The sequence below is a fragment of the Bubalus bubalis genome, chromosome 6 (assembly GCF_019923935.1).
Source record: "Bubalus bubalis isolate 160015118507 breed Murrah chromosome 6, NDDB_SH_1, whole genome shotgun sequence".
Taxonomy (NCBI): Eukaryota; Metazoa; Chordata; class Mammalia; order Artiodactyla; family Bovidae; genus Bubalus; species Bubalus bubalis.
In genome coordinates, this window is record NC_059162.1 from 89310481 (window position 1) to 89454659 (window position 144179).

At 43.9% G+C, this 144179-nt stretch overlaps 1 protein-coding gene, 1 long non-coding RNA gene and 2 other non-coding genes across 5 annotated transcripts; 3 read left to right on the top strand and 1 right to left on the bottom strand.

The window, feature by feature from the left end:
* The first annotated feature begins 1952 nt into the window (after positions 1–1952).
* PLPP3 (phospholipid phosphatase 3) lies at positions 1953–91576 on the top strand. Of its 2 annotated transcripts, XM_006050675.4 has the most exons (6): positions 1957–2664; positions 47070–47227; positions 63211–63491; positions 63894–63951; positions 75337–75513; positions 89647–91576. In XM_006050675.4, exons 1-6 carry the CDS (start codon positions 2526–2528, stop codon positions 89767–89769), a joined length of 936 nt encoding a protein of 311 aa, XP_006050737.1. In that variant the 5' UTR covers positions 1957–2525; the 3' UTR covers positions 89770–91576. The 2 variants fall into 2 exon arrangements, with proteins under 2 accessions (XP_045022085.1, XP_006050737.1); XM_045166150.1 differs by lacking the exon at positions 75337–75513 and having other exon boundaries at positions 1953–2664.
* Positions 3019–9118, top strand: LOC123465907. Its single transcript, XR_006641220.1, has 2 exons — positions 3019–6965; positions 7055–9118. It is a non-coding gene; the product is annotated as an uncharacterized LOC123465907 (long non-coding RNA).
* A 26178-nt stretch (positions 91577–117754) lies between the features above and the next one.
* On the bottom strand, positions 117755–117826 carry TRNAE-UUC. Its single transcript has one exon. It is a non-coding gene; the product is annotated as a tRNA-Glu (tRNA).
* A 9987-nt stretch (positions 117827–127813) lies between these two features.
* TRNAW-CCA lies at positions 127814–127886 on the top strand. The gene has a single exon. It is a non-coding gene; the product is annotated as a tRNA-Trp (tRNA).
* The last annotated feature ends 16293 nt before the right edge of the window (positions 127887–144179 follow it).

Here is a 144179-nt window from a genome sequence, read left to right on the forward strand (position 1 = left end):
CCAAAGACGTAGTTTGGTGACTTCGAACTTCAAGGACGATCGTCATAACAAGGAGCGTGAAGTGGGCAAGGGTAGACACCAGAATCCCGGAGTTCCTTTTAGAGTGTCAGTAATGGTGAATTGGACTTGTAATTGTTGTAATTGGCCTTGTATTGTTTCTGCTATTTTAACATGTCAGGAAGAAGCATTTCTCACTGTAAAGGTGTCTAAGGGATCGGTTCTCTTAATTTCCCTGACTTTTCCTTGCTGCTATTTGAATGGAGAATGCTGGGTCTAATCTGTATCTAGATTCCGCAGCTCCAAAACTGTCTTGGAGATTCAATTACTCTCTCTTTCAGAAGACAGTGATTTTGCCTCTCTTTGCCCACTGATTGCTATGCCATCTAGACTTGAGCTTAGTTCTGTAGGCACCAAACTGTGAAAGATACCTGGGAGATGCTTCAGAGCTGATAATCTACAGAGGGCACTAGTCTTTACTAACTATAGCACCAAATCAGATGGTGATAAATGCTACAAGAGTAAAGTGTTGAAGGGGAAGTTAATTCTATCCAGGGGTCAAGGAAGGGCTCAGAGAAAAGGTGACATTTCAGACCCTAAAACAAGAGAAGCATTTTGGTAGTTAGAGAAGGGATAGATGTGTATTACAGGCAGAAGGAGAAGGAGGACAGAGTGTGGAGTGGGAAATGACTATCGGAGATAAGGCAAGTGGCTTGTGGTGGCTGGATATAAGGTTACTGAACCCCATAACAAGTCAGTATAAAAAAGAACATGATCAATATAATGTATAAAAAAGCTACAATATTTCTATTTCTGGATGTACAAAAAAAAGACATCTGGAAGGAATATCTATTTACGGTACTGTGTGCCCAGTTTTCCTATAGGCACTACAGAAGTTAAAAGGAAAGGCCCTTGCCTTGGAAATGTTTGTACTCTACCTGGAAGAAAAATTAAGAATTAAGTACATTTTAAAATAAAATTAAAAATTAAATAAATTTAAAAGTAAAATTAAAAATAATTTAAAAGCATATAACAATCTCTAAGGCAAAGCATTAAATCACCCCCAAACTACCCCCCACCCCCACATAGTGGTACAGGTAGGTTGGGGGCCAGTTGATCTAGTGGAGGGCTTGGAATTCCTTCATCCTGGAAACAGGAGTAAAAATCACAGTTAACACCTATACCTGGCGCTGTTCTAGGCCCTGAGGGCGGTTAGCTATTTAAGTCTTCACAATTCCTCTGTTTTGGAGAAATACATTAATTCCAGTTGACATATCGGGAAATCGAAGTACAGAGCAGTGGCCAGGCCAGGATTTCAAACCACAGGTCCAGTTCCACAGTCCGTCCTGCAGTTCTTTTCCTGTTCCTATCCTCGGAATCCTGGGCTTCCCTGCCTGCAATGCAGAAGATGCAGGAGACGAGGGTTTGATGCCTGGGTCAGGAAGATCCCTTGCAGGAGGAAACTGGCTACCCACTCCAGTATTCTTGCCTGGAAAATTCCATGGACCGAGGCGCCTGGCGGGCTCCAGTCCATGGGTCCATACAGTCACAAAGCGTCAGACACGGTTGAGCACACATACACACACGCACCCTCAGATTTTACCCCAGTTATCTGGTGCTGGGTGTTAAGATCTTAAAAACAATAAAAAAAGATTTTTTTTCTCCTTTGAATATTTTTGGGATAATACGATTCAAATCAAAATAAAGACTTGAAAGCCCCAAACGTGCCATGAGCTGTACAGCCTAAACTTTTGCCTGACCCAAGGCCAGCAAGAAAATGTTTCTTTTTATACTTTTTTCCCCCTCCTTTTGTGACAGTTCAGTGTTTCTGAACGCTAGGGGCTCCCGGATTCTCTGGTTTGAGAGTAACTTTTCCTTTTAGGATTTTTTTTTTTTTTTGTAAGGGGGTGGGGGAAAATGTGGCCTTAATTATCCTACGTCTTAGGCTGCTTAAGGAAGGGGCTGTGCTTTCAGAATCCCTTCTGAGCCAAGTAAGGAGGTCCCTCTCTTTCCCTCTCTCTTTTTTAAAAGGACCTCGTGCAATAAAAGTGCTGAAAACAAACCCTGGTGATCACAGCGGCAGCCGCGGCGGCAGCAGCAGCAGCAGAAAGAGGAGGAGGAGGAAAGTTGGAGTCGCGGCAGCGCTCGGGGGTGGCTGGGCTCCGCTCAGCTCCGCTCCGCGCAGCTCCCATTCATTAAGCAACCAGGCGCGGAGGAAGGTGGCCGAGCGCCCGGGCTGCCCACTCGCTGGTTTGCGCACAGACACGCCAGCTCGCGTTGCAAGCAGCGCAGCGCTGCAGAACTTTCCCCTCGAGAAGTTGGCTCTTTTCACCCTGGACTTTCGAACGATTCAGGGTTGAGACAGGAAAAGCAGAGGAGCCCCAGGGGGAGCAGAAAGCACCACCGCCTGCCTTTGGAAGCGGGCAGTGGGGCCGCACTCTCCCGCCGCGCCCCGAGCAGCCTCGGCCGGGAGGCGACCCGGGCGTCTGGGTGTGTGGTTGCTGTCGCCGGGCGTCTTGACCAGCGCCATGCAAAACTACAAGTACGACAAGGCGATCGTCGCAGAGAGCAAGAACGGCGGCAGCCCGGCGCTCAACAACAACCCGAGGAAGGGAGGCAGCAAGCGTGTGCTGCTCATCTGCCTGGACCTCTTCTGCCTCTTCATGGGTGAGCCCGGCCCCACTGTCCCTCGGGCCCTCGGCGCCCGGCGCGCGTCCCAGCCCGACTCGGGCTGCGCGCGGGGCGGCGTTTCCCGGCCGTGCCGCGCAGTCAGCCTCGGGGGCCCCTGCAGGCTTCTCGGGGAGCCTTCGCGCGGCTCTCGGCCCCGGGGTCCCCGCCCTCTCGGTTCCCGCCGCCTCCCCGGCCTGTAAAGAAGTGTCGGGAGCGCTGTAGGCTTTCGCGGGCCACTTGGACACCGAATCCTAAAAGCCGAGCTGCAGTTAGAAGCCCGGGCAGAATCCCACGAAAAGAGTGGGCTCGTCCCGTTAGGAAAGGGAAAGTCGATGGAACCGGGACCGGGAGCCGGCGTAGAGCTGGTTGGACATCCATCCAAGTAAGATGGATCTCCTGGAGCGCCGGGCTCCCGCCTGGAGAGCGCTACCTTCTCCCGGCCGAATGTAAACATTCAGCCCTTCCGCTGAGCCTGCCCAGGCCTTTTCACTTGCTGCTCTCCTGCACGCCCCCCAGGGGTTGGGAGGGTGCTCTCGAGGGGCTTGATGCGTGGTGCCGACCCAGCAGTCACTTTTAAAGCGCCTACTGTGTACCAGGTGTTAGTTTTGACTGGCCCTCTCCGTGACTCGGTGCAGTACGAGCGAGGAGGTCCATTTCACCAGTGAGGAAACTGAGGCACTGGAAAACTAGCCACCGTCCTGCATTGGGACCAGCATTAATTGTACTCCCGAAAAGTTGAGGCAGTAGCTTGCTTCTGTTTTCCAAATTGTTTGGAAGTCACAGCTAGAAGGAGTATAGGGCGTGGGGTGGGACGGTCAGGAGGATTTATGAACTGCCCCCGGGGCGAGGGGTGGCTATTGACACGAATCTACAGGAGTTCCAAGGTTGAAGTCAGCTTAGATTTTTTTTTAAGCGAATCATGGTGAAGTGGAAAGCGTGCAGGACTTGTCATCGGAACAGGGCCACTCTGCCACTTGCTGAGTGTGCCACCTAACTGCCTCTTTGGCCTCAGTTTCCTTATCAATTGAGTGAGTGGGTTGAACTAGTTGCTCTCTGAGGCCCCTTCCTGCATTAAGAACTCGGATTTGGTCCAGGGGCTGTTCTGCCAACTCTGCTAACTGAAGAAACATCTGTGTTCCCAATTTCATTCCCTTAAAATAGAACTCCTGCACAGGAGGTTCAAGTCCCCTTTGAATTGGATTTGTGCACGCAGAGTGTGCAAACCAGAGACTTCTTGGGCTGGAGTACCAGGTCCCTGTGTTCATGACTCTTTAGCAGGGTCCTTACTGAGGTCCATCTGTCCTTGGCTTGACTGTCCATAGTGAATTTTCAGAGTCGAAGAAAGAAGAGACTCTTGGAGTTTAAATGGAACAATGGCCTCCTTTAGGTACACGGAGACAGCTGAAGGTCAGTTGTGCTCTGTGGAAGGGAAGAAAGGTGCCTGCAGTTCAGGTAGCAAATCCCATTCTCACCTCTTCATATAAATTCAACATTAAGATGTTATGTAAAGGAATTGTCACTGGGGGGCCCACCTTCCTGAAGGCAACCGACTTATGCACAGTGGGGAGATTAGTGCTTAAAGTCTTCTTGCCAAGCTATTGAATTTTTAAGAGATCCTCCCTGGTCCTGGGGGAGTACCAGGAACCCAGAAACACACTGAAGCCCTGTTTGCTGTAAACTTATCTGGGCTTCCAGTCTTTACTGGTGCGGTTTGTTGGTGGAAGGGTGAACTCTTTCTAGACTGTCTGTTGCCATGTACCCTCCTATCTCCAACTTGGTGGTTAGGGAAGCAGAGCTCTGACAGTTTTGTTACCCTTCCTTCTGCTTTCCACTCTGATTTCAGAAGGCAATCCCAAGAGATGGTGTGTCTTATCAAAGGAAAAAGTGTGAAGGAATTTAAGACACACCTATCAGCTATAGTTTAGCCAGGGACACACAAATCCCAAGATACTGTTGTGCATTGAAAGTGTGAGTAAGGTGTACAGTTGTGCATTTCAGCTCTTCATCTGTCCTGAATCTCCCTATGTCCCTTCCAAAGCTAATATTCTATACCTAGCTGTTTATTAAGCTTATTTACTCTTGGCCTGTTCCAGCAAATGGTTTTGTTTACTGTAAAAAATGTTTATAATAGGATCTTTTATTTTACCATAAGAATCACACAGCTCTCTGTTTTAAGGGTATATGCCTTGCCATTAACATCATGTCAACCAAGTCATTTAAAAAGTGTCTCCCCTGTGCATAGACCAAACCACAATATCACTAATTTGATGCGTCTTGACCTCCTATAATAGGAAACACTGCAAGGTAAACATTTACTTGAGAAATTTATGCAGGAGAACTCCCTTTGACTTCCAAAAGAAAATTATTAACACAACATGTGATTTTAATATTCCACACATCACAGTCCTAAAAAAATGTTTCTACTTGGTTCACTTTTTGCCTGGGACTGTCAGTCATGATTTAATTTTTATATAGTCTATTGATCATGTGGTCTGGATTACAAAGCCCTAATACATGACAAAATACACAGTTTTCTGTTTATTCTCTCACAGGAATATACACCAAGATTCCTCTCCTTGTGTCTGGAAAAAAATAAGAGGCAATGTGCAATATACGTGTTGTTACCTTTTTGGAATGTAAAATTCTTGGTGAAACAATAGAAGTCCACTCGCCTTTGAGGGTGAAAGGAATCGGGTGTCAGAGAATCACCTGTGGGAGTTTATATCTCAGAAAATAGCTATCTTTGCCAATCATTGCTTATAAAAATGGTTATGAATCTTTGCATAGTAGTTTTTCTGAAATCGATTTTGTTTTTCTTTTGGTTGCATAATGTGGATGGCCTTCTGTTTTTTTAATACAATGCTTTTGCTGTACCAGGTTGCAAGAGAGCAGCAGAGACAATTCCCGTGCAAGGAGGAAGGAGCATCTTTTCTATCTAAGCTCTATTAGAGTCTTTGTCAAGTAAATTAGTTTATGTACTTTTCACTGCAACTGATGAAGAGACTATCTCCATTTTATAGATGAGAAAACTGAGATTCACACAAGTAAATTTGAGTTGATCCCTAATCTTCAGCGGGCATGACTGGAGTCCATCCCCCTTCCCTCATCAGAAGAATCCTAAAACTCAGATTATTAGAAAAAGTTTAAAGCTCTGTTGGCAGAAAGCCAGGATTTCTCTGGTGATTCAGTTGGTAAAGAATCTGCCTGCAATGCAGGAGACCAGGGTTCGATCCCTGGGTTGGGAAGAGCCCCTGGAGAAGAAAATGTCAACCCACTCCAGTATTCTTGAGTGGGAAATCTCATGGACAGAAGGAGCCTGGTGAGCTACAGTCTATGGGGTTGCAAAAAGCTGGACACACTGGGCAACTGACACACACACATGCTGCCCCTCCACATTTTCCAGCTCATTATTAGCAATGAAACAGATGGATAAAGGTGGTTTGGCTCTTCTGGTCAATGATATGGTCTCGTTGCCCTAAGGCATTGCTTTGATTTGGGGCTTCTAACACTGAGTAATTCCCAAATTTTGAGGGTGCTTTTTTACCCTATGAGACAGTGGTTCCAAAGAAAGCACAAACAGCAGTGCATAACTGTTGTGCAAATGTGCAAATTTGGTAAATCTATGTGGAGCTTCTCTGCTTCATCTCATCTCTTCCCCGTCTCTCTCCCCAGGTATTTACTGACTGCCTCCTCCCAGCCCGTGCATTTTGATAGGTGGGCAGAGTTAGACAGTCTAGCTTCTTGTCAAGGGCTCTGTTCAAGGGCCTTCATCCTCTGAGGTCAGTGAGCCCATCTGTGAGATGGTGATCAGAGTAGCTGCTCCATTACATTGCCATGAGCATCAGAGGAAATATTGGATGTGAAAATTATTTGTCATCTCTCAATACTTGGGCAAATGCAAAGGATTTATAACCCAGACCCCTATATGAAGCTTTTGTGGCTATGTTTATATGCTGTGTCTCAGAATCATAGGTAGATGAGACCATGAAACAAAAACTCAGTAACAATATTATAGCAAAGACCACAAAGCATCCACGTCCAAAAGGAGAAGTTCACACTGGCCTAGCAGGTTGAAGACAGATGATTTTCATTCATTGTTGATCTAAATTTTAGCTGAGAAGGCAACCCCTAAAATTTAGCACTATTTTGAGCCATCCCATCTTCACAGTATATTCTGATCATGCTTTAGAGAAGGTTCTTTGTTCAGAATTTTGAGCATTACTTTGCTAGCATGGGAAATGAGTGCAGTTATGCAGTAGTTTGAAGACTGTTCCTCCTTTGACTTTGGATACTAGAAGGTGGGGTAACTGAGTTTATGGTGGGGGTGGGAGATTTTTGAAGGAACAGGTGTGAAGACTGTTCCTCCTTTGACTTTGGATACTAGAAGGTGGGGTAACTGAGTTTATGGTGGGGGTGGGAGATGTTTGAAGGGGCAGGTGCTCAGGCAGATTTGGTTTGAAAGGCTTGGCTTCTGTGCCATTCCTTACCAGGAAACACGGTTAGTGAGGCAAAGAAAAAGAAACTCAAATGGGTAAAAATAGAGAATTTGGATAGTCAGCAACTATGCTAATAACTTAGTGGTTCTAGAATGTTTTTGGACACTTCTTGATTTGCAGTTAAATGGCTGAAACAAAATTCTAGAACTGGTTCAGTCTATGGGATAAATAAAATTATCATGTATTATTATTAAACTCTTCACTTTTAATAGTGAGAGGGAGGCAATGTGATGTAGTGAAGAGGATGGGAGACTTGGAGCCAGAAGTTCAGGTTCCAGGGTGGCCAGAGCCAGCAGCTAGTTGTGTGGTTGTGGCAAGTTAGTTTTTAATGGGTCTCAGTTTTTTCCAACAGCGAAATGGCTGGTTGGGCGGGATGGTGTCTAATGTCACGAGCTGCCTTGTGACTTTCCAGGATGGATTTCTAGTAGAGAGGAATGAAGCTTGGATTTATGGAATGTCTGCCTGGTACCTGACACTTGTGCTCTGCTTAGCTCTTGGTTGTATATTAGCTCAGGAAGTCACAAGAGTAAGGGCCTAGGAATAGGAGCTCTGGTCTTGTGCTACTGTGTCGCTGTGTGACTTTGAGAACATTCCCTTAAATTTTGTGGGCCTGATTTCTTGATTATGATCACAAAGGAAAGGGATTAGATCATCTCTCAAACCCCTTCTAGCACTAACGATTTTATGAATCTGTGCTGATAGATAACTGGTGTAGAAATCCAGAAATTGCTTCTCATAGATTATTTATCAACAGTTAAATTTTTATGTTTTTGTGTCACAGAAGTATTGCTGACAATTAGCTTGAATTGGGGTTCATTCTGGAGGGATAAAGAGCATTGTCTTTTCTTAGAGTTCATCCAATATGCTGAGAACCTGGCTAGATTTTTTCCTGGCCAGATGTGTCCTTTCACCTGCTTCCTAAAATTTATAGGAATTACAGGTGAAGAAGGAAGCAAGCCCAATGGGTTTTCCCTTCTATTTTTTTTTTAAACTCTGCTATTAGAGTCACTAAGTATGTATTTTTAATAATGCAGCAGACTTTGATAACTTAATCTACCACATGAACCAAAGAATTTAGAAATAGATTTTCACTTAATAACTAGTGAACCTTCCAGCCAAGAAGCATCCTGAACTGATAGAAACGAGAAGGGAGCCTCCATTTCGTAGGTAAGCCCTGCTGACTCCTCCAGGCCAGTTGAAAACGTTTATTTCTTCATTGTTTGGATTGGCTAGTTCCCCCCCCCGCCCCCTTAGCTCTTTCATCCCTTTCTCTTGTACTTGATATATGCCATAGGGGTATAGCTGCCTTTGTGGGAGACTGTTGAAGTCAGGGTTGGTGGCCTCTTCCACGTTTAGTGCTATTGATTTCCTGTCAATTTGACATTCTTTCTTTTCCACTTCCTGTGCAGTTGTTTGGGCTGGCAAGCCCTGCTGTGCATAGCATGATGTTAATAATGCCAACCCCCTGGGGCTACTTCCCAGTTTAAAAAGTTTTATTAATGGAGACTTGCTACCCTGAGTGTCAGTTTAACATGGTACACATTATTTGGGGAGTGATAACTTTCAGGATTCCTGCTATATCAGTACTTCATAACCTCAGCTAATAAGAACACCTGTCTGGTGTGAAATACAGATTCTCAGGCTTCTTTCCAGAAGATTCAAATTCAGTATGCTCTGGACCACGGCCTAGGATTCTGTGTTTCATAAAAGCTTCTAGTGATTCTTATCAGGCTAAATTTGAGAATCACTGTGTTGTTTAATAGCTAGTGTCTTAATGGCGATTGAGAAAAAGCTATTGGTTTATAGAGAAGGATTAAATGTTCTGGCACTTTTTAAATTGTTAGGTTGTCTGTATTTTTTTTTTTTTTTCTGTTTGTGGTCAGTACACCTGTCTTTTCCAATAAAAATGTTTAAGACACCTAGAGATGACCATCCTAAGTGAAGTGAGTCAAAGACAAATAACATATGATATCTCTCATATGTGGAATCTAATTAAAAAAAAAATGATACAAGTGAACTTGACAAAACAGAAACAGACTTGCAGATGTTGAAAACAAACTTATGGTTACCAAAGGGGGAAAGTCCGGGCAGCAGAAGGCGGGGCAAATCAGGAGCTTGGGATGAGCCTATACATACACTATAATATGTAAGACAGATAACCAACAAGGACCTACTATACAGCACAGGAAACTCTACTCAATATTCTGTGATAACCTATATAAGAAAATAATCTAAAAAATGAATATGAGTATATGTATAGCTGAATCTCTTTGCTGTATACCTGAAACTAGCACAATATTGCAAACCAACTAAACTCCAATTAAATTAAGAAAAAGATATTCAAGACTTTTAGAATTCTTTCAAAAGGAAAAATTACCATGGGGTGCTTGCCTGAAAGTCGCCTGTGATTTTTAGTGCAAGGACTTGGTGAATGTGAAAGTGTCCAACTCTGTGCAACCCTATGGACTGCAGCCCACCAGGCTCCTCTGCCCATGGGATTCCCCAGCAAGGATACTGGAGTGGGTTGCCATTTCCTGCTCCAGGGAATCTTTCCCATCCAGGGCTTGGTGGTGTCTCCTAGTTGCTGAGAATCTGGGATTTTTACTTAAGCTGAGTTCTCTGTAGTGTACTTATTGAAGGCCAAGTAACCACTTTGGATAAATGAAGTGTAAACTCTATAAATATTTTCTTTTGAGATATTGAAGTTTATTGTGTGTGAGTAAAAAGTAAAATGAATGATTTAGATTTCTAAAGAGAGCCTTTAAAAAAATCAAAGTTAGCTTGGCAGAGTACTGGAGGAACAGTACAAGCTTTGGATTCACCCAGAGCTGGGTTCAAATCCTGACAGAATGTCCTCTCACATGTGACTTGGGCAAAAACTGTTTAATCTTTCAGGCCTCAGTTTCCTCACCTGTAAAATACAAAAGCAAACCTCATGACACTCATGTATGGTACAGCGTGGATGATATCATAAAGCTGAAACTACTTGGAAAAGTTTAAAAGCACTAAGTCATTATTGGGTAGTATGTAGCTATTATTATTCATAGTAATAGAATTTTCCTTTCCTTCCCACTGTTCTTACTCCTCAATGGTTCTATGAAATCTTCTTTAATGTTTTGGTTGCGAAGTTGCCTGAAATGTATCAGGGGAAACAATTGTGAAGAGAGTCTAAGAAAAAGCCAGACAGGGAATACAAATGTTTTCCATTAGCCAGAGGAGAGCAGTGGCAGTTTTGGGGAAAGTCAGTGTGTGGGAACCTCAAGAGCCTTTGGTGGTTACTTTCTTCTCCTCTGGAAGTGACATGGCCATATCACTTTAAGGGAAAGACAGATACACCTTAGGAAGGCTGGGAGGAAGTTTGGACAAAGGGCCTGCTTTAGGGTCAGCTCTTTTATGTGTCTTTCGAAAGCCCAGGGGAAAAAAATCTAACTAAAAAGAGCAGCCATGTTTGAAGATAATCGAAATGCTTGTCATCCAGGGCATTCTCCGTGTCTCTCGAGGAAGGGAATAACTGTGAGAATGATTGTATTTATTGTATGCCAACCATGTGCTATAGATTTTAGATCCATTTAGAGAGGAGGAAACTGTAGTTCAGAGAGGTTAAGTAACTTGAACAAGAGCACCCAGCTAGTAAGGAGTCACTAAATTTTCCAGAACTCTTGTCAGCTTACCTTGCTGCCCACTTTCCCACGCAGTTTATGCCATGAAGGCTCCCTCTTTCTATTCCATTCCATTTCATTTATGTCCATTTTATTGGGTCCACATATGTACAAATGTGTTCTGTAGGCCCAATATAGCTTCTATTTTATGTCTTAGTTCTTGGACTGGAAGGCATGTGGGATCTTATCTCCCCAACCAAGGATTGAACCTGTACCCTCTGCAATGGGAGGCAAAGTTGTAATCACTGGACCACTAGGGAAGTCCCAATATAGGACACAAATATGAGTCTTAATGCAAGGATCATATCAGGCAGTAAAAGGCACAGAGTTATATAGAGATAGCTGCGCAACAGCTTGGTGTGTGCTGACAAGCCTCTCTGGACATAAAGAAAATTCCATCAGAGCAATTTTTCAGTGCCTAGATTTGTGGACACTTTAGCATTTGAAAGTACCTTGAGGATTTCATTATCAACAATACTGAGATCATTTTTCTATCTCAGTCAGAAAAATAGGCCTCTTTGAACAGGGGACAGGTAGGAGATCTGAGGAGGAAGCACAGGCTTTGGAGACAGAGAGGTGGGAGTTTGCTTGCGGTTATAAGCTGTACACCCTTGGGCACGTTGTGACGTCTCTGAGGTCTCTGTCTTCTCACCTGTGAAATGGGATAGCACGCACTGTGGAGCTGCGAGGTGATGCCTGGTTTAGTGCATGGCGCTGGGCGCTCGCCAGCTGCTATTGTCATTGCCACCACGTCCTAGTCAGTGCTCTTCACGTAGGAAGACATGGAGGCCGGGACTGGTTAGTAGTTGTCCAGTGACGAAGGAGCAGGGCCTAGAACCAGTGCCTTTTTACCATTTTTCTTTTCTGGTGTGTCCTTGTCAGTTTGAAACTTGATATCATATATGAGGTAGTGCTCCAGAGAGCTCTATTCTCATTTTTCTCTTGCCTGGGTCAATTAAAAGAGGAACAAGACAAACAGGTTTAACTTTTAATCCAAATCAGAGGATGATAGCTGAGTGAGGCTAGAGACACGTGGTGCAGATTTGAAGGACTAGGCAATTTTTTTTCATATATCACTTTTCTTCAAACTGGCCCTTGTTCTAGAAAGTGCTTATTACCAAAGATCACTGCTGACTGATTTGAACTTGAACAGGCACCGTCTTTTTCAAATGACCTGTCTCAGGAAAGGAGAAAGAGAAGCCAATGTTTTCAAAGTGTTTGCTTTTGACTGAGGAGGAAACTGAGTCTCAGATGAAGTAATTTCCTCAAGGTCATGCATGAGTTGGTGGTCCCCACATTCAAAAGAAGGCTAGGTCAGTTTGTCTGATATCCTTGTGAAACTATTCTTCCCTTAAGTCCAAGTTAAATTATAAATGATGATCTGCATTAAAATTCCCAAATTTAAAACAAACTGAACCAAACAACACACATAAGATCCAACTGGCGACTTATGAAAGGAACTTGATGATTTCTGTGTGCTTTTAAACTATACATTGCAATCAGAGTATTGGTGGGAAGTGTGTTTTTGAGGTTTGTCACAAATTAACAAAATTATATGCCTAGAGAGTTTTGCAGAGAAATGCAAATCAGTGTAAGCGCCTTGTCATAATAAGCAGTATGCTTTGGTTCCTGTTTATGTGTCTTTAAAGCACATAATACACATGATTATTGACATGAAGGAAGCTGTTCTCATTGATGGTTTCTTTATATCTGGCCTCCAAATTAGTTTGTGGCATCAATCTGTATAATTTCTAGAGAATCTATTTAATTTTTATGTATATGCCTTTCAAGTATGTCTTATCTTCTGCAGTTGTTTCCTGAGCATCCACTATGTGTAACCCCCCTCAGTCCCTTCTTCCCCTCGGTTTGGGTCGGGTGGTAGGGTTCCTTGCACTTCAAAAATTCCCAGATTGGAAATGGTTACAGACTTTTTAATAATTTCACACATTTAGTCCCACTGACTTGGGAGTGGTAAGGGAGGGGCTATAGTTGCACAAGGAAAAGCAATGAATTTGCCTGAGGGCATGGAGCTGGGTTTTGCTAGAGAAATAATAGCCCACATTATACAGAGTAGAGAAGGAAATGGCAACCCACTCCAGTATTTTTGCCTGGAAAATCCCATGGACGGAGGAGCCTGGTGGGCTATAGTCCATGGGGTTGCAGAATTGGACACAGCTGAGTGACTGAGTACATAGTACATATAGAGTGGGAGAGAGTAGCAGGGGAAGCAACAGATGCTGAGACTTGGAAACAGGAACATGTTTGGGAAGGTGAGTGGTTGCAGGATGGAATGTAAGTGGTGTGTATTTGCACTGAGTTGGGGGGATAGAAGATGTTGGGGATGAGGCTGGAGAGATGATTAGGAGCCAGATTAAAAAGAAGAGTTATAAATGGCAGGCTGCTAAAGGACTTGAACTTTATTTTGGAGCACCAGCGAATGAAGTTGTATTTTTGTTTTCATTTTTCTTTTTATTGTGGAATATTTCATATAGAAACCAGATTCAGTATGTACCTAGGATCTGGGTCATAGGGTAACTCCATGTTTAACTTTTTAAGGACCTGCCAAACTGCTTTTCCATAGCAGCTGCATCATTTCAGAAGTGTTGTAAGGTTAGTTAAAATGTGTAAGGAAAAAAAAATTGCAAAAGTTTTACAGGCAACCTTTGGAATTAACATATTCATGAACAATTTTTAAGAGGAGGTAAATCTACTCTGATTTTTGTTTGAGATCTTTGGATTTGAGGAGAGGGAAACTGCAGGCAGAGGAGGAAGATCAATTGAGAGACAGATGAATCTGAGTTACTGGGGACAGAGAGGAGAAGGATGGGTGAAGAAGACTAAAGGAAATTGGGGAGGGGTAATGTGGAGGGGATGGGAGGATGGTGGTGGGGTTCCTGATCTCCTGGTTGGGAGCCTCTGAACCATGGTAATGCCCCTCCCTCCACAGACATTTTAAATGCAGTGTTTGTAGAAGACTTACGAAGCCCCTATTATAATAGGATTAGTAAATACTTCTTTATATTCATAATCTTATTAAAAAGATGAGGCTATAAGTTATATATATATATATATTTTTTAATTTTATTTATTTATTTGCTCTGGAATCTTTAAATTTCTCAAATGCCCCTTAAAATAAATGAGCCATTAGAAATCCTCTTGGTTTAGGGAAACAGTTTTCCATGGGTTATATGGTATTTTTAAAAGTTTTACTGAGACCCAATTTATATACCATAACATTAATTCATTTAAAGTGTTCAATTCACTGGTTTTTAGTATATATTCACAGAGTTAAGCAACCATTACCATAATAAATTTTAGAAAAAAATTTTTTTTTATCACTGCAACAAGAAACAAAAATGTACCTGTTAGCTGTCATCCCACATTTACCCTCTTCCTTCCCCATCCCATAGCAACTGCTGATCAACTTTCTATTTCTTTGCCTTTCACTCAGCATAATAGGAGAAGGCAATGGCACCCCACTCCAGTACTCTTGCCTGGAAAATCCCATGGACGGGGGAGCCTGGTAGACTGCAGTCCATGGGGTCACTAAGAGTCGGACACGACTGAGCGACTTCACTTTCACTTTTCACTTTCCTGCACTGGAGAAGGAAATGGCAACCCACTCCAGTGTTCTTGCCTGGAGAATCCCAGGGACGGGGGAGCCTGGTGGGCTGCCCTCTATGGGGTCGCACAGAGTCGGACACGACTGAAGTGACTTAGCAGCAGCAGCATAATATTTTCAAGGTTCATCCATATAGTAGCATGTATGTTCAGCATGTATCAGTACTTCATCTACTTTTATTGCCAAGTAATATTCCATTATATGGACATACCACATTTGGTTTATACATCTATTGGTTGCTAGAGCATTGGGTCATTTACCCTTTTTGGCTCTTATGAATAGTGCTGTTATAAATGTTCATATACAGATTTTTGTATAGACACAGAATTTCAATACTCATGGGTATATTTACCTGGGAATAGATATGCTGGATGATATGGTAACTCTATGTTTAACTTTCTGAGGAACTGCCAAACTGTTTTCCATAGTGGCTGTACCATTTTATCAATAGAGGTGTCTTAAAATTAATTAAGATATATATGGAAAAAATGCAAACATTTTACTGAAGACTTTTGGAATTAACATATTTATGAAAACACTATAGTGTTGCTTTGTTTGTCAGAGAATTTTTCACAAAGAAAATTTTCAACCAGTTTAGCAGTGTCACTGGGTTTAAGATGAGTGAATGGAGAATAATAAAACTGCTTGAGGAATAGCTGGGTCGTCAGCTAGACCCACTCACCTGCTGAGTAACATACTTCCAGAAACTAGAGTGTGACAAGCAGATTCCTGCTTCAGTAAAATGAAAAGCAGCCTTGGATCTTCAGAGTACCCTGAAAATAGTTAAAAGTACAAATATTGAAATCTATGTATTCCTTGGATTTGCTTTATGATATTTTTAAGACCATGAAATAGAACTGTAGGTCCTGATAAGACTGATTTCTTTTTTCCCATCCTTTCCCCACTGGAGAGACAGCTGTATACGTGATTGCCTCTCAGAAACTAAAATTACGGTCCATCTTTTAGATTTATGTGCTGGACACTGGGTGATATTAGAGTATAAGACACAAGGACAAATCTTTAGAAATTGGTTGGAACTGAAAATTACGGTGCAGATTAAGCTATAAGTTATTGAAAAATTAGACCACATACAATTTAAGAGGGTGAGGAAAAGACACTCAACCTTGAATATTAGGGACTTTAGATGATATTTCACTTATCTTTTCAATCACAGAATAAGGTAGATGTCAATAACTGGTTTTGCAACTCAGAGAGGGTAAATGATTTGCCCAAGTTCACACAACTAATACGTGTTAGGTCTGGGGTTTGGACTCAAGCTTGACTAAATAATGACAGTTGCCAACATTTACCGAGTACAAGTATGTGCCTCTCACCGGGCTATACAGGGCGCAGGCATTCTCTTGTTTAATCCTCGCAATATGCCTATGAAGTCTTTGTTACTATTATCTGCATTCACAGAATTGAGATTCAGAGATATTAGAAAGAACTTAACGAAAGTTACGAGCAAGTGAGTTTGAGTTGGGGTCAGACCTGAGAAGTCCATCTCATGAGGCCATTCTTAAACAATAGGCTCTCCTGCTTTTGTTCTATTTCTGAAGCTCAAGTTTTCTGCACTGTTCCCTGCCAACTTTCACGTCAGTAACACATGAAGACTTGTCCAAAATGAATTAGTCTTGTGATCCTTACCCTGGGTTCTCTGGGCCCATCAAGGTCTACTAGGGCAATCACCGGGCATCTTGTGCGCTTTGCAGGACTTCAGAAATATCTAACATGTACTGTTCATTTTTCAATGATTAACTTGCCTAGGTTAACTGAGAGCATCGGCCTCTGCCCGGACTGGTCAAAGCGCTGGCTTTCTGTGCTTGTGATTTGAGTGTGGAATGACACCTGGCAGATCACTCTGGTCTTGCTGGTTATTTCCACTCATTAGGAGATGTGATTGGCACTTCCCGTGATTTGATTAACAGAAGCAGACAAATGACTTACATGTAGTTTACCTGGTAAATAAAGATGTCATAGAGAGTCATGGAAAAACGGCAAGGGATCTTTGGTGGTGAAAATGTTGAACATTCTAGAATGGACAGGCAGCTCTGTGGATAGTGGACACTGATTAAATGCCTAGTGTCTTCTTTTGAAGCAGCCGCTTGTATTGCTACCTAAAGGAGGAACTTCTGGCAGGCTAAGATTTTAAAATATTTCCAAAGGTAGTCCTCCCTTAATCTGCTGTTTCCTTTTCCATGTTTTCGGTTACCCTTGTTCTGAAAATATTAAGTGGAAAATTCCAGAAATAACTCAAAAGTTTCAACTTGCACACAGTTTGAGTAGTGTGATCAAATCCCTCACCAGGACCCCCAGCTGTCAACATGGGCTGCTACTGACCTCCAGCCACCCATGTTGTTATGTCTTGATGATCCACAATCACCCGATGCAGATGGTCCTGCTCCTGACGTAAGATCAGAAGGTCAATAGTAGCTTAATACTGTATCGAACTTTATCTTATCATGTAGGTATTGTATCATCTTACATCATTGCAAGAAAAAGGGTGGCTACAGTACAAGCAAATATTTTGAAAGAGAGAGACCACATTCACATAACTTTTATTGTAGTATATTATCATAATTGTTCCATTTTATTCTTTGTGATTGTTTTTGATTTCTTCCTGTGCAAAATTTATAAATTAAAACTTTCTCATAGCAAGGGTATGTACATACAGGAAAATTCTTAGTACTTATATTATTCAGTACTGTCCACAGTTTCAGGGACCCACTGGAACGTGCTAAGTCTCTTCAGTCATGTCTGACTCTTTGACCCTATGGACTGTAGCCCACCAGGCTTCTCTGTCCATGGGATTCTCTAGGCAAGAATACTGGAGTGGGTTGCTATGCCCTTCTCCAGGGGATCTTCCCAACCCAGGGATCGAACCCAGGCCTCCTGTATCGCAAGCGGATTCTTTACCATCTGAGCCACCAGGGAAGCCCCAGAGGTCTCAGAAGTTTCCCCCCAAAATAGGAAGGCTACTGGACTGGAATCTTTTGTTTAGCAGGCTTCTCATTTAAATCTGTTTAGAGATAGTGGCTCCAATGACACAGAAGGAGGGATGATGGTCCCACTCTTTGGATGGTCTGTGCTGTAGGCATGGTGTGAATGCAGACTTCTCTGGGGCTGGCTGGGAAATTAAAGTATACTTCTTGGGTCAAAGCATTCAAAATACAGAGCTTTCAATCTCAGGGGAAAATAAGCCCTCTTGATTTAGGTTTAATTTTCCAAAGGCCAACTGATGGAGTTGAAGAACCTTTCATTATAATTTTGCTTTAAATTGGTTGTTTGTAGCTGTGTTGGCCTCAGCTGTGAAATCCAAACATTTATTATTAATTAATAATACCTTTCACTGAATAGTGCTTCCAAACGATAATGTATGCATTAGATAATTTGCATGTAAATATTCTTTCTTGCCTCAGTTCATTTTTCTCAGTCTAGCTCTTAAGCTCCCCAGCCCTGAAAAGCCCACAGAAAAATATACCCAAACCACCCTACTGAGGAGGTCATTTTCCAGATGTCAACATGAAAAAGGCTGGGAAAGGAACATTTTTGAACCCTTCCACTATAGTTGAGCACATTCCCATTTCTCATCAAAGTCTACAATGGTGAATGGAAGATATTACTGTAACTGATTTTACAGATGTGGCAGTTGCCTTTGGGAAAGGTCGAGGAGCTTGTTGGGTATCCTGTATCTAGAAAATGGTGGAACGCCTGGGATAAGAACCAACCAATACCTGTGTAGACTCTTTCCTCCCATGGTGAAGACTGGCACTAAAATTTGCACTGGCTGCTATTTTCAATAATAAGCATATGGAGAGCCAGCAAGCCAGCCAGAAAGTTTCAAAGTTAAATGACCAGGCCTTGTGAGGTATTCAAGTGTTATTTGGGGGTTAAAGCATTTTGCCCATTTTACTATTGTTTGTTTCTTTGTAAATTCCTGGAAGATAGAGATTAGACTCAAAAACCTCTGGGCTGGAAGTGGGAAGGGCATGAACTAAAGAACATCTATCTTCATTGCAGGCAGTCATGCAAGGGGCTGGTTAACCTGCTTGAATTTCGCAGCAACCTATGGAGGAGGGTGTCGGAGTTCATTTCAGTTTTCTCAGCACCTGGTTAGCCCTACCTGTCTCAACTCTTTTTGGTGGGTAGTATATTAATAATTCAGCTAGTTCATCACTAGGGGAGATTGTTTACTGAGACTCCAGGGGAACTGCTTTGCTAGGATCTACTTGGAGCTGGTAGCTTGGACCATGTATCCATTTTGATTGAAACTATGTCACAGAGCTTCCCAACTCCAGTTCTGCAGAACTTGAGATGAGATGAGATGAATACTTTGCCGATTTTATACAGGAAGGGAATGACTTCTCTTCACACAGAGGGATAGCAACCTCAGATGATATTGTTAATTCTTCTTATTGGTCTTCTGCAAAGGAGTTTTTTTAAAAGGCCGAGAAATGCAACATTTTGAGTGCAGCAGCTTACACTTGGGTTAGAGGCTCTGTGTATTTCCCAGGCTATTGTAGGGCTCCTATTCAGCTGGGATTTGAATGGAGTGTGATTTGCATAAGAGCAAGTGTATAAAGTAGGTCTTTTTTCCCCTTTCCTCAAAGAAGTTTTGTGGCATTTCTTTTTCTGACAGAGTTGGCATGAAGCTTTGACAAACACAGAGCCATGGAAAAGTTAAACAGGACTGAGAGCAAGCCCATTTTGTACAGATTCTTCACGCTTAGAATGCAGAGCAGCTGGCAGGAGGCAGCTCAGATCATAGGAGTCATGGCAGGGGCTGTTCGTCTGCTGTGAACTGGTGATGAATGGGAAGTGCTCACAGGACCAATGGGAAAATGGATCATTGCCTATTTACCATTCTTTGTGGTTGGGGGAAACTACAGATGAGAACATTCCTGGACTCAGCTGGCTATCTTATCTATCCTTCAGTATTTATTGAGATAAATACAAAGAGATAACAAAGAAATACTAAGAGGTGGTTCCTGCCCTCAAGGGGTAGGTAAGAAGATGAGAAGGGAGACACACATTCATTCTTGGGGAAAACATGACCAGGTGTCTTGAGCTGATCATTAAATGAAAGTTTAAAAACAGGAGGTCTACGAGGCAGCTCCATGCTGATCCTGGGCTGTGTTCCCAACTTTGCTGTATTAGTTGGGTGATAGAATGGAGATGATGATTCATTCCTTGCCTACTTCATGAAGCTCTTGAGACCAAGAGTATGGTATCATGTTTATATAAGGAAAATGCTTTGAAACTGTAAAGTCATATTTGTACAATGAATATAAATGTGTGCATGTGGCTTCCCTGGTGGCTCAGACAGGGAGACCTGGGTTCAATCCCTGGGTTGGGAAGATCCCCTGGAGAAGGAAATGGCAGCCCATAGTCTGAATCTGCTGTCCTCTGTTCTCCCTGTTTCTATCCCATTTTATCTTTAATTAAAAAAATATTTATTTATTCGGCTGTGCTGGATCTTACTTGCACCATATGGGATCTAGTTTCCTGATCAGGGATCAAACCTGTGCCCTCTGCGTTGGGAGTGCAGTCTTAGCCACTGAAGCAGGGAAGTCCCTATTCCATTTTAAATGAATTTCTTCATACACCTAGATGTGAAAACATTCCTTTACAGGTTTTATTTCTAGGGGGATAGGCTTTCCCATATATTATTTATGCATTAACTATATAGGAATAATTTCTCAAAACTGCAATTTTAATCACATAGGTCCTTCTCTTTGGGATTTTTTTGACCATCACCACCCCCCCCCCAACCCCACCCCCGCCCCCACCCCACCGCCCTGGTTGACTGTACTAAGACTTCTTAGTATATTTGAGGCTCTTTAGAATCTGGCCCCAACCAACCTGCTAGTCCCTTTCTTCCCATCCTCCCACTTTGTGCCTTTGCCCAGATGTTTCCATTCTGTGACTATTCCAGAAACTTTCCCACCAAATCATTTGTTTGTTCCATATATGTTATTCACCTCTTATAATCAATTCAAGTGCCACCCAGTCTGTGAAGCCCTTTCTAATTTCCTCTGGGCAGAATTAGTTCTTCTTTAGGCAATCATAGCACTTTGTATTGACCTTTCTTATGTCAAAATTTTTGGCTTGTTTTATAGTTTGGTACAGGTCTGTCTTAATAGACTATGACTCCCTTGTATAGAACAAATGCTTGAAAATTTTTAATAAAGTCAATACATTGAAGAAAGTGTCAATAAAAGGCTGTTTTGGTAAATATAAACAAGAAGCAAACAGAAAAATACAATTTTTGTTGCCTATACTGCACAATCTTAAAACAGCTACTGGCACAATATCTCTTCTTTCTATAAATAGCTGAATTATTATTAAGTATAATTATAAAGCTAAACACTGGGTGCTTAATACATACTTCCTGCAAATCAGTGTGATGAAATGGAAAAAGCCTTCACTTGCTAGAGTTTGTAATAGCCTATAATAAAGTATTAATTAACCTGAGAGATTGGGAGTATGTACTTAACTAAAGGCAGCTAGATATTTTAAGTTCAAGTTTTACATGTACATAGTGTTTTGAACTTGGTCAACAGACTGAATTTGTACTAACCATGATAGCTTCCATTAAAAAAAAGCTGAAGTTACCCTAAAAGCTAGGGCTATATTTTAGGATGATTGGGTTTTTTCATCCTAGTCCTGCCCTAAGGAGAGGCTCTGTGAATGAGCAGAGCAGAAGCCTCCTATCAGAGAAAGATGCCCAAGCGGAGAGTTAAGAAATCTGGGTTTATGTCCTACCTTTCTTGTTAACTTACTGGATCACTTTAGCCAAGCAGCTTTCCTTCTCTGTGACTCTGTTGCCTCCTCTGTGAAATGTGGCATGGAGAATTCTCCAGGCATTTCCTCTGAAATCTCTCTCTGTGCCATAAAATATCATGAAGTTCACATTGAAGGAGGAAGAGAAGGCTTTTTTTCCTCCTTTCAACTCTTTTCTGTTTTATCATATTACTGTTCTGTTTATTTCTGCTATCACATCAACAGTATTCATTCATTGCTTTTACCCACTGGAAAAACTTTTAAAAACAATCTCTTAATATCCTGCTGCTGCTGCTGCTAAGTTGCTTCAGTTGTGTCTGACTCTGTGTAACCCCATAGACGGCATCCCACCAGGCTCCCCCGTCCCTGGGATTCTCCAGGCAAGAACACTGGAGTGGGTTGCCATTTTCTTCTCCAATGCATGAAAGTGAAAAGTGAAAGTGAAGTCGCTGAGTCGTGTCCGACTCTTCGCGACCCCATGGACTGCAGCCTACCAGGCTCCTCCGTCCATGGGATTTTCCAGGCAAGATTACTGGAGTGGGGTGCCATTGCCTTCTCTGCTTAATATCCTAAGACACCACAATTTGTATGTTTACCTTTTTAGATATTTATCTGGGTTAGGCTGAGATTGAAGTACCAAAATGTCTGATTCAGAAGAGAAAGGAACTCAGAACAGAGCACCTAATGTGTTTTATTCAATGCTTATGATATCCATGTGTAATGGATTATCACTTGAATTTTACAGATGATAAAACTGAGGCATGAAGAGGTTAGGTACTAGGAAGTAACCCCAGTGTCTACCTTGCTATAATTTTAACCCAGTATCGGCTATGTTTGGTTGTCATGCTGGTAAGTCATTATTAATATTAATAATAATATCAATCAGTTTTATAATTAGAAGCCCCTGAATAATCTGTGGTGATGCATCACTTCAACTAACACCCATTGAGCACCTTTCATGTACCAAGTACTGTGCTTGGGGTCGGCATCTAATGATGAATTGGATGTAGTCTTCTAGAGTCTTCTAGAATGGACACTGGGCAGTAGCAGTTCTAGAAATACAACCTGGACACTGTATAGAGGTAGCAGAATTGAGCTGAGGGGTCTGGGGGTAGTAACATCACCACTTGTTCGGATGGCCAATTCAGGAGAATGCTCTTGTGCACTGTTGTTGAAAACGGCATTGCACTGAAGAACTTCATTGAGCTGAGTGATTCGTCTGCCTAAGTTCTAACCATTGGTACAGTGACCATCCTTTAGAATAATCTTAGAATGCAGGAGTGGAGGGGCCCAAGGATCAAGGGTTTCCCCTTGCCCACTCCCATCTCATAGGTGGGGAAACTAGGCTCAGAGAAGTTTACTCTCTTAAGAAAATGAGTAAAATCCAGAGCCAATAAAACCCTTACCTTGTGCAGGTTCAAGTTTAAATCCAATAAATGCCTTATTTTAAAGCATCCCTTTACACCGTGGATTTGGTTATTCTGTAAATCAGATAATGGTCCCATGTGTCATAATCTACAAAGCCTTTTAAACCTTAACATAACATCCCAAAGCACGGTAATGCACTCTTATAGTAAAAATATTCCAAAAATATGATTATGTTAAAAGGGGATAACCCTCTCATCATCCCTCCAAATTCCATTCCCTGGAGGCATTGCTGTTAACAGTTTGTAGTTCCTGCTGACCTTATTTTGAATGCACAGGTATTCTCAGTGGCATCCACCTTCATCCACATCGGTCTCATTTTTTTTCCTGGACACACCACACAGATGTCTGCCTTCTGGCCTTGGATCATGTCTTTGCTCTTCAAAGCACCCTCCCCTTCTTCTCTGCCTATGGGAAATAGTATCCATCCCTAGGCTGGTTTCTGCACATCTCATGCCCTTACTAGTCCAACCTTAGGGAACTTTCACGTAGTGACCTTCAATCACTTTGTTGGTCTTTTCTTTCCTAAATAATTGGACAGGTGAGTGAGATGGTCTTTAAGCTTTGCTGAGTTCATCAAATATAAAGGACTCCACATTTAGTTCTGTGCTTCCTGGTTGGATATCTTGATCCATGTTGAATTGCTGAATCCTATCAGAGGGTTGCGACATAAGAGGAGAGATGAAGAGAGTCACCCTAAGAAGTTCCCACAGTTTAAACTCAAGTCAGAAAGTTTTAAACTTTCAGAGGCCACATGACATAGTGGAAAGAGAATGTGTCCTTGGGGACAGTTCTGAACTCAAATCTTGGCTCCACCATTTGCTAGCTTATAAGTGGAGGCCAGGGTTGTAACCTCTGAACTTCAGTTTCATCATCTATAAAATGGGAAGAACAATTCCTGTCTGACAGAGCATCCCAAGATCAGGAGATACAGACAGTAGGCTCTTCCACATTAATCTCTACCCTCCTTCCTAAAATCTTTTTGTTTGGAAACTCTTATCTGTCAGAGTTGGCAAGCTTCACAAGGAATGCGAGATAGCGTTACCTGGATGTATAGCAGATGTAGTGTACAGAGAATGGATGAGATGTGGTTTACCTGATCTGTGAAAAGGAAAAGTTTGGAGTCCTTCCAGGGACTCATCAAGCAGCTGCACAGATGTAGTTACCTTTCCATCCGCGCTTGATGAAGGAAGGTGTTTTCCCATTTGGAGAGAACCTGCTGGAAATGTGTCTTTAATGCATTCCACTGTTCTGAGGCAAAACTTCCCAAGAGATTGAGCAAAGCCTATGAACCAATATCATTGAAAGTTGATTAAAACTATCATCTTAATTACATACAAGGGAACAAGAAGTTCTCAGTATTCTGGTAGCAATTAAAGACTAAAGAGTCAATTTGAAGTTGTTTTTGCAACTCTTAAAATAATACTCCCTCTCCCCCACCCCTCATGAAAAGAGTTTTTAGCTATAGACATGCCCTCACATTGAGGTTTTTGAAAGCCATGAGGACCACAAACCTGCTGGCAAAGCCTTCTGCTGCCAAGACATCGAAGTTCTCAAAAGCAAGAGGGTTCAAGCTCAGGATACGCTGATTTGGAAAGAGAGTCCAAACAAAGGGCCTTTTGAGGCAGGAAACTGGGCTTTGGCTTCAGCACAGAGCAATGTGGGATTGGAAAAGCGCCCTGGGACTTGCTGAGGAGGAGAGGGACTATGAGATCGATGGAGGAAGTATAAAGTTTCTCCATACAGTGAGAGCTTCTTTCCAAACCCTCGAAAGTTGGTTTCAGAAGCTGTTATCTTTCCTCTGTCAGCTTCATCCACATGCCTTTAAAATGTGGACTTCACAACACGGTATGTCTTTGAACAGAAAAGGGGAAATGAGTCTCAAAGGTACTTGTGGATGTTCCCCTTTTAGCACGACGCCTGACCTGAAGGCCAGTGGTTTTCTTTGAAAACCAAAGCAACCACATTCATGAATTCATTCATTCACTCGCTTAATTGCAATATTTTCTGATCACCTGCTACATGCTAGGTTGATGGGGCTATAAAGCTAAATGGCACAATTCCTACTCACGGAGCTCAACATCTAATTAACCAAAACTTGAAGTTTGTCCCACTGTGTTCTGTACACATGACTCTCCTCCCCTCCATCACCCTAGTAGGGTTTTACATGTGACCTTTCCTGAGGTGAAACTTGTCATACTCACCTTTACAGGTATTCTAAATAGCACACTGACCAACAGGAGTCCAGCAGGGCCAGTCCAGGCAGAGGAGCGCTATAAGCACAGGGGAAGGCTCAATGATGGAGACGAGGGAAGAGAAAATAAATTCTGATGGATTCTAGTCTTCATTTTTTTTTTCTGTTTTTCATATTTCACTTATATATCTAAATTCACCTGTCAACTGCTTGGTAAGAGGGAGGGAGGGGAGTGGAAATAGAACAGTAGGAACAACAGAAGGAAAAGGGTGGATTTGGCAGAACCACCGGCAAGAGAACTTAATCTGGAGGGGCTGAGTCAGTGGAGTCTATCCGTCATTGTAGAAGAAGAACAGTGACTTTGGGTTATACATTTGGAAAACTGAGTTTCCTGGAACACAGGGGACTCACAGATTTAAGGCAAAAAGGGACGAACTTTCATGTATTAGCGATCTTAACTGTTTACTCTATGCCCCAAATGTGTATTGATAATGTAGCCCATGCTTATGTGTCTTCCAAGAATCAAGACTCCAAGCTTACCCAGTCTCTGCCTCGTAATGTTATGTGCCAGGTTACTATTAATTGTTCCTAAACAGTAGTTTTACCAACATATGCTACATCAACAAATGCAAACATGCTTGAATTCAGAGGTGCAAGGGCCTTGAATTTGAGTAGAGGTTATCCTAACGTTAGATGTTGTCCTGTGACATAGGTATGTCTTGATTCCTACTGCAAGTGGTGTTTTTGATGACTGAACTGAATCAGAGAAGTTACAATGGCTGGTTGGTAGACTGAACAAGATTTAGAAGAAAACTTTCTGGTGTGTTTGCCAGCACTGGACCATACACATGGCTTTTCTCTTGCTCTTTGAATTGGAGCATTTGTATGGTGGATTAAAATTTTGGGAAAATACTGTGTTCCCTATGTATATGGAGAGATATAAAGAATAAGTGAGGGTTTATGTAGAACCTTGACAGTGAAATCTGAGGTGGGGACCTTCTTTTTCTTACTTTTCTATTTCTAGTGCTTAACTCGGGCCTGTACATATAAGTTGTTCAGTAAAAATTGAACAAAATAGAAAAACCCAAGTCAGTTTTGACACTCACATAAGTTTTATAGCCTTTTTTCTAAAGGTAAATTTGTCTTTCAATATGATATGTTAAACTACATCACCAAAAATATAGGGAAAATAGGGAAGATCATGTATAATTCACCAACTTGCACAAACATTACTATTAGGCATATTCCCTTTTAATCATTTTTTATTTAATTTTCTTTCAGTTACTTAGATTATTTCTGTGTTGCTAATAGTCACCATAATGGAAGTTACTTTGTCTTTGCTTGATTGTATGACCCTTTACAATCATTCAGAATTAAGCATCATCCTCTAATCACACAACTTTCTCTTTCACCCTCTTTCTTTTTCCTTCATCCTGCTCCCCTAGACCATAACTCTACTGGGGGAGGCACTGTTGCCCCCAGTTTGCTTGGATGCCTGTGAAAGTACCACAAACTGGATGCCTTAAATAGCAGAAATATATGGTCTGAGAGATATGGAGATGGAAGTCTGAAATCAAAGTGGTGCAGGGGATTCTTCCTGGGGGCCACGCAGGAGAGATCTGCTCCCGACCTCTCTCTAGCTTATGGATGGCTGTCTTCATGTTCACATGGCATTCTCCCTGTGTACCCTGTATGCGTCTCTGGATCCAAATATCCTTTTCTGCAGGTCACCGATCATATTGGATTAGGACCCACCCTACTTGCATCATTGTAACTTGATTTACCTCTCCAAAGACCCCCTTTCCAAGTAAGACCACACTTGGAGGTCATGGGAGGTTACAACTCCAATATATGAAACTTAGGGGAAGGCACAATTCAATCTCTAACACCTCCCATTTATATGTGAGAAAATTGAGGCCCAAGCCAAGTAGCTGATCTGGTTTTGGGCCTAAGTGACTCTGAGGTCATGTGCTATCATCACATCCTGTTTTCTCCCCATGAACTGAGAATATCATGAAGAAAGGGGGAAAAAAAAAAAACTTCCTTTATCTGAGTTTATTTATCATGAGATAAGTTTGATGGTTATTAACTGATAAATTTAACTGAATTTGACCAGTTGAAACCTGTATAAATCATGTTATTTAAAAATAAAGTCAAGTATAGGACATTATGCTTAGTTAAAATGTTTTATTGCTCTGAAGCATCTGCTAAGCCTGTTATACAGATTCTTCTGTTCTTATTTGAAAGTACCAGGGAATACAATGACTGGTAGGCTTTATAGCATCCCAGTAATTGTCTGGCAATTGGACCACGCTTTATAGCAAAATCAGTCAATGTTAGCTATGGATCACCAATTTTTATCTTGTTTGTCTGTCTTTTCTGTAGATTCCATTTAGGTTTTTCGTTTTCCTTATCCTGGGCTAGTGACTATGGCAGGCTACATGCGAACACCCCCCCCCCCCCCCCCTCCCCGCCACACACACACACACACAGGTAGGCGCCAGGGAAGGCTAGGGCCAGCGTGACCACACACACAGGTAGGCGCCAGGGAAGCTAGGGCCAGCGTGACCACACACACAGGTAGGCGCCAGGGAAGGCTAGGGCCAGCGTGACCACACACACAGGTAGGCGCCAGAGAAGCTAGGGCCAGCGCAACAATAATCAGCTAATGTAGCCCAGCATGGTGCAGCTGGTCAGTGCACGGGCACCTGTGTCCTTTTGCCATTGAGCACAATTAGGCAAGTCACCGCTGCTCTTAATTTCCTCACGTGAATTAAAAAGCAAACAAACACTTTGACTTAATGATCACTACATCACCCCAGTTGCTCTTTTCTGGGCTTTGTTCATTGTAGGTGCATAAAAATATTTACTGGGCAAACATGATTGAAAAGAAAGTGAACACATAGTCTCGATAGATGTGAACCAAGGAAGATCCAAGTGACATTCCATACAAACCAGCATGAAGTGCTGAGAAAATCCCGTTATTTTCTTTTAGCTGGAAATAATTGAACATTGAAAAGACGTTGGTGTTTTAGAAAACTCTGCATATACTGATGGCCTTGCCTGCTTTAAAGGAAAGGAAAGCTCCCACATAGAGACATAGGGCTACCCTCATCATCATTCTTCGTTCTAATGTATTTTGGGGGGAGACCATGGGAATAACCGTAGCTTCATGAATTGAGTGCACTCTGAGGTGGTGCTGTACTTCCAAACTTCACAGTAACCCCTCCTCTGACCCCATTTTGCAGATTCCCTGGAGAGGTTAGCAGCTTACCCAGTATCACAGGACTAAACAGAGACAGAGCTGAGCTTCACGTCTATTTGACCACAAACCCTGTGCTTTTCTTAATCATCTGTATTGCCAGTTACCCACTCCCATTGCATAAAAAAACCAGAGGCTTGGTGATTTTAAGATACATGTTCAGTAACTATATGTGAAGTACATAATGCATTTTTAAAATATATTTATTTATTAATTTAGCTGAGCTGGGTCCTAGTTGCAGCACATGGAATCTTCAATCTTTGTTGTGGTACATTGGATCTTTAGTTGCAGCTTGTGGGATCTAGTTCCCTGACCAGGGATTGAACCCGGGTCCCCTGCACTGGGAGGGTAGAGCCTTAGGCACTGGACCACCAGACAAGTCCTCATAATGGATTTCTTAATGGGCCAAGGTGACACTTGTCTCGCTCCTTCTTAGAGAAGACACACCATCCCATATTCATGATACCAGTAATATTAATTGAGCATTTCAGTGTGCCTGCATTATATGAAGCATCTTTTCATATCATATCTTTTTCATGTCATATCCCTATGGAGAGTTAACTGACGTGTTTAAGGTGGAGGCAGGACTCAGGCGTGACTGACTCCGAAATCCACACCATGCTACTCTTTGCCATGTTCTTCAGTAGCCAGCAGATGAATTGACACTCCCTTTAGCTGCATTCTTCTTGTCTATACCTAGTTATGCTCCTGAATAGTGCTGTGTGTTAAGATAACCTGAGAGAGTCTGATACTAGCAGTGAGTTTCATAGAGGTGCAGAAAACAAAGAGGGGAACAGCCCTGGCCACTCCTGGAGAGAAGGCAGTGATTATTTGGGTTGTCCTCTCCAGGACCTAGCTTAGTGTCAAGGCTTTAGTATCTCTTTTCAAGGGCTAATGGAGATGTGTCTAGAAAATACAGATTTTTCCTTGGGAAGATGCTTGGTCATGCATCATAAGCAGGGAGCTTTAGATATGAAGTCCTATGTTCCAACCCCTCTTCCCCATGGCCACCAGGGTGCTCTTTCTCAAACACAGCCTGGCCATGCTGTCCACCCCACATCTACCCCCTTATTTTGAGTCTCTGCAGTGCACCCAGCACTATATGATTGAATGGCATTACCGACTAATAGGATAGGATTAAAAAAAAATAAGATAAAAAAACACCATCCCTGATGGCTAGGAAATCAGTCTGTTTGAAAGCCATACCCTCAAAACATAATTTTGGAGCTCGTGAGAGATCATTCAGGCCAGCTTTTCTTAGGGAGGGCTCTGGAGAATTCTGGTTCTTCTAGGTTGTACACTTCCCTGTTGAAACTCAAAAGTGAACTCTGATGAAAGCTCCAAGGAAAACAGTTTTTGCCAAATATGCTTTGAGATATAACTGAGTTGTGCAGCCTCCTCTCCTTAATAGAAAAGGAGGCTTGGCGAAGAAAAGGGACTTTGTGAAGTCATGGAAGTATCCAGTGTTGGGCTCCAAGAGCCAGCTGTGGGCTGCTTCTGCTGCACAGAGCCCCCCTAACATTTCTCTCCACTCTGTTTCTGTCTTTAGACCAGGCAGTCCTAAAGTATGTATTTTTTCCTGTATCTTGAAACCATATGTTTCTTAGGTTTTTTTTCTCCCCTCCCCTCCTAAGATAAGCCTCTGATGTTTTGTGTCTGAAATCATTCTGGGGTTTTTTCGGAGCCATTTCAGCAAAAACATTAGAAAGCTAGGTTTATGATGCAGCAGAAGAGAATGTGAGAGGAGGATTGCAGGTTTGGATTCTCCCAGGAGCTCTAGTAGGAAAGACAGGGTTCCTATGGGAATGTTACTGGCCCCCTAAATAGAGAACTGCTTGAGGGCAGGAACCCTGCTTTACTCGTTGTGATATTTCCCAGCTCCAGGACACAACAGGTACTCAGTAAACCTTTGATATTCGATACGGTTTAAAATTTTGTTTATGCTTTTTAGAGTAGTGATTCCCAGATTGCCTTGGGATAGAATCATCTTGAGGTCCTATTAAAAAGGGCAACTTTCAGGCCCTTTCCCCAGAGAGTCTGATTGAGTTATCAAGTGGGTTCTAGGCCGTGCCCAGAATGTGTTTTTTAATAAGTGTCCCTGATGGTTTGGATGATTGACCAAATCTGAGAGTCACTATCCAGAAGATAATCTTGTTTGATCCTCCACGTCACTCTTAAAGACAGACATGAAAATAAGCACTGACCTCCAGGCCTGGAACCTTCAAACAAACACACCCACAAAGAGCTGTGGAGGAATATGGAAAGGATGTGTGCAGAACAATTGACCAGTATAGCCTGGGTCAGATGGAGAGGGGCGATGGGCAGCAATGATTTGCAAGCCTAATTAGACCTGCTCCCCAGTTCTCAAACCTGCAGCTCTAAGCCTCCTGCTAATTGGCAGTCCCTTAATAGATTAGGACTTGGCATCAGGTCTGCATGTTATTATAAACCACACACAGAAAAACCCAGTGGCTGAGGAACTCCTGCCAAACCCAGGCCTGGGTTTTTGTGAGGCTTTTGAAGTGCGCTGGCCTTTCAGTATTTTGTATAGTCCGTGTACTAAAAGGCATCCAACCATTCCTTTGGATGGGATTTGTGAAGGGTGAGTCTGTTGAATAATTAATTCCCCAAGACCCATTCTGTCATCTTGATGGACAGGCCAGAGCCCACATACACAGCTCTGCTCTCAGAGGTCCTTGGAGCACGACAGGAGAGACAATTTCTCACAGATCCTGTCCTGTTCTTAGGAATCTGTCCCCCTCCCCTTTGTGCGCTTGTGGGATGGGGAAGAAGAAACGTTAAGAGCCCATCTGCTGGAACCGGGCTGTGTGACACACCATCTCAGGAAATCCTCACAGCGGCCCTTCCGAACTGCCTGATCTGTTTTGCCAGGGAGGACGCAGATGTCCTGAGAGCTCACGAGTCCAGGGTCACACTGCCACATGTGTCAGAGGGGGATGGGACTCCTACCTGAGTCTGTTCCCTCCAAACTGCCACCAGACCACACCAAAGCCCGAAGACCCTTTTTGTTTTTCTTGGTGTTCAGCTGGTTAATCTGGGCAGCGAAGGAACGTTTTCTGCGATTTACAGCACCTGCAGGCACACCTGGATAATATATGTCCTGTAAGCCCTCCCCTCCCCCCTCACGTGAGATAATAGGGTCCCTGCCCAGAGGCCTGGTGCCTTTACAGGGCCATGTTGTGCAGAGGGGCACAGTGGACAGAGTGGGGCTGCAGAGAGGGGCTTTGCCGGAGTGCGAAGGCCTCCTAAGGGCTGCCAAAGGCACACTCAAGTATTCCTGGGGCCTTTGAGCCATTCCATGGGCCTTGCCCTCTGCTCTTGTCTGCCCAATTAGGTTTCTGTGGGGGCTCCTTCCATTTTTTTCCAAATCCATTTCCACAAAGGGTGAGCTGTAGTGGAGCCTGAGATTTCCATGAAAACCTTCCATTTTTCAGGCAAACATACCAGGCAGCTCTCGTGGCAATACCATGGTGAAGGAGAATAATGTTATTTGGCATTTCGCCCTTTTAAGAAAGTGTATGTGTGTGTGCGGGAGGGGGGGTGGGTGGGAGGGGGCGTGGGGGGTGTGTGGGGGGGACAGGTTGGGGGGAGGATGGGTAGAGAGAACAGTGGGGGCTTTGTAATTTACTGCAATAGAGAGGTCAGTGGGCAGGGTCATGAGGAAAAGAGGGGAGCAGAGAAGGCCTGAACGCCCCCCAACCCTTGGGCTTCAATATCCTCTACTCCCCGTTTTCCTGATTCATACATATTGAGAGGTTGTAAAGGGGACGTTGACGAGTTCTTTTTATGTTTTTATTTGGAAGAAGGACTCTAGACATTCTGTCCCTCTGAGAGAAGCTGGCTCCTTGCTGCTTTGCAAGGATTAAGGGCCTGGCTTCCAGAACTGTTGAAGAAACATCCCAGGAGCTACCCTTTTCTCTTCACAGCTGAAAAATGCATCATGGAGCAGGGGCTTCCTGCAGAGTTTTGGCACAAGAGCTTCCCTCTGGAACAATAGGGTTCCTATAGCAAGCCACCTAGGAGTTCTTTACTGCTGTGGCTCTCCCACGTGTATCTGAATGCCCACATTTTGTTTCCCTGATCCTAGTGGGGATGGGGCGGGGCCAGAGCAGTGGAGGGTGGCCCCAGCGCACAAGGATTTCTAGCTAAGGAGGGCTGACCAGTTTATGAGAAGTACCCCGTTGGAGGTCCAGTCAAAGTCACCTACACATAGGAAATGTGATGCGGGGCACTGTGCAAAGCCAACCTGACCTGGCAGGGTTCCTGCACTGCTGCTCTGTGGACTTATTTCTCATCTTCAGTTCCGGCCTTTGCAAAATCAAGCGGGTACTGTTTATTGGAAAGGATTACTGGGTGGGTTAGATGGCTCAGACAGTAAAGAATCTGCCTGCAATGCTGGGGACTCAGGTTTGATCCCTGGGTTGGGGAGATCCCCTGGAGAAGGAAATGGCAACCCACTCCAGTATTCTTGCTTGGAGAATTCCATGGACAGAGAAGCCTGGTGGGCTACAGTCCATGGGGCTACAGACAGTTGGACACAACTGAGCAACTAACACTTTCACTTTCACAAATGAGAGGCAGCTCAAACTGCCCAGAATGGTATCCAGTTTGCAGGAGTAACTGATGCTAATTCCCCCCGCCTCTAACCCACACTGAAATGTTATTGATATCTACTTCTTTGACTGAGCCAAGAGCTGCCCGTCTTGAATTTGGTTTGCATCTGAAGATCGGCAGATTTGGGGATGTTTTCTGAGGCTCTTTATTTTTATAAATGAGCATCTTTGAATCTTCACAAACTTAAAATAGACTGGTCCCCAGTGGCCCCAGCTGGGATAATGGATAGGAGGTGATGCCCATCTGCTCTGTGAGGATGCCATGGAAACAAAGCCTTTGGTTTGTTCAAAACATGCCTCGCACTCCTTGGATAGAGGTGACAGCTCCGGAAGGTCCATTAGACACCTGGTGGGACCGCCTCTTTCCTTTTGCACTAGGCATTGCATGCCTGTTGGCTGCCGAGTCACGTGCTATCTTCCGTGCTCCCTGAATATTTTAGAAATGCCTCTGTTGGAAGTTTCCATGAAGAAATAGAACCCAAGTGAGCTGAAGTGTGGTGATATACAGTTAGCAGCAGAGTTAGTACTGATGAATAAACAATTTTATTATTAGTTATCATTTGTTAGTATTTATTTTTAAGGTGGCCTTAGCTGTGGCTCAAACGGTAAAGAATCCACCTGTGATACTGGAGACCCAGTTTTGATCTCTCGGTTGGGAATATTCCCTGGAGATGGGAATGGCTACCCACTGCAGTATTCTTGCCTAGAGAATTCCATGGACAGAGGAACCTGTTGGGCTACAGTCCATGGTGTTGCAGAGGGTTGGATATGACTAAGCGACTAAAACTTTAGCTAGAGAAACTTAAATTCCCCAAACTCACTTGTGCTGTCTTTTTACTACCAGGCATTACTCCACTGAATTAAAAATTAGTGTGGAGATCATTTTCCTTCCAGGATATTGGTTGAGCTGAGCCAGCTCAGACTACTCGAGACTCCTCCTTGCTCAGTAGGTGAAATTTACTCAGTAGGCTAATTTACTAGAACAGACACAAAGCTGAATGACTCTAATATACTTGATCTACCTTCAACTTATTACAATTTATAGTGATCCTAGTGATGAGAAGGAGGAGAAGGGGATGACAGAGGATGAGATGGTTGGATCGCATCACTGACTCGATGGACATGCGTTTGAGTAAGCTCCAGCAGTTGGTGATAGACAGGGAAGTCTGGCATGCTGCAGTCCATGGGGTCGCAGAGTCGGATGTGACTGAACAACTGAACTGAACTGAACTGAATTGAGTGATGATTAAGTTAGAAACTTCTTCCTCTAAGGAAGAGATTTTTTCTGAAATGAATAACATTTTTAATTCTGTTTTTTCTCTTTTTGTGTCTTTTCAGTATCTGAGTTTTAGGAATTAGGTGGGTTCCCTTACACTACTTTTCTCCTTTTTTCTCAAGGGTAAAAGGTAGGTAGGAGATGTGGGTGAAACACTGAAGCAGTTTGTTGGGGGTGGGAGAGGCTTTTCTGTTCTGGATTTTTCTTTTCTTTTTTGTATTGCCTTAAGTACAAAATTGGCATTGGAATGACAGCAAGGAATCTTTGAAATGCATTTACTGGGCTAGTCAATAAACCGGTATTGCTTGCCTATTGGCTGCCAAGTGATGTGCTAAAGGGCATCTTCCATGCACCCTGAATGTTTTAGAAATGCCTCCGTGGAAGTTCCCATCACGTGGCATCATGGGTAGTTGTCCCCAGAGTATGCCTTCTTAGAGAGCAGAGACCATTTCTTATTAATTTCTGTAGCTCATAATTCTCTCAGTGAGGAGTTCCCTCCTTCAAAGCAGGCTTTTTCTCCTTCACTTTCTTGCCACCCAGTGCAATTTGGAGAACTCAGTGAGGCGTGCACCAAGCCTCAGATGTCTGGGAGAGAAGTTTGACTTGCACTTTAATCAGGTGTTCTGTAATGCCATTCACTCCCTGGATATGTCTAAAACGAAAATATAGCCTAGAAGGACAGCACAGAGAGAGGAAATAAACTACAAATTAAAAAGTGATTAGTGAGTGTTTAGGCAGAAGGTCAAAGGGATTATTTTGGACTTCAAACTTTTCAGCTTTCAGGGCTTGTATTCAGTTACAAAATTACATCCTTGAATTATTTGTGCAGGTGGCAGCTGTCAGATTTGAAGAAGGTTTCTGTGTTTTACAAAAGGAACATTGACAGGGCCAGGAGTGGGGAGGGTGCTCCTGGGGTGAGGGCTGTCTTCTCAGCCGCGCACTGGAATTGCTGTCGTCTTGGGCAACCTGCATGACAGTCCTTGTCTGAGCTGACACAGCCTTGTCCAGGTTAGTCCAGCCACCTTCTGGAGGAAACCAGTCAAGCTGCTTAATTGGTATCATGGAAACAGCCAGAGAGTAGATTTTTAGGACTGTGTTAAATGCAAAGGTACATTTAATAAATACCTTGATTAAATATGGTATTTCATTCTCATGGCTCTTCAAAGTGGCTCTTGGCGTCCTTTTTTTTTATAACTGGGCCTCAGCAAAGTTAAGCAATTTGCTGAAGATTACTTAGATGATAAGTAGCAAAACTGGTTTTCAAATCCAGGTCTGTTGCTTTCTTGAAATCTGTGCTCTTCCTCTTACTGGGAACTTTCTTCAGGGCAGAAATTCCCAACAAGATCAGAGCAACTGGGTTAGGTCGAGGTGTGCTGAAATTGATCCTCGGCCCTTAGCCGATGGGACAGGGTGGACCAGGTGCTGACTCACCACAGCAGCCTCCTCACTTTACCCCTTCCCAGTATTTTCTGATAGTTTCAAGGCATGAAACATGTGGGAAACTCTGAAGATTAATTGTCTTAAAGACTATCCAGTCTAACCACCCATCTGGTACTTGAAGCTGGTTAGGTTCTCCATAATTTATTCCTGGTACAGTCATCTGCGCTTTATGAGGGTACTGTGTTGCTTTGGGAGACTGTGTTCAAAAAACAGGATTTATGGATATGAAAGAGATTAGATTAAGTTCAGAAGCAAGGGAGCATGGCGGGGAGGATTCACAGATCATAAAGTGTGTTAGGGGTGGAGCCTTTTCTTCTGAAGTTTAGTCTGTTTCCTATACATCGATTCAGTACATGTTTGTTGAGCACCCACTAAGTGCCAGGAATTATTCTTTGTGCTGAGGATACAAAGATAAATAAAATAAGGACCCTTTTCTGAAGAGATTTCCTAGAAAGGAGTAATCACAATGCTAAGGTGTGATGGGTCTCAGTATTCCCATCTAGTAAATGGAATATACTATAAAGAAAGCTGAGCACTGAAGAATTGATGCTTTTGAACTGTGGTATTGGAGAAGACTCTTGAGAGTCCCTTGGACTGAAAGCAGATCCAACCAGTCCATACTAAAGGAAATGAGTCCTGAACATTCATTGGAAGGACTGATACTGAAGCTGAAACTCCAATACTTTGGCCACCTGATGCAAAGAACTGACTCATTTGAAAAGGCCCTGATGCTGGGAAAGATTGAGGGTGGGAGGAGAAGGGGACAACAGAGGATGAGATGCTTGGATGGCATCACCGACTCGATGGATATAGGTTTGGGTGGACTCTGGGAGTTGGTGATGGACAGGGAGGCCTGATGTGCTGCAGTCCATGGGGTGGCAAAGAGTCAGACGTGACTGAGCGACTGAACTGAACTGAACCGGAATAACTGACGCCTCGGATCTCTCGTAGTTTCAAAACTTTCCAGCATATTACTATAATGTTCCTGACTCCGCTAGAGTAAGATTTGTAATTACCAGCAACTATTTGGTGGATTTTTATTTGTAAATTCCTTCTCACTTGGCTTTACTTTTTAGAATGTATGAGCTTCTAATCAAAAAGAGGCTTTTTCTTTCTTTAACACTATTGCCTTGAAAAATAGAATTCTCTGATAACTTCACTTAGTATATCACATAGACATGTATAAGTTGTGTTTACTTCTTTCTCCTGAAGCATAACCATGTAATTTATTAACACATACACCTTGTTTAACTGGCCAGTAAGGCAGATTCGTTCTGGCCCCACTGCCACCCTCATTGAATAAACTTGCAAAGAACTTCGTTGTTCAACAAGCCTTGGCTTTCTACCTCATTCCTTTTACTAACCGTGAGATCGTTGGCAAATCACTTAGCTACTGAACTTCAGTTTCCTTGTGTCTAATATGCAGATATTATTAACTGCCTTGCAGTGGTGGCTTGACACAATGTTTGGCTTTGAAAACATTGATAGGAGGCACGGTCTTTGGTTAAGTCTTTGACATACCCATGCACATACCCATCCACATGGGTCTAATATGGCCATCACTTACCATGGAGGAGATGATAAGTTGAATCAAGTGTTCATTGTTTCTATTTTTATGGGTTCAACTAAGGACTTTATATTCTTGACAGCAGGGATGGAAAAACCAAACATCTCCAGGGATCAGATATTACTATTAACCTAAATGACTGAAATACACCAGTTACAGGAAGATTGACAGTACAGATTCAATGGGAATGGAACCAGGATGTAGCCTTGGTGTCAGGGGGACAGAAGGGCATGGTAGTGCTTTGGAGAGTCTGTGTAGCTAGTTACCGCTACCTACATTGATTGCCACAGGACAGTAGAGCTGGCTTAAGATGCTGAAATCTGGGACTTCCCTGGTGGTCCAGTGGTTGGGAGTCTGCCGGCCAAGGCAGGGGACACAGGTTCAGTTCCTGGTCGGGGAAGATTCCACATGCCGTGGAGCACCTAAGCCCATGAGCCACAACTACTGAGCCCTCGCACCCCTAGATCCCATGCTCCTCAACAAGAGAAGCCAAGGCAATGAGAAGCCTGAGCACCACAACTAGAGAAAACCCTTGTGCAGAATGAAGACCCAGTGAGGCCAAAAATAAATAAATAAATAAATAAAAGAAGGAAGCTGAAATCTGAATGTTATGTAAGACCTCCTGTTATTAAATATCAATAATGAATTTAAAAATATCTTAAAAACTGGGTGGGCCAAACAGAAGATCTAGCCTTCAGAGATGCCAGTGTGTCAACTTTGACCTAGAACTTGGTAGGGCTGTGTAGCTTGATAAGTTGGCTTAAAGTGCCCTGGTGGCCTTGGATTACCTGCCAGCATGTTTTTGTTCTTGCGAGGCCTCCAATAATGCTTCAGTTCTTCATTTTTGGCGCTGCATCTGGCTCCAGGCTCGCTTTCTGACTATCTCTAAAGTGTCTGATGTCCTGCCAGTCCCTGTACTGTTTACTGTACCACCACATGGACTTGGTGTTGTGTACACCTGGATAGCGTGACTGATGAGCGCACACTGCTGACGAATGTATGTCTAACTGTTGGAAAAGTAAGAAATGTTTTTCACCCTATTACACCTCCCCTTCAGCCTCCTGTGATCTTTAAGAATGCGGGGCAGGGTGCCTGCTGTGATATTTCTTCTCTGTGTCAGGGTGCCAGTTCCTGCTAACCCCTTCTGTTTACACAATCCCAAGAAGTCCCTGGAATTAAAGGATTTTATGAGCATGCTTTTCCCGTGGGATCAGATTGCATTGGGAAAGGGGCTGGTGGGGCTGTGGCTTTTGACAGAACTCTGATCATGTTTTGTCCCTGCTTAAAAGCTTTCTGTGGCTTCCTATCACATACAGAAGCAAGAAGTAACATTTACAGAGCCAAGTGACTACTGGATGCTTTATAAATTGTCTCAGTCCTCCCAATCCACTCTGTATGTTGAGAACTATTGCACGGTGATGGAAACGGAGTTCAAACAGGTCAAGTGACACGCCCAAGGTCATACAGTAAGCATGACAGGTGATAGAAGTAGAATCCTGTCTGCCTGATTCCAAAATTTCTGGTTAAATTGGAAAAAAGTAACTCTGCCAGAGTGGGTTACGTGGCTAAGTGGCTCCTTTGTAGAAAAGATATTCAGGTCTTGAATCAGAGTTTGCCAGTGATAGTTTAATCCAGATGTTAAAAACATTACTTTCCAGAATTGTCAGGAAGATCAGAGGTGATCATTTACCTAAGAACTGTGAAACCACACATGTGATTCTTACCATGTCCTAGTTCTGGGCAGTATATTGTAAATGAACATCTCTGGCTCATAAGACAGACTGAGAGTAGCTGGATCTGTACAAATTCATCTCAACATCTAAGGCTTTACTTTTTAATCCTTGTTTAAGGTCAACCTCCACTTTCCAGAGCTTTATAGATTTGCGAATCATCTGCATAGACAGAGTTCATGTGTACTTAAGAAGGGCAGGCTCACTGGCCCCATCTCTAAATGAACTTTAGAGTCAGAGTATTTGATTACATACTCTGGTTACACCTCTTATTAGCAAAGTGGATACTGAGGCAAATTATAATCTCTGACCTTCTGTGCTTTGGTAATTAACTGATAATTTAGAGGATTGTTTTGAGAGTTAAATTAGTTGATATATCCAAACCTCCTGGTGCACAATAAGTACCCAATGAGTGTACATGGACTCCCATCCTTATTTAAAGAGGCATCAAAAGAGAGAAAGGAGGTCTTGACCTATTTATACCTGGCGGAGAGGAATCATAAGTCCTTTGTGTAGTAATAGAAATAAAGTATCCCATTTGTGAAATATATAATGGCAACAAAAGAGGTCTGGAATTCTCTCAGTGAAAGGTATAAATCACGGACTGTTGGTTGACCTGTTTTTTACTTCTTGGTGGATATGGCAGCCCTTTAAAATTCCAACTGCAAAAGCCAAAACTGCCAGAGCTGAGACTTTTAAGGTGGCTATTATTTATTCTAAAGGATAAAATTCTTTTATAATACTTTAAGCACTTTCAAATTAGAAAGACCATTCAAAGTCATTTTTCATACCCACAAATAGACTAAGTCAGGTGTCTCTTTGTCATGGAACCTGAGTCTTTCTGAAGTTAAGGAACCCAAAACAGTGCTCAAGGTTGTGTGCTGAGCACCTCACACCATGCCCAGTGCTCAGGAACTGTCCATATGTGCTTGTGGAATCCAATTAAAGACCCAGGATTTAGACTCAAGGAACCCAGGAACCAGGGCTGGACCTGCCATTCCTTTCTTCATTTCTACCATGTGGTTGCTTTGGGTTCTGACAATCTTCTTTTTGTGGAAAAAAAAAAAAAAAAAAAAAGGCCTGAGCTTTCCAGGACCAAAGAATTGAGCATTTGTCAAAGAGAACCTCTAGACCAGAATGCTGAATGTTCACACCAGCCAACAGCAAGTGTTTTTCATGGCAGCCTCTTTCAAAGGTGGGCAACGCCTTCATAGTAAACTTAGTTTTGTCTCATCTGGATTGTGTCCAGTCTAAAAATCTGGACAAATATCGTAAACCAAAGAAAGTTTGCACACTTCTAAGACCAGTAGCAATTAATTACTTTAAATAGAAACCCTGTCACTTACAAGCAACATAAATATTTGTATTTTGAACCTCTAAGTAGTAGTTGGGTTGACCATTCTGGCCTTAAGTGATTAAAAAAAAAATCAGTTGGTCATATTTTAACAGGGAAGACATTTATAAAGAAAGGGAGGGTCAGGTCATGGAGTAAGAAAACATAAGCCAAAAGAAAGACAGACCTGAGTTCAAATCCCAGTGACCAGTTGACTCACTTGGGAACCTTGGCCATGTTATAAGAGTTCTGGCTTCAATTTTCTGTTGGGTAAAAATGAAAATAAGAGCCTGTAACTTTTCAGAGCTGTTGTGGAGATTAAAATACATTGATTCCTAATTAGATTCTAAACTCTTTGGAATCAGAAACCCAGTGTGGTCCATCTGTATTTTTCTTCTTTTTCTTAATATGTATTTATTTTTGGCTGCATTGGTCTTAGTAGCAGCAGGATCTTTCTCTGTGGTGTGTGGGCTTCTCTCTTGTTGGGGCCTGCAGGCTCCAGAGCACATGGGCTCAGTAGTTGGGCCACACAGTCTTTGTTGCCCCGTGGCATGTGGGATCTTAATTCCAGGATCAAGGATCCATCCTGGGTCCCCTGAGTTGGCAGGTGGATTCTTTACCACTGGAAGTCCCCTGTTGAGCTCTACTTCTATATTGGTCTGAATTGGTGCCATTTACTCACTTTGACTTCAGATGGGCTTCTTAACCTTTCTGAGCCTTAATTTTCCATTTGCAAAGGGAGTAAAACAGTAAAAATGATAGAACTCTATACCCTAGCTAAGATGTATAAATTCCTGTCACAGAATCATTAAACAACTAGACTGCACATGGGCTCTTTATCCAATATTATTTTGTGAGTAGATATGTAGGCTTTCTGCAGGTATTAGTTGAATGCTAGACTTGGCTCATTTTAGGGTAACTACAGTTTGGGTGAAGTGGAAAGTTGGACAGTTCTGGAAAAGGTCTACAGGAATGATGGGACAATCTCTCCCTGATGATCTGATTTTGGTCATGCAAAAGTGCAAAAATTTCTCATTCACTCTCCCACCCTACTCTTCTCCTACCCTCACAAATGCTTTCTAAAAATCACTTTGAGAACAGGAGGCTGTGTTTAATTTTGCACAAACTTGAAGCTGTGGCTGGAGGGAGCAGGGCTCTGGGGTTGGGTCACTTTGGTAACACTTCCCACATGACTTTATCAATGGGTGGGCCACGAAAACTTATCCCATGTTTTTTTACACCCCACCCCCAAACCGCCCAACCTGCCCAAGTGTTAGTTTTTCAAAGCCCAAGAACTTTCAAAGGCTGAACCCAACACAGGGGCTTTTCTTCACGCTTTGATTTTCTGCCCATTAAGTGTTTGTCAGTGAGTTCGTATTTCACCTCCCCTGCAGCCTACACATCCCAAGAGGTCCCTGGAGGTTTAGGAAGTTAATTGATCCTTGATTAAAAGAAGGAGAAATGCTTGAGTCCGAGGTCTTAGAATCACCAGATGGGGTGTGTGTGTGTGTGTGTGTGTGTGTGTGTGTATTCACTTACATTTTCGTTTTTCTTTGCAAAAAGCTTATAATGTACCTTTCAGTATAGATAAATTTAATTCCAGGATACTGGCCTCAGAGTTTTAATAATATTAGACACTAGTGTGTGTAGTACACGGTAAATGTTCAGGGAACAGGAACCAGTGCCGTAGCCTTGACTGTTCCAAACAAAGCACTTTCTTTCTTCAAAGATCATGAGATTTGCTGAGCTTCAATTAATTATTAATACTCATAGGTGCTTCCTTCTCTCTATTTTAAGTGACTCATTTACTTTAGAATGTGCCCAGGAGTCAGAGCATTTGAGCCCATCCACCTCCACAGCTTTTCTGACCCAGTGACTCTGGTAAGTCACTTTAATCCCTTTGAACCTTAGGGTGACTTAATGTGTTAACGTTTATGACTGCTTCTCCTATTGGCCTTTGGGCCACTGGAAGGCTGGGGCTCCAACTCAGTAGTTCCATCAGTGCTGAGAACAGAACAGGCTGCAGGTTTGTCTGACTTGCCAGTTTATGTGGGGATCTTCTGTACCTTGGGTATCTCTCCCACCCCCGTGGCCAGATTTAAAAGTGCATTTTCGTCATAGCAGTGACCCTCATTTTGTGGATAGCCTATTGCAGTCCCATGCTCTGTGATCAGTTACGTAGTTGTATCTGACTCTTTGGGACCCTGCCAGGCCCCTCTGTCCATGGCATGGGATTTTCCAGGCAAGAATACTGGCTTGGGTTACCATTTCCTCCTCCAGAGGATTTTTCCTGACCCAGGGATGGAGCCTGTGTCCCTAGAGTCTTCTGCATTGGTAGACAGATTCTTTACCACTAGTGCCACCTAGGAAGCCCTATTGCAATCCCTAAGCTACACTGTTTTTATGAGTGTATTTAGGACCCCAGGGAGAAGGAAATGGAAACTCACTCCAGTATTCTTGCCTAGAGAATTCCATGGATAAAGGAGCCTGGTGGGCTGCTGTCCACGGGGTCGCACAGAGTCAGACATGACTGAAGCGGCTTAGCATGCATGCCTGCATTGCTGCTGCTGCTGCTAAGTCGCTTCAGTCGTGTCTGACTCTGTGCGACCCCATAGATGGCAGCCCACTAGGCTCCTCTGTCCCCAGGATTCTCCAGGGAAGAATACTGGAGTGGGTTGCCATTTCCTTCTCCAAGGCATGAAAGTGAAAAGTGAAAGTGAAGTCGCTCAGTTGTGCCCGACTCCTAGCGACCCCATGGACTGCAGCCTACCAGGCTCTTCCATCCATGGGATTTTCCATGCAAGAGTACTGGAGTGGGCTGCCATTGCCTTCTCCTATGCCTGCATTAGGATCCCAGAAACCTACTCACATGAGTGTCAAATTAAACCTCCCCTCTGGACCATCTTTAGTGTCCCCTGTAGAGTGCTCTTTTGTGCGTTCATTGTACTTTCTACATCTGTCGGTCCTCACACTGTAAAAATATTTTAGTGCACTTGTTTTCATGACCCTTTTTACAACACCAGGAGCTTCTTGAGGCCAGGTACTTTGATGTACTGTCACCTCAATTTCCAGTACCTATCACTAGGCATTTTCTTGAAATGAAACAGTCAGGAAATATAGTGATTGGTAATAAAAATAGTGCCAACATTGGAAATGGAAATCCTGCTTTGGATTAGAATGGCCTCATCTCTGTGTCCTGGAGAGGCAAGGCGTTATGTCACTTGAGGACTGGCTGCCCCATTGAGGGAGACATATTTATGCTTTTCCCATCAACCAAAGGGAATCTGAGGTTATTCTTTTCCTGGAGCCAAGTCAAGACTCTACTGGCATCACCCCCAATCATGCCACAAGTCTGTAGGGGAGACAGAAAGGCCATTGGGTTTTCTCAATGCTGTCTCCATGCCTTTCAAGAAAATAAAACGAACCATATTCAGATCCAACTTCTTGTCTGCTTGTCGTCATCATCCATATTATTGGAACCGGAAACCCTCCCCAAGCCTTGGACTAGGAAGGAAGGAAGAGGGTTTGGAAGGCTCCCAGGTTGAGTGCAGAAGAACTGACTAGACAGATTTTCTTTCCTAACCTTCTCTGTGGGACTTTCGCTTCCTTCTTCCTTACAGAATTTTTGAGTGTCCACAATGTGCACCAGACTCTGTGCTGACCCTTCCCCATGCTCTTGCCTGTTTTTTCCCAACTAAAACAACTCCCTGTACTGATTTCATTCCATGATCTATATCTTCCCCTACTAGACTATAAGCTTCCTGAGGGTAGGACTTATGTCATCTCTGTATTCCTTGTACTTCATAGGCATATTTGAGACTCAATAAATACTTGTTGAATGAGTGAGTGAATACATTAATGTATTATACCATCCCATCAATCTCAAAGCAAGTCTTCATTTTTCCCATTGAGCATTCCCATTGAGCAGATGAGAAGGGGGTCATGAGATGGGAAGTAACTTGCTCAAGTAGTGGCGAGCAGAGTTGAAATCATTAACCGAGTTCAGTCTGACTCCACAGCTCTTTTATATGTGTTTTATTGTCCTTAGAAACATATGTTTTACAGGCCTATCATGTGAACACTATTAAAAATAGAAGCTGGAGGCCTAAGAGCGGAGCACAAATGTAAGGAACTGGGGGTCTGTTCCCTTCCTGAGTTTATTAGCAACGCTTTGGCTCCTCGGCACCGCAGAGGCTGTGGCTGGGCTCAGATGCGAAGCTAACAGGGTTGATCACGATGTGTGGAACTTTAAAAGCGGACTATTAATATCATACTGCTGGCTTCACAGCTCCTTTTCATAGCCAACTTGGCCACATTTCAAAGTGTTCAGGCAGTGGAATGAAGATGGCTCCGGCCCACAGGATATCTTCTCTCTCCTAGCCCCCAACCCAAGAGGACCAGCTAACTACACTTGCCGCCACTAAGCCAGAACACGCATTCACTGTCTCCCCTTCCTCCTCCTTTTCTCCGTCCTTGCAGAGACAGAATTTCAAGAGCTGCTGGTGATTGCCTTCCAGGGCCCCTCTGTGTTTACTTTCTGAAGGTCAGGCACAATGCTGTGGTGTGTGGCTGGGCTTTCTTTTCAAAGCACCAGTATGAATTTGATAAAGTAAATTGTTGTTCTAGCAGGAAGCAGTTAGGGGTCACAAAATAAATAGCCGTAGAATTCAAATAAATCCAAAGAATAAAACCAAATAAATCCATGTGTGTATGCACAGTGATACATAAATACACTTTTTAGAAAGTGAGCATTTTTATCACTGCTGGCCTGGACTAAAGTCATTGAAAAAACTGTGGAGTTCATGGTACATTTCTTTTTTTTTTTTTTTTAAGGCAGTCTGGGCCTTTGAGTAACATGACGTGAGCTTAATTCTTTTGGAAAAACATGAAAATGGAATCTTATCTTTTAAATGGCTGCTTATCACATTTTTTTCCCCCACTAATGAAATTCCTATATGGATGAAACCAATTTGTAAAGTTAAATTGGGGATTCGGGCACTTTGGAGGTGGACTAAGAGACTCTAAGTGAGCTAAACAGTCATTCTGAGCCTCTCTTTTCTCTACTGGGAGATGAGTGATAGTAGTGCTTATATGATTTTAAAATGACCACTCAGGGTTGTTAGAGGGTTCAATGCAAAAATGGATGCAAAGTGTCTTATACATTGTTGGCGCACATCAGCAGTGGCTATTATCATTGACCAGATATTTTTCATGGTCTTCCTTAGTCTTGACATTCAGTGGCTCACCTTTCACTTTTATTTTACCTTTTCCTCATCTTGGTGAGGTGGCAATGGGGCTTGGTGTTGAACTTGGAGGTAGGGGAGGAAGTGTCTTTCAAGCTTAAGAGGAGAGCATGAACCAAGACAGAGGTCCTGTGTCATTTGGTTGGAGTGTGTGTCAAGGAGGTTTGGGTTGTGGGAACTCCAGAGGTTGGACTTAGGGACATCATCTTGTCCTGTGTGGTGGGGAACCATTGACAAACCTTGAGCATGGCCGTGACATGCTCATGCCCAGGAAGTAAACAGGTGGATATATGTAAGAGGCACAGAAGGCCAGGAGACCAATTTGGAGGCTGCTGCCTGGTCCAAGCAAAAGAGATTGTGGGCCTTCACTTTTTGCTTCAGGCTTATAAGGGCCTTTCCTGGCAGGTGATGAAATCTATTTTCCATGACCTTTAAGAAAATGGCATCTGAACTGGACGCTGATAAACTCGCAGCAGCTGCGAGAGTGCCTCGCGGTGCTCCTGATGCCCTTGGGCTCCGCTCCAGGTCTGCAGGCAGCAGGGCCCAGCTCAGCTCTGTTCAGTCTTGTCAATGACTTGTTGAACAGTGAAATAAAAGAATTGGAAATGCTGTTCACTGAGTAGCTTCTGTATGCCAGCACTCTGCTAGGAGTTGTGGATGCTTTGATCCCCTTTAGGCATTAGTACAACTCATTTGTGAGGGAACTGAGGCTCAGGAAGATGGAGAAGGAAGCAGAAGCCACATTGCTAGGAAGTGGTGGATCTGGGGGTTCAAATTCAGATTATCTTACTCCAGGGTTTTCAGAATTCCATGCCTGAACGCCTTGAGGTGAGCTTTTCAAAAGGGAAATGGTTGGCTTAAGAGAGGAAGGCACTTGGAGGCATCATGAGACCTCATTAGATTTGGAACTTTGTTAGTGATAATTAAAAATCATGCTTTGACTTTAGCAGGATGATGTAGATTAGTGGAAAAGCTCCTGCCTGGTGCTTGCACTGTCTCCCTCTGTGCTCTTGGTCAAGACAAGAGGCTCATGCTACATCTCTTAGTCATGAGTGAAGGCAGAAAAGGGGTGCATGTGGAGAAGGCTTTGTTGTTGTTTCGTCACTTAGTCAGTCTTGTCTGACTCTTTTGCGACCCATGGACTGTAGCCCGCCAGGCTTCTCTATCTATGGGATTTCCCACGCAAGAATCCTGGAGTGGGTTGCCATTTCCTTCTCCAGGGGATCATTCCAACCCAGGGATGGAACCCTGTCTCTCCTGCACTATAGTCGGATTCTTTACCACTGAGCCACCTGGGAAGCCCCAGAGAAGGCTGTGCTGCTGCTGCTGCTAAGTCGCTTCAGTTGTGTCCGACTCTGTATGACCCCATAGGTGGCAGCCCACCAGGCTCCCCCGTCCCTGGGATTCTCCAGGCAAGAACACTGGAGTGGGTTGCCATTTCCTTCTCCAATGCATGAAAGTGAAAAGTGAAAGTGAAGTCGCTCTGTCGTGTCCGACTCTTCGCGACCCCATGGACTGCAGCCTACCAGGCTCCTCCGTCCATGGGATTTTCCAGGCAAGAGTACTGGAGTGGGGTGCCGTGGGGTGCCATGGGTCACTACAAAGGCAAGGAATTGACATCACTATCGATGCTGCTATCTTGGGTGATGTTTGCTTCTTCTTTGGCCCCTTTGCACTGATGTTTTCCCTGTTTTGTTTTCTCCCCTGTACATGGTGATGATGGTTCCATCTTGACCAGCCGGCCTGCCTTTCATCATCATCGAGACGAGCACCATCAAGCCTTACCACCGGGGCTTTTACTGCAACGACGAGAGCATCAAGTATCCGCAGAAAACTGGGGAGACAATCAACGACGCTGTGCTCAGCGCCGTGGGGATTGTTATTGCCATCCTCGCGGTAAGCGCCCAGACTTCGATGGGCAACCTGTCTGATTCCCTGGCAGCACATCATGGTCTATCTGATATAGCAGAGGTTTAGAAGATCAAGTAGAATTTCACTTGATTAACACTATTTCATGCAGTTACTACTATTACTAAAAGTATTGGGTTGGCCAAAAAGTTTGTTTGGGATATTCAAAACCCAAAAGAGCTTTTTGTCCAACTTAATATTTTAAAATAAAAAAATACATATACACTGTAAGTATTATAAAAGTATGCTAAGCAACCTTCTAAAATACTTTGCATACATTATCTCTACAATAGTCAAAGTGTAGATATTGTCCTTATCTTTCTTCTACAAATTAAGAAACGGAGGTCCGCAGAGTAAAAATAATTTGCCTAAGGTCACTTGGTTCATGAATGATAGAGTTGGGGCTTAAACCTAGTTGTCTTCCTTATCCCAGGCTTCCCAGGTGGTGCTAGTGGTAAAGAACCCGGCTGCCAATGCAGGAGATATAAGAGATGAGGGTTTGATCCCTGAGTCGGGAAGATCCTCTGGAGGAGGTCACAACAACCCACTCCAGTATTCTTGCCTGGAGAATCTCATGGACCAAGAAGCCTGGCAAGGCTACAGTCTGTGAGCTCATGAAGAGTTGGACACGACTGAGTGACTGAGCATGCATGCACGTCCCTTACTCCAGAGTCTGAGCTCTGAGCCACCATGCTGTAAATCTGAACCCCAGAGGACAGGAGAAATGCCTTCCTGAATATCTTGGGCATTTTCTGTGTTTTTTTCCACGCGATTGTGCTGCTGCTCTGACAGTGATAATGCCACTGGCATGATCTGCATATTGTTTAATTCTCTCACCTGGTAAATGAGACTTGCAGTCCAAAGACCTAGGTTCTAGACCTGGCCCTCCACTGCCAAGCTGTACATATTTAAAACCAAGGGTGACCATCTTGCTTCAAAGCTTTGCAGTGAGGAATAAAAGACATCATGAATATTGAAGTACTTGATAAACCCTTAATTGCTGACCAGGTCGCTCATACCCAGGGGTAAAGTCTAGACTTATATCCAGATCTTCCCTTAGAGGATGACGCCCTCACTGCAGGTGCAAAAATGTGCTACCAGCTTGACAAGGTCCAGAATTATTTTGAGCAGTGGTAGCCATGTGGGAATTGGGGTATCGTCTATCTGGGCTGTACTTAGATCACAGCTTTGTTTTAGATGTGTCCATTTAGAGCAGGGGAGGGGACGAGTGAGGGAATCCAGTCTTATAATTTGTAGTTCATACGTTTTCACAGACATCCATTCCACATATCCGCTATTTTCAGTTTTTTCTTTGTCCTTGAACCCCAGCAACATGGGCAAAGGGCTAAGTATCACGTTCACCAAGATAAAAAATTCTCTCTTCTAGATTCTAAGTCATCTTTGTGTTAATCCAATCATGGAAGCTTATCTTTGGCCTGTATTAGCAAGCCAAGAAGGGAGAAAGTTAATGGACTTCTCCAGGCCAGAATACTGGAGTGGATAGCCTTTCCCTTCTCCAGGGGATCTTCCCAACCCAGTTCTCTCATCTTGCAAGCGGATTCTTTACCAGCTGAGTCACCAGGAAAGCCCAAGAATATTGGAGTGGGTAGCCTATCCCTTCTCCGGCAGATCTTCCTGACCCAGGAATTGAACCGGAGTCTCCTGCATTGCAGGTGGATTCTTTACCCTCTGAGCCACCAGGTAAGCCCAATATTAAGAACACTGCATGTAAAATAGGGGCTTAGTGTTCCCATCATTCAAATGGAAAATCAGAAGCCCAGAGGAGTTCAGTGATATCTCAAAGTCAAAAGCAAGTAAAAATTGGGGTTCAAACCTAAACCTGGTTTATTCCAAAGCCCTCTGTCCGTGTTGCTGACTTGATTGTGGACAGGCGGTTGGCTGTCCTAGTCAAGTGCTCGGTGGGATAGGCGATTAGCTACTCTTGCCTTCTCTGCATCAAATATAAACAGCTGATGGTCCACGGAGTGCACTCCATGAAGTTTTTCTTTTGACTTCCCCACTCTGGGGGTGGGTTATAAACTTTGAGACCCCTCTTTGTTTTTTAATAACATCGTAAACCAGGCACACAATCAACAGTTTGACATTGGGGAGGGGGCAGGGAGGCAAGTAGAATTCTTTCCAACCTTTAAAAGAAAAACAGTCCATGTGGCAAGTGTAGTAAAGGTGGACTAAGGATCTTTGTGTTCAGAAGCTGAGAAATACAAAATCTAATTTTACTCTTTGCTCCAAAGTTACAGTTGGGGTTGAGTTCTTTAGGAAGAATGGCTTTGCCTGGAAAAAACGTTTGTAATGGAAGGTGAATACTTAACATGGTATCTGGTGCTCAGGTTTGAACAGGTGTTTTGACACTTGGACGCTCAGTTAAATTGAATCCTTTTAGAAGCTGGCTCTAACTCCCTGTTGAGGTAAGAATATCACATTCACAGGGATGGTCTGTGGTCTCTGCTCTCTTTACGTGCAGTTATTAATGGCCTGCCTAGTGGGCTGCTCCTGGGCACGGCACCAGGGAGAGAGACCTGGGGCCCCCTAAAGTATGTGAATTAGGTAAATCCCTGGGCTGCCCTGGTGGCTCAGTCAGTAAAGAATCCGCCTGCGATGCAGGAGACCCTGGTTCCATCCCTGTGTCAGGAAGATCCCTAGAGAAGGAAATGGCTACCCACTCCAATATTCTTGCTTGAGAAATTCCCACGGACAGAGAAGCCTGGTGAACTACATACAGTCCATGGGGTCACAAGAGTCGGACGTGATTTAGCAACTAAACCACTGCCACCTGGGTTTTCTAGGCCTCATTTTCCTCATCTGTAAAATGAGAGTACTGTTTGATTTCTCACCTGGGGGGGAACATCCTTAGCTGCAGTGGGCTAGGAGGATCCAGGGTGCTCATGTCGCTTCTTCTGGATCCTTGCTTCTTCCTTGCTCACTAAGAAAAACCTGCTTTGAAGAGCTTATTTATGTCTGGCTTCTCTCCTCCTGTCACTTGGAAGTTTTAATTAAAATGCTCCCTGACCTCCCAGATTCCCCTGAAAGAGTCATGCACTGGGCCTTGGCTGTGGCATGGGATGTTATGGGATGGGCTTCGAGGACGTTTCCCCCACCCACACAGTGCCAGCAGCATAGGTCTGGATGGTGCTTCCCTTTGGTTCTGAGAAAGCCGTCCTTTGTCAGGTGCTACTGTTGCGTCATGGAAAATTAGGGGTTCAAGCCTTTTGCACCCTCCCAACACACACACACACACACACACACACACACACACACACACAGTTTTCTGGTGTCTCGGTTTCACATGGGGTTAAAAATGTGGGCTCTGGTTCACCCCCAAGCTCCTCTGCTATGGAACGCGTAGAAAATTAGTAAGCCTCCTTGCTCTCATCTATGAAATGGAGATACTATGTCTACTTATGAAGGTTTTCAGAAATAAATGAGCTAATATGTGGAAAGTAACTCTGTGCCTGACAGGCAGTATATTCAGCAAATGTTCACTGTTTTTATTGTGAGTAAACAGCATCAAAAAATGATGAAGTAAAAAAAATAATGATGAAGTGACTTAGTCAAGACCTTTTACTTGGCAGAAGTAGAATTAGGAAAGGCCCTCCAGCCTTTGGATTCATCACATCTCCCGCTCTTCCCTTGTAGTTTATTCATGAGAACTCAGGTCTCTTGACTCTCGTGCCAATACTCTTTGCAAAAAAACTTTAGCCTCCTGATCCAGCTGCCCCTGCATATCAGCTGGAGGTGTGAGATGTGGGCTCCTAATGAGGTATGCTCACCCGCTTACCTGTCATTAAGGACCAGAGTAATCATGAACAAGAGGAAAAGCAAAGACCTCAGAGGAAAGGTGAATAATTCCCATTAATACATATGGTCAATTCTGGAAAAGCTATACAACTTGAATTCAACAACAACAACCCTCTCTCCCCTTGTGACTGGCCAGAGAGCCTGGCTGGCTCCATGCAGAATCTGCTTCTGATCAGAGGGCGTGAATGACAGTCAGGGAGGGTGAAGGGGGACCCGGAGCTGGAAATCTAATCAGCCTGCTACTTGCTGCCCTGGCCTCCTCCCGCCAAATGTCAAGTTTGTTTAAAACAACAAGAGAAGCCTTGACTGATCTGGGTGCCCCTGCTCCAGTCTGAACAGTCCCCACAACAAAGGAATGGCACACCAGTGGGGTTTCAAGATGCAAATTTCAGAAGTTATAGAGAAAGCAGACACCTTTCTATGGCAGGAGACTTGGAAAAATCGGGTCATTTTGACCTCTTTTTCAGATGTATCTTAGATTTTGAAATTATAGCATAATAGGAATTCCTTCCAAATCCACAAGGCAATGGTTCCTATCCCTGCCTCTTAAGGGTTTAATGACTCTAGCAGCAGTGAGATTAGGAGCAAAAACAGTAAATATCATCTTTTATCTAGCCTTCTCTCCAATTGCCTTGCACCATGCTGTGCAAAGAATTATGCACAAAGATTTTAATATGGAAAAAATGCTTAGTATTCCTTTTAAATAAACATGGGCTCAAGTGCTTGCTTTGGTCAGACCCTGAAAGGGGTTTAATAAAGATTCTTAATATCTAGGAGTTGAAGTATGATGAGTCATGAGTGAATCCACTTCTCCCTCTGGCCATAAAAATGCTCCTTTTCCTCACATCCCATCCATTTTGAACCTCTGTTATGACATTCCTAACTAGAGAAAAAGCTCAGATTTTGGCTTTGATTGAGGTTCGTGGCCTAAAACTTCTGAGCTTCTTCATTCTGTGACGTGTCCTTCAACTTCTGTCAAGGCATTGACCCCTTTGGAAAAGAACTATACCTGCGTTTACTGTAAATTGGTGACAATAGCTCACCAACTGCACGGCTGGTTCTGGGCCAAATCCACCGACAGTACGTGTGTCATCAGTGAGAAGTGGCCTTTTCATTTCTGTAGTGTTGTACAGTTTTCAAAGTGCCCTTCATGTGCACATTCTCTTGTTTGCACTTAGTAATGATTCTGTGATTCTCAGGGGTGGATTGGTATGGCTAAGGGAACTGGAGATCAAGAAATGAAGTGACTTTCCCATAATGAATGAGTGCCAGGGCCAGACCAGGAGTCCTCTGATTCTAGGGCAAGGCTTTTTGAAATGAGACCATTGCTGCCTTCTAAAGCCTGCTTCCCTTCCACAATTACCTATTAAGCCCACAGGGCGTGGCAGGTGCTGGTGATCCAGGATTGAACCTTCGCCTACCAAGCTGTGTGTTGTCTCTTGTCACTAAACTGCCCGAAGCTGCCCCATCTCCAGCAGACAGATAGCACCTTCAATATATATCACCTTGCAATGTGATTTGTGTCCACTTTTCATCTCCCCAGCTAGATAATAGGTTCCTGCAAGGCAGAGATCAGATCTTTCCCTCTTGCACGTGGTAGGTGCTAAATAAACACCAAGCCAATGTCGCCTTCTCCAGGAAGCATTCCTTGACTGCCTCCTCCCCCACCTTCCAAAGATCCCAGAGGTCCCTGAGCCCACCTCTGTCTTTGCAGTAACTGTATTGAACTATCATGTCTGTTTACTTGACTATTCCTGGTGATTCTGCTAGAGTAGGGATCGGTCTGATTTTGATTTTATATTGCAGCATAAGGCACAAACTTGGGTACTCAATATATATGATTGTGAAAATCATAGAGGAGGCCGTACATTTCGAGCAGAAACTGACAAGCATTAGGTCAAAAGATGTTAGAGGACCTAGGTGAGCAGGGACACGTGTCCTGTTTGTCTCCCTAAAATCTGGATGATGGCCTCTGATGCATGTGGGAGCCTGCTCTGTACCACATGCACATTTTTGGCTGGAGAGACAAGAAGAAGAACTTATACCTCCAAAACTTGTTTATTCAGGATCAGGCTTCGGTTTGCCCACATCTGGACTTCATTACTTCCTCCCCACCCCCCATCTCCTTTTATCTGAGAGAGCACTGCCAAGAAAACAAGGTTCCCCAAGACTGCCTCCTCATTAAAGGTTAGTCGAGTCTTCAACTCTGAAAAAAAATGTGAAGTCAGGCTGGCCGAGCGGTGCCTTGGTGGGAGACCCAGTTCCCCCAGTTTACAATCCACTATATCTGTGCAATTACCAAGACCACCAACAGAGAATGATCACGTTAATCCTTCAACTGTGTCATCCCTGATCAGAGGGCTACAGAGTTCTTCAGACCTCCTTACTGCCTAAGGAGGGGGCGGAGGGAGGGGCCCTATTTGCCATGTAACAAACACAGGCACTGAGATTAGGATTTAGGTCCCCTGGCCCCCTGGCCCCCTCAACACACACACACACACACTGTAGCAATTCTTCCTTAGTTATCATTCTTAGGGGTTCAGGACTATTTGGAAAATCTATCTAATATGCTGCTGCTGCTAAGTTGCTTCAGTTGTGTCCGACTCTGTGCGACCCCAGAGACGGCAGCCCACCAGGCTTCCCCGTCCCTGGGATTCTCCAGGCAAGAACACTGGAGTGGGTTGCCATTTCCTTCTCCAATGCATGAAAGTGAAAAGTGAAAGTGAAGTCGCTCAGTCGTGTCCGACTCTAGTGACCCCATGGACTGCAGCCCACCAGGTTCCTCCATCGACGGGATTTTCCAGGCAAAAGTACTGGAGTGGGGTGCCATTGCCTTCTCTGATCTAATATGAGGGTCATGATATTCTCCACTTTAAGTGACAATTCTTAGGAGGCTGGGCAATCTGTTCATGTGAGTCAGTGTTAGGGGATGGGATAGAGGATTAGACACCATTGACCCACTATCTAGTGGGCTGGAAACTAATATACTTTATCTTAAGTCCTCTTCAGCATCTGCAGGGGATAGGTATTACTGACCCTATTTTACTAATGAGGGAGGGTCCTAAGGTTTACAAGGGGAGTGTGGCCAGCATGAGGTCATTCTGCTTGGTGAACAGGGAGCAGGAATTGATACCCAGGTCTGTCTGGCTTCAAAACCCAGCACAGGAGCTGACATTGAAGACCCACTGTGTGCTTGGGGCTCTGCAGAGTGCTCTGTATTTAGTGAGCTAGAAACTCTAGACTTCCTGCTTGTAAAGAGCTCTTTGTATGGAGGAGGACAAAACAGCTAGGCCCCTGGGCAGATGATTGCCCAAGACTGACAGTGTGGGATAGTGGGTTTTCCTTTTTTAAAAAACAATTTTTTGTTTGTTTTAAAATAGATTTTAATTTAGTTCTTACTCTCTTTTTATTTTAATTATTTATTTGTTTTTTGGCCTTGCTGTGCAGCATGTGGGATTTTAGTTCCCCGACCAGGGATTGAACCTGCAGTCCATGCATTGGACGTGCAAAGTCTTAACCACTGGACCACTGGGGAAGTCCCTGGGATAGTGTTGTGTAGGAAGTAGTTGTTCAGAAAGTGAAAGCCTCTCTGAGTGAGATCTTCCTTAGAACATACAGGCAGCTTCTAGGCTTCTCTTTAGCCTAGAAGCTGAGATACAAGACACAGATACTGTCCTGGGAGCTTATGGAACAGGCCAAGTACATGATTGACTGTACCATTAGACCCTCAAGGAGACTAAAGAACTGGTCAGGAAGCTAGAAGATAGTCAGGGCAGAGAAGGATAGTAAGACCCAGAGAGGTGAGAGCTTCAAGGACAAAACAAGAGAAATGCTGTAAACTAGCAGTCCCCAACCTTTTTGGCACCAGGGACTGGTTTTGTGGAAGACAATTTTTCCACCCAGTGGGGTAGAGGTGGGGGATAGTTTTGGGATGACTTGAGCACGATACATTTAATGTGCACTTTATTTCTGTTATTACATCAGCTCTACCTCGGATCATCAGGCATTAGATCCTAGAGGTTGGGGACTTCTGCTGTAGATGGTCTAAGGCAGAAATAAAGTACTGTGGGAGTTGATAGGAAGATCACTGAAGGTCGTTTTCATTGGTGAAGGCTTCATCATCATCATCATCACTCATGGAGCACTCCATTTAATTATCACAACAACCCTTGGGCTCTTGCTACTGCCACCATATTATCTCCCTTTGTACACATAAGGAGACTGAGAGTCATAGAGCTCAGTTGCCCAAGACTCTTGGGTAAAGGAGCCCTCTAACCTGGTGCACTAGCTGGCATTGAGCTCTACTTTGAAGCAGAGGTGAGACTTCCATCAGAGATCCTGATGTTCCAGACAGAGGGGATGGCTTCACCGAGACTGAAACAATAGGGCCTTTTCAGGAAGTGTAAGCAGACAGACCTGTTCAGCTAGAGAAATAGAGTATAAGGGAGAAGACAAAGATAAGGTAGGAAGAGATGATTGCAAGATTATGAAACTCCTTGAGTGCTGAGGAGTTTTCACTCTCATTAATAGGCTACAGATTGATGAAAGTATTTTCAGCTCACGTGGCCAACTTTTCAACCAAGGTTAAGGATGAGTTCTGAACTGCTGTGGTGGTAATGCAAAGAGAAGAGAGAGAATAGGATGGATATGACATCCCACCTTGCAAACATGAGATGAACAGAATTGGATGACAATGGGGTAAAGGAGAGGGTGCGGTCTAAGATTTCCTGTCTTTGCAGTTCTGTGTTTGGTGGCATCTTAAGTAGGAATGGAGGCAAGAGAAGTGAGGTTTGGGGCAGAAGTTGGAATGAGTGTGACTTGGTCAGGTGGACGTGCTGATAATACTGGTTTGATAACTAGTTGGAACATTTGGCAGAAGATTGGAATAAGACTGATGGGGTAAAGGGTGAGCTGAAACTAGAGAGTGAAAGAAATGCCCTTTTGAAGGTTGTTTTCACAGGTGAAGTCACAGAGAAAAGGCAAGGATACAGCCCTAACAAGACTGACATTTATTAACAGCACCCAGAAGAGGAGCCACTGGAAAGAGAAAGGTGTTTGAGAGATAGGAAGAAAGGCAAGTGGTGATATTAAGGATGGTAGGAAATTCAAGATCAAAGGAGCGAGAAGTGGGCATTGGCAATGCTATAGAGAGAACTCTTGCGTGGATAGGCAGAGCTGATCATCTAGGAGACTCTTGTCTTTGAGTCCCTGACTTCCGTCCGTGGGATTCTCCAGGCAAGAATACTGGAGTGGGTTGCCATTTCCTTCTCCAGGAGATCTTCCCAACCCAGGGATTGAACCCAGGTCTTCCGCATTGCGGGCAGACGCTTTACCATCTGAGCCACAAGGGAAGCTCTTGGAAAATAGACTGCTTCATCTTTCAAAATGCCTCCTTTGTAAAGCTTGAGGGCTTAGGGCAGCCACTGTTGATTTCAACCATAAATAGCTTCTGTGACCTCTCTCTCTGGCTTCTTTGCTGTCCATATTCTAGCTGCTGCTGCTGCTAAGTCGCTTCAGTCGTGTCCGACTCTGTGCGACCCCATAGACGGCAGCCCACCAGGCTCCTCTGTCCCTGGGATTCTCCAGGCAAGAACACTGGAGTGGGTTGCCATTTTCTTCTCCAATGCATGAAAGTGAAAAGTGCAAGTGAAGTCTCTCAGATGTGTACAACTCTTAGTGACCCCATGGACCACAGCCCACCAGGCTCCCGCGTCCATGGGATTTTCCAGGCAAGAGTACTGGAGTGGGTTGCCATTGCCTTCTCCATATTCCAGACCTACCCATAAAGCCTAGAAACTCCACTGGTGGCCTTGGACAGATTTGGGTCCCCATTGCCTTTCCTGATCTATGAGGCACTGATCTCCTACCAAGAGGTTAAAGACAACTGAGTGGGAGAAGAATGGGAAACTAAATTTCTCATCAGTTATTTCTAGTCACTGAAGATAGTGCATTTCATTGTAGTAGATGGAGCAAAGCTCAAAGAAGATAGAGCAACACGTCTGTCTCCATCCTTAGAAGCAGGACTTTGATATGTTACATTTCCCTTTCCCTTACTGAGAAATCAGGTGAGAAAAACGATTCTTCCTTCATTAATCTCCATCATTCAGTGCTTGTTGAATGAATGAATCTCTTCTGGATTGAAAAAAGTTCATTAATTCACAGAGCTGGGATGTGAAGGGGGAGCTTGGTGCTCTGTGGCTGAAGGGGATCTGGATGTGCAGGTGCCTGACAGGGTGACATCCTGCCACCTGCTAGGGCTTCTAAGAGAAAGACAGCTAGATGCCATTGGGCAGAGCATGGAAGGCCCAGGCTGCAGCAAGCGCCCTGCCACTGTCCACTACCTTATCCCCAAGGGTGATGCAGTGGCCTCACTGGCCTTCATCACATGCATTTATAAAGTGTGGAGAATAATTTAGCAATTCTTAGGGTGTTGTGAGAAGCAGGTAATGCAATGGATAGGGAAAAGTTTTGTAAGTTGTTACAGACTATGCAGATGTTATCATTGAAGCAGATAAGAATACTAGGGAAGTTTGTCCTTCGAATTTGGCAGCAGAAGATGAGTTCTCAGACTCTGTAAGAGGGATTGTTAGGACTCTGTGCAAAAGCCTTACTTTTCTTGGGATAATCTATATAGTGGACTGTTACAAATAACACGAACACTGCAGTAGAGTAGCCCTTGCTGCCTGGAATTTAGACTTTCTTTCTGCTTTGTTCCCCTGAAAAAGACATCCTAGATGAAATGGTCAAAACCCAACATCTCCATACTCATATTTTTCTGGTTCTACCCTGGAGAGGTGGTACTTCCAAATTCTTTAGTGTGATATGTTCTTTTCCAGGGATCTCTTAGAACTATTTTGGAAAAGATGTTTTATACAAGTATAGACATTTCCTGGAGCTATTGCACGTTCCGTTTCAGATCATTGCAATAAAGCGAATATTACAATAAAGTGAGTCATGGGTTTTTGGTTTCCCAGGGCATGTAAAAGTTACGTTTACACTAAACTGTAATCTGTTAAGTGTGCAATTGCATTATGTCTAAGAAACAATGTTTATGCCTGAATTAAAAAATACTTTATTGCTAAAAAATGACCACGATCATTGATTGTAACAAATATAATAACAATGAAAAATTAGAAATATTGAAAGTATTACAAATTTCAAAACATAGTACACATAGACATGAAGTGAGCAAATGCTGTTGCGGGTCAGGGAGGGGTGGAAATAAAAGCCAATAGACTTGCTTGATACAGGTTGGTCACAAACCTTCAATTTGTGAAAAACAGCAACCACAACAGTATCTGCAAAGTGCAATAAAATGGTATGCCTGTGTTAATTTTTTGTTTCTTTTTTTCTAAGGGAAGGAAAAAAAAAAAAAACCATTATTGTTTGCAGAGCTCTTCTGCTAGGTGCCAGATATTTGATATATCATCTTCTTGATTCCCCTGGCAATCTTGCCAGGTAGATTTTAGTCCTTTTTAAGTTTTTAATTTCTTTTTTTCCCTTTAAAATTTTTGTTTTATATTGGAGTATAGTTGATTAACAGCATTGCGTTAGTTTCAGATGTACTGAAAAGTGATTCAGTTATACATATACACATATCAGTTCTTTTTCAAACTCTTTTCTCATTTAGGTTATTACAGAATATTGAGCAGAATTTCTGTTGCTATACAGTAGGTCCTTGTTGGTTGTTTTAAATATAGCAGTGTGTACTTGTCAACATATTACTCTTATTTCATAGACAAGGAGACCTAAGCCCAGAGAGGTGAAGTCACTTGTCTAGGTTCATGGTAAGAGATGGGATACACAGATCCAGATTTTTCTGGCTCCAAAAGTCAGTGCTTCTTTCACCACTGTGTAATCTCTCCTTTCCAAAATGTCTCTCCTAATGTTTTTACAAATTGTCTCTCCAGAGCAGCTCAATATTTGTGAATATGTGGGCAGTTGAGCTCTTGTATACCAGAAAAGACAGGAAGAGGAGCTGTCTTAAGAGTTGGAGCCAACTTCCCTCAAACTCAGCCATTCTCTGGCGAGGACTGATTGATCCCTTTCTGTCCCCTCATAGCTTAATTGCAATGCTTTCCCACTTTATTAGTTTCCAGATTTTGTGCCAAGTGCTTTAAAAGGCAGGTAGGGGAGAATTCTCCTCTGCTTGCCTGGCAGCCTGCCATCACCCCCAGAATCTGTTGCTTGCTGTTTCAGAAAGGGATCGACATTGAAGGCATTTTTCTCAGCCGTGAAATTTACATATCACAACTTTGCTGACTGAAGCAGAAATGAGGGCTCCAGGGGCCAGAGTGCGAGTGGGGACAGAGCCTTTGTAGGGGGAGGGGGTGGGAGGGAAGAGCTTATTTTATTACCCGGGAATAAAAACATTGCGAGTAATGAATAAAGTCCGAAAGCAGTAAATCTGGAACTCCAGACTTAGGTGTGTAACGTGTCGGAGAACAATTTAAGCCTTCGTCTCTTCTGCAGAAGTGAGGTATTTGGGCAGCCCGAATTTCATTAAATGGTCTTTTAAGGGTTAGGATTACAAGAAGCCAAACCTGGCCAGTTCATAATGATGATTTATGGCTGTATTGTCGACTCCCCGACCCTTCTGTACAAGAGGATGGAGAAAATACATAATTTGTTGCTCATTAACTCCAAGATCTGTCAGGGCTGCCCCAGAAGCCATGTGGTCCTGGAGTCATATGTCTGCTAAATGGCTTCAGCCTGATCCTGTCCTTGAAAATACACAGTTGCTATTCTATAGTGGAAATTGTTTTTAATAACAGAAATAATAAAACGATCTTGATGTAGTCTTTTGTGGGTCTTTGAACTTGAGAGTTAGAATATCTGGGCTCTACTTTTAACTGTCAGCTTTCTAGCCTCAAATCCTTCAGATAAGTCACTATTTCTCAGTGCCTTAGTATTCCCACCAGTAAACTGGGTATATTGTCCTTACAGGTTGCAGATTAAATGCAACTGTAAGTTGCAAAAGAAATAAAAAGATTGCTAGTATTATTAGAGTTGTTATTGGGAATTTGAGGGGCCATCAGATGTTCTCTTTATATCATTATCTTCCTGTGAGAGGAGGAAGCATTTTACTTAGCAGCTTGCTATTTGCAAAACTGTGGCATTGAAAACTGAAGTTTCAGAATGAAGGATGTGAGAGCTAAAGGTTGTCCTTGCGGTGTAACCAAACCCTTTCTCCCTGAGATGACTGAAGCAGAGAGGTGACTCCCCTGGGATTAATCAACTATAAAATGATGTAAGAGATGCTGATCTGCAGTGGGAACCCACATGTTCTTTTTCAGTTATCAAATTGGAAATCACACCCAAGACATGCCCATTTAGAAATAGTTTCTTAATCTGTTTCAGTGGATGGTTCAAGGAACTCAGAAGCCATCCTAGGGCAGAATTATGCATGGGGTCTTGATTCTGTTCTTGGCTTGTGTCATCTCACAAGTACGTTTCCTTTCCTGCTGCTTATTATCTTTGCTTTGATGAGAGGCTACTGGTGAAGGTAGCACGGGAGAGCTGGGAATAAATGTCACTGCAGTTATGAAGGAATTAATCACGGAGTCTAGTGCCTTCATTTTGCAAATGAAGAAGCTGACTTGTCTCAGATCACTCAGTGAGTAGGGACTCGAACTCTGGCCCCTTGACTCCTAGTTTAGTGCTTCTCCCCCATGTCTAAAGTCAAGTGAGCATGATTTATAAAAAAAGAAGAAGAAGGAAGAGAGAACATGATGGTGGTAATAAACATCTGGAACATGTTAGCCCATAAGGTTACACAGGGTAAAAGCATAAACAGGTTCAAAAGGGGAATTAGACCATGAATGGTAGGAAAGAATGCTGGGTGGAGAATTAGAACACCTGGGTTTAATCTTTAGATGTGAGTTAATTTGAACTTCAGTTGCTTCCATATATAATGGACCCTTTCATTTATGACTGGCTAGGCTTCTCAGATTTTAATCTCTGCAGCATGTTGTCAAAGGACTCTTGGTAATGTTTAGAGGACATTTCCAATTTTGCAATAAAAACAACCGTGTGGACCACCATCTTGCCCCTTCATTCACTGATTCATTCAGCTGATAGTCCTGCTGCTGTCCCAGAGAATGGCTAAGCCAGGATGCCAGACGGGGCTGGCCTTTGACCATCTCTCTAAGGGAATCATATGATCTCGGAAATTCAATATGATCCAGGAAACCAAAGGGTGGCACTGAGAAATCACCAGTATTTATAAACACAGGAGCACTGTATAAATGTTAGCAGCACTAGTAGCTGTTCTCACGACTGCACCTGCTTGCCCCTGGGCCCAGCTGGCATTTCATGGCCATCCTCCCCTCCAGACTTGGGAGCCCTGGACTTGGATCAGACGCCCAGCCTGGATGCCTTCCCCAGCTGAAAAAGAATGAGGGGAGACCATGAGAAGAGTGCCCGGATGTGTCAGTCTATTGCTTCCCTTGTGGCTGTGAACATGCTCTCTGTTCCCTGAAAGGGCACGTGTGGCTCATCAGCCTTCCCTGTGAGGAAGTGTGAAAGGGGCTTTGTGGTGAGTGATGAGTTGAACATCGCTGTCCCGGCACTGTGGTTGTGACCAGGAAGCGGCCAGGGCTGTGCTGTGGAGTTAAGTCAAGGACAGCAGGCTGAGGGGTGGTGTAGCGCCAGCGCAGAACTTATCCTCAGCTGTGTAGGCATTTAAGGTGTTTACCTTACGGAGAGTCAGCTGACCCCCTTCCCTGCCCCAAGCCCCCACCATTCTTTACCTGCATGTAGAATCAGGCAGTTTCAGTTAGAGTGCTTTTCCTCTCTGAGTCTCAATCTATCTCCTGGTGGTTGTGGGGGTGTCATAAAGTATATAAAAAATAAATACTGACATGCTGTTCATAATCAATAGTTGCTGGCTCTTTTGTATTTTTTTTTTCTTTTTAAAGAAGTTATGAATCTCCCTCCCCTAAACGTTAAAGAGTAGACACCGTGGGATGGAGGAAGGATATGAAAACCCCGACTTGCTCACTGTCTTTCAGGATGGAGGAGACAATGCAGGCACCCTTGGGAGTTCACAAACTCTGAAGGGCCTTGGGTAAAAGTTTCTTGGTTTGTAGGCCAGTACTCTTTTCATCATGCCCTACTTAAGAGTAAAATGAAAGAATCCCTTTCTGTGACCCAGGGCATTTCCAGCACTTGCCATGTTTCTGACTACCTCTGTAGAGGCTCAAGTTATTTTAGACGGACACCAGGTAGGTGACAGAACCTGGATTCAAACCCAAAACCAATTCAGGGAGCATTCACCCTTTCCCGAAGAAACCTCCGCCAGGGCCCAGTGTGGCACAGGCGAAGGCCCTGTGTAGGGTTTGATTGTGGTTGGTGATTCGTGACCCCCAGTCCTAGAATCTGGAGATTTGCTCAGACCCTCTGACATCTTGCCATGCTGTGCTGAGTCGCTTCAGTTGTGTGCGACTCTGTGCAACCCTATGGAGTATAGCCCTGGCTCCTCTGTCCATGGGATTCTCCATGCAAGGATACTGGAGTGGGCTGCCATTTCCTTCTTCAGGGGATCTTCCCGACCCAGGGGTCTGACCCACGCCTCTTATGTCTCCTGCATTGGCAGTCAGGTTCTTTACCACTAGCGCCACCTTGGCCACCCTTAATCATGATTTTGGTTCCTCAATAGCTAAGTCCTTATTTGTCTCTCTCTTTGGTAATATGTGTGTGTGTGTGTGTGTGTGTGTGTGTGTGTTGGGTTGGCCAAAAAGTTCATTCTGGTTTTTCCATAGTGGAAAAACCCTAACTAACTGTTTGGCCAACCTGATACACACACACACACACACACACACACACGGATATCTATATCTTAATATAGATATTAATATATATTTTATATATTTACATATGACCGTATTTGATTACATATATTTCTTCCTACAAAGGTCCAATATGGCCATGTACGACTTTTTATATAAGGAAAAAATGACTGTGTTAGTATTTCAATCTTTTCTCCCATGCACATTGGTGTCTTACATACTTCTTGAATAGAAAATTGGGATTTTTCTAGATTGTAACCTATAGCTATGTACTGAATATCTTCTTATGTCACTGAATATCCTCACCGCCTCACTTTTGTTGATGGGTCCTGATGCCGCCTCACTTCCCTCTCCGTTGTCTTTCAGATCATCACAGGGGAATTCTACCGCATCTATTACCTGAAGGAGAAGTCCCGCTCGACAATTCAGAATCCCTACGTGGCAGCCCTCTACAAGCAGGTGGGCTGCTTCCTCTTCGGCTGCGCCATCAGCCAGTCCTTCACAGACATTGCCAAGGTCTCCATAGGGCGCCTGCGTCCTCACTTCTTGAATGTCTGCAACCCTGATTTCAGTCAAATCAACTGCTCCATGGGCTATATTCAAAACTACAAATGCAGAGGCGAAGACAGCAAAGTCCAGGAAGCCAGGTGAGACTCCACCTCCCGTGGCACTGGGTGCACGCCTTTGCTGCAGGCAGATCAGTGAGTACTTACTTAGTACCAAGCTCAGTGCTGGGGCCCTGATTCAGATGGACGAATAAGGCAAAGTCCCCATTCCTAAGGAACTCATAGTCAAATAGCTGACAGATGGTAAAAACAATTACAGTGGAGCTTTGGTAAGTCCATTCATTCATCTGTTTTTTCTTTCATTTATTTGTTCATTCATGGGTGCTTGCTACGTCCCGGGCAAGGTGTCCAAAGCACTACCACGGATGCAGCAATGAGCAAATGCTACTCTTAGGGTCACAGTCCCGGGAGGGAAGACAGACAGACCGGCATGTAGTGGGGATATGAATATGGCCCTTACACAGCCATCTCTTGCTCTTACAGGAAGTCCTTCTTCTCTGGCCATGCCTCCTTCTCCATGTACACTATGCTGTATTTGGTGGTAAGTACTTTGTCTCTGATTCCAATGAAGTCCAACCCCAGCTTAAATCTCATCTGTACATACAGCCCTTGTAATGGTTAGGGGCAGACTTCCCTGAGGAATCTTTGAAAAAGAGGTTGGCTAGAAGAATTAGTTTCTATTCTGAGCCCTGCCACTGCGTCAGCAGAAGTCATTTCACTTTCCAGATTTTTCCCGTTTTTCAAATAAAAATAATATTTACCATGGCTGCTTGATAAGGATTGAGCACCCATTTTGGAATGATTAAGTGATAAAGACACTTGTATAACATTTTGTGGTAACAAGCACCATTTTCTGAAAATCCATTAACTCAGTTGAGCCTTACAGGAACTTTGTTATAAGTAATATTATCTCTACTGTGGGAAAGGATCACTAAGTAGGGTTCAGACAATTCAAGCAAAGTGCCAAAATCACTTAGACACCAGAACTATCGCTCAAGTCCATGCCTTCTGATCAAATTCCTCATAATGTTCTCCATGCCGTGTCCTCCTCCATCGTCTTCTGATTTAGGCTTTAAATGTCATTATCTGTCTGCAGAGTGATTTTGAGTTTTGCAGACTCCTTCTGCATCCATGAGCACAGGTGACCTCATAATAACAGAGTGAAGTAGGAAATCCTCAGCCCCAGTGCTCAGATCTAGAGACCAAGGCCCAGAGAGGATCACAGTGTGTTGGAGGGCCTTCAACTAGTGGTGGACCCGTCTGAGGCCCCATGTTGGCCTTGCCATGGCCATGCTTCCTGGAGATGCTGGGACGGTTGATGCAGGTGAAGCACCCCACCCCCCTCCGGCTGCCACGTAGACAGACAGCTGCTGGTCTGTTTCTGTTTGTCAGTTAAATATGGTCCCCCTGCCTTTCCCCTTGAAATGAGGTTCCTATGCCAAGGCACTTCCTGCTTTTGGCTGCTTTGATGGAGTTCAGAGTGAGAAGGCCCTGAGAGGTCAGACATAGCTCAGAGGAGCATAAAGTTGTTTAGAAAAAGAGCATTTTGCTTTCGTATTTAAAAAAACATAATTAAGAGTTGGAAGAAACAACAGAGAGGTTTTTTTGTTTTGTTTTTTTCCCCCAGTCCTTTCCAAGTCTGGAGGCCTCCAGGCTTCCCGTTACCTAGGATACAGAGCTACAAGGTGGGCCCCAACCTCTAAAAGCATTAAACATGGATTTTTAAAATTCATGGATAGTACTTCCCACCATACTTTATTTTTCTGTTGTTTTTGTTTCTGCTTTGCTCTGAGGAAGGACAGTTTAACTGATATTTCATTTCCTGCTGCATTTGTATTTTACCCAGGTCTGGAAGCAATTTTACAAAATGTAATTTCACTCTTTTGTAAAGTACAAGTGCTGACAGGTTTCTGGTACCTTCTGTGTGCCAGGCACTGTGTCGTGCTCATGCTATGACTCTGAGATTCTCTCAGTAACCCAGCGAGATGCGTTTTGTGTTCAGTTTCAGACACAGAAATAAACAAATCTGAATTTAAGAGGCAGGAAGGCTATTTGAAGGCTGGTCTTCATGACCCGAGCCTTGTTGTATGTTCTTTTCATGGTGCTGTGTGATAAAAAAAATCAAACAAACCTCTGCAGGATAAACTTAAGATACAAGCTCAAACCCTAATCCCAGTGTCACTTGAAGGCAACCTGCTTTTCTCAGATCTGCTCTAATGGGTGAGATGCTGCCTTACCCCCACTGCGCATCACCTCCTGGCAGCTATGATTATAGCAAAAGCGCTCTACGGGGGTGTTGGGTAAGGTGTGGATTGTGACTCAGTGTTTATTTACATCTTCAAGGGAGGAAAAAACTATAGTGGCTAGAAAGAGAGAGAGAGGAAGAAAGAAAAGAACCTCTTTAATCCTTCATCTCTGCAGCATATTTTGACACATTCTTTGGAGCACCTGCACACACACATTCACAATTCACAGGCACCCACATATACAATGTGCAAACTCAGGGCTCTCTTTTTAGCTCTAAGATTATCTTGTCTTAAAATAACCTCTGAAAGTAAGAGCTGAGAAGTAGGGAGGACAGTGTCCTTCACCATGGCTCCTTTTTATGTGATGTTACACAGAAATCTCAACCCTTTGAAAGTCCAATTTGCAAAGCCTTCAAAGGAAGTTTGAAGAACACTTTGCTGCCTGTCTGGGGAAGTAGAAGATACTGCAGTCCATCAGAGAAGCTCCTCCCGCAGCTTTTATGTTGAGCTTCAGGAAGTGCCTGAGTTGGACACATGAGATTCTGGCAGCCCCTAGAGCCCTGTGGGATTTTGTTCAGGCAACCTGGGCTCCAGCTTCCTTGGAGCCTTGGGAACATTCCCATTTGGACTGGCTGAGTATGGCATTGCCAGTGTTTGCCTTTAGAGTCAGACAGACCTGGGAGATTCTGGACATGCTAATTACTAGCCGTGGAACTGTGAGTTGGTTTCTTAGGTTTTGAATCTCAGTGTACTCTTCTGTCAAGTGGAGACAATCGTGTCTGTTTTTGGAAGTTGGTGCCACTTTTCTTCTCTAGGCTCTGCTTTCACCAGCTACCAAATGTCAGAGTGGAATTAGATGGTGTCTACTGTCTAATTGATTTCTCAGTCCCTCGTGGTTGTTTTTAAAAGAAGTTTGGATTAGGTGTTGAAAGGGAAGATGGGAAGCAGGCAGAGACAATTTTGTCCTGATTTCCATGGAGTTCAGAGAGCGACGGACCAGAACACCAGCCATCCCTTTGCCAGGCTGCCATCTAGAGCTTCCCATGGCTTTGGAGGGTGCTCCGTATTAGGTTTTGATTTGGAAAATGGATAGCTTGGAAAAACCATAGCTCCAAACACCAAATTATCTCTGGGTACAAAAGCTTAAGGATGAGGTTAAGGCTTGCCAGAGATTAATGCAGATACAAATCAGAGAAATCCCACAGCATATATAAACCTAAACGGTGCTCCCTACCCTTGAGCCCTGGTCTAAACTCCAGAGGACCACATCTGGATTGGCCCTGAACCTTCATGGTCAGGGACTGAGGATGACCTGGCTGTCTGGATAAAATGCCAACACGGTTGGGGGAAGGAAGGGGGCACCAATTCACATAGCATATCTGGAGTTACCTCTGTTGTACCAGGCACGCTGCTGCCTTCTGGGGCTACTAGATTAATCAGCCCTGGGCCCTGCCATCAAGGAACTCACCTATGCTTTCTACATTCATCATTCAGCACCAGTTTAGTGAGGAATTGCTTCCCAGGTGGAGCTAGTGGTAAAGAACCAGGTTGCCAATTCAGGAGACATAAGAGATGCAGGTTTGATCCCTGGGTCAGAAAGTTTCCCTAGAGGAGGAAATGGCAACCCACTCCAGTATTCTTGCCTAGAGAATCCAATGGACAGAGAAGCCTGGTGGGGCTACAGTTCATGGAGTCACAAAGAATTGGACATGACTGAAGCAACTTAGCATACGCACATGCAAGCCTCATGCTAGAGGTGGGAACGTAGTGACGGGCAGGGTATGGTCATGGACTTCAGGGAGTTCAGTCTAGAGGAGTAGATGGACAATGACGATAGGCTGGTCCATGGTGCAGGAGGGACAGGGGTCTATAGGTTATTATGGAAACTTACTAAACTGCAGAGGAGGGTAGAAGCCAAAGAGGGTATCCTGTAGGGTAGTCTCTTGATGGTGGGAGGTTAGAAGGACATGAGGACAGTGGTATGGGGTCTGCACATGTTCAGTTGAGCATGGCTTTGATGGCTGACCATGGAAGGTACACTGAGAGCTGAGAAGACCCTGTGAGCATCAGCCCTGACTCCTCCTTCTGTTGCTCAGATCAGGCAACAGCAAGTTCAAATGAGGCCTTTCCTGGACTGCTGAGTTCCTCTCCCAGGAACCTGCACCTTGCCCCTCCACTTCCTCGGGACACTGTTAGAGAAGCCTTTTCTGGCTGCCCCATCTTATGCTCCCTAGCTTCCTTTGCAGCCTTATTTTTTCCCCCCGTTTCTCACCATCTGAAACAGCCTTTGTGTATCTCCACTAGATGTATTACAAGCTTTGTGAAGTAGAGGATTTTGTCTTTTGATTTATTGCAATCTCTCACTTCCCCAAACACTATCTGACAATTAAGAATGCAACGAATGCTTGATGAATGAATGAATGAATGGACCCAAGTAGTGTCTGACAGTTAAGTATGCAGTGAATGTTAGATGAATGGATGGATGGATGACTCCTGAATCTTCTGACACTTCCAGGCCATGCTGCTTTCCATTCCAATCAAAATTTTGTTCACCTGCTCATCACTGACTTATAGATCATGAAGGGCCCATGTGATGTAGGGAAGGACTTTGCTACCTCTGAAGTATTTACCTGTGGGCTCTTCACTGTGGTACCCATGAGAATTGGTGTCAGAGGGTTTGTTGGGTACCAAGGAAACAGGGAAGTGGCAATGCTCTGACAGCCATGTTCTCCATCCTGTGGTTCTTAGTCATTGAGGTTTTGTTCAACATGTTTAGAATCCCAGAGCAGTGGGGTCTGGTATGTCCACGAGACATGCCCACAGATCCTGGGAGTGTCTGGTGAAACCCCTGCCAGGAACAAGATTGTTGTTTCCACGGGGGAATAAAGAAACCACAGGACCAGATGTTTTTCCTCTTCTTCCTCTCTGCTTCATCCATCCATCCAGCATTTTCTGAGTACATGTTCTGTGCCAACACCTGGGGACACCAAGAGAGCTCACATTTTGTGAGGAAAGCTTGAAAAGTAAATAGTTGCAAAGCAGCTGGCTGAGTTCTCTGATTGGGGTGGACTGAGGGTTTGGAGGTCAGAGGAGAGGGCTCTGAGGCACGCTGAGTCAATTCACAGGCTCTGCTGAACTTAAGATCAGGTCAGAGACTCCTCTACTCTAGCTCTTACGAAAGCTATACATCTGTGTTTTCAGACATGCACACTTAAAAGGTGTGACAGGTGAGCTAGAGGAGCCTGAAGTTCTAAATGTCCCATTCAGGTTGTCCTTTAGTCCATGACACCTGTGTAGTCCCCTCAGATTGCTTCTCCAGAGACAGAAATCCAATACAGAAGACCAATACTTGGCTTGCAGAGCACTCATTCCCTAAGGAAAGCCAGGTGGTTCTGTGGTTAGAGCATGGACCTAAAAGAGGCTGCTCTTACTCAGTGTCAGTCATTATCCACTGTTACCTTGAGCAGGTGGCATGGCCTCTTTTGGCCTTGATCTCTTCAACTGTAAAATGGGCACAATGGTGTCTGCCTACCAGGATGGTTGTAACAATTGTAGGGAATGTAATTTAAGGCCCCTTGCTCAGTGTCTAAATGCTGAGCAAACTGATAGTTTCTTTTTCTTCCCCTGATAGTGACAGAAAGCAAGACCTCTTTCCTTCTCAAGGAGGAGAAAAGTCAACTAAAAACTCCTCTTTGTCCTGAATGTAGTTGAATAACTTCCCAGTTCTGTACCATGTAGACTCACCAGCTCTGTGAACCACAGTCAAGTATGAGCTATGGAGGAGATGGGAGAAGGGAGAAAGTTTCTCCCTGTGGATGTCAGCGATCTAGACAGACTTCCAGGAAGAGAGTGGGCAGGGACAGAGGAAGGACAAAAGCCTCCTTCTCACGCCTAGCAGAGAGCTCCCAAGAGCAATGGAAATGAAGCCAGAGGACAGTACAGACCTGTTTCACCCGTATGCAAATCATGTAATGAAACACAAATGACTTAGCAAGAAGCAGTGAGACTCACCCAGGTCTGACTTGCTGCTTCAGCCCCGAGCCAGCCTGAACTCTGCCAGACTTTTCTAAGGAGGTTTTGTTGGAATTCCACAGGACCACAGTTTGGAAGCTCGGACCAGAAAGAAGAGAGCTCCATTTCTGGAGTGAGTTCTGTGTGCTGGGGACTTTTCCTGTACATTGGGGTCGGGGGCAGATATATACTTTTCTACTGTATTTTCCATATCTACAATCAGCAGTTTTATTTTAGCAATTGGAAGAACAATCTTAGCCCCAGAAAAAGATGGAAAGATTATATTCTTTTTTGTGTGTGTGAAGGAATTTGTTTTATTCGTGTCTGTGTCTTTCACAGAGTTTTAGACAGAATTGATGCTTACAACATTTTTTTAAATAAAAAAAAAAAATCTCCTTATGTTACATATGGGAAAGCAGAAATTCAGAGAAGCGGAGTGCTTTGTCCAGGTCAGACAGCTGGTATGTAGCAAAAGATTCAAATCCGGTTGTTCCGTTTGCAAGTTAGGCACTTTCTGTGGCATCACACTGATGCCCAGGAAGTGGGTTCTCTGAGCCCAGAGGCCTTAACACCGTTGGGGAAATAAAGACAGAGAACTCAGGACCTTGGGGTTGCTGACCCGCAGGAGAGGTCAAGCTGATTTAGGCTTTCTGGTTTTGTCCAGTTCTGCTCACCTCTTTCTAAATCACCCTTTTCAGGGAACCTGGGACTTTGCTGAAGCCCCTGCAGGAGTTTTGATTCTTGGAAAGGCTCCACGCTCTTTGGCCCATAACAGGGGATTACATCCTTGTGGCTGGTATGTTTGACTCTGTCTCCTGGATAAGGGCTACCTGCCCCTATGGAGTATGGAGCCTCCTGACCCACATAGCATTCCCAGGTCAGATTTCCCAAGGAGCAGGGCGCTCCAGAATGTACTCATGGATTCTGAGGAGGCCTGAGCCTCTGATCCTGGAATGAGTGGCTCATATGAACTGGGCTCTGAACTGGCAAAATCCAATCCATTCAGCGCTTAGATTGGGGTGGGATAGAGGGTGTTATCAGATTCTTTGATCAACCTCAAAGCCTGCTGCCCTCAGCTGACTTCTCATTTCTTAAGTAGTCACTGGGCTAAAGGTCATTGCACAATCTTTTTCTTTAGTGATTCACTTATTTTGGTGAAATCAACTACAGTCATTTGAGTCAGTCTCATCTATCAAGGCGAATGGGTGGTGTTGATTTCTAAAGAATGCCTTCAGTCCCTGTCTTATGCCAGGCAGGGTCCTGTGATGTCTCATTTGATGCTGGCAACCCTGAGAGGAAGATCCTGTCCTTCCTGTTTCACAGAGGAGACTGAGGCTTAGAGAAGTTAGTAAGGGACTGAAATAGGGGCCTGTGATGCTAAGTCATGTCTGACTCTCTTGTGACCCCATGAACTGTAGTCGGCCAGGCTCCTTTGTCCTTGGCATTTCTGGAGTGAGTTGCTGTTTCCTTCTCCAGTAATCAGGGTAATCTCACCCCAGAATTCATTTAATTACTGCTGTGCCCCAGCTGCGGACACCAGGCTTGATCCTGAGATCTCGAGACATTTCTCAATAAAGGTACAAGTTACCAGTGGGTGTAGGGGAACAAGCTTCCATCTGCCCACTAATTCCATGTCTGTGTGTGTGTGTGTGTGTATGCTCAGTCATGTCTGACTCTTTGCAATCCCAGGGACTGTAGCCCACCAGGTTCCTCTGTTCATGGAATTTTCCAGGCAATAATACTGGAATGGGCTGCTATTTCCTTCCCAAGGGGATCTTCCCGACCCAGGGATCGAACCAATGTCTCCTGCATTGACAGGCAGATTCTTTACCAACTGCCCCACCTGGGACTGCCTCCCAAAGGGACTCTAGCCCCATGGTGGCCCCCTCCTCCTTCCTAAGCACTCCCTTCCTGAAGCTATTCTGGCGACACGTCTCTTTCTCCCTCCTTAAGCTCCTCTCACATATTTATTCTTTTCTTGTATTAAGCTCTAGCCTTCAGTATCTGAGTCGGTGGATGGGGAGATGTGTGCCTTGTCCAGCTGGGAAACCTGCCCTTCCTCTGCTCCACCTCCATCTCCAGGGCCGGTGACATAAAGGCTACATGGAGGGGGGCAGGGAGACTTGGAGGATTTTGAACAATCATTTTCTGAGGACCTATAGATTTTTAAGTTGAGAGAAATGAGAAAATCTTGAGGTTATCTGGTCCAAATTAAGGAAAAGAAAAGTGGTTACAGAGTAAAATCATCTGTTTCTTTGAGCAGTACCTGGTGCCAGGCATTTATCACCAATCTCTGCTACAGCCTATAAGGCAGTTGTTACATTTATTTTACATGGGAGAAAAGTGAGGCTCAGTGAGGTTTATCTGATGAAAACCTGTGCCGTTTCAGCTACCCCCTTCCCCGTTCATCCCTGTTCCTTGCCAAGACTGGCTGGAGGAAGGCTGGTCCATGGTGGTCACACTGCATATGGACTAGTCCTTCTTCCCTGAACTTGCCGTTGTCTTAAAGACCAGACTGAGTTGGGGCTACCAACATCATTCCCATTCTCACTCTCAAAAGGAAGAGATTCCTTTGACTCATGATTGCAGAATCTGCTGTTTGTTGGGTTATTTCACTAGAAATGAGGGAGTGGCCTTTGACCTGCACATTATTTTGGGGGGGGGTACTGAGTCTCTTACTTAAAAATAATTTGATTTTTTCACCATGGCTAACAGTAATATTTCCTGGTTGGGATTCAATAGATAGATACTCTATAAAAATAATAAGTCTTATAAGTGATAAAAATAAGGATTTAGTATTTATCAACCTTTTTTTTCTTTTTTTTTTAAAAATATAAATTCATTTATTTTAATTGGAGGCTAATTACTTTACAATATTGTATTGGTTTTCAACCTTTTTTAAAAAAAGACCTTTGGAATGTTCCATGCAGTATGGTTTGGGAAAGAAAGACTGACCTAAATAGAGGCCACATTCCTTTGACATGCAACCCCCATCATGAATTGCCCCTGCTTGCCTCTGTAGCCCTGTGTCTCACACCCTGACACCTCCACACCCCCACTGGTCGTATATACACTTTTCTGTTATTACTGAACTTCCAGAAGTTCTTTGCAGCTCTGACTATTGGCTTCTAAGCCACTGAGCTGCCTAGGATACACACTTCTCAATACATCCCCTTCAGTTTAGTTCAGTTCAGTCACTCAGTCATTTCTAAATCTTTGTGACCCCATGAATTACAGCATGCCAGGCCTCCCTGTCCATCACCAACTCCGAGTTCACTCAAACTCACATCCATCGAGTCAGTGATGCCATCCAAGCATCTCATCCTCTGTTGTCCCCTTTTCCTCCTGCCCCCAATCCCTCCCAGCATCAGGGTCTTTTCCAGTGAGTCAACTTTTCGCATGAGGTGGTGGCCAAAGTACTGGAGTTTTCAGTTTTAGCATCATTCCTTCCAAAGAACACCCAGGGCTGATCTCCTTTAGAATGGACTAGTTGGATCTCCTTGCAGTCCAAGGGACTCTCAAGAGTCTTCTCCAACACCACAGTTCAAAAGCATAAATTCTTCGGTGCTCAGCTTTCTACACAGTCCAACTCTCACATTCATACATGACCACAGGAAAAACCATAGCCTTGACTAGATGGACTTTTGTTGGCAAAGTAATGTCTCTGCTTTTTAACTTATGTATCTTTAGGATTCAAATCAAGTATGCCTACCCTTTAGTAACTGACCCTGGTACCCCAGCTTCTTTCATAGTTTCTATAAAATCCGTAAGTGCACTTAAACCTGTTTTCATATATTCATCTATATTTAATATATTTCATATATTGCCTCTCATAGGGGAGGAATGATAACTTCTCATTTCTGTGTGCTTAGCACTTAGCAGAGTGCCTGGCTTATGTATTGATGTATTTGTGTGTGTGTATGTGTGTATATTTATTTATTTGACCTTTTAGTTTAATTTTATAATAATTTTTTTAAGTTTTTTCTCTAAACCTTTTTAGGATGTTCCTAGGAATATGATTAAATTTACATATTATCTTTTGAGTTTATAAGTTGAGGGTTCTTATAAATGAGTGTTCTTAAAAATAAAAATTCTGTCTATTCAAATTGTCCTCCATGTCCTTTGTTTCATCCTGGCTCTATGCAGTTCTTGGTGAGCTAACTTCTACTTATATCATCATCTGGGCTATGATGATGATTTTACCTCTTCTTTTAGATTTAAAAATTTTTTTTAAATTGGCATATAATTGCTTTACTTCTTTTTGATATTTAATGGGGTATTTTTTTTAATGGGGTATTTTTAATATTTGAAAAATGACTGGGTTTTATCACTTGCTTAGCAGCCAACAACATCAGTACACTGTCTTTTTAAATTTTTTATCTGTTGTTCTTAGATTTCCCCAAAATATATTTATGTAATTTCATAATGATTATAAAGTTGGCTGCTGTTGTCCAGGTCTGGGTTTTTTGAAATTGTCTTCCAAGTAGTTGAGGAGTCAGTGTTAGGCATTCTTTCTACATGGGCAAGAATGATTCTGGAATCTTCCACTCTTCTGTCTCTCAGGTTTGCTGCTGGCTTGTCTTTCCTGACCACCCAGAGGAAGGTGTCCATTTGTCTCAGGAAGGGCAGACTCACTCCCTTGCCGCTGCCCCAGGTCTATCTTTAGGCCGCCGGCCTACCCCCCCCCCCTCCCCCCCCCCCCCCCCCGCCCCCGGGCTCCTCCCCTTTCTCTGGTCTCCCAGTGCCTTGCTTTGATTTGTGTCGGAAGTTCCGCTTGGTCCTCTTGCCTCTTCCCCTTCATTTCCCAAGTTCCCACAGGAACCTGAGAAGTAGGTTGTGCCCAGAGGTTAGAACGGAAACTGCAGCAAGATAACTTCAAGGGACAATACCCAGTTGACGTCATTGCAACTTCTTTGCCTCGGCCAGAGTGGCTTTTTTTCTTCCATTTTCCTTCAGGTTACTCTTCTACTCCACCCAGTCCAGTCCCTGTCAACCTCTGTTTGAAAGATCTCATGCATTGTTTGGTTGGTTTATGTGTTTCCTCGTGTTGTGATGCAAAATCCATAGTTCCAGGTGGTGACTTAGAAATTTGTTCTTTGTTAGAGTTGCTTTCATTTGAATCGGAAGCATTGCCTTGTGATTGTCATAATAACCTCCCCTGATCAGCATGCATGAGTTTCCATGATGCTTCTGAGAGGTGGGAAGTGAAGGAATTGTGTAGCCATAATCTCTAGGAAAATACACAAATGCATTGAATGAACTGTCACTGAATATAAAAAAGAAACTGCTATGAACCCTATTTAGTGTTCTTTAATTGGCTTCAATCAAAAAATAAGAAAAGGAAATTCCCATTTATGGAATGTCAGGCAGCATGCTAAGGCCATTCTCTTGGATTTTTTTCTTCAATTCTCTCTAGCTTAGCTCCCTAGAAAAGCTCCATTTTTCCTAGTTTTTAGTAGAGGAACTAATGCTTAAGTTAAAAAAAAAAATGGCCTTGAGGTCAAGTCCAATTTGAATGCTCTTTCTTGCAGATGATTCCATGCATGGGAATTGACCTGGGATTATGCTCTTTCTTGCAGATGATTCCATGCATGGGAATTGACCTGGGATTAGAATGCAGGTGAGCGGCCAGTCACTCAGTGTCTGTTCTTTCTGTCTCCTCCCTCCAGCTGTACCTGCAGGCCCGCTTCACTTGGCGAGGGGCCCGCCTGCTCCGGCCCCTTCTGCAGTTCACCCTGATCATGATGGCCTTTTACACAGGACTGTCCCGAGTGTCTGACCACAAGCACCATCCCAGCGATGTCCTGGCGGGATTTGCTCAAGGAGCCCTGGTGGCCTGCTGCATAGTAAGTAGCCTCTGGTCCTCAGCACATGAGCAGGGTCCTGAACAACTTGCTCATTAAATGTTTTTGGTTCGGTGACCAGAGCCAGGGCACTCTCAATCCTCTTCTCTGCCTGGTGTCCAGGGAGCCACTCTGCCCAGGACCTCTTCAATGAACTGAGGATAATTCCTGCTTCTTTCCAACCTGGAAGTTTTATTTTATTTTTAAATTTTTATTGAGTTATAACTTACCTCCCATACAATTCACTTGCTTTACTTGCATAATTCAATGCTTCTTGGTATATTTACAGAGTTGTGTAACTATTGCCACAGGCATAGGATTTTTTCACCGCAAGGCATGTGGGATCTTATCTCCCCAGCATAAGGGGGATCTTATGCCCCCTACATTGGAAACATGGAGTCTTAACCTGTGGACTTCCAGGGAAGTCCCCATGGAAGTTTTAATCCACCAGACTCTATAAATCCTCTTCTCCAGAAGGGTTAGGCTCATAGTTGCAATTGCAAGATATCTTAGATAGTATCCTACTCACTTACTCTATTCATGAGGGCATTTAGGGTTCAGGAGGGGAAGAAACTTCTCCCAAATCATATGTCAAAAGTCTAAGTCTCTGACTCATCTGTTGCTCACATGCTGCTTTGGTGATCACTTACTATTCAGAGGCACTTCCCAGTTTCTTGAAAACTTTTACCCTTCTTACTGTGACCTTGGGCTTCCCTTGGAGCTCAGTCAGTAAAGAGTCTGCCTGCAAGCAGGAAACCTGGGTTTGATTACTGGTTTGGGAAGATCCCCTGGAGAAGGAAATGGCAACCCACTCCAGTATTCTTGCCTGGAGAATCCCATGGACAGAGGAGCCTGGCAGGCTACAGTCCATGGGGTCTCAAGAGTTGGACATGACTTAGCGACTAAACCACCACCACCACCATGACCTTTACTGGACTTAGTCAGACCCTTGTCTCGGTGTTGGCTGGGTAAGAGAGAGCTTGGCGAAGGCTCAGCTCTCTCCTAACCTGAGGGCTTTGTACATCAAACCACAGAGCTTCCTGGAGAATGGTCTTGAATGGATCACATTCTGATTTTCCCCAAATGGCAGAGTTACCCCTTCACATACCTCCTCCCTGACTCCTGGTGAGGCTGAAGTGAGGCATTCTACCTCTGAGCCTCTGTGTCTTCAGGTATTTCTGCTTTTCTTGCCTGCAACAAGTTGTTTTTAAAAGTCAAAAAGAGAAACTTAAAAAAAAATCTGTACAACATTAAATTTTGTGCTGGAACCTTTGAGGGGCTTATTCAGCCAACATGACTGAGCACCTCCTCTGACACCATGCTTTCCTGTTCTGTGCTAAGGGGTACTTACCCTGGTCCAGCAGGAGTTCTAGAACAGAGAGTACTGGCTGGGTGTTCAAGTACTACATGTGCAGGTCGTATTGTTAGTTTTAGCCCTTGTTCATTCCCAGTAAGAACCATGAGGTAGAGAGATCTAGACTAGCCCCTGGTCCTTTTCTGGGTACTCAGCCTGGCTGAAGCCTGGTGTCTCCCTGCACTAACCACTTTGTCTCCTATATTCATCACTCTGTGTTGAAACTGTGAACATGTGTCTCCCTTTAGACCTTTCCTCCTGGACAGGGATCCTAGTCAATATATGTGTTATTCTCCTTATGTCACCAACACCTTTCAGGGATGCTAGCTCAGACTAAGTGAATGGGTGTGTAATAAACAAAGCAAGGATCTGTGAGCTGATCCACTTTTTCTTGAGAACATTCTGTTGAAGGCAGGGGTTGGATAAGGCACAGTCCTTGCTTTCAAGGCAATCCCAGTTCAGTTGCTCATAGCCAGGCCAGGCATAGGAACTATAGTAGGACGAGGGGCCATCATGGGGACTGGCCAGGACATTTTAGCTGGCATACAAGGTGAGAAGAAGGGCATGGAGTTGGGGCAATCAGAGTGGGCACCACAGAGAAAGTAGCATCTGAGCTGCCAGCCAGCCTTGGCCTGGGAACCCTAGCCTAGGGACTGGCTGTTTTGCGGGCTTTATTCTTTACTTTCTTAAGTATTTTTTTTTTTTTCCCTAGTCAAGGCCAGATGCAAGAGAAATTGGGGGAGCACACCGTTAATGAGAGCAGCTTTCACTGGGCAGCTTGTTCTCTGCAGCCTGGCCCTTTAATGTGAAGTGACAGCGGGGGATGGGTGTTTGCATGACAGGGTAACCCTCTGCTGACCGTGCTGTCTGAGCTTCACTCGAGGCAGGAGGTCAGCCCACGGGGGCCTGCTGTGGTGTTTCCTTTTCGGCGCCACTGCCCTAATTAAAATCTCCTGCACCCCCAATTAAAAAAATTGAAAGATCGGGGTGGGGGTCCTTGATAGCCTTCCTGCCTTTTATAGAGTGCGTTGTACTACGTACAATGGAACAAAGTGTATGGGAGGACCAGGGTTTATTTTCGAGAAGGGAAACGAGGGGTCTGACTTTTATCCTGTTTGGCTCTGGCAGGCTGGAGCACTGGATAGGAATTTGGTCCGAGCGTTTGTCAAGCACCTACTCTGTGTTGGCTCTGTTATAGATTCTTTACTCATCGGTTTCTTTTAAGGCATATGAAGCCATTTTACAGATGAGGTAACTGAGACTCAGAGATATGACTCAGGTTATCCAAGATGAGAGCTCCTGGGGATGCTCAAAGCTGTGCCCTCTGGGATTGGCAAAGAGGCATGGTCACCTGAGCCAAAGTAGCCAGTGTATGCAGCTACTTCAAGAGCAGAATTTAAGGGTGTCAGGGGCCTTCCCAAGCCTTTAGGCTGCTCTAGTTGCTGCTTTCAGTTTGTTAGCCTGTTTTACAGTGTAAAGATGGCTTAGAAAAGGGTGGTAAGCATTTTTCCCTGTCCCACTTAGCTCTGAACACACCAGGGTAGGGACTCAATATTTATCATTTTTCTCCCAGCGCCTGACTCCCAGCTTAGTCCTCAGGAGCCCGTGGTCCTAACTGGCTCAGGATTCCAGCACCGAGTGAGCCATTTCACGTAAGCTACTCAAAGAGGCCAGAGCAAGGTGTGGGGTCAGCTTAGGAGCTTGAGGATGCACAACTGGGGGAAAGGAAGGCAGTGTGTCATTTTCCATCATAAGAAGTATGAGGAAGACAGAAACAAAACTCAGGACACAGGATGAGCTGGAGATGGGTCTGGGAAACTAAGAAAAGGGGACAGGAAGGTGGATGAAAGGCGTCTGCCTTACAGGTTTTGCAGCACCACTTATCAGGGACTTTCTTGGAGTTGTACCAGGTAGCTTGTAGCCTAGGCAGGAGCCTGTGGTCTCTGCCCTGCTGTGTCTCATAGCAGAACTTGGTCCCAGGAAACAAGGCTGCCCAGGCACATCCCAAAGCCATATTCTCTTCTCACCCATGAATGTGGCTGATTTGAATGGATCTTGACACAGGGGCATCACCTGAGACTGGTTAGGAGGACCAAGAAGAGGCAGCCCAGTAAGGTACAAGGCCACTTCACAGGGGGCCAAGGAATGTATAAGCCATTTCCCACCCTCGCCAATAATCTCCTGAGCCAAGCTTCAGTGCACCCCCAGCGACAAGGGCATCGCATTTGCTAACAAGCATGGAAAGCTCATGTACAGCTACTGTGTCAAGCACTTTACACTGATCATCTCCAGTGCCCGGAAAACCCTACACCCTTCACTGTCCTCACTAAAGAGATGAGGAAACAGACTAGGAAGGATGAAGTAACACAGAGAAAGGGTAGAAGGTAGAGGGTCGACTCCAGGCAGTTCAGCAGGGCCAGCTCTGAAGATCCCAGCCTCTTGTAAGACCTCATTTCCCACTCCTCTCACACCCCCTCACCTCCAGGCACAGCACTTGAAACAGATTTTTTGGAACCCTGAGGTCCTGTCTTAGACAGCTGTCCCCTTTTGATGGAGCACAGTTTCAGTTTCACTCCATCATTGATGAAACCTGTGTTACTTTCCCATGTCGCTGCTCTAACAAATTGTCACAAACTTAGTAGCTTAGAACAACACAGATTAATTTTCTCAGAGTTCTTGAGTTCTGAATTCCAGAATGCATCTCACTGGGCTAAAATTGACATGTTGCAGAGCTGCATTCCTTCTGGAAGATCTGGGGAGAGTCTCAAATACCAATGATTGCTTGACATTTCCAGCTTCCAGAGGCTGCTTGAATTCTTTGGCTTGTGGTCACTTCCTCCATCTTCATAACCAGCAGCGTAGCATCTTCATCTCTCTTTCAGACTCTCTGGCCTCTGATCCCATCAGCACATCTTCTGTGTTTCTGACTCTCCTGCCTTCCTCTTTTGAGGGCCACTGTGATTACATTGGGCCCACCTGGATAATATAGCATCATCTTCCCATCTTGATATCCTTAATTTAGTCACATCTGCAAAATCCATTTTGCCATGTAACATATGTATTCTCAGGTCCTGGGGATTAGGGACCTGGGCATCATTGGGGGTGGCATTATTTAGTTTGCCACATCTTCTCTTCTGCCTTTTCTGAAGACAGTTGCTTAACTTTCTTCTAATGGTGCCATGGCCCCTTGAATGTTTTCCACTATGACATTCAGCCTGGTTCTGTCATGATTGTTCAAATGTCTGTCTCCCCAAGTAGCTTTATGGGTACCTTGATGGCAGAATCCATGGCTTAACCCTTGGTTGTTCATTCTCAGTGCCTAGTGCTGTGGCTGACACACAGTAGGTGCTTGATACGCATTGGTTAAAGAATGAGTGATGTTAGCTTGTGACTTTCGGCAAGATACTTCTTCCTTGAGCCTAGTTTCCTCATCTGTGAATTGATCTTGGAAGCCCTTTAGCTCCGTGACCTTCTCCCACAGAGATTCCGAGGCTCAGCCAACTTTGGGCTTTGTAGTAACTGAGCTGGATTTGCCTTCTTGGGGCTTCCCAGGTGGCTCAGTGGTAAAGAATCCACCTGCCAATACAGGAGACACAGGAGATGTGAGTTCTATCCCTGGGTCGGGAAGATCCCCTGGAAAATGTCCATGGCAACCCACTCCAGTATTCGTGCCTAGAAAATTTCGTGGACAAAGGAGCTTGAGGGGCTGCAGTCCATGGGGTCACAGAGTTGGACACGACTGAGCAGACATGCAGAGAGAGACCTGCCTTCTCAGACAAAACCGTCTCTCTGCAATGTCCATGTAGGTGGCCTCTATTGGGGGCCACGGCATATCTTTAAGTCCCCAAGGGTTACAACACATCACTCCAGCTACTGTGGAGCCTTGGGCAATAGGCTATGACAGCCAAGCACTTTGACCTGGGTCTTGAGAGTAAGTCCTGTCACAGCAAAAAGACGTGTCTAGGCAAAAATCACATGCCAAACAGGAGAGCGTTCGGTTCCCTCCCCCACTGCTTGGGAGTTGAACTCTTTCCAGAGGAGGGAGGCAATGGTGCCCATCACAGACAAAAAAACCTACACGGCATCGTGGACTCAACACGGAGACACAGACACATGGGGTCCGAAGGGCAGGTGCACTGATGTACACCTTCACACGTGTGGATGCGGGTGCATGGCACAGAGGCACATGGTCAGACCCAGTTGTACACAGTCATCCATCCTCTTTCTGTCACCAGCTCTCAGAACCACGGATACACAGACAGGCCAAGGCAAACATAGGCACATGCTCACCGCTCCCCCCCCCCTCCCCAAACACACACACATACACACAGTCACCCGTCCCAAAATTTGAACTCTACAGCTAGGCTCAGCATTCCCACCCTCGGAGTAACCCAGGGACCCGGATGAAGTGACAGACAGTGGGTTCATTTCCTGTCTGGTGACAACTTGCCTATCTGGCCACCTCCTCCCTGACCCTCCAACAGATGGCAAATTACGGGGCCCTGGGAGGGGTCAGGGCAGGGCCAGGCCGCCATTGCTGTGGTGCAGCAGAGGAAGCAGCTGCTCGTGAATTTCATAAACACGAGGCAGAGTCTTTCCTGGTTTTCCTCTTGTGGGGGGTGTGGCTCAGCCAGCCGTAGCTCTTTTGTGTGCTGCTGTCTTCCTCCAGGATGTAGGGAAGGGCAAGGGTGTTCTTTGTCTCTGCCCCAGAGAGGTGACCTTGAGGGAGGAGACAAACGAGGATGTGAATGGAAGAAGAGTTCAGCGATGACAGCCCCCCCAGAGGAAACTGGGGTGCGGAGAGAGTGAGACACACCTGAGGACACATGGTGGCAGAGTAGGAACCAGATCCCGGCTCTCCTGATCTTATCTTAAAAGATTAAACTAGGAAACCCCAACCATATGCAATCTATGCCATGAATTTGTGGGATGATCGCCTTCTGTACCGGGAGATTTCCATCTGTTTCCACTGGATTTGTTCCACTGCTGCCCAGGCACAGGGAATGGATGAAATAACCTCCTGAATCTCTCTGACCCTGCAAAAGCCTTGCTGTTTGTCCAGAAGCTCCGGGATGACTTTGCCACTCTGGGCCCCCATTCTCAGATGGGCAGGGGTGACAGGAATATAGGTGTGAGAGAGAGAAGAAAGCAGAGGCAGAGGTAAACTCTGCCCCTCAGGAGATAACGACAATTTGCAGAGTCATTGTATTGGGTTGGCTAACATGTTCATTCAGGTTTTTCCATAAGATAAAATCTGCTTTCTTATTCCCCTGCTGAGATGAATGGGATGGATGCAAGGCTGACTCAGAAGGGGGGAGTTGTATTCTCACCACTTAGTTAGATATATTGGCCAAGTTACTTCCTCTCAGCTGCCTCTTCCCATCCCACCAGGTGGGGATGATACGTCTTAACACACAACCTCATCTTTGGATTGAGGAATCAATGAATTAAAGATGTGTCATGCTGGCATGTGCAGCACATTGATTGACTGTATATTCTGTGTTAAGTATGATGCTTCGTTTTAAATATTCACAAGCTGAAAAGAATTGGTTCTTAAAGAGCTTATGGTTCAGTGGTTTCCCAACCACAGTCCATAATAAGAAATAACACCGCACATCATAACCCATGAGAGGCAACTGTGCATGCGTGTTCAGCTGTGTGTCCGACTGTTTGCGACCCCATGGACTGTAGCCCACCAGGCTCCTCTGTCCATGGAATTTTCCGGACAAGAATACAGGAGTGGGTAGCCATTCCCTCCTTCAAGGGATCTTCCTGACCCAGGGATTGAACCCATGTCTCGTCTCCTGCATTGGCAGGCAGATTCTTTATCACTGAGCCACCTGGGAAGCCTAATAGAGGCACTGACACATAACTAAAATATTTTGCAAAATAAGACACTTACTATAGGTGATACAGTCTACTGTTTTAAATTTAACCTTTAAAATGCTGGTAGTGACCACCTAATAAGTTGATGTCATGACTTATTAATGACTTGGGCTGTGCAGTTTGAAAAATGCCACTCTAGTGGGAAGGACATAAAACACCCAAATGCAGTAGATGGGCAGAGCCATTAGGATGGGCTCCTGTCCTGGGGACAGTGGGGCCACGAGAAGGGGAGCGCTCCTTTATCTTGAAGGTGATGGAAGTCTGGAAAGAATTCCTAGAGTAGGAGAATATTGAGCAATGTATGGGTATTTTCTCTGAGATATGAAAGATAAGGAAGGGCATTTCATGTGGGAGCAATAACACAAAGACATGGGGATGGATGTGTATATGGCCTGACCTGTGACCCTAAAAATTTCAGAACGATGGAACATGTGGGATGCTTGGGAGAAGTCAGTTATAGTAGCCTCCTTTACGCTTTCCACTTCAAAAGGTGGGATTTCTGGAAGTGGTCTCCTGCTTCCTCCAGTCTCTATAATTCTTGGGTACCATGTTCCTGAACTCTGGCTGATGCTGGATCTAGCATCCTAGTGAACAAGCGTCAGCTCTCTGGGTCCTCCTTACCAGCTACCCTCCTCTGTATTAACTGAGAAGTGCCCTCCTGTGAGGCTCTCTACAGGGTTCAGATGCCTGTTTCCTTCAGAACTGCCCATGACTTTCCTCTGCTGCTCCAAACCCTCCTTTTCATGGGACTAATTTCCTTCATGACTCTCAGTATTGATGATGGTCATGAAAGACGATGACTGAGGATTTGAAGACCCTTTCATAGGTATGAAGTGTTTTTCCATGAATCCTTCCATTTAAGCCTTACAGAAACCATAGGAAGGTAGATTTTTAAATAGCCGTAGCACACAAATGAAGGGCAGACCCATCATCTGAAATCACAAACCTCTTTGTCTTGCACAAGTGCAAGCCCAGACAAGAGTGTGCATTGGCCTGGGTCACACAGCAGTAGCAATTTGGGGACTAGATCCTGTAGCCTGACTTCTTGTGTGATGCTCTTTCTACCTCATCAAGTTCCCACTCACATACACAAGGAAATTACTCAGTATGGACACTGGTAAGTCCCCAGGGCCAAAAAGTCACTGACACTGGCCTTGTTAAGGTCAGAAAATAATTATTGTAATAACGTAACTCCTACTTAGTCAAAAGACAGGGCTGCCAAAGATGCCTTTTCTTTGCATGTGTGCTCAGTCACTCAGTCATGTCAGACTCTTGTGCGACCCCATGGACTATAGCCCGTTAGCCTCCTCTGTCCATGGGATTTTCCAAACAAGAATACTGGAATGGGTTGCCATTTCCTCCTCCAGGGGAACTTCCGGACCCAGGGCTCAAACTCTCATGTCCTGCATTGGCAGGCGGACTTCAGGTGTGAGGGTGAGCCAAGACCTAAGGCAAAGGAAAATTATTCTGTAATCGGTGAGGTTGTTTATTATGGTAGAGCAGGATGCTCGAAGGATATCCCAAGACCAAGGCATAGGGGGGTATGCAACAGGTACAGCCCATGGTTTCTAGCTTCATGAGGGGAGTGAGTGGACTAGATTTACTGAGGGTTACGCATGCTGGGCTCTGAGCACAGCTCATTCCCTTGAGTAGCTTGTTGTCTAAAGGGAAATCATGACATCACATTTAAGCACTGCATCTGCACTAAAGTCTAGTCCTCATACTAAGATGGAAGGTCATTAAAAGTTTAGTATGGGTACCGAAGAGAGCAGGTAAGAGCAGCTCAAGGAAGGGCTCATGGATCCCCAGTGTGCAGATAGGGGAGTTGCTCTCAAAGAGATTACAAGATGTCTAAGACACACAAGCCATTAAATAGCAGGCCTAGCAGCCCATCTGATCATCTGGAGCTTGGTGAGCTCTAGGCAGGCAGCCCCTCAGCTGGGCTGGGCTGTGTGCTCTGGGGAGTGGCATGTCAGAGCTGGTGAATGCCTGCAACACGACACTGGAAGCATCTTTCTTTTTGATTGGCTGACTCATTCCCTCCAAAAGCCCCAGAAAGTATTAGACTTAGAGAGCAGATCCTATGTGTCCTATGGAAAACTCCCATTTCACATGGTCTTCGTGTCTGACTTGAATCGATACAGGCTTTCATGTACTCATTCATATGCTCGATCATTTCTATTTCCCTCTAATTTTTCTTGTTTCTACTTCCTTCTCTTCTTTTCTTTCTACCCAAGAGGCTGGGGAAGAGAGGTGACTGGATGTGGGCAGGCACTGAACACACAAGCCGGTGATCATGGCTGTTTGCTATCAAGCCCCACTTGCGCCTTTTGTGACACCATGTATTCCTTAAGTAAGCCTGAGGTATCGTATCCCTCATTTAGGTATTTTGCTGCAAGTGGCAGAACTTTGATTTGAAGACAGAGTTGTCCTACTCCCAAGAGCAAAGCCTGTCGCCGGTGCTGCACATGTAGGATGGGGAGTGGGACATGGTGAACCATTGGCCCAGTAATAAGAGTCACCATTTATATAAGGAGACTCCTGTACATTTCTCATCTCATCACCTCCAGTGGGATTCCTCCAGCCTGGAGTTGTCATGTTTGTGTGTAGCCTTGCTCTGGATGGAAGGACTACATTCTCCTGAGTGCTTGCCTGAATCAGATCACCATACTCTCAGATTACAGATCCTCTCTGACTCAGGAGGTCAGAACCATATCTCTAAGCCAATGTCAGAGGGAGCCAGAATATTAGAAGGCAGAGGAAAGCAGAACTATAATTCCCCGCCACCCCCCAGGATAGTTACCCAAACAGAGTTTTGATGGGAACAAGTGCAAGATTTCTAGAGCTGAAAACAAGACTAGAAAGAGAAACATAGGTCCCCCTGCACACACATCCACCCACATACATACGCACACCTCTCTCAACCGCAGTTCTGGCCTCAGCCTTTCAAAAACCCATCTTGTCTTCTTTGTCTTCACTGCGTGATGGTTGCACAGGACTCATCGTCTCCTCTTCTGCAACAGTGTCCTGACCAGTATCCCTGCCTTCAGGTGCCCAGCTCTCTTTCTGATGCCTTCTTCTTAGATAATCATGATCTTAATGCAGGTCTCCCCACCATTTTGCTTTCCTGCTTCAGCCTTGACCGTGGCTCCTCAGGCTGTGTCATACTCCTTCTCAAGATCTGGCTCCTCCTCCAGCCCCCCTCACCGCTCGGCCCTCCCCACACTGAGCTTCCTGCAGCTCCTGGACTTGCTGGGCTCCCTCACTCCCTTTTCATGTGCTACTCCCTTTGCCTAGAACAACATTCCTGGCATTCACCACCTGGCTCCCTCCTACTTATCCTTCAAAGCTAAGCTCAAATAGACCACCTTTGGGGGAAGCTTTCTCAGGCCCTCTTCCCTCCCCTTCATCCTGGGTTAGATGCTGTGTTCTCTGTACTGCTTTAACACCCTGGCTTCCCTCTATCATAATCCTAAACCATGCTATTGTATTGCTCTATTTACCTGGATCTCTCCCTCATTGACCTGTGAGCTCTTAGAGGGCAAAGAATTCTGTCTCCTGTATAATTATCTTTATCATCTCAGGGCTTGGAACAGAGCAGATGTTCAATAAGTGTTTACTGATTGTGCTTTTCAAGAATGTAATTTATGAAATGTAGAGAAGAGAATAGGAATTGAAAGCATATGCTCAGGGCGAGAGATCTTAGAACTCTTACTAGTGCTTTGCACATCAATTTTGTGTTTGCTGAGACTGTTGTCTGCTGACACTTTCCCGTGGCAGAGAAGTTCTGTGCAGTGGGCTATGGGCTTGGAGGGGGTTTGTCCCACACACCTGGGGTAGTCACCTAATTTGTACAGACCCTTCACAGCCTGGGCTTCTGGGTTTTCTTTCTGGGTGGAAATCATCTTCTATGGAAAATAGAACTGCTCCAGGACAAAAAGTTTTCAGTTTTTCTAGTCCTTTTTGTGTTCTGCTGTTCAAGCATGAAGAAGACAGAGCCCTGTTTGAGTCTCAACAGGATCATGTTTCATGATCCCCAAAAAGTGTTTGTTGTAACTTCAAGCCATGTGGAAGGTGAAATATAGCTTATGGGGGGGCGGGGGGATCCTGCTGGACCAGAGTCTACTTTTCATCTTGCTGTGGGGCTGTGTGCAATTGGTGTGGGAGGATTTGATCCCCCTGAGGTCTGTAAGAGTTCTACATGGTGAGAAGATCCAAGGCCAGAGTGCCTGCTTCCAGTAGAGAGAAGTGTAGAATTTCGACACCCAACATTTTATAAGCTCCTAATATGTGCAAGGTTCAATGCAAAGTGTAGGTGATGCAGGATGATCGGGATTGGACTCCATCCTTAAGAAGCCTCCCATCAGAAGAAAGGCTGATGAGCAAAGTTTTGCAGACACGAGAGCACATGGCTTACTCTAGGCCCAGACATGACTTTGGTTCCCAGACAAGGTACACCTTTTCTTGAACTATGTGCCAGACACAGGTTCAGAATTCTTATCAAGTATGTTCTCGCCTTTAACCTTCATTTCGTTCTTATCTCGCAGTTAGGAAACGGAAACTCTTAATATGTATTGGGTGTGAGCTCAGGAAATTAAATCGGGAAATCAGCCAGTAGATAGAGGTGGTGTCAGGATCTTGAAGGGAGGGATGTTTGTTTGAGGGTGTCCTCTGCTCTCTTTGCCCTCAGTAGATGGCATGCAGGCTGGGAGAAAGATCTGTAAGAAATGAGATCAGTAAGAGCCTTTATTTGGTGGGGCTCGCTGCTGGGCTGGAGGAAGTGGAGTTGAGAGCCAGCAGTGGAGGGACGGGCTGAAACCTCTTCCTTGGGGACAGAGAGAAGGAGGAAGGAGAAGGTAATTTCCAGGTAGCGATGAGGACATAGGTTCTGCACCTGTCAGAGAAGAGTTGAAAAGTTTTATTGATCTCTACATTTAACTGTGTTTGTTCAGATTTCCTTATACTGAGGCATCTGAAAACCCCCTTCCCCACTTGTTGGTAAAGAGTTCCCAGACAGGGCAGCCTCGGGCCTCCTGGCAGGACTGAACAGACCTTTACTCTCCTGAGTCTCAACTTGTCCCTGGCTACGAGACAAACCTTCCTGTGCCACAGCTCTCACTGTTCACACCTCATTAGAAAATGAGACAAAAGGCTTAATTTTTTCCTTTGCAAAGGGTCTATTCAATTGCACGCAGACTGTAAATGTTTTCAAATGTTCCATTTCTTGACTAATATTTCACTTTCTTTTTTATTTTTATTTTTCCCTTATAACTTAAGAAATTGCCTGGCTTTTCTTATTTTTTTTCAACAAAGGAATAATAATAAAATGTTTGAGTAGGTCATCTATGAAATGGGTACAAAAACTCAAAAGGTACAAAGGATGTTGTGGTGGCTAGTAAGTCACTGTTTCCTTTGGCCTTCTAGTCACCGAGTTCTCCCAGGGTAACCAAGCATCCAGTGATAACCTGCATCCCCAGTGATTTTGATTGCATTTTGCTGATGACTGTATCACTAGAGAGAACACTGTGGAAATTGGTTCAACAAAGGATACAAGTCCCTTCTGTGGCCAGGCTCTGGCTGTTACAGCCTTGGTGTAGGTGCAGTCTTACTAAGAACTTCATTTTTATTTTATTTTTGTTGCCTGTATTGTGTCCAGAATGAAGTCACAGGGCTGTCCTTATTAGTGAGTGCATTACCATCTGCAGGACAAAGATTCTTCCATCCAGAAAGCTGTTAGACATAGGAACTTTGAAGTGTTTTAGTCCCCATTTCAAAACCCAGCCATATGTTTCCTATTAAATTACATGACTGACAGCTGCCTCTTACAGTTACTTAGTACAAACTCCTGTTGCTAACTTGCTCAAATGGGGATCTGTGTATTTATTTTCCCACCTAATACAAATCTTAAATTTCTCTTACTTGGGTAACTGAGCAAGTTCTTGAATCTTTCATCGTAAGCTAATTGAGGCAGAAACTGCCTGAGCCATCCTTATACGCTTGTGAGTAAGCACTCAGTAAATGTTTCTCAGTGATTCTAAGACAACTCAGTGAGGTCATATGCTCAGGAGGAAGGAGGTTGGGAATAAGTGATAGGAGAGTTTTCATTGACCTTTCCTCCGGGTTAGTTGCTGACTCCTTCAGCTAAGAGACCCTGGCTTCTTGACCTCCATCAGCTTGTTGACATCACTGGGCTTTCAGGAAAAAGTGATCATGACTGCTTCCTTGCTCCAGTGCCTGCTGATAGGAATTCATATTGGCTGATCTCTTTTGGTTACACCCTAGATTCCTTTGTGAGGAAAGGGAAAGTATTGAGGACTAATGCTGGTGACTAATGCTTCCTTTGTTTGAGAACTTATCTTTCATTGCTATTCATTTACCTTGAGAAATAAGGAAGTGGGGCATGTAGATAGGGAGCACTGGACTGAGAGCCCATGGATATGAGGTCTGCTCCTACCCTGGCTGTGTAACTCTGGGCCTGTCACTACCCTTCTCTGGGCCTCAGTTTCCCTTTCTGTGCAATAAGAATTGGACTCTGTGGTCTCCATGTTGTTGTGTGTTTAGTCGCTCAGTCGTGTCCAACTCTTTGCAACCCTTTGGACTGTAGCCCCCTACACTCCTCTGTCCATGGGATTTTCAGGCAAGAACACTGGAATGGGTTGCCATTTCCTCCTCCAGGGAATCGTCCTGACTTAGGGATCCAACCCATGTCTCCTGCATTGCAGGCAGATTCTTTACCTGCTGAGCCTTTGGGGAAGCCCATAGTCTTTGTGGTCCTCCCCTATTCAAAGTTGGGGGGCCCCTTTTCCTAAAGTGCACACTCTTAGGATCTTCCCTTTGCCTGTCCCCAAGGCCCAAATGTTAGTGACTGATTGGGATCTCTGATTTTATGCTTCTAGGTTTTCTTCGTGTCTGACCTCTTCAAGACCAAGACAACGCTCTCCCTGCCTCCTGCCACCATCAGGAAGGACCTGCTTTCGCCTGTGGACATCGACAGGAGCAATCACCACAACATGGTGTAGCTGCCACCCACCATGAGCTGTTCTTGGAAAATGACTGCTGACAGCAAGTTTTGCTGCTCTCCAATCTCATCAGACAGTAGAATGTAGGGAAAAACTTTTTGCCCGACTGATTTTTAAAAAGGAAAAAAAAAAAAAGAAAGTCTTACCTTGTGGCCTTCCAAAATAGGTAGCGTTCACCTGTATGGAAACAACAGCAAGCTAACAGCAAGTGCGGGAATCCCGGATATGCGGTTGGTTTAAGTGTTCATGTTCTAGTGAACACGGGCTTGTTCTGGAGCAAACACTAAGACGATTTGAGTAGAGTCTGCTGGTCACCTTTGTGAAAGCTGTTGGGAAAGCTGACATTCACCTTGTAGCACATGATGCCAGAAATAGCACTGAATCAGCAAACTAGCCATTGGGGGCTCCCCTCTTGTGTCTCTGTCCACACCACTCGATTCTCTACTGTGACTTTGGTTCAGGAACCTTATGTGTTTGTTTGTTTTTGCTTTTAAATATAAGAAAAGAGCAGGTTTGCTCAGTCCAGCGATCAAATCCTGAATCCAGATTCCCAGTCATGAGGCCTCATCACTCACTTCCTCAGCCCATAGGCCAGCACCCACAGTCCCTCACTTATAGTGATTAGGTGACTCTTTGTGGATGAGTGAATTTCACAAATAGCACAATTTTGGAAGAGCTGGAGGGTTCAGGCCCTCCTGTGTCTTCTCTTGACGCACCATCCTGTGACGCTGAAATGTTGATTACAGGATGCTGATGTTGTGTACAGCAATCACCCGGGCACTGGCACACTCAAGTAGTGATGATTAGCTTCGGCTACTGCTTTCTCCCTGGAAACCCTTGCTGGGTGCCTACCGGGATGGTCTCTGAGGGCCGGAGATGAGCACAGTTGTGGTCTGCCATCAGCTGATGGAAAGCAGCCTTCCATGCAAGAGATGGAGGAATGAAGGGGGCAGAATGAAAAATGAAGCAACCCTTTGGCTACTCACAGTCTGACTGAGCCAGAGTAGCAGATGGTCTCACAGCCCAGAGGCGGCCCTTCAAGATAACAGAGTTGACGGGGGCAGGATCTCTGGGGGAGCCGCTCTTGCTAAGCTGTGTAAAGCACTATTGTCTTGGGGTTGATCTCTAGGGCAGTTCTTGGTAGGTTCTGCTGGGCAGAACACGTGGGTTAAATCTCCGTAGAGTTTCCTCATCTTCTCTCCATAAGTGTCCTTCCAAGCAAGGTCCCACTTGAGGCAGCAGTCAGGGACCGCTTCTACTGAACCTTTGAGGAAAGGAGGAAGGAAGAAATGCTTTCAGATCTCGGATGCACACCTTTCAAAGGGCTAAGTGTAACCACATGGGTCAACCACATGCACAGCCTTACTACAGAAGCCGTCCTTTCATTTCAACTTATAGCAAGCTATGATTTTTATATATAAATATTATATAAATAATGTATAAAACATTAAAAGTTAACTATGTAAAATATTATTTCTGAAACAATTTTAGCTATATCCACTATGATTATAAACTGTGTCTCGACCTGTGTTATTTACATTAGCTGCTTAAAAAAAGCATCGAGTTTAATTTTTTTAATATCAACTAAAATACCGTAGTTCTGTGGTAGATGTTTTTACAATGAAAGAAATAACTGCAACTAGAGAAAACTGTATAAAAACATTAAATTGCCAGTATTTTTGTAAGGTTCCATTTTGTAAAGAGAATAATATTCAAAGACTTTTGTAGAATACAAAATGAAAATTTGTATCTGCGAAACTATACTTGTATTAAATGTGCTTTTTAAATAAAAGCTCATAACAACTAAGGAGGGAGCTGGAGACTTGGAATGGTTGAGGGGGGTTGGTCTCGGTGATTGGGGGCTGGGAGGAGGCCATACTCCTCCAGGGACTCTGCTCCCCCACAGGGCACCACTGTGGGATTCTCTCCCTGGGAAATACGGTGGCTGTGGTGTAGATACTGATGCCCTGAACTCTTTCATCTCCAAGAGCCTGTTTGCAGAGTGACGCTCTGGTCCTGCTCTCCTCTTCTAAAGAGCTTTTGTATTCTAAAAGGGGGTTTCCCCAGGGAGGGGGGAGTTGTGGGTCCCCCAAAGGCAGATAAGGAGCAGGCTGTCGATAAGTTATGCTTGGGAGTTCACTGAGGCAATCCTTTACACAGCCGGTGACATCAAAGGCAGGAGGGTGCACTGTTAAGAATGGCATTTGGCTCCTGCTTTTCCTCTCTGATCCCCTGGAGAGGGGAATGGCTACCCACTCCAGTATTTTTGCCTGGAGAATTCCGCAGACAGAGGAGCCTGGTGGGCTACAGTCCATAGGGTCGCAAAGAGTTGGATGCAACTGAATGACTTTCACTCACTCACTTTCTTCTCTGTGTTTCCCCAACCTGGAAGAGGAGGGGAAGCTGGACACTAACGTCGTTTAAGCACCAGTGTGCCAGGCACTGCAGCCTGTCTGTCGCTTTTGATTCTTCCAGGAGTTCTGATTTTTAGAAATAAGGAATACGAAGAAATGCAAAGATGATGTTCAAGATTGTGGAGGAGTAAACCACAGGCCAGAACTTGGATTCCTTTCCTATTGCTGCTGTAAAAAAATTACCCACTAACTTGTGGCTTAAAACAGCACAAGTGTATTACCTCCTAGTCCTGAAGGCTCTAGAGGCGCTGTTTCCTGGTCTTTTCCACCTTATGGAGGTCATCCACTTTCTTTGGTTTGTTTCCTGTCTTCAAAGCCAGCAATCGTGGGCTGAGTCCTTCTTATTCTGTCATCTCTCTCTCTTCTGCCTCCCCTTCCACATTTAGGGCCCTGATGATGACGTTGGATCCACTCAGATAGTCCAGGATAATCTACCCAAGTTACAGTCAGCTGATTAACAACCTTAATTCTATCTGCTACCTTAATTGCTTAACTCCCCCTTTGTCATGTTACACAGCATACTCACAGGTCCCAGGGATTAGGACGTGGACATCTTGGGGGACCACTATTCTGTCTACCTCTGGCTCCCGAAGATTTACATGCATCCCATATTCAAAGTACACTCACCCTATCCCAACATTCCCCAAAGTCTCAACACATTATAACATCAGTTCAAAATCTCAAATCTCATCATTCAAACTACATCATCTAAGTAAGGTAAGAATGAGGTTCTAGGTTTAATCTATCAAGCACAGTTGCTCTCCATCTATGAATCTGTGAATTTGTGAAACTTAAGAGATAAGCTACCTGCTCCCAAAATTCTACGATGGGACAGGCCTAGGATAACAGTTATAGATAGTCCTATTCAAAAGAGAAAATGGAAGGAAAAAAGGAGTCACTGGTCTCAAGCAATTCTAAAATCCAGCCAGGCAAACTCCATTTGGTATCCCTACTCAGATCCCTGTCCTAATTCAGCATTTCCTCGGCATTTTCCTGTGAATGGACATAACTTTGGATCCCAGAATGTAGAGAGGGGGATTCTTAAGTCCAGAGTCTGAAGTTTTCCCTTCAAATCTAGGGGACCAAAGGTCCAGATAGATAAAATAACTTGCTAACAGGAGGAGGGGGATACACAGCAAGTTAGTGGAGGAGCTGTGGAGATCAAGTCACTGCATACTGCTAGTCTCCCTGTCTTCCCGTTATACTTATCCAACAGTACTTGATGAATTAAACTAGTCTCAATAAGAAGTAGCACCATTTCATGGGTACTTAAGGGAAAGATGGACTTCCCTTATGGCTCAGTTGGTAAGGAATCTACCTGCAATGGAGGAGACCTGGGTTTGATCTCTGGGTCGGGAAGATCCCCTGGAGAAGGGAATGGCTACCCTACCCAGTATTCTTGCCTGGAGAATTCCATGAGGTTGCAAAGACATGGCTGAGTGAATAACACTTTCACTTAAGCAAAGATGGAGCCATGCCATAATATAGGGCAGCGCTGGGATTCAGAACACTCATTAAGTACTCTGTACCAGGCACTAGTAAATCCATAAAGGACAGTGGGTAAAAGGGACAAGATCACAGCTTCAAGGGATTTGTGAGTTAGAGAAGAATGCAAAAAGTCAAATAATCATTTAACTAGGTAATTAAGAACTAAGACAACTGTTACAAAGAAAGAATACAGGAAGTTAAGAGAGATATCAGCTGGAGGACCTATCCTGTCTGATGGTGGCTTTCCTGACATCTACCAAGGGCCAAAGCATGTTTACACTATCCACACCAATGACATGAATGGAAAGGGCTCCACAAGATGTAGGTCTAGGAGAAGAGACAAGTGAGTGAGTAAGTGATTATCAGTTCAGTTCAGTCGCTCAGTTGTGTCCAACTCTTTGTGACCCCATGAATCGCAGCACGCCAGGCCTCCCTGTCCATCACCAACTCCCGGAGTTCACTCAGACTCATGTCCATCAAGTCAGTGATGCCATCCAGCCATCTCATCCTCTGTCTCACCTTCTCATCCTGCCCCCAATCCCTCCCAGCATCAGAGTCTTTTCCAATGAGTCAACTCTTTGCATGAGGTGGCAAAATATTGGAGTTTCAGCTTTAGCATCAGTCCTTCCAATGAAGTGATTATGGTAGTATGATAATGGGTGGAGGAGCCTATGTGAAGTGTTGCAGGAGTGTAATGAGTAGAATGAGTTAGACTTTGATGTCCTCCATGTGGACCCTCTCCCCATCTCTGGTAAGCATCCTTTCTAGAACATCCAACCTTGAAAAAAATTCCAGCTTCTGGATGAACCCTTCCAATAATGCTAACTTTGCCTTCAACAGCCCACTGCAGTCTTTGGAAAACTTGAGTGCACACATCACATTTGGATTCTCTTCACCTCCTTCGAACAGAAGACAAGGCACGAATGGCCCCAGATATCAGAGGTGAATGTTAGAATCAGCGAGGCTTTGGTAGTATTCTTTTGATATCAGAATGGTTTGTAAATGATGAGTAAGAAAAAGAGATACAATCCATTTTTAGAACTTTCTAACAGAGGGTATCTCCTCAAAGTTGCTCTAGTGCTGAGCAGCCACTGCTCCAGTGCCTTCCGTCTTGATGGGGCTTCTCTGACCTTGGACATGTGGTGTCTCCTCAAAGTCACTCTAGTACTGCACAGTCCCCGCTCCAGGGCTGTATTTTGACACCGTACTTATTTAACTTTCTATGCAGAGTACATCATGAGAAACGCTGGGCTGGATGAGGCACAAGCTGGAATCAAGGTTGCTGGGAGAAAGATCAATAACCTCAGATAGGCAGACGACACCACTGTTATGGCAGAAAGTGAAGAAGAAATAAAGAGCCTCTTGATGAAAGTGAAAGAGGAGAGTGAAAGAGTTGGCTTAAAACTCAACATTCAGAAAACATTCAGAAAAGATCATGGCATCTGGTCCCATCACTTTATGGCAAATAGATGGGGAAACAGTGGCAGACTTTATTTTTGGGGGCTCCAAAATCACTTCAGATGGTGATTTCAGCCATGAAATTAAAAGACTCTTACTCCTTGGAAAGAAAGTTATGACCAACCTAGACAGCATATTAAAAAGCAGAGACATTACTTTGCCAGCAAAGGTCCATCTAGTCAAAGTTTTGGTTTTTCCAGTAGTCATGTATGGATGTGAGAGTTGGACTATAAAGAAAGATGAATGTCAAAGAATTGATGCTTTTGAACTGTGGTTTTGGAGAAGATTCTTGAGAGTCCCTTAGACTGCAAGGAGATCCAACCAGTCCCTCCTAAAGGAAATCAGTCCTGAATATTCATTGGAAGGACTGATGCGGAAGCTGAAACTCCAACACTTTGGCCACCTGATGTGAAGAACTGACTCATTTGAAAAGACCCTAATGCTGGGAAAGATTGAAGGTGGGAGGAGAAGGGGATGACAGAGGAAGCGGTGGTTGGATGGCATCACCGACTCAATGGACATGAGTTTGAGTAAACTCTGGGAGTTGGTGATGGACAGGGAGGCTGGCATGCTGCAGTCCATGAAGCTGTAAAGAGTTGGATGCTACTGAGTGACTGAACTGAACTGAACGGAAGGTATACAAATGGTAGACAAACATAGAAGTGTGCTCAGCTTTATTAGTCATAGGGAAATGCAAATTAAAATCACTGTGAGATATTGCTTCATACTTGTGACCCCCTTGTCTAATTAAAAAAAAAAACAACAACAACTGGCAGTATGAAATGTTGTTGAAGAGGTAAAACAACTGAACTCTCATTCACTGCAAGCAGGGATGCAAATTGGTTCAGCCATTTTGGAAAACGTTGGGAGTATTTACTAAAGCCAATAATATGCATATCCCATCCTCCTGAAATTCCACTCCTACCTAAATATACACCCAACAGAGGGATGTATATATTCTCACCAAAACTGGAAACAACTCAAATCTACGTCAACGATTGAGCAGATCATTAAATAATGAAATTAAACATTCACACGAGGATACCATTTAGCAATGAAAATGAACAAACCCCTTCTGTGCACAACAACACAAATAAATTTCACAGAAAGAATATTGAGTGAATGGAAACAGGCACAACAGAATACATACAGTATGAGTTCGTTTTTATGAAGTTCAAAATAAGCAAACTCACAGCAAAAGAAACAATCAACAAGAAGTCTACTGAAAGGGAAGATAAATATCTGCAGACTTTATATCCAATAAAGTGTTAATACCCCCAAAATATAAATAAAGCATACAACTCAATAGCAAAAAACATATAATCCAATTTAAAAATGGATAATGGTCCTAGGTAGACATTTTTCCAAAGTATATGGATGACCAACAGGTACATGAAAAGATGCTCTACATTACTAATCACTAGGGAGAAGGCAATGGCACCCCACTCCATTATTCTTGCCTTGAAAATCCCATGGATGGAGGAGCCTGGTAGGGTGCAGTCCAGGGGGTCACGAAGAGTTGGACATGACTGAGCGACTTCACTTTCACTTTTCACTTTCATACATTGGAGAAGGAAATGGCAACCCGCTCCAGTGTTCTTGCCTGAAGAATCCCAGGGAGGGGGGAGCCTGGTCGGCTGCCGTCTATGGGGTCACACAGAGTCGGACATAACTGAAGCAACTTAGCAGCAGGGAAATGCTAATCAAAACCATAATGAGATATGGCCTCATGCCTGTTAGAATGACTAATATCAAAAAACAAGATATAATAATTGCTGGTAAAAATGTGAAGTACAGGGAATCCTTGTTCAAGTGGTGGAATGTAAGCTGATACAGCCACTATGGAAAAACAACATAGAGGTTCCTCAAAAAAAAAAAAAAAAAGTAGAATTATTATATGATCCAGCCATTCTACCTCTGGGTATATATCTGAAGAGACTGAAAACTGTGTTGAGATATCTGCACACCCCCAACAAAGTTTTTAACACCATTATTTACAATAGCCAATTCATGGAGACAACCTAAGTGTCCATCAACAGATGAATGGATAAAGAAGGTATGGAATATATTACACATGTGATGGAGTATTATTCCAGTATAAAAAAGAAATTCTATCATTTTCAACAGTGTGTATGTAACTGAAAGGCATTATGCTAAGTGAAGTAAGTCAGACAGAAGAAGGCAAATGTTGAGTGATCTCACTTATACGTGAAACATAAAAAGCAAAAACCAAACTCTTATGTGCCAAGAAGGAAAATGATGTAAGATAAGCAGTTAGTGACTAATGGAATACAGTAGAGTCAAAATAACTGAATCTAGGTTGTTTGTGCTCAGTTGCTCAGTTGTGTCTGACTCTTTGTGACCCTGTGGTTGTGGCCCACAAGGCTTCTCTGTCCATGGGATTTTCCAGGCAGGAATTTTGGAGTGGGTTGCCATTACCTTCTCCAGAGGATCTTCCCAACCCAGGGATCAAACCCATGTCTCTTTCATCTCCTGCATTGGCAGGCCAATACTTTAGCACTGTGCCACCTGGGAAGCCCAACTAAATCTAGGTTACTAAATCCCAAAAGAACAAACACGTCATGAATGACACCAAAAGGGATTGTTATAAGCTTTCTCCAGTTCCTTTCATCACCTACTAGAAGATCCCTCCAAATATTGGGGTCTAATCCCTCTTCTTTACATTTTATATCCTCTAAGTCTGGGTTATCTAGGAATTTGTATAATTATGAAAATGGTAAAATATATGAAAAGTTAGAGTTTCTTTCACTGGGGGTTTCAGGTCTAGACTCCACCATTGGTCACTGATAAATACATTTTCAAGAGTGGCTATTTGCTTGTTTCAATTTCTTTTATGTCCCAATAAACCAATTTATTTTTAAGATACACATCTTTTATAAATGAAAGAACATATGACAAACAGAGTTATAAATTATCAAAACAATGTGGGTTTAGGATGATGCTAAGAGGTAGTTTAGTTAAATTGACATTTTCATTTTTAGAACTAAGTTATTTTGGCAAGAACTAACATGACCCTTTCAACATGATATTCACATTTTATGACAAATTTAAGAATGATTATCAATCAGAAAAGATAATCTTTAGAGAAATGTTAATGTTTGTCCATTCTTTGCTGATATTTATTATATCCTGGGAATTTTAAATTTTATAGCAGAAATCAGGGGGAACAAGGATTTTAATATACATAATTTCGGTTTAAGGATAATTTCCCTCTCAAATATGTTGGCTGGAAAATGTATATAAAATTTTAAATTTAACTGTCACCCTTATTTTATGGTATACTCCAATTCCATAGGCATTGTAAGTTCATTTGTTTAAAACAGCTCATGATTTTATCTTAGGAAAAAAAAACAAAAACAAAATGGAAACCAAACTCAAAGAAAAAGAGATCAGATTTGTGGTTATTGGAGTCAGGGGCTGAAGGGAGGTGGAACTGGATGAAGGTGGTCAAAAGGTACAGACTTCCAGTTACAAGATAAGAGCTAGGATGTAATGTACATGATGATGTAGTTAATGTTGCTCTATGGTATACATGGAAGTTAAGAGAGTAAATCCTAAGAGTTCTCATCACAAGGAAAAAATATTTTCTTAATCTTTTTTTTTTTTTTTTTTTTTGTATTACAAGAGATGATGAATACTGACTAAACTCATCGAGGTAAACATTTCACAATATATTCACAATATATGTAAGTCAAACATTATCCTGTACACCTTAAGTATATACAGTGCTGTATGTCAACTGTATCTCAATAAAACTGAATAAAAAGAAAAAAAACCAAGCAAGTAAAAACAAGGAGTTAGGTAAGAACAGAAAATTCCACAGCAATGATGACACATTAGTCAGAAAAACTTTACACTTGAACTGAAAATAAATATTTGTACTACTTGATTCCTAGTATTGAGTGGGCCTGGTAGGAAACCAAGGAAATTATTTGACCGTCATAATGATACCCAACCTTGTTTTTCCTACTCATCTCCCATCACAGATTCTCAAAACGGGGATCACTGACTTTCCCAGCCTCCGTGAAGTTGATCATGTTCTATGTATTTGAGAAAACAGGAAAGCACTTGAGATGTCTCAGTAGCCTGGTTATTGCTGCTTCCTTCCTTCAACATTTTGCTGTGAGGGTATGATGTTTGGGGCGGTGGCAGCCATCTCGCCAGCCATAAAGGAAAAGTCAGAACCTCACAGAGTCACTGACCCAGAGCCCTGGGTGAATCAGCTCTGGAACCAACTGGCATCTAGATGACTCACTATGTGTGATAACTACTGTATGTGTGTGTGAGGTCTGTCGTGTCCAGCTCTTTGTGAACCCATGGACTGTAGCCTGCCAGGCTCCTCTGTTCATGGGATTCTCCAGGCAAGAATACTGGAGTGGGCTGCCATTTTCTCTTCCAGGGGTTCTTCCCAACCCAGGGATCAAACCTGCATCTCCTGAGTCTCCTGCATTGGCAGGTGGATTCTTTACCACTCTGCCACCTGGGAAGCCGTGATAACTAAATGCCTCTGTTTATTTCAATAAATTCAAATCAATATTTTAAACACAGAAAATTTATGTATAATGATAAATGTCAAGCTTGTGATCACCTTTAGGTGCATATTGACTGAGAGAGGACTTAATTTGGGTGTTGGTCCCTTTGTGAAAATTTATTTCACGCATGTATTTGTCTATTTCTATGTCATACTTCAACTGAAAAAGGGAAAGGAGCAAAGTTTACTAAAAAATGAAACAAAACAAACCTCGATACCAAAGGAAAAGATTGACAATACATTGGCAATTTTTACTTCATAAATAGCTTTCAAACTCACCCCTTCCCTTTACTCCCTTTATTTGAGGCCTCATTAACTCTTCAAAATATTATTTATTTATTCATTTGGCTGTGCCAGGTCTTCTCTCTAGCTGTGGTGTGCAGGCTCCAGAGTGCTTGGGCTCAGTAGTTGTGGTCTATGGGTTTAGTTGCTCTGTGGCATGTGGGATCTTAGTTCCCTGATGCTGTGCATTGCCTGCATTTCAAGGTGGATTTTAACCACTGGACCACCTGGGAAGTCCCTCATTAAGTCTCTTTTAACCAACTCCAAGAGCCTCCAGTAATCAGGTTTTCCCTGCCTGAGTCTTCATTCTGGTAAGAACTCTTCTGCATAGGGGCCAAAGGGAGCCTTCCAAACAGAAATCTGACCATGTCATTCACCTTCTCAGGGAATACAATCCTTCACATAGTATTTATTCTTCTTTTTAAATTTGAATTCATTTCAAAAATGTAATTTATACAGAGAATAACACAAGAACCGTGTGCCTACCACTCAACTATAAGAGATTAGCATACTGCCCTGTTTGTTCCAATAAAATATTGTAGCTAAGAAAGAATCAGTTAAGATACAATTTCAGCCCCGTCCCTTAAGTCCACACAGGCCCTCCCCATTATCCTGAATTTGGTGTGTGTCTTTTCAAATCAGGTTTTCTTATTAACCCAACATAAGTATACATCCATGAACTCTATATAACTTTTGTGAGTTTAAAATATGTATATATGTAAATAGTATCGAAGTAGTTAGTTTTTTTAATAATCTGCTCTGATCACAACATTGTGTTTTTACAATTTATACACGATGGCATATAGACCTACAATATTTGTTTAACATGCTATAGCATCACTGTCGGAGAAGGCAATGGCACTCCACTCCAGTACTTTTGCCTGGAAAATCCCATGGATGGAGGAGCCTGGTAGGCTGCAGTCCATGGGGTCGCTAAGAGTCAGACACGACTGAGTGACTTTGCTTTCACTTTTCACTTTCATGCATTGGAGAAGGAAATGGCAACCCACTCCAGTGTTCTTGCCTGGAGAATCCCAGGGATGGGGGAGCCTGGTGGCTGCCGTCTATGGGGTCACATAGAGTCGGACACGACTGAAGTGACTTAGCATAGCATAGCATAGCATCACTGTATGGGTAAAACATACCTTACTGATCTATTATAAAGTTGGTGAACATTTAGATTATTTTCAACTGTTTGCTATTACAAACAATGCAGAAATGGACTCCTTTATGTATTTCTTCCTTTAGTTCCAGTATACAAAGAAATGGAATTGCTAAATGGTAGGAATATAATATACCTCCACTTTAACAGATATTATTGCCTAAATGCTCTCAGAAGTAGATGTAAGAAATTTGTGTCATTACTAGCCAATAGGAGCATATGAAATTTTGCAATTGATTTCCATCCTCAACAACTGGTATTGCTAGAATTTTAAATTTTAACAATCTGTTAAGTATGAATATGTATAATCCCTTTGAATTTTAATCTTCATTTTGCATACTAGATAGATTAAGCTTGTGTGGTCTATAATTTTTTTATTGTGAGCTTATCGATAGCAGGGCTTATGTTTTCTGTGGGAATCCCTTGCACCCTGGTCTCTAGAAAGCCATTTTGTCTTTGTGATGCTAGGAAGGAATCCCAGGGGGTTCACAGGTCCTAGGCTATGCAAATCTAATTTTATTATTCTCTTTTTAAACTTTCTACAGAAAGATTTCAGAAAATAGCCCAGTTTCATTGGATGGATGTATAAGACTGCGTGATTTGGCTTCTACACACTTCAACTTCAGCTAGAAGCTTATTACCTTGATTTTATACTCTTCTTTTATTTCTGATACATGAAATGTCTGATCCATGCATCAGAGTTCATTTGATCTGTATTCAGTGGAGGGAGGAGCTATTATGTTTTATTCAGTATTTCTGTGTGTGTGCCTTTTTTTTTTTTTTTTTTTCTGGGATGGCAGTTCTATGTTAATGAAGTCTGCCATGTTGCTAGATTTGGAATTTCAGCATGGAATTCCTTTCATGAGTTCATATTTCCCTATCCCTCTACCCCTATTTTTTATGATTCATCTACCTTTCCCCTTGTCCTCTAAAATCCAGCTATGCTGAACAGCTTGCAATTCTCCCAAATTCATATCACTTTGCTTTTGTATATGTAGCTACCTTTTCCTAGTCATTGTCAAGGATCACATCTGCCTCTACCTCCCTGGAAAAACTCTGAGCTCAGAGGTTGGGCTGGATGGCTTTGCTGGACTTCCACTGTCATCTGGCTCTGCAATTGACTAGATGTCTATCTATTTCACCTACTGACTGTGAACTCCTGCAGGCAATGACAATGTCTTATCTTTCTTTTCTTTAGGATGGAGCGTAGTGGCTGATACAGAGTAAGTACTCAATTAATTATTTTTTGACTAAATAGATGCCCAGAGGGTGCCTTTTTTTAGTATATGTGAAAACATGGTTATGTGTTAATTATATGCAAGGATGTACATATAATTGCAAACATATGGTTGTGTATCTCTGAACACCCATGCAAGTGTGTGTGTGTCTAAGTATACGCATGTATGCATATATTTGCTCTGCTACTTCTGACTGGGTGACACGAACTCTTAGGTGGCTTTTGTGGGGATGCTAAGATGTTTGCGGTGACAGTGGAAAGAGGAAATAAAGGATAATTGCCACTTGGGAGACCAAACTGTGGAATATGTGGTCCAAGCAGCTCTCAGAAACTCACCCCATGGAGGGCGCCTTTTATGGGGCTGGGGTGGAACTCAATGTACCTAAGTAAACATTACGTTGCCTTTGAAATCAGGGGTTTGAGAGGAAGGGTTGGAAAGAGTTTTGACATCAGTGGGACAGCCTCAGTGGACAACTCCTATGGACCTGATCTCTTTGATTCCAACTGAAGCTTTGTGCCAAATTTTCGATTTTCCTTTTCTTTTTAATCCTTTTGGGGCAGTTCCTGCCTCACACTGGAGCCTCTTTCCATCCCATTAAGCCTCTGCTTTCTATTTCTATGTTTCCTTTCCTCTCATTACTCTGGCATGTGTGGGCAAACAAACTTTCTACTGGCACTTCCAGTTGACATCTTTCTCTTTCTACTGGATTCACAGGATGCTGTCTGGGGGTCCACCTTGATTGGCAGAGGAGTTCTATGACCATGATGTCACCTCTGCTCAGTTGGCGAACCCCAGCATGAATCGAGACATCAGAGGAAATGAGTGGTGATCCCCCAAGGAGACAAGCTCAGAAAGTCATTATTGGTGACAGCAAAGGAAATTAAGGAAAACTGAGGTCAGAGTTATACGAGTGCAACCAGTGTTTGTTTATTCATTTCTCATTTATTCAGTGACTATTCACTTTGTTCCTACACTGTGAATTAGACATAGTTCCTGCCCTCAAGGAATTTCCAGTCTAATGAGGGAGGCTGATTGGATGGACAAACAGAAAGACAAAGGGAAGCCCAGGGTATTCTGAAAACCTATAAGAGAGGAATCTAAATGGCAGGATGGGGAAACAGTGGAAATAGTGACAGACTATTTTGAGGGGGCTCCAAAATCACTGTAGATGGTGATTGCAGCCATGAAATTAAAAGACGCTGGCTCCTTGGAAGAAAAGTTATGACCATCCTAGACAGCATATTAAAAAGCAGAGACATTACCTTGCCAACAAAGGTCCGTCTAGTCAAAGCTATGGTTTTTCCAGTGGTCATGTATGGATATGAGAGTTGGACTATAAAGAAAGCTGAGCACTGAAGAATTGATGCTTTTGAACTGTGGTGTTGGAGAAGACTCTTGAGAGTCCCTTGGACTGCAAGCAGATCCAACCAGTCCATCCTAAAGGAAATCAGTCCTGGGTGTTCTTTGGAAGGACTGATGTTGAAGCTGAAACTTCAATACTTTGGCCACCTGATGCGAAGCACTGACTCATTGGAAAAGACCCTGATGCTGGGAAAGATTGAAGGTGGGAGGAGAAGGGGATGGATGACAGAGGGTGAGGTGGTTGGATGGCATCACCGACTCAATGGACATGAGTTTGAGTAAACTCTGGGAGTTTGTGATGGACAGGGAAGCCTGGAGGGTTGCAGTCCATGGGGTCGCAAAGAATCAGACATGACAGAGTGACTGAACTGAACTGAAATGGCAGGAAGATCAGAGAGGAGACAAATTTTACACACATTGATAAAGAACATGGGTTCATGGTCAGATAGACTTGGGTTTAAATCTCCACTCTGCCACTTAACTACAGAAGCCTGTCATTCCTCGAGCATGTTTCTTCAGTTGATGTTGGAAATAAATACTTAGATAAAATGGTTGTGACTATTAAATGAAATGAATTTTTTTCTTTAGTTTAGAGCCTGACTCACAGCAAGCATGTAAATGGGAGATATTTTCTATCTTATATAGATGATGCTTAAAGTTAAATTTTGAATCAACAAATAGGAGATGGCTAGATGAAGAAAAGGGAACATGATGTTCTGGGCAGAGAGCACAACCATGTCCAAAGGACTGACATATTTCATGAGCTGATATTAATATATAGTATGTTGTGGTTGAAATAAAGGGGTTACATGTGGGAGCAGTGGCAGATGAAGTCAGAGAGGTAGGTTGAAGCCAAACCATGTAGTCTTATAAATCTACCCAAGAAGTTTGAACTAGTTTCTGAGTTCTGTCTTTAGAGATTTTCTAAAGGGAATAACATGATTAAATTCATGTTTTTAAAAGTTTCTCTGAGGTAACTTGACAAAAGTGTTAGGAGCCTTAAGCATGGCCATATAATTTGCTCTAATAATTTTATTTCTAGGAATTTGTCATAAGGAAATAATCAGAAATAAAGACAAAAATGTATGTCCAAGAATGTGCACTGAAGACACATTAGTGAAACTGGAAAGAATCTAAATGCTGAATAATTAGGAAATGATTAAATAAATTATGCTACATGCAACTGATGTGATATTTAAAGCATTCAAATCATTTGGCAATATTTCAGTGTATAGGGACACAGGCATAATAAAATGCCAAGCCAAAAAGAAGAATGCATGATTCAGGTTTTGATTTAAAATAGATAAATAAATATATGCACAGCAAAACCAGGAGGAACTGTACCAAAAGCAAAAAATAACTATAGTTATCTCTGCATAGTGGAATTATTGGTGATTTCTGTTCTCTTTTTCAAGTTTTTCTGTACTTTCCATATCTTTACAATGAAAATTCAGCTTTTACAATTTAAAATATATTTTTAAATGATCACTTATAGAACAGAGTCTTATGTAGGAGAGACAGAAAGAAATGAGATAATTAGTTGACTACTACAATAATTCAGGAGAGAAATGATAAGATTTTCAACCAAGGCAAACCCAGAAAGAATGTAGAAGTAGGGGGACAAATTCTAGAATATAAAGAGTTGGAATTGACAAGACTCCATTGCCTACTACATATGGGTAAAAATAGAGAAAAGAAATCAAACATGATGTCCAGGTTTCTGACTTGGGCCCTGGAATGTGCACTGATCTCAGAGGGAGAGGGAAAGTGGAAAGGGTAGTTGGGAGGAGAGAGTAGCAGAGATGAGGAATTCTGGGATACGCTGAATTTCAGGTATTTGTGAGATGTTGAGATGGATGTGTCCAGTTAATAGTTGGATAGACAGTTCATTTAGTTGCTCATTCATTCATTCAACAAATGTTTATTCAGTAACTACTGTGTGTAAGACAATGCTTTGGTTTTGGAGAGCTTGCATTCCAGTTGGGGACAAGGACCTGTAGCTCAGAATAGACATAACAGACATCTGGTCTGGAGGCAGACTTTTAGAAGTCAACAACCTGGATATGGTAGAGGTGGAGAAAGACACAAGAAGTGGATGAGATAGATGACCCAGTGCGAGAGTGTCAAATGAGAAGCGTGGCTTATTTTGGACCAAGTTCAGTCAGGATATTTATTTTCTATGGCTTAGAGGATTGAACTGCTTTGGAAAATGTCTGCATACCACTTAAATATGATTACTTTCTGACTGTACCTAATTTCCAGTCTAGCTACCACTTCTGTGAGTGGTGCACAAGTCACTGAATCTTAGATTTGATGGTCTTATCTCTAAACTAGAAATAATATAGCTTTAACCTGCATCAGTATAACTTTCTTGCTTCAGGACCTCTGCGGTCTCTGTTCCTTCTGTCCAGAATGTTCTTCCCCATGAACTTTCCCTGCTGGGCTCCTGCTTCTCATCAGATCTCTGACCCACTAACACTTCTGCAGAGATGTGCCTGACCCTCCAGGATAAAGCAGTATAAACCCTGGCCCTTGCCTGCTATTTCTTTCACTGTGCTTCACTCACTGTTGATTCTCACTCCCTAACAAGAATGTGTTAGGAGAGTGTGAATAAAGTTTGCTTTGTTCTTTGCCATAGTCCTATCTCCTAGAACACACTCTGGCACATAGCAAGCAAGCAGTACTTTTTGAATTATTTTTTTTTCCCAGTAAAAATGGGTTTATACGGGATCAGCCAAGAATTGCACTCCAGAGTAGCAACCATGGTGAGACTCAGGCAAGTCCCCCTGAATTATTTTGAATTTGAATTATTTGAATAATTTAATTTAGAAAAAATAAAGGATTTTTCAGCTTTATCAGTAAATTAAAAAAAAACAACTATTGAACATTTCTATGTGCAAAGACTTTGTTAAAGTCCTGGGGATACATAACTAAACCTTCAGTTCAGTTCACTTCAGTTCAGTTGCTCAGTCACGTCCAACTTTGTGACCTCATGAATCGCAGCATGCCAGGCCTCCCTGTCCATCACCAACTCCCGGAGTTCACCCAGACTCACATCCATTGAGCCAGTGATGCCATCCAGCCATCTCATCCTCTGCGTCCCCTTTTCCTCCTGCCCCCAATCCCTCCCAGCATCAGGATCTTTTCCAATGAGTCAACTCTTCGCATGAGGTGGCCAAAGTATTGGAGTTTCAGCCTCAGCATCAGTCCTTCCTATGAACACCCAGAACTGGTCTCCTTTAGGATGGACTGGTTGGCTCTCCTTGCAGTCCAAGGGACTCTCAAGAGTCTTCTCCAACACCACAGTTCAAAAGCATCAATTCTTCAGCGCTCAGCTTTCTTCACAGTCCAACTGTCACATCCATACATGACCACTGGAAAAACCATAGCCTTGACTAGACAGACCTTTGTTGGCAAAGTAATGTCTCTGCTTTTGAATATGCTGTCTAGGTTGGTCATAATTTTCCTTCCAAGAGGTAAGCATCTTTTAATTTCATGGCCGCAATCACCATCTGCAGTGATTTTGGAGCCCAGAAAAATAAAGTCAGCCACTGTTTTCCCTATCTATCTGCCATGAAGTGATGGGACTGGATGCCATGATCTCTGTTTTCTGAATGTTGAGCTTTAAGCCAACTTTTTCACTCTCCTCTTTCACTTTCATCAAGAGGCTTTTTAGTTCCTCTTCACTTTCTGCCATAAGGGTGGTGTCATCTGCATATCTGAGGTTATGGATATTTCTCCTGGCAATCTTGATTCTAGCTTGTGCTTCATCCAGCCCAGCGTTTCTCATGATGTACTCTGCATATGTTAAATAAGTAGGGTGACAATATACAGCCTTGATGTACTCCTTTTCCTATTTGGTACCAGTCTGTTGTTCCATGTCGAGTTTTAACTGTTGCTTCCTGACCCTGCATATAGGTTTCTCAAGAGGCAGGTACTTGCTTCTTATTTGCAAACAGGTTTATAATCTCATCAGAGATACAGATGCTTACACAGCTATTATAAGGGAGTGAATAAAGATGGGGGCAGAAGTTTGGGTTGATGTGAGGAAGGGTCTGGAGATGTGCTGTATGTGTGGAGGATGAAACTAGGTGGTCTCAGGGCTCCAAACTGGCATACTGGCATCATGATGCCATCTTGATATTCTGACCCAAAAGCTTGATTGATGGATTAAAAGATGGGACAGGAGACTGAATCCACTTTCATCTACACTAGACTATGAAAGTGAAAATATTAGTCACCTAGTCATTATATCTGTTTGACTCACATGAACAATACATCCAGATGTATATACACATAGTAGGTGCTCAATAAATATTTTTGAATAAACAGAAGTCTCATTTCAATGTGGAATATAATTCACAGTTGGTGAATATGGAATGGAAAATGGAATCTCATTCAGCCTAGCAAGGAAGGAAAGTCCAACACATGCTGCAACATGGATGAATATTGAGGACATTTTGCTAAATGAAATAAGCCAGTCACAAAAAGACAAATATTGAATAACTTCACATATATGAGGTACCTGGAATATTTAAAGAAATAAAAGTAGGAAGTAGAATAGTGGCTGCCAGGGACTACAGGGAGCAGGGAATGAATAGTTGTTTAATGGGTATAGAATTTCAGTTTTGCAAGATGAAAAAGTTCTGGCAATTGGTTACACAAGAATGTGACTATACTTAATGCTAATGAACTGTACACTGGTAGAACTGGTTAGTTAAGATGGTAAATTTTATGTTTTCTGTATTTTACTGCATTAAAAAATAAAAAAAATAGAACAGATAAAAATCAGAGTGTGACTAGTGATTCAGTCACATATGAATCTGTGTTATTCTCCTAAGTTAAAGAATTCATCGAATTCTTTAGGAATGTCGAATGCGTTCCTAGAGAGAGTTCCTCCTGCTTTCAGAATCTGTGGACATGCATGAAAGGCGCAATGGGAAACGGAAGCTCAGAAAGAGCTTATTTATCATTTGTCCCAGGTCACACTGTCAGCAGCGCTGGTCCTGTCATTAGAACCTAAGTCATTGACTCAAGTGCAGTGTTCTCTCCATTCTACTTGTCAGGGTCAGGGGCAGTCTCTGCAGCCACCTCTCACATCCTGATCCTTCCTGGGGCACCCCCATTCTTTCCCAGGACATATGTACCTTGGCATTTCTGCATGAAAGTCTAATAGGCACCATGCAAATAGCTATGTGGAGCTCTGATTTAGTAGTTATCAGATAGTATATTTTTAAAAATATTTTAAAATAGCATTTATTTTTTTGCTGTGCTGGGTCTTCATTGCTGTATGAGGGCTTTTCTCGAGGTACAGTGAGTGGGGGCTACTCACTAGTTGCAGTGCTCGGGCTTCTCATGGCAGTGGCCTCTCTTCTGGTGGAGCACCAGCTCCTGGGCACAGACTTCAGTAGCTGCAGTTCCTGGTGTCTAGAGGACAGGCTCAGTAGTGTGGCTCATGGGCTTAGTTGTTCTGCAGCATGTGGGATCTTCCTGAACCAGGGATCAAGCCTGCATTTTCTGCAATGGCAGGCAGATTCTCCACCACTGAGCCACCGGGGAAGCCCCCTTAAAAATAACTTTTGATGACAGTTCACTATGTGATTTTTGGCATATAACTTAGAAGGAGTTCAAAGAATGAAGTCACATTTCTATAAACAAAACTCTTTTCCAGTGAACTGATTTTTGACACTAATTGCTCTCAGTGCTAACATCTGTAAATAAGAAAAACAGGACTAGAATTGATGCTTAATCCTCTGTCACTGCAGCAATAAATATTATATACCAGTGGATGTTGCATGTTGTTTAGTCGCTAAGTCGTGTCTGACTTTTTTTCAACTCCATGAACTGCAGTCTGCCAGGCTCCTCTGTACGTGGGATTTCCCAGGCAAGAATATTGGAATGAGTTGCCATTTCCTTCTCTAGGGAATCTTTCCAACCCAGAGATCAAACTCATGTCTTTTTACCACTGAGCCACCAGGGAAGCCCATATCAATGGATACATAAACTAATTAAAGAAAAATTTCAGATATCTCATTATGAGATAATTTCCTATAACACTTTATATGTTTAGGAATTATTTCTAAAAAACCATATTTGCTATTTGATCAATTGTGTACTATTAATCATTATAATAACTCAATGCAGATGGAATTTTTAAATGTTTACAACCATATGGTTAGAGGAAAGAAAACATTTTACATTTCTATTTATATACATTTTGTTAGAGATATATGACATGATCAATTAGAGACTCTCAATCTTACAATCTGTGTTAGGTTAAGATTTTAGAGGAGAGGTAAATAGAATGAAAACATGAGTTGAAGAAATAAAAAAAACTAAAATTTCTGATTGTTAAAAGGAGCTCTTTCATATACTAATACTTTTTAAGTAAATGTAAACATCAGAATGCTATGATATTCACATTCAACTATATCTTTTAAAAGAGTGACTTAGTATCTTCATTTCAAATTTTCAGTATTTACAAATTGTCATAAATTACCTCTTTACAATGATTAAACTTACAATGAACATTAAGAAGAGGTGGCAAGAATACACAGAAGAACTATACAAAAAAGATCTTCATGACCAAGATAATCACAATGGTGTGATCACTCACCTAGAGCCAGACATCCTGGAATGTGAAGTCAAGTGGGCCTTAGGAAGCATCACTACGAAAAAAGCTAGTGGAGGTGATGGAATTCCAGTTGAGCTATTTCAAATCCTGGAAGATGATGCTGTGAAAATGCTGCACTCAATATGCCAGCACATTTGGAAAACTCAGCAGTGGCAACAGGACTGGAAAATGTCAGTTTTCATTCCAATCCCAAAGAAAGGCAATGCCAAAGAATGCTCAAACTACTGCACAATTGCACTCATCTCACACGCTAGTAAAGTAATGCTCAAAATTCTCCAAGCCAGGCTTCAGCAATACGTGAACCGTGAACTTCCTGATGTTTAAGCTGGTTTTAGAAAAGGCAGAGGAACCAGAGATCAAATTGCCAACATCCGCTGGATCATGGAAAAAGCAAGAGAGTTCCAGAAAAACATCTATTTCTGCTTTATTGACTATGCCAAAGCCTTTGACTGTGTGGATCACAATAAACTGTGGAAAATTCTGAAAGAGATGGGAATACCAGACCACCTGACCTGCCTCTTGAGAAACCTATATGCAGATCAGGAAGCAACAGTTAGAACTGGACATGGAACAACAGACTGGTTCCAAATAGGAAAAGGAGTACGTCAAGGCTGTATATTGTCACCCTGCTTATTTAACTTATATGCAGAATACATCATGAGAAACGCTGGGCTGGATGAAACACAAGCTGGAATCAAGATTTCTGGGAGAAATATCAATAACCTCAGATATGCAGATGACACCACCTTTATGGCAGAAAGTGAAGAGGAACTAAAGAGCCTCTTGATGAAAGTGAAAGAGGAGAGTGAAAATGTTGGCTTAAAGCTCAACATTCAGAAAACGAAGATCATGGCATCCAGTCCCATCACTTCATGGCAGATAGATAGAGAAACAGTGGCTGACTTTAATTTTCTGGGCTCCAAAATCACTGCAGATGGTGATTGCAGCCATGAAATTAAAAGACGCTTACTCCTTGGAAGGAAAGTTTGACCAACCTAGATAGCATATTGAAAAGCAGAGACATTACTTTGCCAACAAAAGTGTCTCTAGTCAAGGCTATGGTTTTTCCAGTAGTCATGTATGGATGTGAGAGTTGGACTGTAAAGAAAGCTGAGTGCTGAAGAATTGATGCTTTTGAACTGTGGTGTTGGAGAAGACTCTTGAGAGTCCCCTGGACTGCAAGGAGATCCAACCAATCAATTCTAAAGGAGATTAGTCCTGGGTGTTCTTTGGAAGGAATGATGCTACAGCTGAAACTCCAGTACTTTGGCCACCTCAGGCAAAGAGCTGACTCATTGGAAAAGACTCTGATGCTGGGAGGGATTGGGGGCAGGAGGAAAAGGGGACGACAGAGGATGAGATGGCTGGATGGCATCACTGACTCGATGGATGTGAGTTTGAGTGAACTCTGGGAGTTGGTGATGGACAGAGAGTCCTGGGTGCTGAGATTCACGGGGTCGCAGAGTCGGACATGACTGAGCGACTGAACTGAACTGAACTGAACTGAACAATTTTAGATGTCAGTTTGAAATATGTGTTAGAGTACATATTTTCAAAATTCTTTTGTGGGTATGTAAACCAAACCAGTTTGAAAACCGCTGGCACAGACTGTCCTTGGTAAGCTGTACTGTAAAGGATACTCAGAAATGGGTAGGTAGCCAGAGGAAAATATTGAACCTAAAGAGACGCTTGATTTCGGTTTGCTCTTGTTTCTAAAGATGAGAGAAAAATGCAGAATGTTTGTGCGAGGAGGAAAATGATTTCGACAGGAAGGAAAAGTGAGGGTGCCGGAAAGTGGTTTGGGGCAATGAAAGAAGTGGGCACGGAGTACCCAAAGAGGTGAGGCCCTTGAAAGAGCAAGGCAGAGGGACAAGGCAGCCTCGTCGCGGGGGCAGAGAGGAAGCGAAGGGCAAGCGTGGATATCCATATGGGCCGGCGGGGAGCGGGTGGTGGCTGGAGGAAGCTCTGCTGGGATGGAGTCTATTTCCTCAATAAAACCGAAGCAAGATTAGCAGCTGTGAGGAAGGGTGGGGGAGGAGGTGTTGAGGATGACAAGAGAGAGACGTCGAATGGTCGTTTAAAGAAGTGGGATGGAATCCACTCGGGAAGTGTATTAGGACTTCGGCTTGGTTTCTGGAATTTGTTGAGAGGAGTCAGCCAGGCGATGTGCGCCGGGTTGTCGCACGTGAAAATTGCATTCAACTGGCTTGGCAGGTGCTCACACTGATGCATGAGAGTGCAAGGGAGCTGAGGCCGAGTCATTAAAATGATGGAGTCTGGACTTGAAGTTGCGGAAGGAGAGAAGGGACGGCATAACGATGGGTGATATTAATTCCCTGTGGGGCGGGGCGGGGGGGCGGTCAACTGCTGCGTTTGGAGTTAGGACTCTTGAAAATGTCAGCCGTCTTATTTTCTTTTTCCTAAGTGCAATGACTCTCCGATTCTCCTCTTCCTTCCTCAATACTTCTGCCGCCGTTTTCACAGGTGGAATATCTTCTAACATCTTGAAAGAAGTCAGTTGCGGTTTCTTGCAGCTTTACTTCTGCAGCCCGATTGGCCCGCTTTGTGCATTATCTCGGAACTCACTTTTTAGTCTGTTTTGATCCGGGGCTTTCTTCCCGCCGCAGCGCATCGGGGCGGTCCCTTCAGGGTCTGGGAAAGAAGGAAGCGCTGATTGGTTGCCCTGCGAACCGGGGCGGGGCTTGTCGTCCGGGGCAGAGAGGGCTGCCTAGAGAAGAGTCAGCCCGGGTGCTTCTTGGGCCGCTGGTCTCTTGTGATCCCAGGGTCACTTGTCAGCGAGACAGACGCCCGGGACGGGACTGCACGGGCCGCCTGGGACCTGATTCCTTGTTTTCTGCCCAGCTGGACGTTTTGGCATGCAATGCAGACACTTTGGTAGCTGGGCATTCATCTGGGAGAGAGTTTGCGATACTCACAGTTAAAGGTTTTTGTTTGGCCGGCACCCTTCTCCGCCAGCTTCTTCGGGTGGGCAGGCACGGTCCCAGTGGGGGCAGCCCAGGGCTTCCTGCCAGTACTCCTTTTGAAGGACGCAGGGTCAGAAGGGCAGTTGAACATTAACTCTTTGTGGCGGCAGTTTATCTATCGGGAGGCCTGGTGGCTAGCCGGTTTGGACTTCCAAGCAGCTCTATACACAGAGTGCCATCCACTAACACTTTATTTCCTGCTTCCCTTGTGCCACACCCTGGGGATGTTTCCAAAGAGAAAGGCAACTTCCAGCTCGTTCCAGTGACTCTCTCTCGTTCTCAAGTCCCAGCTCTTGGTGGTCCCTGCACTGAATTCTGACAGCCTGTAATGTCGACATTAGTCTCCTATTTTTCAGATATGGCAGTTGGGTCTTAAGAGAGTTGAAGTGACTTACCAACATCATTAGATAGGTGGTTGGGACAGAATTTGGTTTGGCCCGGATCTGCCTTTAAAGCCCAAGTGCTATCTATTATTCTGCTGGAGCCATGTCCTCCAGGGCTACTGGGTTTGCTGAGTGGGAGAAAAAAAGAGAAGGAGTAAGTCGGAAGTGCTGAATCCAGGTGACTGTTAAAAGCAGGAAAAAGATGATTTTCATCTTCCCTTCAAACAACACTGGACAATACGACTTTCCCGATCCTTTCACACTAGAGAGTAATCTGGGATGTTGTCAGTATGACACAGTAGAAATAGTAATAGTAGGGGTTAAGAGGGTTTGGGACTAGACCTGCCTTTACCATAACTAAATGTGTTATGAAGGGCAAGATACTTATTGCTATATCTCAGTGCCACCGTGTACAGTGGGGTATGATGGGTTGTGGTACAGAATTAATGGAGATAATAATAAAGTCACTATATAAACATGAGAAAAAAATAAAAGCAGGGAAAGTACTGTGACTTACTTTGATTGTTTGCTTTTTTCTGTGCCTGTCATGGAAGTATGCTCAGAGGAAGTCTGTTTAACCTGGCCCTGCTTGATGAGCAGGGAGTTCCACAGGCGGACAATGGACATTTCAGACCTCGACGAGTTCAAAGGGGCAGAGATTCGGGTACCCACTGAATGTAATGAAGGAAAGCCCTTAGGGAGGCCCCATCCCTTCATTTTACCGGTGTAATAAATGGAGGACCAGAGAGGGTATTTAATTATTTAAGATCAGGAAACAGGAGTGCCCAAACTGGAGCTGAAACCCTGGGTCATTGTTGTTTAGTCGCTCAGTCGTGTCCGACTCTTTGTGACACTACAGACTGTAGCCCGCCAGGCTCCTCTATTCATGGCATTTCCCAGGCAAGAATAGTGGGGTGGGTTGCCATCTCCTCCAGGGAAATCTTCTCAACCCGGAGATCAAACCCATATGTCCTGCATTGGCAGGTGGATTCTTTACCACTGAACTAATCTATGGTTTGTTTTTATTAGTAACTTCCTGGAAAATCCCATGGACGGAGGAGCCTGGTAGGCTGCAGTCCATGGGGTCGCAAAGAGTCGGACACGACTGAGCGACTTCACTTTCACTTTTCACTTTCATGCATTGGAGAAGGAAATGGCAGTCCACTCCAGTGTTCTTGCCTGGAGAATCCCAGGGACAGGGAAGCCTGGTGGGCTGCCGTCTATGGGGTCACACAGAGTCGGACACGACTGAAGTGACTTAGCAGCAGCAGTAGTCAGACATACTGTAAGAGTTATTCACACGTGTTTCAGTTCAGTTCAGTTCAGTCGCTCAGTCGTGTCCAACTCTTTGCGACCCCATGAATCGCAGCACACCAGACCTCCCTGTCCATCACCAACTCCCGGAGTTCACTCAAACTCGCATCCATCGAGTCAGTGATGCCATCCAGCCATCTCATCCTCTGTCATCCCCTTCTCCTCCTGCCCCCAATCCCTCCCAGCATCAGAGTCTTTCCCAATGAGTCAACTCTTCGCATGAGGTGGCCAAAGTACTGGAGTTTCAGCTGTAGCATCATTCCTTCCAAAGAAATCCCAGGGCTGATCTCCTTCAGAATGGACTGGTTGGATCTCCTTGCAATCCAAGGGACTCTCAAGAGTCTTCTCCAACACCACAGTTCAAAAGCATCAATTCTTCAGCGCTCAGCTTTCTTCACAGTCCAATTCTCACATCCATACATGACCACAGGAAAAACCATAGCCTTGACTAGACGGACCTTCATTGGCAAAGTAATGTCTCTGCTTTTGAATATGCTATCTAGATTGGTCATAACTTTCCTTCCAAGGAGTAAGCGTCTTTTAATTTTATGGCTGCAGTCACACTTGTTTAGCAGTTACTATATGAGTATATTATATGCATTCCTTTCTTTTAGCCCTTGGGACAACTCTGTGAGGTAGACAGTATTTTACAAGAAAGAAAACTGAGACTGAGAGAAGTAACTTGCCCAGGGTCACACTGAAAGTCTAAGACAGGAGCCCAGGCTCTAGTAATGATAAGCAGATAAAGAAAGGAGGGTGTGACCCAAAAAACCCCTTTCAACGTATATATTTTTATCTTCCTTATTCAGATAAGGAAACCAAGTTTCAGTGACCTGCCCAAGGTCACAGAGCAATAAAGCGGTGGAGTAGGCAGCGGTCTGGATCACATTAAACCCAAAGTCCAAAGTGTAAGACCATTCCTGGGTTCTCTGCTCCTAGCGCAGCCCCCTTCTTGCATAGAGAAGCAGTCAAAGCCCCTTGTCTCTTGCTCACCTTTCAAATCTTCTAGACAGCTCTGCCTTGGGAATGTTGTCCTCGGCAGGCAAAGTGGCTTTAGTCAAATCTCACTTTCCAATGAGGAGTTATTAATATTATCCTAACAGGACGGTGACCCAGTTCTCCCAGCTGCCCATGTGGTGATTTTCTGCATTCCTCCTCACTTTTTCTTGCACAGCTTTGTTATCAGGGGGTCTGGATCACATTATAGCCAAAATACCAGCGTGTGAGATGCTTTTAGCTCCACAACCCTTTGCAGAAGCCACTTGGTCAAGCCCGTTTGGTTTCTGTTTGCAGGATAAGCATCAGGGGCAAAGCCTGGTCAGGACGGTGGTGCTGCAGGCACAGGGCCTACTTGAAGTTCACTAGCACCTCTTAAATCTGCGTGAAGAGTGACGGGTAGACAGAATTATGAATTGGGGGTGGAAAAATGAGTCTTCTCAAATATTTCTGTTCATGAGTAACCCTCACTGAGTGAACAAGCTGCATGCAAGGGTTCAAAATTAATTAGGCTCATCTGGCTTGTCTTCACTGCTAAATAAGGTATCTATCTCTGAGGGCTTGGCTTCCAGAAGCGGTGTTTGGAAGGAGGGTTTCTACTGTGGAAGGAAGCTCTAGACCAGACCCCAGGAGGTCTGGGGGGCTCAAGCCAGCTCTACTAATGGCTGACCATGTCCCCCTGGAAAAGGCAATCCACCTCTCTAGGCCTATCATTATTCATTCACATTTCTAGTAGTGCTCCTGTGGGCCTGGCACATTTGTAACAGTTGAGACAACTTCTAACAAGACAGCTGCTGCAGTGGAAGACCTCATGGCTTCTGTGGCGAAATGAGCAAGGCCAGAGACTGTGGATTCTATGCTGCTCTGGGATATGGCCAAAGGAGCCCTGGAAGACCTGATATCAATAGGACTCTAGCCTTATGGAAGCTGTGTGATAATTTTAAAAGTTTCCCCTTTTACTGGGTAAATGCAGCCCCTAACCTGGTGGCACAGCTTGATAAGCAGAGCCCAGGCAGATCTTTGTGTCCCCAGTTGCCTCCTGGGCTGATCACTCTTTTATTTTTTAAATTTAATTTAATTTTAATTTTATCTTGGAATGTAGTCACTGTATAATATTGTGTTAGTTTCCAGATCACTCTTGCCTGATGAACAACTTGCTTATCTGAACACAGCAGCCCTGAATGTCGACTGAGATAGAAAGGTCCAGTAGAGGAAAAGTTGGCAGAGGCCATTTCAGGCTGAGGAAAGAGATGCATAAACCCTGCAGGCTGGAGAGAGAGCTGCCTCAGCTTGGGGACCTGCCTGTGGTTCACTGACTGGAAGGCTGAGTGGGTTGTGTCTTATTAGGGGGTGTTGAAGAGAGATGAAGTTGGGAAGATCGGCAGAGGCTGTTTCTTCACTTATGAAGCAAATAGTGGGCATCAGGTCAAGTGTAGTATTTAAACACTAGGGAAAGAGTGGACAAAAATCAACCTAATCCCCTTCCCTGGGGGAATTCACATTCTAGTGAGACCCTGATGGGCCTCCAGTGTCTCTGACGGTATCAGGAAGCTGTACTGATTTCTGACCCACTTCACCTCTAGCACTGTAAGAACCGCCAACTGAGATAATGTACGTAAAAGGCCTTTGGGAAGTGGAAACTTCTGGATCATTCCAATGAATAATCACTTTTAATGTTGTTGTTGTGCTGCACACCATATAGGATCTTAATTCTCTGATTCCCTGACCAGGAATTGAACCTAGGCCATAGCAGTGAAAGTGTCAAATCCTAACCACTGGACCACCAGGGAATTTCCAGTCACTTCTCCCCCCACCCCATGTTAAAAGTCTTTATTGAATTTGTTACAATATTGCTTCTATTTCATGTTTTGTATGGGTTTTTTTTTTTTTTTCCAAGATGCATTTGAGGTCTTAGCTCCCACCAGGGATTGAATCTGCACCCCTGGATCACCAGAGAAGTCCCCTCAATCACTTTTAATATTAATCTGATTGACCAATACTGGTGCTCAGGGATTTGGGGACCTGTTCCTGGCACCCACCTGATCCTCCCTTCTGGGAAGAAGACATCTTTTGTTGTGGTCATAATGCTACAGGAAATGTGATGCCTTCCTTTGCTCTGCTCTCAAGACCCATTCTGACTAGGAGAGATCCATCCCTCTCTGGGACAGCTGAGCGGGCTGGACAGGATGTGACATCCTGGGGCCAGTATAGGAATTCACTGGCTCGTTCTCAGGCTGTGAGCACCTGCTGTGGTCAAAGGTTCTTTCCCTTCTGGCTGAAGCACCCATGCGAATGAGAGAGTCACTTAAAAATCACAAACAAAAGGGAAACTCTGTCTCTGTGGTTAGAGAGGGATATCCCCGGGCTAGCAGTTGTGTCTATCCTGATCAATAAATAGGTCTGGTTCAGTGAAAGAGGCTGATTCCTAGGCCTGGGAACTTGTCCTCTCCCTCACTGTGTGACTGTAGGCAAGTCAATTCTCCTTTCTGGGTGCTAGTTCTTTCCTCTATTACCAGGAAGTTGGACTTACTCAGGCTTGAGCACAGAATCATTTGAACTTTTTTGGGGAACCTCAATATATAAAGCAGATAAGAGAGATGAAGGTGCAGTAGAGGCAGGTTCCTGGAGATCTGTTGACCTCACCTCATCCAGTCTCATCTTCCCTGGACAGACTTCTCCCACTATTACCCTGCAGTTATAGTGGAATTTGGTTTAAAAATAAATGGATTATATAATTTTCATTCTAACTGGGTCTTCTGGCCTCTAGGCTCAGGGCAGGGGATGAAGGTAATTAAAAAAGTCTTGTGATAACTTCTACAATTTTGTGTATACATGGAAATGGTTATCCAACCCTCTTTCTATTCAATCTAAATATAATTTGGATTATCTGGGGGACCCTCTATTTCCATGCATAGACATGAAGTTTCATTGGTGCCATTTGACTTGGTATTTATGACTGTGGCAATACCATGAATGTGTCTAAAATGTTTCCCATTTCACTTTCCATGCAGTATGTTTCCCAAATTGGACAATCTGTGATTTTTTTTTTTTTTTCATAAAAGGGATGTATTTACTAGAGGCCAGCAGCATAAATAAGATAGGAATTTATTTCCCTCTCACATATGAAGTTCAGGTAGATTATCGAGGGATAGAATGATGGCTTCTTTTTTCTCACTTTATTTATTTTTTAATTGAAGGATAATTGCTTTACAGAATTTTGTGGTATTCCATCTGTCATACAGAAACAAGAATCAGCCATAGGTACACCCATATCTCCTCCCTCTGAAACCTCCCTCCCATCTCCCACCCCATCCCACCCTTCTAGATTGTCACAGAGCCCCTGTTTGAGTTCCCTGAGACATACAGCAAATTCCCATTGGCTATCTATTTTGTATATAGTATTGTAAGTTTCCTTGTTACTCTCCCCATACACATACATCTCACCCTCTCCCTCCTCCCCTCCCCCATGACCATGTCCATAGGTCTGTTCTCTATGTTTCTTCACTGCTGCCCTGCAAATTAATTCATCAGTACCACCGTTCTAGATTCCATATCGAATGATAGAAGAACCCAAGTTCTTCCCATTGTGCTGCCTTATGGTCCTCATCATGTGCCTTCCATCCTATGATCCAGGATGGTGGTTCCTGCCATCAAGTGTGCATTTCATCCAACAGGAAGAGGAAAAGAGGAATTGGGGAGAGCTTACCATTTCTTTTTCAGGGAAGAAGTTGCACATATCACTTTTTTTCATATTCCACTACCTATAATTTGATCATATGGCCACCCTTACCTTTAAGTAAGGCCAAGAAATCACTTTACCTGGGTAGTCTTGTGACTAGATAAAAATTCTGTCATTATGCAAAAGAAGAGAATAGACAAATGGGCCAAGTGGAAATCTCTACCAAGAGTCTAGCCATTTCTCGGGCATGAACTTTTACACTTTTTTTAGATGTGAAATTCTGTGATGTGAGTAGCATCTAAAAACTTCAACCTGGATGGGTACTCAAGATTTCAGCTAATCCAGTCTCTTTCATCAAATAATGGTGATGTTATGAACCCATTTTACAGATAAGGCAGCAGAGAGATTATGTGACATGCCCAGGGTTAACTTTGTCAGTAGCCTAAGGAGAAATTCATGTTGTAGAGATAATCACAGAAATGGTAGGATTCCCTGAGAACCTAAAAGGGCCCTTTTCTCTGTGCTTTTTATTCCTCTTCCCATGACATCCTGGCTCTTCAGACCATACCTTACCACTGATGCTGTAATTTGGGGATAATGTGGACTCTGATCGGGGGACTGGGATGTCCTGAGGGAGCAGTTACGCATAGCTGGCGTTCAATAGTAGTTCTGTGTTTTATGACTGTGTTGCCATGGGCAAGGCATTTTCTCTTGACTTTAGTTTCCTCTTGTTTAAAAAGAAGAGAGTATCCATCTCCAAGTTTTATTCCCACCCTTCCTTCTTCCTTCCACCCTTTCTCACTGCCCCTGTCCCCTTTCCTCCTTTCTTTTTTTCACTCATAAAATGAATATATAAAGGAATCTGGTTTGGGACTTGGTACTGACAAGTGAAAACCAGTGGTAGTTTCCTTCCTTTCTTCCTTCTTCTTTCCTCTTCTCCTTTCATTTTCTTTCTCTTGTTTCAGTTTCATGTAATTTTAGATATTTTTTCCCACCAGGCTCATTAGTCACAGGACCCAGAGGACTTAGATTCTCTGGTGCCCAGAAATAGTTGCCCCGATGGGTGAACTTCTAGTTCCCTTTACCAGTTTTTTTTTTTTTTTTTTCTTTCTGAATCAGACAAAGAGAACTTCAGTACCTCTTGGGTTTCCCCCTCTGATACCTTATCACTGTACCCTAACTTGGTAATTTCTTCTCTTCTTCTATGAGTAACATTTTTTGAATGCTTGAAAATATCTCATGCTTCTTGTGGGGTTTTCTCTCCCTTGTTTGTAGCTCTGGTTTTCTATAAGCTCCTTGAGGACAGGGAATGACATCTGTGTATTCCCACCTTTACGTGCTACAGAAGTGAAAACAGAAGCCTGATTGGAGATGAACTTCCTCTGAGCGAGGACCCTGTGTTCTACTTCTTCGCATTCATCATTTGTTATGTGAAGAACAAAGGAAGAAAAGAGGAGTGAAGGGAAAGGGAAAGAAGGAGGGCTGGGGGAGAAAGGGAGAAGATTGGAAAGTGAAAATGTTAGTTGCTCAGTTAGTGTCCTACTCTGTGACCCCATGGACTGTAGCCCACCAGGCTCCTCTGACCATGGAATTCTCCAAGCAAGAATACTGGGTTGGGTAGCTTCTTCCTTCTCCAGGGAATCTTCCTGATCTAGGGATTGAACTCGAGTCTCCTGCATTGTAGGCAGATTCTTTTCTGTCTGAACCACCAGGGAAGCCAGAAGGAGGAAGGGAGAAGGTGGGAAATCAGCATTTATTAAGCACAAAAAGTACCAGCTTTTAAAACATGCTGTCTTACTTAATCTTGACAGCACATGTGTGAGACAAATTATGAAGGATAAGATTGAGGCCCAGAAAGGTGCTGTCACTTGTCCAAGTTCCCATAGCACATAGGAAGCAAAATGAGAAGCGGAAACAAGGTTTGTGAAGCTGAGGTCAGGCTCATAAGAGCCTTGAACCTTGAACCAAGAGTCAGAGTTACTGACACAGTCAAGTGTGAGAATTAAATGGACTGTGTAGGAAGCCAGATCTGTCTCAGGGATTCCTTTTAACAATAGTAATAAAAAGTTCTGTGACCTTGATAAAGTCACTGGCTGTCTTGGAACCTCAGTTTCCTCATCTGTCATGAAGGGGGCCCTCTGTAAGTGTGGGGGTCCCTCTCAGCTCTTGTGTGTGGGTTACAGCCTCTCTCCCTGAATTCCTAACCATCAGGGTGAGCCATTTAAACATGATAGATTCTTCCAGGAGGAACCATGCCTCTTTAGCTAGGTCAGGCCAACGAAACTTATTTGGGATTTTTGATGAGATTTCTCTTAATTGATTAGGGTGAGGAGTTCAGAGCTAAATTGGAAGACTAGCTTTTCAGCTCCAAGATGGAAGAGACTGGGGCCTGACATAACTTGAGATTGTCTGCCCTTTTTGAAGGCTGATGAGAGAGCATTCTGCACCCAGCCACACTCCCTCCTCCCTGGAGAGCACAAGGGGAGCTGATGAACAATGAATAATAAATAAGCTGTCTTGGTCCTGGAAGAAACGATGTCAAATTTCTGGGGCTTTCCTTTTTGCCTCTCTCCATTGCCTGGACAGTTTTCAATGTTCTTTTGTTTTGTTTTGTCTATCTCTTTTTCTTTTCTTTTCTGCCCCCTCTCCTCCTTCTCTCCTTCCCTCTCTCAACTTTCCTTCTTCCTTCCGAATATTTTCTTATTCTAAGTTTCAAACCATTTAGGAGAATAAGAGATTTGGAATGATAATGCTCTCCAGCGTCTAGTTTACTGTGATTTTTATGTCTTCTGATGTTAGTATTTTCTGTCTCTTCCTTATTCATTAATAGTAGCAATAGTTACAACTGGCAGAACTTAACAATGGATACCAAGCACCATTCTTTCAGGTCCTACAAGGCACTACATTCTTTCACCCAACAAATATTTATGAAGCATCCAACCATTTCCAGGCACCATCATGGAAAAGATTCAGCCACGACCAAGGCAGAGTCTCTTTTCCTAATGGAGCCTACATTGTAGTTGGAAGCAGACAATGAGCAAGTAAGCAAATATTTAATGTATTTTCAGGTTATTTAATTACATCTTCAAAACAACCTCATGGCAGGTATTCTAAGTTCATCTTACACATGCATAAACACTGAGGTGTGGATAATGAAATTATCTGTCCAAAATCAGGTGAGAAGTTTGAATGCGCCCCAGCCCAGTGGTCTTTGTAGGACCCAATGAAGCTTTTTATTGTTGAGTCCAGAGGCAGTAAAACTGTGAGACTATGAAACTGAAGCTCCAGAGCTCTTCACTTGCATGGGCCCTTCCTCAAGTCACTCAGGACCCAAGTTTTAATCCCTTCCTTAGTGCAGGCCCATCACATTTTATAAGCCTTGGGCTTCACAAAACCTGGACCAGTCTTCACTGACATGAGGATTCACAGACTTCTAGTTTTCCTCAAGAACTCAGAAGCCAATGGAGGAGAAAGACATGAAAATAAAACATTGTAATACATAGAGATGAGCGCTATAATGGAGGTGTTATGGACTAAATTGTGCCCTTCAAATTCATATGTTGAGACTCTAACCCTCAATGTGTGATTGTATTTAGAGATAGGGCTTTTAGGGAGGCAATTAAAAGAGGTCATAAGGGTGGGGCTTTTTATAAGGAGAAGAGACAGCAGAGAGCTATCTCTCGGTGTGCACACACAGAGCAAAGCTCGTGTGAACACACAGAGAGAAGGCAGCTGTCTGTAAGCCAGAAAGAGAGCTCTTACCAGAAGCTGAGTTTGCTGACATCTTGGTCATGGATTCTAGCATCCAGAACTCTGAGAAAATACATTTTTGTTGTTTACACAAAAATGGAATTTTGCTGTGGTATCCCCAAGCAGACTTGTATAGGATGGATGTACAAGGGAGATGGATTTGAGAATGGGAAAGCATTCCAGGCAAAGAAAACAGCTGAGTAAAGATGTGGAGACCTGAGATAACACAGCATACCTGTGCCCAAGGCATACATGTGTGCATGTGTATTCAGTCACTAAGTCGTGTCTGACTCTTTGTGATCCCATGAACTGTAGCCCATCAGGCTCCTCTGTCCATGGGATTTCCCAGGCAAGAATATTGGCGTGGGTTGCCATTTCCTCCTCCAGGGGATCTTCCCAACCCAGGGATTGAACTGGCCTCTCCTGTGTCTCCTGTATTGGCAGGTGGAGTCTTTACCAACTGAGCCACCTGGGAAGCTCCAACTTACCTGTAGAATCATAAATAATAATTATGCATACTTATGGAGTACAGAGGCAGAGATAAACAATGACAGGTGGGTGGGGGAAGATCAAAAACATGTAAGATGCCAGGCTCAAGACTGGGTTTTACTGATGGATGTGGGAGTGCCCCTGGTTTGCCCTTGAGCAAGGCAGAGTCAAAACCATCATGGTGGCAGGAGGAGGGAGATGGATGGGAGGGAGGGACACTAGTCAGGTGACTTCTGTAATAGCTCTGGTAAGAAAGGGTATAGCTCTGAAGTAGGTCAGTGGTGTTGGAGACAAGGACATGTTTTGGAACTTGGAAGAGGGAATGGGAGAGAGGAGGAGGAGGAGCAAGAATCACACTTGAGTTTCTCACTTGGATGTCTGGTGCTTTTGGCCACATTGAAAGTGACTTGTATATATACCTAGATTTAATTTAATTATGAGGAAAAGGGTTTGGAGTTTTTATATTTCAAAGAAATATCAGGTAGAGGTGTGCTATGGTCCTAGATTTGCAGATTTGGTCAGCTGGATGCTCTACTGTTTGGAAGCCAGCAGAGTGGGAATAGGGTGTCCAGGAGGCATGTGAGGGGATCTGCAGGCAGCCTTCATTAGCAGCATTATGCTTCTCAGTAGGATGATGGTTCCTTTTTTTTTTTTTTTTGAATAAACATGAAACAAGCCAAGGAGGTTGCAGTGTCATAGAATTAGTCAGTGTCAAACTTGGTAACTGCTTGGCTTAGGACAAAGAGTCTGATAGAGTTCTGATCTTGACTTAACTTACTATATGCCTTTGGGTGGATCGTATACTGTCTCTAGGTCTCAGTCTCATCTTCTCAAAAATGAACCACTTGGGTTAAATGATCTTTAAATTCTGTTTTAGTGCTCACATTCTATATATCACTGTTTAACCAACATTATGTTAAAAAATGTACATAAATCAAGAGTTTGGGGGAAGATTAGGGTTTTATTTCTGAGGACAATACCTAATTCAGTCGCAAAACAACAAGCTTTAACTCCTTTGACATTTCATCTCAGGCTGGACTCATAGAGGACTCTGGGGAGAAGAGATTATCTGGATATCATCTAGTTCAGTTTCTTTGTTCCACACTTGAAAGGAATGAGGAACAGCGAGAGCATCATCCGAGGTCATACAGCTGGTGAATAGCAGAGACAGGAACTGAACCCAAGTCTCCCAAAAAGGGCCACGAGGGGCATATAACCACCAGGTTATGCACTGCATGACTTTGTAGACTCTTATGTGAGTTGTATCCCTGAAATTATGGAGGCAGAGATCCTGCTCTTGACCCCTACTTTGCACTCCTTTCACTCTATGTATCTAGTTGTTTAAAATGCCTCCTCACCCCTCTGGATACCCAGCACCTCTCTTCCCTTTTCCTTGCCAGTTGGAATCCTTTTCATCCTTTAAAACTCAGTACAAATATGACCTCTGTGTCCCCTTTCTTCCCTTTGTACATACCCCTATGGCCATATATGAGATTTCCAGGTGGTTCACTGGCAAAGAATCTGCCTGCTGATGCTGGAGATGCAAGAGACATGGGTTTGATTCCTGGGTCAGGAAGATCCCTTGGAGAAGGAAAAGGCAATCCACTCCAGTGTTCTTTCTTGGAAAATTCCATGGACAGAGGATCCTGGTAGGCTACAGTCCATAGGGTCACAAAGAGTTGGACAAAACTAAGTGACTGAGCACTCATGCATGCAATGGCCATATATACATAACACATTACATGGGAATGGTTTCTTATTTGTCTACAATTAACAACATTCAGAAAACTAAGATCACGGCATCTGGTCCCATCACTTCATGGGAAATAGATGGGGAAACAGTGGAAACAGTGTCAGACTTTATTTTTTTGGGCTCCAAAATCACTGCAGATGATGACTGCAGCCATGAAATTAATAGACGCTTCCTCCTTGGAAGGAAAGTTATGACCAACCTAGATAGCATATTCAAAAGCAGAGATATCACCTTGCCAACAAAGGTCCGTCTAGTCAAGGCTATGGTTTTTCCCGTGGTCATGTATGGATGTGAGAGTAGGACTGTGAAGAAAGCTGAGTGCCGAAGAATTGATGCTTTTGAACTGTGGTGTTGGAGAAGACTCTTGAGAGTCCCTTGGACTGCAAGGAGAGCCAACCAGTCCATCCTAAAGGAGATCAGCCCTGGGATTTCTTTGGAAGGACTGATGTTGAAGCTGAAACTCCAATACTTTGGCCACCCCATGTGAAGAGTTGACTCATTGGAAAAGACTCTGATGCTGGGAGGGATTGGGGGCAGGAGGAGAAGGGGACGACAGAGGATGAGATGGCTGGATGGCATCACCAACTCGATGGACGTGAATTTGAGTGAACTCCAGGAGTTGGTGATGGACAGGGAGGCCTGGAGTGCTGTGATTCATGGGGTCACAAAGAGTCAGACACCACTGAGAGACTGAACTGAACTGAACCCAAAAGGGTAGGAATTGTGTCTTATTCATCTCTGTACTTCTAACGTCTAGCCCACGTGCTCAATTAATGTCCATGAAATGAATGAATACAAAGGATAAATGATAGGATCAGTGTAAAATGAGGTTTGCTGGAGAATATAGAATCAAACAGAAAAGCTGAGGAAGCCATGTCCCATGAGGTGTAAATGAGACTGTGGTTTTCCTCTCATCTGGCTATTTCTTGGACCCACAGGTCATCACCCTCATTCATGACAGCTCCCCTAAGCTGTAAGCAGGAAATGCTTTGGTATCAGGCCTGATGGCCCATATTGAAGACATAATCCTTTGGCCCGTGACTCACCAATGGATTCCAGAAGGCTCAGTGTGGGTGGCCTTCCTCAATCAATCAATGGTTGGGCGTCCCAGCTTGTGATTGGATCCAAGCCACCCAAGCGTAGAGGTCTCTCAGATGCATCCTGTATGGAGCCCTCTGGCCATCAGGCCTGTGTAAGTTGTAGCCACCCACCAGGAGATGCAGACAAGCATCCATAAAAGCCAGCTTTTATGACCACTGACACCCCCTTGAGCATGGTCATTATGATTATTTAACATTTATGAGACACCCTTGGTGCAGTGGGGCTAAGGGAAAGCCAGTTTGGCAGTCTCAACACAAACGGATGTTTCTATATAACCGTACAGAGGTGATCCCTCCCACCCAGATTAGTTCATTTACAACTACATTCAGGAGCTCATATAGGCCAGAGCAAACCTGAATGTATTCTGTATAGTATCAATCCAGGCATTAACCCAGGGAAACCTCAGTTAATCAAAACCCAGCAAAGGAAAATTCTCAATTAACTCTTTTGATTTTTACAGTGCCATTGATTTGTTCTCTGAGTGATGTTGATGTGCAAAGTCTTTTGTTCACTCTTTCTCATTCAATAAAACATATAAACTGCTGACCATGCCACATCATGTGTCTGCTCTTGACATTGTAGAGATAAATAGACAGCCTGTGCCCTAGACAAGGCAATCTTATGGGGAAGAGAGACATGGAAATAGAAATATAGTCTTGCAGGTGAAGTGTAAGAGCCAAGTTGATAGAAAAGTGGAGGGCTAGAGGAAGGAGTGGTTAACAGGTCAGGCAAGCTTTATAGGAGAAAAAGCTCAAGATGGCATTTGATCGATGATGACAATTTCCAGTGGGTTGTATGGAACCACACAGGAATGTGTGGACCTTACAGGAGAGGAAATGAATGAACAAATGAATAGGAAGGTAGAATGTCACAGAAGATTGAGAGAACCCTAAGATATGCAGAAGGGCTGAAATCTACAGTGTGAGGGGATGAGGTAGAAAATCTGGGCAAGGACTAGATTATAAAGGCCTTGCTCATTGTTTAAGAGGTGACTGCTGGAAGACTTCCTTGGTGGTCCAGTAGTTAAGACTCTGCACCCCAAATGCAGGGAGCCCAGGTTCGATCCCTGGTTGGGGAACTGATCCTACATGCTGCAACTAAGAGTTCCCATACCACAGCTAAGACCCAGCACAGCCAAGTAAATAAATAGAAGAAGTGACTGCTGCATTTGGAAACATGGGTCCCCTTGGAGTGCTCTCATCCCTTGATTTGGGTGGCATCACATTCTGATGCAGCAGCTCCTACCTCTTTGGCCATGTCTCCCCTCTGTTATTTCGGAGAAGGCACTGGCAACCCACTTCAGTACTCTTGCCTGGTAAATCCCATGGAGGGAGGAGCCTGGAAGGCTGCAGTCCATGGGATCGCTAAGAGTCGGACATGACTGAGCGACTTCACTTTCACTTTTCACTTTCATGCATTGGAGAAAAAAATGGCAACCCACTCCAGTGTTCTTGCCTAGAGAATCCCAGGGATGGGGAAGCCTGGTGGGCTGCCGTCTATGGGGTCTCGCAGAGTCAGACACGACTGAAGAGACTTAGCAGCAGTAGGAGCCTCTGTTATTTACATGGAACTATCTTCCTCTGCCCATGTTTTAACGACAGTGTTCCTCAGGGTTCCCGCCCCTGTTTTTCTCACTCTAGATCCTTCTCTGAGCAAGTTTCCTACTGCAGTGATTCCCCAAATGATATCCCTCATCCAGATACAGTCTTTTCTTAACTCCATATAAGTACATAGATCTAACTGCCTATGGGACATCTCTACCCAATTGGGCAGCCATCTGCTCCCTAAACCTTCATTTGTTGTGTGTTTCCAGTCTTACGAAAAGTGTCAATACCTGGAACTCTCCTAGACTCTTTACTTTCCCTCATTTGTTGTTGTTCAGTCACTCAGTTTTGTCTGACTCTTCAAATCAATTCCATCAACCATGCATTCATTCACCCATTAGATATTTATGGAGTTCTTATGTTTTTTACTGTGGGTGTAGCAAGACAGGGCTGTGGGTGCAAGGTGAAGGCCCCTGACCAGCATCTGGGGATGTGGAAATGAGTAAAACAGAGCCCTGACCTTTGAGGAGGAGTCAGGAGAAAGAGACAGGATTAGGTGGCTGTCACTGTGGGTGTAGCAAGACAGGGCTGTGGGTGCAAGGTGAAGGCCCCTGACCAGCATCTGGGGATGTAGAAATGAGTAAAACAGAGCCCTGACCTTTGAGGAGGAGTCAGGAGAAAGAGACAGGATTAGGTGGCTGTCACTGTGGGTGTAGCAAGACAGGGCTGTGGGTGCAAGGTGAAGGCCCCTGACCAGCATCTGGGGATGTGGAAATGAGTAAAACAGAGCCCTGACCTTTGAGGAGGAGTCAGGAGAAAGAGACAGGATTAGGTGGCTGTCACTGTGGGTGTAGCAAGACAGGGCTGTGGGTGCAAGGTGAAGGCCCCTGACCAGCATCTGGGGATGTGGAAATGAGTAAAACAGAGCCCTCAGCTTTGAGGAGTCAGGAGAAAGAGACAGGATTAGGTGGCTGTCACTGTGGGTGTAGCAAGACAGGGCTGTGGGTGCAAGGTGAAGGCCCCTGTCCCAGGCTGGTGTGAAGGAGATCTGGCAAAGCCTCTTCAGGAGATGATGTCTGTGCTGGGTCTCAAATACTGAGTAGCATTTGGGCAGTGCAATAAGAGGTGGGAGATGGTGAGGGGAGGGAGTTGTTCCAGAAGAAGGGTCACAAGAGGAAGTGAATAGAGATGATACATGGCACAGTGTGGCTGTAACTGCAAGCAGCTGAGAGCTTCTGGGGAGAAAAATGGGTGGTAAGAGATAAGGAGCTGAGGTTGGGTTATATAGAGCCTGATGAAGAATTTGGACATATCTCAAGGGAAATTATTGAGAGTCCCTTGGACACCAAGGAGATCAAACCAGTCAATCCTGAAGGAAATCAACCTTGAATATTCATTGGAAGGACTGATGCTAAAGCTCCAAATACTTGGTCCACCTGATGTGAAGAGCTGACTTATTGGAAAAGACCTTGATGCTGGGAGAGATTGAGGGCAGAAGGAGAAGGGGGCAACAGAAGATGAGATGTTTGGATGGCATCATTGACTCAATGGACATGAGTTTGAGCAAACTCCAGGAGATAATGAAGAACAAGGAAGCCTGGTGTGCTGCAGTCCATGGGGTCACAAAGAGTCAGACATGACTTAGTGACTGAACAACAACAACAACAACAAGGAAACAGGAAAGGAACCTGGTATTTGGAGCTGGGAACTAACCTGATCAGGTTAATTGTGCAGGAAGAGCATGTCAACAGGTGGAGTAGGTTTTCAGGGGAGGGAGGGTCTGCTACTATAAGAAGGTCATGAAGAGGTGATGAGGTCAGACCTGAGGTAGGTGCTCCAGGAATGGAGAGACAGTGCTGCTGGGGAGACAGCTCTCAAGTAGGGTGAGCTGCCTTGCTCATCATTTGACTGTGGGTATGGCCCCAGGGTAGAAGGAAGGGACTGAGGTTTTTTCCTTGAGTGAGAGGTGAATATTGCTCGTGTTTTTGGAACACAGGAGTGGAAGCAGGCTTTCATCATAAAAACCTTCAACTTTAGACCAGATTTGAGATATTATATGCCAAAAAGTGTTGCATGCTTGATTTTCTCCCTGTTCATGGAATGGGGCAGACTGCAGCTCCTGGATCTGACCTTGACGTCTCTGGGTTGAATCCATAACCTTGAACTGGGCGCAGAGATCCAGGACAGAGCAGAGGGCTGCTGGGCCATGTGGATGGTGGGAGTGAAGTCACAGTCACCTTTGCTGTCCCGCAGACTGCTGGCTGTGGTGGGGCTCCTGCTCCGCTCCATTTCCCACTAGGAATGCTGGGTCACTGGAGAAAGGCAGCCATCCCCATCAATACCAGAGAGGGAGAAGCTCCTTGAACCCTGCCTATCCCTGCTGCCATGCCCCTCCGCCTCCACAGTTCAGTTCAGTTCAGTCACTCAGTCATGTCCAACTCTTTGTGACCCCATGAACTGCAGCATGCCAGGCCTTCCTGTCCATCACCAACTCCCGGAGTTTACCCAAACTCATGTCCACTGAGTCGGTGATGCCATCCAACCATCTCATCTTCTGTCGTCCCCTTCTCCTCCTGCCCTCAATCTTTCCCAGAATCAGGGTCTTTTCCAATGAGTCAGCTCTTCGCATCAGGTGGCCAAAGTATTGGAGTTTCAGCTTCAATATCCATCCTTCCAATGAACACCCGGGACTGATCTCCTTTAGGATGGACTGGTTGGATCTCCTTGCAATCCAAGGGACTCTTAAGAGTCTTCTCCAGCACCACAGTTCAAAAGCATCAATTCTTCACATGTTTCTCATTAAAGGGCTAATGGAGGGACTGCTGTGGTTGGCGGATTTGTCATTACTCTGTCCTCCTCTGATTTAATCCTCCAGAAAATCTTATGATCTTAAAGGGAAAGGGGTGCTGAAGAAGAGCTTGCCATTCTCCAGGAAAAATGAGTTTTAGGGTTCTGTCTAGATGATGGTTTCCTTTTCTCTTTCTTTGTTTTGCTTTTTATTCATTTTGTTACAAAGGGCAGGTGTCTCCTGTTGTCTTTGAACAGAGTAGCATCCCTCTGGTACTTTCTTAGAGCAAGTGAAATGGGGTAAGTCTGAAGGAAGGACGGTGGGCATGCAGCTCTGAGCCTCTCCTTCCTCATCTGTAAGAGGCTGGCCTAGATGAAGTCCAAGTCCTCTTAGCTCTAAGCATCTAAGATATGGTTCCGAGGGTCAGTGAGTTGGGGCAGCAGCACCAACGAATGGGAAAACAGGGAGTCAGGAGTCCTCACTCTACTTGCTAGCTGTGAGAGCCTGGGCAATTCAGTTCACCTCCCTGAATCAGGATTTTCCTGTCTGTCAAATAAAGACAGTTATCCTGTTTATATATTTTCAGGCTATTGGAAGGAACAAATGGAAATGTCAGAGTGTAATTTGTAAAGGGCTGTGCCCTTCAAGGAACTTGGGTCCAGTGTGTGACTTTGCTCATCTAAGTCCTTCAACAATTTAAGCTGGTTGAATTGTGCCCTAGAACACGGTCAGTATGAATAGTGTGAATAAACCAGATCCCTCCTCAGTGAGACCAAGATTTCCTCATCTGTATCATAAGTACAATAATAACTATCCCACAAGGTTGTAGTTAGGAATAAATAACATAATTCCATTCACTTCTTCTATCCATTCATCTATCAGTCCATCCATCCATCCATCCAACCATATATACAACAAACTTATCACACTTGTTGTTCACCAGATTCTTTGCTGACCTCTGGGGACACAGAAATGACTAGGACATGGTCCTGTCCTCTGTGAAAGCACAATCTAGGTAGAAAGACACAAAACTAACAAAAAATATATAAAACAAGTTGTTGAGGGATACATGTACTCTAGATGTTTGGGAGCCCCATAGAAGGGAAGCATTTAGCTTAGTTTGGGGGTCAGCTAAATTTCTTTGGAAGAGGGGGCATCTAAGCTGAGACTAGAATGAGTCATCTGGTGCTGGGAGGGTTAAGAGAGGGCAAGGGGGACCACCATCCAGACAAAGGGGCCAACATGGAATATTCTATCTTCACAGCTTTGCATGACTTACTCCCTCACTTCTTTCAGGCCTCTATGCAAAATATCCCCTCCTCACAGATACTTTCCCTGAGCACCTCGTTCACTGTCCATCCCTTTATCCTGCTTTAGTCTCCTTCACATCACTTATCATGACCTGAAGTTGTAGTGTAATTAATTTTGTATTCTTAGGGTATTCTCTATTGAGAGGCAAACTCAGTGTGGGCAGGGACCTCATCTGTGTTGCTCAGTGCTGATCCCCATAACTTCATGTCTGATGCTATATTAGTTTGTCAGGGTTGCTGTAGCAAGGTGTTATAGGCTGGGTGACTAAAGCAACAGAAATGTATTTTCTCACATTTCTGGAGGCTAGAGATCTGAGATCAAGGGGTCTGCAGACTTGGTTCCTTCTGAGAGCTGTGAGAAAGAATCTGCTTCATGTCTTTCTCCTGTCTCCTGGTGGTTTGCTGGCAGTCTTTGGTGTTTCTCATCTTGTAGACACATCCCCTTGCTCTCTGCCTTCATCTTCATGTGGTATTACCCCCGGGTGTATGTGTGCAAATTGTCCCTGTTTATAAGGACACAATTCACCCTATTCCAGTGTGACTTCCTCTTAATTAATTACATCTGCAATGACCCTATTTCCAAATCAGGTCAAATTCTGAGATATTGGAGGTTAGGACTTTAAGATGTGGATTTTGGGGAAAGGGACACAATTCCCCCCACCAAAGACCCATAATAGATAGTTAGGATATGTGTTGATTGAAGAAATGCATGGATAAAGGCACAGAGGCAAGAATTAGCATGGTGCCTCTGGGGCACTCTGGGTTGTTTGGGATTCTTGGAGCTTCAAGGGCAAGTCAGGGCCTGGTAGGCATTAACACCCAGGAGGTGTGTGTACCTCCTCTTTAGCACATGAGAAGCCTCCAATCAGAGGTAGCTGCTACCATTCTAATTTCTACTGGTTGTTAAGCGGAATGCATGACCACCTCTGTGGCTATGCATCTCTGCTCTTAGAAGACCCCTTTCACATGATGGCAGAGCTGAGTGTTAGCAGTTTGGGCCAACACCATCCTGTTTGTGGTTGTTGTTCAGTCACTAAGTCATGTCAAACTTCTGCAACCCCATGGACTGAAGCACGGCAGGCTTCCTTGTCCTTCACTATCTTCCAGAGTTTGCTCAAACTCATGTGCATTGAGTTGATGAAGCCATCTCATCCTCTGTCATCCCCTTCTGCTTCTGCCCTCAATCTTTCCTAGCATCAGGGTCTTTTCCAGTATGTTGGCTCTTCACATCAAATGGCCAAAGGATTGGAGTTTCAGCTTCAGCATTGGTCCTTCCAGTGACTATTCAGGGTTGATTTCTTTAGGATTGACTGGTTTTATCTCCTTGCTTTCCAAGGGACTCTCAAGAGTCTTCTACAGCACCCCATTTTGAAAGCATTAATTCTTTGGCACTCAGCCTTCTTCATAGTACAACTCTCACATCCATACCTGACTACTGGAAAAACCATAGCTTTGACTATATGGACCTTTGTCTCAAAGTAATGTCTCTGCTTTTTAATATGCTGCCTAATTTTGTTTTAACTTTTCTTCCAAGGAGCAAGTGTCTTGGTTTGGTGGCTGAAGTCACCATCCACAGTGATTTTGGAGCCCAAGAAAATACCCTGTTTACCAAGAACCATACGCACATCAGCTTACTCAGCAGGTCCCCAAGACCTATGTCTTATATGAGGCCTTCTAACCTGGTCACCTTTTCTTTACATCCCAACAATGGGCTGCCTTCTGCTCTCTGATAAACAGCCTATCATTCATGAGCTGAGATCAGGAATGGTTACAGAGGCTGTAATATATTTCCTTTAGGGTCATAGCCTCTGAGAAACAGTTTCTGATTAATCAACCCTTGTGATAAAGCTTGGGAAAGGTAACAGGACATAAATAGCAAAGGAAACCAAGATTAATGTGGAAATGTCCTTGAGATATCAGGATAGGAAGTTGGGAAGGAGCCAAGGGGGCTCCTTAGAGAATAAGCCGGAGTCAGAGGGAGATAACCTCAGAGCAGAGTGAAAAGGGTGGTGACTGCCTGTCATGAATCCAGCCTCTGCCACCTACTCGCTCTAGAATCAGGGCGTAAGCTATCCTTCCACTTGAACCTCAGTTTCCCTAGCTCAAAGGCAGGGATCCTATGACCGAAGTCATTGTGAAAATGCTAAAGGATGAATAAGAGTTTAACATAGAGCCTGGAATTTAACAAGACTTCAATACATGGTAACAACTATAATATCATGTACAAATTAAGTGCTTATAATGGTCAAGGCATTATTCTAAGTGATTTGACCCCATGAAGTGGGTACAATCATAAAACTCATTTTGCAGTTGAGAAAACTGATATTCAGAGGGTTTAAGTAAATGCCCAAGGTCACATAGTTACTAAGCAGTGAAACTGAGATTCACACTCAGGCCGTCTGTCCTGGAGCCCATGCTTTTAATGGTTATGCTGTGTAACTCTTGGCCTAATTATAATTGATGTTAGTATCCTTTAGTTATATGATGAGAATTTAGGGCATTTTCAATCAAGAATACTGGAGGTAAGACAAATAACAAAAGTTATTAAATGATTCCTAGGTGCTAGGCAACAAAATACTTATATCACTTAACCCTCACATGCAGTCTGGAAAAAATGCATTTATCACCTGTATTTTAGAAATAAGGAAATCATGACTCAGAATTATTGTATAGCTACGATTCAAACCCAAGTCTGTCTCAGTCCAAAGCCCAAGTTCTCTCCACTCCCTCTGCATCCGGGAAACTCACTGGACGTGCAGTGGGGGGTAGCTTGACATCCAGAGCCCCATCTCTAAGGAGAGACTAAAACTGGGAAGGCTCTTCCTCACTTGCGTCAGAGCTGAGTAAGGTAAGGAAGACCATTATCAAGTTCACAAGGCACCAGGTCCAAAATGAGTAACAAGTCAGACTCCCAGGGGAAGTGAAGAGGGCAATAGGAAAAATACTGCTGGGTTATGGTAGTCCATGAAAGCACAGAGGAAAATTCAGCCAGTAAGGAAGATGGATAGGAGAGCTTATAGTTAAAACTGGCTGGAGGTAAGGAAGGAAGTGATTGACCTAATTTTAGAAAGCCTCAGACTCTGAGGCTCCTAAGGTATGAGACAGGGAGTTTGGGTGAGGAATATTTGCCATTTATCATCCCTTGGCCTCTGCAGGAGGGGTAGGGGATGATACAGCTTGGAGACATCCTCCAATGGGGTAGTAAAAGGATGAGCTTTGAAGTTAGGGAGAACTAGGGTTGAGCAGCAATGGTCAACACTAGAGGTGAGGTGGGAAAGGCTTTCTCAGGGATCATCAGTAGGGTCTCAACCAAAGATCTGATTTATTCAAGAATCTGAAAACATTCTTCAGTGAAAACTATTATTAGATACTGCTTGTACTGTGCTGTGGACCATGCATATACTGTTTTCAGAAGACTTGAAATGCCAGTGATAGCTTAAAAACTGTACACTTGATGGAGAAGGAAGGCAGTTTAATGTTTTTTCTGGATCCAGAGGTGCATCAACTTAAAGGACAGCTCCAATCAACAAACATGATGATATCCAAGAAGAAATGGTTGGTGATGGACAATTCAGAAATGCTTCCCCAAAAGGTGAATGGTTCTTTCAAAAGTTTCAGGTCCTAACCCTTGTAGAAAACACTGACGCCCAACATGCTAATTCTTAGTCCAAGAAACACGGGTCATCCAGGTATTATAAAAAACACTGGGACTTCCCTGGTGACCCAGTGCTTAAGACTCCACCTGCTGATGCAGGGGACATGGATTGAATCCCTGGTCAGGGAACTAAGATCCCACAAGCAATGGGGCAGCTTAGCCTGTGTACCATAACTACTAAGTCTGCACTGTAGAGCCTGCAAGCCACAGCTACTGAAGTCCATGCACCCTAGATCCCGTGCTCTACAATAGGAGAAGCCACTGCGAGGAGAAGCCCATGCACCACAACTAGAGAAAACTTGAGGCCAAAAAAATAAATAAATGAAAATTTAAAAAGCAAACAAACAAAACCCCTAACTTCTTTCATCTCTCTGAGGCTTGTCTTCCTCATCTATGAAACGGGACAAAAGTATCTGCCTGCTAGAGTTTTTGTGAGTGATTATATGAGAAAGGTTGAAAGAGCCTAATAAATTGCCTGGCTCATGGTGGGCAATGAATTAATGTTCATTGGGTGAATCTCAAGGGGAGATGAAATGTTTGTAAAAGGAAGTCTTCATTGAATCATAATAAAAGTGTCATCAGTAGATTTCTAGTTTCTTTAGATCAGAAAAGAAGTTTTCATGTCTTCTGTGTTTGACCTTTCTTTTGTTCAATACCTACTATCCTCTCAAAGCTTTAAGACTGCTTAATAATGCATGAGCATAAATACATATACTCAAACCCTGGCATACGGTATTGTTGCCAATACATAATGCTTGCTGAAGTTTGCCTTATAGGACTTTAACATCATTATCTCTTTTTTATTCAAAATTAAGATATATTTATGGTTGCTTTCCTGATTTAAAAAATAATAAATATTGGTTGAAAACAATTTTATTAATTCAGGATGATATAGCTAAGTCACTTCAGTCGTGTCTGACTCTGTGCGACCCCATAGACGGCAGCCCACCAGGCTCCCCCGTCCCTGGAATTCTCCAGGCAAGAACACTGGAGTGGGTTGCCATTTCCTTCTCCAGTGCATGAAAGTGAAAAGTGAAAGTGAAGTCGCTCAGTCGTGTCCGACTCCTAGCGATCCCATGGACTGCAGCCTACCAGGCTCCTCCGCCCATGGGATTTCCCAGCCAAGAGTACTGGAGTGGGGTGCCATTGCCTTCTCTGCAGGATGATATGGAGTAGCAAGTAAAAGAATTCTAATTTGACTTTCAGACATAACCATTTTTTAGTGTGTATATGCTTCTAGAGTTTATTTTATATGCTTATAAACCTATATGTTGCATTCTACACACACACACACACACACACACACACACCTAGTGCAGAATTTTTATCTCTAGCTGGGCACACTTCCACCCAGAATAAAGACCACATTGCCCAGCTTTTGTTCTAGCAAGATGTATGCAGGGAATTAAGTTCTACACAATAGCATATAAGCAGACAGGTTGTACAGCACCCAGAAGGTTGCTTAAGACAGGCTGATGCAGGTGGGAGGCATGTCTTTTCAGCCTTTTCTCTGACTCCTTCTTCAGTTCAGTTCAGTTGCTCAGTTGTGTCTGACTCTTTGCGAACCCATGGACTGCAGCATGCCAGGCTTCCCTGTCCATCACCAACTCCCAGAGCCTACCCAAACTCATGTCCATCATGATGGTGATTCCATCCAACCATCTCATGATCTGTTCTCTGTTCTCCTCCCACCTTCAATCTTTCCCAGCATCGTCTTTTCTAGTGAGTTGGTTCTTTGCATCAGGTGGTCAAAGGATTGGAGTTTCAGCTTCAGTATCAGTCCTTCCAATGAATATTCAGGACTGATTTCCTTTAGGATGGATTGGTTGGATCTCTTTGTAGTCCAAGGGACTCTCAAGAGTCTTCTCCAACACCCCAGTTCTAAAGCATCAATCCTTTGGCACTCAGCTTTCTTTATAGTCCAACTCTCACATCCATACATGACTACTGGAAAAACCATAGCTTTGACTAGATGGACCTTTGTTGGCAAAGTAATGTCTCTGCTTTTTAATCTGCTGTCTAGGTTGGTCACAGCTTTTCTTCCAAGGAGCAAGTGTCTTTTAATTTCATGGCTGCAGTCACCATCTGCAGTGATTTTGGAGCCCAAGAAAATAAAGTCTCTCACTGTTTCCATTGTTTCTCCATCTATTTAGCATGAAGTGATGGGACTGGATGCCATGATCTTAGTTTTCTAAATGTTGAGTTTGAAGCCAACTTTTTCACTCTCTTCTTTCAACTTTCTTCAAGAGGCTCTTTAGTTCTTCTTCGCTTTCTGCCATAAATGTGGTGTCATCAGCATACCTGAAGTTATTGATATTTCCCCCGGCAATCTTGATTCCAACTTGTGGTTCACCCAGCCTGGCATTTTGCATGATGTACTCTGCATGTAAGTTAAATAAGCAAGGTGACAATACACAGCCTTGATGTACTTCTTTCCCGATTTGGAACCAGTCTGTTGTTCTATGTCCGGTTCTAACTGTTGCTTCTTGACCTGCATGCCTGACTCCTTCTTAGCTACAAACAGATAGGAAGGCAGAGTTTCATAGGCATCTTAGGCCATGAAGGGACTCTGAGGATGGAAGTCACACACTGGGGACCAGAAGAGAAGAGCTGAGACATCAATAACTTAAAGGAATAGCCATGCCACTCCCCATCGTCCTGCTCCAGGCTTCTTTAACATCGGAGAACAACTCCCTGTGATTTTAAGCCACTGTGATGAGGTCTTCTATGACTGGTGCCTGGACACAATTTCTAAATGATACACCCTTCCACTTAATATTATTATATACATGTTTATTTTTTCCCTGTCAATGCATAAAAAATCCACTGTATTCTTTTTCCTGACTATATAACTATTCCATTGTAAGAATATACCATAATTTCCTCAATTCCTTATTGATGAAACTTAAATTCTTTCCATTTTTGGAAATGATACACAGTGTAGAACATAAATCTTTGTGTAGATTTTAATATTTTCTTAGGATAAGGAAAGGAATTTTAGGGGTCTTCCCTGGTGGTCCAGTGGTTAAAACTCTGTGCTTCCAGTGCAGGAGGCATGGGTTCCATCCCTGGTCAGGGAACTAAGATTCCGCACACTGTGAGGTGTGGCCAAAAAAAGAAGAGGAATTTTAGGGCTAAAAGATATGTGCATTTTCAATTGGTAATTTAATTAATGAAATTGATTAATGGCTTTGTGTATTGTAATTGATATGTATTGCCAAACTGTCTCTAGAAAAGAGACTGGTAGATTTAAATAAAATTTTGTTTTCTGAGATTTTTCATACATGCAAAGCACAGAGAAGAGCATAAAAAATCCACATACATAACTATTAAGCTTAAGAAGTAGAACATTTCCACAATGGCCTGATGCGCCCTGTGTATCTCATTCCAATGAGACCATCCAACTCATATCACCCAGCATGCATCCCTAATCTTTCAACAACCCTGTGGCCAGTGGGCAAATCCATAGCATTCTTTTACTTGCAAGCCATAGACACTCTTCCCCACCCAAAAAGAATGCATTGGTGCATACAATTTAAATGTGCGGGGTAGAGCTTGCTGGAGAGAGGGTCAAAAGATGTCATCAGGACCCCATCTCCCTTCTCCTCTCAGGCCTCCTTTCCTCCACACTGGCTTCATTTTCAGTTTCCTCCAGGCCTTCATCCTTTAGGTTTATATCCTGAACCTACTGGAAAAAATAGTACCTCTTCTCAGTACCTCCCACATAAGGCCTGGTTTCACTGATTAGATTAACCAAGCTGAGGTACCCATTCTGACTGTATCTATTAATGGCTCCCATTATGAATTTCTCATCTGGAATTTCTCAAACCCTTCTGATGCTCATGAATATTTTTTGCCTGAGATGGGATAACAAGCCCCAGGGTTAAATACCTTTTTGGGAATGTGGCCCTTGGCAGAGGATCCAAGGATAAGCAATGCTAACAGTTACTGAGTGCTATGAAGTGCTGGGCCTTTATCTCATTCATCTGCAAAGTGGGTATAACATCTGTTTTGTAAATGAGGAAAGCAGAGGCTTAGAGAAGATGAATGGCTGCCCTGAGCTCACACAGCTTGTGTGTGTTGGGACCGGGGTTCGGCCCTAGAATTCTCTCACTCCAGTGTTCAGTGGAAACACAGCCAGGGCATGCTGTCTCTCTCACAATAGGTATGCATTCACCTCACAAGGCTGTTGCAAAGTGTAACATGAAAACACTGTGTAAACTGAAGCGCTTCACAAACATTAGCACATTGACCTCATTGTGATATCCTAAATTTACCTCCTTCAGGCCCTCTGGGGGAGGGAAGGAGACAGCTTGGTAATTGGCCTGGTAATCCTGAGTAAACAGATTAAGTAAGCGCTGAGAGAGACAAGTTATTCCCTAAACTATTCTTTTTTTCTTTATTTCTACAAATATATTTCAAAAGTATATCTACAACTTTTTGAGATTTTGAGAATCATTAAACACTTATAATAAAGATTTACTCTGGGTGTGCCGGGAGGACCCTACAAGCTATGATGGAAAGAAGTAGGGTTCAGGATAGACTGGTTGGGGGTATCTAGCCTGCCTCTGATCGTTGTTGGCCCTGCTGTGTAACATGGAGCTGGTATCATCTCCTTGATGACCTCAATTTCCCCATTGGTTCCAATGTGAGCTTAGGATAAAGACATTCCCATGCTAAAGCTTTTCATCCATAGAATAATTATGGGGTGAGGGTGATTAGGAGGTGTTGGTGACCCCCAGCTAGGCCAGTGTCATCCATGAGAGTCTTAGAAAGAAAAGGAAATTATCTTCCATTGGTTGCAGAGCAACCTTCTTGTGGGCCGAGGAGGAGCTGAGGAGTGGGACCCTAGGGGTTTTCCTGCTTCTGGAAATATTTGGCATTGGTTATTCCCCAGCCAAAAGCTTCATGACCCCTGCAAGGAGTCATTGGAGAACCTGGCCAAGCTCCAGTTTGAATGTGAGGAATATAGGTCATTAGCAAGAGACTTTAATGTCCCGTAAACTGGCTTCCTGGAGGGGAGAGCTCACCCCGGCATAATCAAGCTTTTAGCAAGAAGCTCAGCCAGTTTCCAGCCTGGGGCACACAGAGCTTCTGGAGGACAGGCAGTGCCAGGAGGTGGGAAGAGCCCTGGATTGGGGGTGAGTGGGTCTAGTCCAGGCTCTGCCACTGACCTGGGAAGTTGCTCCCTGTCTCTGGGGCTCCTTTTCTTCGTTTTCAGAATGAGGGGTGATTTTGGATGTGCTCTGGGGCTTTCCAGCTCAGACAAAAGCCACACAAGGAGATGAAGTGAACAGATTGTGGAGCCACCTCGCCTATGTTCTGACACAGCCTTGCTGCTCGCTGTCTCTGGGTCCTTAGTTCACTTACTTAAACTCTCTGTGTCTCAGTTTTCTCATCTGTAAACTGGAAATACTCAGTTTACACACTTCATTGGGTTTTGTAACATTTCAAGTTAAATCCCTTCAGATAGAGTCTAGATCAAGTAAACACCCTCTACCTATAAAACGTTACTGAGCGAGTGTGCTAAGTCTCTTCAGTCACGTCTAGCTCTTTGTGACCCTATGGACTATAAGGCGCCTCTGTCCATGGGATTCTCCAGGCAAGAATACTGGAGTGGGTTGCCATGCCCTCTTCCAGGGGATCTTCCTGACCCAGAAATCGAACCCACGTCTCTTATGTCTCCTGCACTGGCAGGCGGGTTCTTTACCACTAGCACCACCTGGGAAGCCAAACCCTCACTGTAATCATCACCCAATCCACAGCAGCCGGTGCCCTCTGTCTAGGAGGGTGGGGTGAGCAGACCTTCTGAGATTGGAGCCTCAGGCCTGCAAGGCTCTGGGAACACATGAGGCTTCCTGTGGTCTTGGGAAGATGCCTTTATGCCCAACTCATTTTTCTGGGGACTCTGTAGGAATGAATTTCCTTCAGCAAGGAAACCCCTGAGAGGGTGGGAGTCAACATGTAAGGCTTAGAGGTGTCCTGCTGGGAAGAGGGGAGGGCAAGAGGAAGAAGGGAGAGAAGAGGTGGAAAGACAGGACCAGGCTGACTTGGGTTCAAGTCCTGGCTATGCTGCATCCTTGCTGTGGGAACCTTGAACAAGTCTCTGGATTCCTCTGAACTTCATGTCGCTCTTCTTTAAGTTAAGAGCATGGTGCCCAGATGGCGGGTTTGTTCAGCATGTGAATCAAACAGTGGAGTGAGAACACGTGGCCTGGTGTTCTAGGGTGTTCTGGTGTTCACCTGGCCCTACACTAGGGATGCTCATCAACAGATGCGAGCTGAACGTGAATCAGAGGCCTGAAGGATGCAGCCTGTGATGGCAGAGTGGTGGCGGTAGTGTGTGCGCGTGTGTGCCCGTGCCAGTGTGTCACAGTGGGGGCTTGGAAGAGGAGGGAGGGGCGAGATCTGCCTCTTACCTAATGACTGTCCAAGTCTCTGTATTTGAAACACCACTGCCGTGGTTCCTGCCCACACCTCTCCCATCGGACGTTGCCCTCCTACTGGACATCTGCCGCAGCCTTGACCAGCCACCCTGCCTCCGGTTCTCACACACTGCTCATTTTCTTTCACCTGTAACCAGAACCTTCCTTCCAAAATAGAGATCTAGTGTCACTCCATGACTCTTTGCTGTCCCCAGGATAAGGTAACAAAGCCCTGGCCAAGGATGTCTTCTGATTGCCCCCAGCAGGGCCCCCATCTTCCCTTCTTCTCCCTGGGTCCTGATCTCTGACAGGCCCACCACATTCATGTTCCCAGCTTGGTTCAGCCAATAAAGCCCCGGGAGATGGGGAGGGAAGAGGAGAGCGATCAGAGCACTGAGCTCCCACTTGCCTCCTGCAGGTTCCTGGGGAGGGTCGTGTCCGTCTGCCAAAGACCACAGCTCCCGTCACAGTTTTCCCCGTACCCCGCCTGCTCAGGTCCCTTCAGGCTTCATGGTGGACCAGCTACTAGCCTGCGAATGCTGCAGCATCCGTCATCACTTCTCCTGTTCCCCGTCTACACTTTGCGTCAAGTTTCTTACACTTTTCTTAAATCACTCAGGTAAGCGTGCCATCTTTGTCCTGCTGGGACCCTGCCTGATAAATAAACACTGCTTACAAGGCCCCATATGATCCTCCCTAGCTGGTCTGGCCCCTGCACCCTACGTGCCCACTTCTCCCCATTAGTCACACCAATCAGCCTTTTTCTCACCCCAAGACTTTCCCACAATTGGAGCTTCTGTCAAGATCACATTGTTAGTCTGCACTTTCTTCTACCAAGAAGCCCTCCTCCTTGATACCTGCAGGCTTGGTTGGAGCCCCTCCGCTAGCTCAGTGGTCCCTTTGTACTACCCCCTTTATCCCAGCATGAATCTTGATAGTGCAGTTGTCTGCTTGCCTGTCTTTCTTTCCTACCAGACAGTGGACACCATATCTCACTGATGGAGAGTGAGGTAGAGGTTAAGGGTGCAGACGCTGGAGCTGTACCTCCCGGGTTCATTTCTAGCTTTGCACTTCTCAGCTGTGTCTGTGGAGCCTTAAACAAGTCACTTAACCTCTGAACAGTTACCCTGTAGGTAAGATGGGGATATAGAAAATATCTACTTTTAGGGTTGTTCTGAAGATTATATTAGTTAATATATGTAAAACTAAGTATTTTTGTGATTCCATATGTTAACTAAGTTTGAATATGCTGCTAAGTCACTTCAGTCGTGTCCGACTCTGTGCGACCCCATAGACGGAAGCCCACCAGGCTCCCCCATCCCTGGGATTCTCCAGGCAAGAACACTGGAGTGGGTTGCCATTTCCTTCTCCAATGCATGAAAGTGAAAAGTGAAAGTGAAGTCGCTTAGTCGTATCCGACTCTTAGCGACCCCATGGACTGCAGCCTACCAGGCTCCTCCGTCCATAGGATTTTCCAGGCAAGAGTACTGGAGTGGGGTGCCATTACCTACTCCGAAGTTTGAATATATGTAACTGTTAATATTAACTCATATCTCTAATACTTAGTTTTACACATATTAACTTAGTTAAAATATGGAACTTAATATATGGAGTTATTAACTAATTTGGTTATAGTTGGTATCCAGAAA

Excerpts from the sequence above, each read along its gene's own strand:
- PLPP3 (XM_006050675.4), top strand. The coding sequence starts at position 2,526 with ATGCAAAACTACAAGTACGACAAGGCGATCGTCGCAGAGAGCAAGAAC. Across the intron at positions 63,492-63,893 it reads AGCAAAGTCCAGGAAGCCAG|GAAGTCCTTCTTCTCTGGCC; the intron begins GTGAGACTCCAC and ends TTGCTCTTACAG. Across the intron at positions 75,514-89,646 it reads CCCTGGTGGCCTGCTGCATA|GTTTTCTTCGTGTCTGACCT; the intron begins GTAAGTAGCCTC and ends TTATGCTTCTAG.